Here is a 144,179-nt window from a genome sequence, read left to right on the forward strand (position 1 = left end):
AAACTTTGAAAGAGTTCATCATATTTTCTTTATCTGATTTTTAGATGCATTTTCCGATTCTGTGAAGGCAGACAAATGCTGTCCAGGCTTCCATCCGGCTATTCAGTGTTGAAATTAAATAACATTAATTTACACATTTTAATATTTGTTCACAATATATTGCTTAAAAAGTACATCTGAAAGAAATGATGTTCACATTTAGGGATTTTTACAACAATGACAGTTACCCAGTAACATGAATAGAACATCAATATGCATTCAGTAAAAAGGTACACAGCCTAGCTAACTCATAGCTCTTTGTTTTTGCAGTTCCTAAAGGTGTATGTGTCTATGACATGAATGAGTACAAGGTAAGTCCAAACCCCATATACCAATATAGCTACATCATTGTGTGATTGCCTGAAATAGCAGAAACATTTCCATTAGCTGTATTAACCCACAGCCTGTTAGACTGATTTCATCAGCTCTTTGTGAGAAACTACATAAATACAAGAGGCGCAGTAGGTATGTCGTGCTGCTTTTCACTTTTGACTCCATTAAAATATTATGATGTAGTATTAGAATCACCAAAATATACCTGTCCATCTTTATTACGTATGGTAACCTATGTTTTTTTTTAACAAGTCAGAATGTACATGAAACAGACCAGTTCAGAAAGGCAACAATGGATCCTTCAGTACTTAGTCCATGAATCCTGAAATAAGCACATGCAGCATATCTTCCATAGAATAATGAACAGATGTTTGAGAGTAACTAATCAATTTGTACTCTAAATATATGTGTATTCTACAGCCTGGTGACAAAATACCAACAGAAACAACACCAGAACCACCATTAGAAACACCATCAACACCAACAACAACAGAACAACCACCTGGAACAACAGCAGCATCAGGAGCAGGACAACCTTCAGGAACCACAACAGCACCATCAGGAGCAGGACAACCTTCAGGAACCACAACAGCACCATCAGGAGCAGGACAACCTTCAGGAACAACAACAGCACCATCTGGAGCAGGACAACCTTCAGGAACAACAACAGCACCATCAGGAGCAGGACAACCTTCAGGAACAACAACAGCAGCATCAGGAGCAGGACAACCTTCAGGAACAACAACATCTCCATCAGGAGCAGGACAACCTTCAGGAACAACAACAGCACCATCAGGAGCAGGACAACCATCAGGAACAACAACAGCACCATCAGGAGCAGGACAACCTTCAGGAACAACAACAGCACCATCAGGAGCAGGACAACCATCAGGAACAACAACAGCACCATCAGGAGCAGGACAACCTTCAGGAACAACAACAGCACCATCAGGAGCAGGACAACCATCAGGAACAACAGCACCATCAGGAGCAGGACAACCTTCAGGAACCACAACCTCCCCATCAGGAGCAGGACAACCTTCAGGAACAACAACAACACCATCAGGAGCAGGACAACCTTCTGGAACAACAACAACACCATCTGGAGCAGGACAACCATCAGGAACAACAACAACACCATCTGGAGCAGGACAACCTTCTGGAACAACTACAGCACCATCAGGAGCAGGACAACCTTCGGAAACAACAACAGCACCATCAGGAACATCGGGACCTTTCACACCAAATCCCTGCCAGGAGTGTTTCTGTGGCCCCAAAATGGATCCCATCACTAGGTTGAACATCATTAACTGCAGACCTGTTGTGTGCAACACACAATGCCCCAAAGTAAGATATACTTACAAACACACTCAATTTTAATTACTTTTTTATTTATTTATCTACTGTCCATTGATAGAGTGATGAATATCTATTAAACAGAAAATCCCAGTTATGTTTTCCAGCTTTCATATCAAGTTCCCTTCCATAGATGCTCTATTCATTTGAAGTGCTAATCACAAATCGTAGCTGCACATGGACACATAAGTGCACATCCACACCTCCACACACATTGTACCCTTGTCTTACAAGGCCAAAGGACTCACTCTCTTTGTCTCTTTTTCCAGGGTTATGAATATCAGACCTTACATGGAAAGTGCTGCGGGAAATGTGTTCAGAAAAGCTGCATTTTCACCACACAGGACAACACAACACATATCCTTGAGGTCGGTCCCACAGCTGTGCAAGTCTTTCCTCACATTTTTGCTGACCAGGAGTATGAGAAAATGAATGTCACTCATAGCAGACGTGTACAACCTGAATTAGATAGTTGATATTAACAGTAAACATGATTTTGTATATTTCAAAGTAAAAAATAATACTTAACTTATATATATTTTTCACAAGTGTGAAAACTATTGGTGGTCTTTTTCTTCTACAGTAGCGATTAAGTAGTGTTTGTGAATGAGGCCAAATGAACCACCCTTGTTGAATATCTGACTGAGTTTCTGCTCATGCCATTGGTACAGGTCAACAACACCTTTACTCCCACAAATGACAAGTGTGTGAAATATACCTGTGAGAAGATGAATGGACATCTTGTTACCAAGGAGACCAAGACCACCTGTTCTCCCTTTAACCCCTTGGACTGTGAACCTGTAAGTTTATCTTACCATTAACCCCCCTTCAACCACCCAACTGTCCAACCTCAAACATGACGTGTCTTTTTTTTAATGCAGGGCACTGAGACTACTGACACTACTGGATGCTGCAAAACCTGTAAGTTAGTGGAGTCAACGTATTTTAATAATGTCTACTAAATCATTTGGTTTTAAAGATGGGAAGCATCAGAGGAAATATCTGGGAATCATGTGCCATTGTTAGAGCCTAACAGTTGCTGTGTGTTCCAGGCAAGCGGAAGAGCGTCTGTGAGATGAAGAGTAAGCTAACAGTCATGGAAGTGAGCGGCTGCAAGAGTGCACAGCCGCTCAACATTACGTCCTGCGCTGGACACTGTGGAAGCTCGTCCATGTGAGTATTTTTACCACCTAATTTGAATGTTCACTTAATCGGAGAATCCACCTAGTTTCATCGAAATCTGAAGGGCAGCTCTTTCTGGTGTGACAAGAAAGTGATTTATATCAGTTTTGTGTGAAGGCTGGCTGTCAGCAGTGCCTCACTGCACTCACACTTTCCTAATTCACTGTGAACTCGCCTGTCAAAGGGCCCAGTTATGGTGGCACCGGAAAGGCCTCATTCAACATGAATAATCTGGCCCTGGTTCGAAAGGTTTGTCACTTTTTGCTAGATTAACGTGTTGTGAAGACCAAAGGTAGAATTTCCCTGTCAGAAAAAGTGTAAATAGAAATAAACACCATGTCAGCACAATACAAATAACAATAATGAGGACTTACAACAAGTATCTAATATTAAGACAGGGCAACAGTATTAGATTATTTATATATTTTCTGATCAAGTCACTGGCCATTGAAGAAGCTGTTATTTTCGACGCAGAGGGTAAAAACTGTTGTCTGTTTGTGTGTAGATATTCTGCGGCAGCTAACAAGATGATGCACCAGTGTGAGTGTTGCCAAGAGGCCAGCGTCAGTAAGAAGAGTGTGGAGCTGACTTGTGCTGATGGCTCAAAGGTGAACCACAGCTACACTGCAGTGGATACGTGCAGCTGCAGAAAAGCAGACTGTGTGCCTGGGACCACGGCAGAACCACTTCGCCGCAGGAGACGCTGATCAGTCCCTGACACTGCTGTCCACCCGACTGAAACCTTAGAAACAAGAATTAACAAGAATTAACCTTCAATTTTCTTATTCTTGTCAGGTTTATTATTTATAGCTCAAAATGTGCTCTTTTCCATTGTCGACTGGGATGTAAACTTTCTTCGATGATTATTAATAAAATGATACTTCTGCAATTTGAATAGTGGTTTTGACTCTCTTATTGATCCCTTGGGAATTATTAATATGAACAATAACTCATTATGATGATGTTTGATTGTTTAATAAATCGTTTTGAAAGCATCTATAAAGCATAGATAATTATAGTTGGTCAATGATTAGTTTCTGGGTTATCTATCTTTGTAATAACAACACATCTGATATAAAACATATATATTATAGCTTTTTTCAGTGCTAATACACTTTAACGACACATAAAGCACCGACATTAAACCGACACTCAAAATGCAAAATCTCAGCTCAAGTCTCCAAAACTCTAAACATATTTTCAGCTCTGCACCCAATTTTCAATTCCACATGGATTTTTTTGCAACCCACTGCACACGGTTCTCTTTTTCAGACACAGACATATTCACTTGTTTGCAATTTAAACTACCATTAAAAATGCTACACTCATGAACTAGTACGCAAATACATGTGCCATTGGCAGGGCCGGACTGGGACAATAAGTCAGGCCAGGAATTATACACCCAGCCGGCCAGTACCAGTTTTCTTTTTGGTGTTTTGCTGGATGTATTTGTCAATATTTAAAGCTTTGCTGCCCATAGTGATAGCCCTTTAGTTTAAATCTCACTAACATCCATAATGTGTCCGACTGTGGACTGTCTGCCCTGTACCCGCAAGTTCTTCTGTGCTGGTGGTTCTACTACCCAAATAGAAACGAAATGGACAATGGTTACTATTTAAAAAAAGTATGCCTTTGTATTTGATAACCGATCCATGTGAACATCAAGTGGGAGTGGACCTCAAGTCCTCTAGGGGGGCCGGGGGCATGCTTCCACGGGAAGATTTATTTATTTATTTTGCACTTTGAAGGCAAAATAAAGAGACTAGATCTATGGAAAGAGAACTGTATACATTTAAATAATCATAACATTGTAAAAATATGGCCATAACTAATAACATACCATATCCAATAGCAAAACATTGAAACGTGTTTATTTTTGGGTTCATTTATAGTTGTGAGTGTGTCTGGGCTCCTGCCTCTCCTCTCCTGTCTCCCTCCTCTCCCCCTACCCCTGTGACGCAGCAATAAAGATTAGTTTTAGCTCTCAACAAGTTTTTAAAGTTTATCGATGGTGATCACTTCAATGTGCCTCATGGTGGGTCTCTCATGAATGAGAGCAGGGTAAGGGGTAGGTACAGTATAAGGTTCCTCCAGTGACGTGCGGTGAGGTTCATGGCTGGTGAGGCACTGACTCTTTCAGAGTCAGATTTACAAATATTATATTTTGACCTTAATCGAAATATTCGGTTATTTTCAAAAGCTTTTTTAGTCTGATGCTTCGATTCATTTTAAACAGACCGTTCAACAAAAGGATACCCAAAATCTAAATATTGGATTGTTCTTTCTTAGTAAGATCCCATTTTCATTACAAATTCATTGAAGATGAAGTCCATGCTATCCTTCTGGACAACAATCTCTATTACTTTTTTGTAAAAGTCCTCCTTATCTTCCTGTAGTTTCAAAAGTCTAGTTTGTTGTTTGCGTCTACCGTCTCTGCGTAGAATTACAGTAGCAACAAGAACCTGTGGGCTCACGTGCGCCCCCTTCAGTGCGGCAGAGGTTATGGCTGCCTCCCCTGGTGCTTTTTTCATTGCCGTTGTATGATGAGAGCAGCAAGCCTAAATATCATATATACGTGAAATAAGTTATTTAGAGACTATGGATGGTGAGGATAAATGTAATAAAGGGATCTACAAACATTACATTGGTGACCTACAGTGAGATGGTAACAGGCATGCGCTTAGGGCCCGCTTTCCAGCCAGTTTCTGTGGGGTGACGCATTCTGAGGTGAGGCAGATCTCATCTGTGCCTCACCTTACCCCACAGTAACTGGCTTGAGCGCGCTCACAAAATAAGTGCCCGCGCTAAATTAGTGCCCGTGCTCCAGCAAGTTACTGTGGGCTTACGAGAGGCAGAGCATGTCCCTGCCTCACTTCTCATCGCTCCCGTAGCGGAGCTCGGCAAATTTGCTGATTTTGACTATAAAAAGCGATTGGAATCATACATAAATCACACTTACAACACAGATCAGTGGAGACATTGTATTATTATTACTATTTAGTTTTTCCGTTGTTTTTTTGGCAGGCAGCTAAGCGGCACCTTTTTTTGTTCTTCATTACTCACTGTCTTCCTCCCTCCATGGGAGCTTTCATCTCAATCTGAGGCATATAAACGTCACCTGTTCAGATGGCTAGTGGTTTAAGAATAGTGTCCTGGAATGTAAACGGGCTACAAAATCCAATAAAGAGGAAGAAATGTTTATCATACCTCAAATCACAACAAGCACATATAGCCTTTTTACAAGAGACTCACTTGATCGATTCAGAGGCTGCTAAATTGAAAAGGGACTGGGTGGGTCAAATATACCATAGTTCATATAATATTAAAAAGCGTGGAGTGGCTATATTGGAGAATAAGAAGTTGAATTTCGTTATTATTAATGAGCAAAAGGTCAAGGATGGAAGAAGGATTTGTTTGGAAGCCAAAACTAACGGAATAAAAGTGAATTTGTGTAACATTTATGCCCCAAATGTGGAAGATCCAGGTTTCTTTCATAACATAAATAAAGTAATGGGGAGCATAGCTGATGGGCATACTGTTATTGCTGGAGATTTTAAAGGGCCCATGTCATGGCCATTTCCACTGATCATAATTACATTGTTGAGGTATACTAAAATAGATTTATACTGTGCAATTTTCCAAACTCACATTGGTTTCGCATACAGCATCTCTGTCAAGCATGTGTATTCAGCAGTATTCACTTTCTCCACTAAACGACTCGTTGGAGCTCTTGCCCCCCCCTCCCTGTGAGCCTAGTGTGCTCCGATTGGTCAGCTCGGCCACTCGTTCTGATTAGTCAACCACCAGAGAGGCTGCGCCCATGTCAGTGCTTTTCCCGGCTGCTCTCAGCGTAACATCAGTCTTATCATGGCGTCGGTACAGCGGTATATTTTATATACATATATATTTTTAACTGTTGTTATAGAAGAGTGTGACGGCCCCAGGGCCTTTGTCTTACGATGGGGTGGAGCTGAAGAGGCTAATCAGCACGATCACGGACACCTCCGGACACAGTCTCTCTCCAAAGCGGCTGCAGGAAGACTAACTCTGCGATCCTCTCAACCACCTCTCTCTGCATTTACCACAATAAATGTGCCGTGGTTTTGTAAACTCGTGTATGTCTCCTTGTCTTTCCGTTGTGGCCTACGAGCTACTCTCATAACAAAGAGTAAGTTATTTTTACCCGTTATAAACTACTACTGTTTGATGAGAAATCAAATCATGGTTTGCTATATATGAATTCAGGGAAGAAAGGATAGGCCTACTAAGTATTTCCATTAAACTTTATTTTTAGAAATGTACAAAATGAACATAAATATACATATATACACACGGTATATCATTCATTCCTCCTCCTCGCATCTTGCCTGCGCACAGTCGGTGCGGTGCCTTTTAGCACGAGCCCTCAGTAGTAGTCGAAGTCCCTTCCCCGTCATGGATTGTCCGCCAGGATCTGGCTGGACGAAATCAAATGCAAATCACAAAATATTAGAGAAACTTAGTTGTTTTAGATTCGTTAGTAGTAGTTGTGTAATGAACAGCTTGCCTGCTAATATGCTAAGCTAGCTTTGTTTACCTTGGTAGCTAACATGATATGAACGTTAGCTTGGAGGAAAGGCAACTATAATGCAGTGTAATAAAACTACTATGAACAAAAGCTAGTGGTTCATATTAGGCTAGCAATAACGTGTTTATAATTGCAATCGTATACGGGTATTCTGCTACCATACAATGTAACTTGCATGAATACATTGTTTTGCGCTAGCATACAGCTAGCCTCGTTACCTCGTTTACATGCATAAAAACCTTCATAACACACAAGGGGACGGGTAATAACCGGAAAAGCATGACATGGGAGCTTTAATCAAGTGTTAGACAGGGTTCTGGATAAAACCACCTTTTCCAATAATGTACCAAAAGACAGAATAGCAATCGAGCTTTTGGGGAAGGACCTTGGACTGACAGATATTTGGAGGCTTGACAACCCGAGAGAGAGAGAGAGTATACATTCTATTCTAACAACCATGAATCTCACTCAAGGATAGATTACTTTCTGATCAGCAAAGATTTGGTGGAGAGCGTTTCAGACTGCTCGATAGGACCTAAAGCATTGAATGATCATGCTGCAGTTCAACTATGCTTAGTAATGGAGCCAGATGGGGTTAAGAAAATACTCTAATGCTTTGCCCGGGTTCTGGTGTGTGCCATGTCCTTGTTGCGGTAAGCGTGTTGTCACCTCCGGGTATCCTGTGTGTCTGTTCTGCTGCTGATAGCTTATATTATCTTAAAGGGGACCTATCATGCAAAATGCACTTTTGTACGTCTTTTATACATGAATATGTGTCCCCGGTGTGTCAGGGAACTCACCAAGTGTCAGAAAACACAACCCTCTCTCTTTTCCTCCATACCCAAATCTCTAAAAACGGGGCTGCAACGGAGCTGATACAGACTGATACAGATTTGAAATATCTCTGACGTCAGAAACAAGGAGCTCCGCCTATATGGGCAACTCTCCACCTATCAGGGGAATGAGAGGTTGCCGTGGCATGGTAACAGCATGGTAACATGACGCGGTCAGCTGCAGCTCATTTGCCACAGAATCAGCCCTTGAAAAAACAGGGCTGGAATAGAGCAAATAGAGCGAAATGAGGCATGGCTAAAATGCATGATCTGTTTGGTATTTTGAAAAAAAAACTTCCCAGACATGTTTTATATAGGTATGGCCCTACAATATATTATTCAAATATAGCATGATAGGTCCACTTTAACTTAAATCGATCGATTTAAAATGATTGATTATTGTAATCACACGTTACTACAGCTTAAGCACTCACAACTCTCCTTCTCTTAGCGACTGCAACTCCACAGTTGCCTACACTCCTTTCGGGTTTGCTAACGGTAGCTACTTTAGCTTGATAGCTAGCCATGGCTCTTTCCCCACACTCGGGTGCTATTTCCTGCTCTACCTGTCTCATGTTTGGTTACTTCCCTACCTCCTTTACTGGTACCGATACATGTGTTAACTGTAATATAGTTGCTAGGTTGGAGGCGGGAATCATAGCCATAGAAGCCCGGCTCCGCATTTTAGAAAGTAACCCAGCTACAGTAAAACCCATGTTAGTCGGTGCTGACTGAAGTAAAAAGATATGATTCTAAACTGTATTGAAGTAAACATGTATTATTTTGAATTGTATTTTAGTGAACATGTATTGTTTGAACTGTTTTAAGTAATCACAACTGTTTTAAGTAATCACATATATAGAAATGATATTCTCACTTACAACTCACTGACCCAGAGATCCTGTTTCACACACACAAAGCTCCTTTTCACCAGAGAGCACACACATATTCTTTTCAAGGTCCTTGTGGGCATCATTATATTTGTGCACAAGGTTTAATTGTATGAAAGAATAGTTTATGTGAAAAATCCCATGGGAAAGTAAGGGAGTGGATATCGGGGCAGAGATAAGATTGACTTTGACCTTGTGAAACTTTAGAATCTCACGTTCTGGTCAGAACTCTGATTCGCTGTATTGAACCCGACCAGAAGTGAATCCAACCAGTAAAAACACCTGGGGGATGTGAGCAGCTCACACAGCTCCTCCTCACGGACTCTCTAATTCGCTTTGGAGTAAAAGGGGAAGGGAAAAGTCAACCCATCTCCGCCCCAAAATATGAATATGAATACTGTTGTTTTTGAATGTAAAATGCTTCTGGTTTGCTGAAAGCTGGTCTAGAGACGGTAAACCGCATCACAAACCTGGAGTCCATACTTCTCGTTTTCTGAAAGCTGGTCTGTCTACCTGTAACCCGCATCACAAGCCTGAAGTCCGGAGTACTCTGTACAACTTGTATATGTGTTTGGTTTCCTACCAGAGTAAACTCAGATAATTGTTATAACTTTTGATTCCGGTGTTTTCAATTCCTTTCTTTATTAAATAGAGATCAAGCCTCATCCAACGAACGGCGCGGAGAGGGGGCTATCAGCCACCAGATAGGTGTTCTGCTCCAACATGACCGGCAAGAGGTAGCTCCTACTAGCCGTTCCCCGGCAACTCCCGAGCAGCCGGGAGACTGGGTAACTGGGTAACTGTTCAGAAGGGGCCTAATGCGAGACCCGCAGATCCCCACCAACCCGTTCACGTATCTAACAGATTTTCCCCACTCAGCGAGACACCCGCTGAGAAGCCAACTCTGGTTATTGGTAGCTCTATTCTGAGATACGTGAATTTAGAGACCGAAGCCTCCACAGTCACATGCATTCTGGGGGCCAGAGCGGGCGACGTTGAGGCGAATCTTAAACTGCAGGCTAAGAATAAACGTAAATACAGCAGGGTTGCCAACTCTCACGCATCTGGCGTGTGACACACGCTTTCATTCTCAATCTCACGCTCTCACGCTGCCCAAACTATTCTCACGCCAAAAACAAGATGAACCGGCGATCGTTTTTGGTTGGTTATTTACAATGTTGAGTTGACAGCTGCTCAAGCTGTCGATCCGCTCCCTCCCCACCCCCACCACTCTTAACAACGTTAACAGACAGCAGAGCAGTGGGAGCCGGTTGGTCAATCCCCGACCCGTATTGCGCATGCGCAGATCTAAGATCCAGTAGAAATTATAAAAAAGTAAAAGTCTGTTGCTTATTGTTCTACTAGGCCAAAATAGAGTCAAAGAGTATATGAGAGTGAGAGTGTGTTAATTAATATATTTGGCAGTTTGGAGTAAGTCTGTAGATTTGTTTGTGTGTGTGTGTTTCATGTATAGGCCTCTCACGATAATTAATTTTGTTGGATAAATTTTCCCGGAAATTATTGCGATAAACGATAATATTGTCGGCACCGTTGTATGACCATTTTAGACCACTGACATAATGATAATATATAATAATAATTCAAGTACATCCTTTCAAACTGCTAGTCACATCCTCATGTAAATGGCAATTTATCGAGTTCATTTTTATTTATCGTACGATAAGTCAATTAATTGCTTATTGCGACAGGCACACAATAAAACAGTGGAAACAAACATGTGTTTGACTTTCATTAGTGAATGAAACTGTGTGCCATTTATAGTCTGTGTCCAATATTGTGTATTTGTATATATTGTATATATATCCTATATATATGCTAAGGTCCCACTGCTGACACGATAGCAGTCATTTAGTGCGCATGTGTAATTAAACCCATGATATCAAAATCTCACTCCAGCCAGGTACCCAAAGTTGGCAACCCTGAAATACAGTAGGATTGTTATTCACGTCTGTGGTAATGATGTTCGTTTACGCCAATCAGAATGCACCAAAGTTAATGTGGCGTCGGTGTGTAGATATGCAAAAACAATCTCGGACACTGACATTTTCTCTGGTCCCCTCCCCAATTGGATCAATGACGACATGTATAGCCGCATGTCATCATTTCAGCGCTGGTTGTCTTGGTGGTGCCCAGCAAACGATGTGGGCTTCGTAAATAATTGGACAGCCTTCTGGGGAAAACCTGGTCTGATTAAGAGAGACGGCATTCATCCTACTTTGGAAGGTGCACATCTCATTTCGGCAAACATTTCAGGGCTTTGTGGACTTAATCCATGACAAACTGGAGTTGAGACCAGGAGGCGGAGTCGCAGTCTTACACGCTTCTCTGCGCTCTCTCCTGGGCAGTCATTCATAGGAATCCCAAACCCAATAAAATACCCAATATTAACGGTGTGTGTGTCTGCCCAAGGACAATTAAAAGTAGACCTATCATGCTATATTTGAATAATATATTGTAGAGCCATACCTATATAAAACATGTCTGTGAAGTTTTTTTTTCAAAATACCAAACAGATCATGCATTTTAGCCATGCCTCATTTCGCTCTATTTGCTCTTTTCCAGCCCTGTTTTTGCAAGGGCTGAGTCTGTGAGAAGTCTTCTTCGCTGCTTTTGTGGCAGACTACAACGCCACTTACAGGCTTGGCATATGTATGTATTGGCATATGCGCTTTCGAGCGGCAATGGCCGTGGCCCAACCCCCCATTCCCCTGATAGGTGGAGAGTTGCCCATATAGGCGGAGCACCCCTTTTCTGACGTCAGAAAAATTCTAATCTGTATCAGCTCCGTTGCAGCCCCGTTTTTAGAGATTTGGGTATGGAGGAAAAGAGAGAGGGTTGTGTTTTCTGACACTTGGTGAGTTCCCTGACACACCGGGGACACATATTCATGTATAAAAGACGTACAAAAGTGCATTTTGCATGATAGGTCCCCTTTAAAGTAAAACCTAATAGAATGTTGAGATCTCCATATTAGGTTGAATACTTAAAACTAAAGTTTGTTATAATCAAATATAATCAAAAAGGTGTTTGTGCCATAGCCGAGAATAATATTTTGCAAATCCTGCACACTAGAGGCCATGCCCAGTATCCACAAATATGGGTATTGTGGAGGAAACTTCTGTGTAGCAATGCATGGAGTCACCGACTCAGGAAGGAGACACGGTGAGAGTTGGAGCTTTGATGTCAAACACTGATGGGTTTATTCAGAGTATTCGGCCGGAGGATTCACATCACAAATCAAAGAGTCAGAGGTTCTGACTACACGGTAGAGTTGCCACGTCAATTCTGAAGAACCTCTCTCTATGCTAGACCTTTTAACTGGTTCACAGAGAGAAATCAACATCTCTGAAGGAGTAGACTAAACACTGAATTTGTGTCCGACACTCATGGCCTCAAGGATTTCACATCCTAGAGCCCACAAACACCGATAAAGAAGTGCCTCAGTGTTCTCACAACAATTACCCTTCGTGCCAGTCAAGTTGACCGGTCACACACTGGTGACAACAACACATATGGCACCAAGGCCTTTCCTTAAAGGAGATAACACGTCACAGAGGAAAAAGGTTAGATATCTAGAAGAATTATTCCTTAACAGTTATGGAGGAGGTGTCTTTAGGTTTTTCTGTCCTGTTTCGAGCATAAAAACACTAGCAGAGTGTTTGCTTTTTACCTTACTAAATGGTCAAATGGTCCTTGGAGCGAGGCGAAACTCACGTTGTTACCGTTTAACTGGTGACGCGGAGGAACTCGTTCTATAACGGTAGGAATGTGTCAGGGGCGTGTACTTTGAGGAGCCATTGTCGAATAACCAGGAAATACACACTTCGATCGCTTCTTCTGTCGTTTACATTAATCTTCTGGTATATTTGGCTGGATAGGAACACTTTGATGCACATTCAGTACCAGTGTGTGAGGTTGTGGTTGCGATGCCGATATCCGGACGCGTACAGCGAGGACTACAAAATGACAATGAGGTGACTGGGGATGTCTGTTCAAAACATTGCACGCTTGAATAAATCATTTAAACCAGTTATTTTTGCCAGACTTATTACTGAATATCGTTCTTAATGTGATACCAAGTCCATCTGAGACCTGTGTACACCTTCAGACAGCCTCCAAGTGAAGCACACGTTGTTTATTCACAGTTTGAAAGCAGCGTGGAGAAGTCTTCAGCTGTGGAGCTGTGATCCGCCCAGTTTAACTTGTGATACGACTTCTGTTCTGTGGCTATCAACCAGCAATCATGTTTAATATTAAAGACTACACACATGTATCCCTTATCAAAAGGGTATTCTGCACTTTGCAGCACTTATCCAGATAAGATGTGACTGTTTACTCGTTTTGCAAAGATAGCAGCAGAAATGTTATTGCTGCATGTGTAGGGATATTTAGACTTTAAAACGCTGCTTGGTCATTCATTTTGGTCTCCGCAAACAATATTATGAATCCTCTATTCAAACATATAATTCAGTGTCCATCGACATGAAAATAACTAAAAAGTTCATGCTGGACTCAAACCCGAGTCCCAACAGCAAAAATCACTCTTGTCCTGCGCATTGTGAGTGAGCCACGGATCATTACAACATATCCATTCATCACAGATGAATGTCACACGTTAACATTGTTAAAAGATTCAGAAAAATGCAAGCCAACCATCATTTATAATGCGAGCAAATGTATGTACACTTAAGCCATATAATATACATATTATAGTAGGCATTTGCTTTTAAATAGTATACTGACTGAGGTCTGTATCAAGCCTCATTAAGACGCACCGAGATCAGATATCCTAGTTTATCAGCCTGCGAGCCCACATTATGTTGTGATAAGTGGTCATTTTACATATAAATGTATTCCAGTGCACACATTAAGTTATATAATATAAATATAAAATATGCTAATCAGGCCATGTGTTTTGTTATGTAGTATAATCATCACCGACAGATGGAAAGACAACAATAACAAGGAATTCATATTAATATTACCAAGTTACACAGAAATAGATACAACATATAAGACAAAATAACACAAAGATAAAAGCATAAACGTTAAGATAGAAACGAAAACATGTTCACAGCAGAGTAAAAATTATGAATATATGTGTTTGTAGTTCTCAACGTATGTGAGTATCCTCGTCCTTCGGTTTGTGTCGCTGTATCGATGCATAACGAAAGTTAACCAAGTAAACAGTCACATCTTATCTGGATAAGTGCTGCAAAGTGCAGAATACCGTTTTGATAAGGGATACATGTGTGTAGTCTTTAATATTAAACATGATCGCTGGTTGATAGCCACAGAACAGAAGTCGTATCACAAGTTAAACTGGGCGGATCACAGCTCAGCTGAAGACTTCTCCACGCTGCTTTCAAACTGTGAGTAAACAACGTGTGCTTCACTTGGAGGCTGTCTGAAGGTGTACACGGGTCTCAGATGGACTTGGTATCACATTAAGAACGATATTCAGCAATAAGTCTGGCAAAAATAACTGGTTTAAATGATTTATTCAAGCGTGCAATGTTTTGAACACACATCCCCAGTCACCTCATGTGTCTTTTTGTAGTCCTCGCTGTACGCGTCCGGATATCGGCATCGCAACCACAACCTCACACACTGGTACTGAATGTGCATCAAAGTGTTCCTATCCAGCCAAATATACCAAAAGATTAATGTAAACGACAGAAGAAGCGATCGAAATGTGTATTTCCTGGTTATTCGACAATGGCTCTTCAAAGTACACGCCCCTGACACATTCCTACCGTTATAGAACGTCACGAGTTCCCCCGCGTCACCAGTTAAATGGTAACAACGGAAGTGATTTGAAAACAAAAGCACTTATTTGCTTGGAACGGTGATAATATTATAAACAAGGGGAATTAAGCGATCACAACGAAAACGGCCAAGACACATATTGAGCCCAGAAAACTAATGTTATTAAGGGCTGTAAATATAATAAGCCTATGTCTAAAATGGACAACATTGTTAGGAGATTTAAACTATACCGCGATTCTGCACTGCGGTCAACTCAGCCGTCTCTCGAGCTTGTCACTTGTTAATCCACTCGGTAATTCCTCCACTTCATCTCTCTGCTTCTCCTCTCTGCTGCGCTCTGAGCACGCTAGCGACGAATGACAACAAGTGTCACGGCGGCGTGCGTTGAAGCTTGCCGGCGGGCGTGTCTGAAGCTCGACCAACAACCAATCACATGAATCTCCCGTCCCGGACACACAAGCACGCGGTTTGATTGGCTAGAGCTTGTACTGGCATATGATTTGATTGGCTGACGCTTCCGTCGAAGCTTCAAAAGTTGAACATTGCTCAACTTTTGAAGCGAGCGAGCAACGCGAGCAAAGCGGAGCGAGCAACGCGAGCAACGCGAGCAACGCGAGCAAAGCGAAGCGACGCTCCCACAATGCAGTTCGGCAAAGTGTGACGTCACCCCATTCAAAGTGAATGGGCAGAAGCGTTGAAGCTGTTAAAGGGGAAGCGTCACATTTCTTGTCGGCATATATTTAATTGTTCCAAGTAAATTATTGTCAACACCATTTTTAAATTACTCTTAACCAAATGAATCTGTGCATTTTAACTTTTTTAACATATTTATGCATTTTAATGAATTATTTATATGTATTGATGTTATATTTTAATGTGGGTTACTCATTTCATTTCAAACCTTTATTTAACCAGATTGGTCCCATTTAGCGCGTTCACACCGGAGTACTTTTCCCACAATAGTTCATCAGAACTACGATATATTTGCGTTCACACCAAAAAGCCCCAGGAACTAAATTAGTTCATCAGAACCATTTTTACCCAGTTTTCAGTCCCTGCTAGAGAGCAGGGACTTTCGTGGGAGAAAAAAGTTCACACGTCTGATTGGCTGTGCGGAATGCAAACCACGCCCCGTTTAACTCTGATTTTTTTTTGGAGCGGCCATTGTATTTGCTGGCATTATTAGCCCAGCGCACCAACGAGAGTACTTTTGTGAAAGCAGTTATTATGGCAACAATAAGAATACGAAAATCATCGGAGTGGTGGAGTGATGAGGATGTGTCGGCACGTCTGGCGATTTACTCGGAGGATGGGATCCAGCAGCTTCTACTGAAGGCAGTTTCCAACTGCAAAATGTATCAGCGTTGTTCGGTAAAGTTAGCCGACATGGGAATCTTCCACAGCGCACACTCATGCCGGGACAAAATAAAGAAACTAAAGCAGGACTACAAACAAATAAAAGACCATAATAACAAGAGTGGTAACAGCCGGAAGACACGTAAATGGTATGATCGATTGGATGCTCTGCACGGCCACAGACCCTCATTCTCCGGCACTTGTGGTGAAACGGCGGATTCAGTGGCCTGTGAATTGTCCAACGACGACTACTACGAAGGTAAAATAAAATACATGCACTGCACTGTTTTAATCTGCACAATACTGGTCTCAGATGTACTTTTATTTGCTCAGTAGATCGAGCTAGCCATGCTAGCCAGAACTGGCTAACACTGCTAGCCAGTTCAGCCAAGCATGGCTAATAACATCATTCTCGGCCGCTATGAAAACGTTTTTGACTTGTGAATAAGTGTGTAATGTTTTCTGTAATTTGCTTCACTAACTCATGGCACTAATCGTGTGTTTCAGGCGAGGCAGGACAACTCTCTGGATTGGAAACAAGTGAGCTTTCCCCTCCGGATCACAACAGCAGCACTTTCTCGTCTCCTTTTCAACCATCCAAACGCAAAAGTACCTACAAACACACTGTAACTACTCTGGTCTTGAAAGAACGTTCTACTTTACACCTGCATTTTGTACACTGTCCCTGTCTGCACCATGTCCAATGTTGTCTCTGTTGACAACCTACTAGGCGATTAAACTGATCTTGTATCTTGCTTATTTCTCCTTAGGAAAGCGGGCACGGGATGACAGCTTCCTTGACACCATCATGGTGATGGAGGACCGCCGTGCCATGGTCAGCAAGGAGAATGAGGACCTGCGTGCCAAGGAGATGCACGACGAACGGCTGCTGCATTCACACAAGGCCCAGGAATCGGACGACCAGCTGCTCATGGTGATGCCGCACCATGCTGACTCAGCGGCGTGCCAGGTGGAGGTGTCGGCGCGCCAGGTGGAGCAACAAGATACCTTTCAGGCTGGGCTTCTGGCAGTGCTAAGCGAGCTGATTAAATCCAACAGGCCTTCAATACAAAAATTAAGAAAAACTTGTCGTCGTTGATACACTGTACAATTACTTGTTGGTAGGCGTGTGGTGCAGTGGTCTGGTGCGTTGGTGTTCGGATCAGGGGAGCACAGGTTCAAACCCCACTGCAGTCAGCATGTCGTTGTGTCCCTGGGCAAGACACTTCACCCCAAATTGCCTACACCTGGGACAGTTAATTTGGTATTATTGTGATTATATATATGCCACTGTTCTTAATACTGACACTTCACTTTGCACTAAGGTGTGTCTGCTGCTGAGCCTACCTATTGTTATTATATTGTTATTATATATATATATGTTTTGATACTAAAAACACTTTATTTGATATTGAAAATGTTAACTTCTATTTACATGCATACGACACACCTGGCGTGATGCTGTTATTGATATTGTCTTGAGTGCAATAAAAGAGAACCTACATGGCGATTAAACAGAGCCTGTATCTTACATTTTTCATTACATTTCATGTAACTAAGCTTGCTTATTTCTCCTCTGACACTTTATCTTTACAGTGACCTGTGTAGCATCCTATACATCACATGTAAGTGATTATTCTGATACCATCATGTTATATCTCTCACAGGCTCCGCCCTCTACTGGACTCTATGGGTACTACCTTATCCCGCGTGCATTCTCCCACTGAGACTTCTATAGACGTAGCCGGCCCAGGGCGGGCCTACCTGAATGCGCGCGCATCACACCGTATAAAAGGAGGCCTCGCCTCCTGACTATCATCCTTTTTTTCTTCAGCAGCGGAAGTGATTCCACGAGCTTCGAGACGATTGAGAAAAAGAGAGTAAAGTGTAGGACCTACCCGAAATGCCCAAATTTGATTACCCTTCTGCTTCACGTCCTTGGGGCCTGACCACGCGGTGGGTAATATGGGCCCGACGCTGACATGCCTAGACTGCCAGATGATCCCGCGGCTCACACGAGAGCATCGTGGGCAGCACTTCCTGGTGAGGGCTACCCCGCAGGAGGAGTCGGTGGATCTGGAGCTCGACGTCGTGGACGTAGGCGATTCGGGGAGCGAGGTGACATCTCCCGGTTCTTCCGATGGGGGACGAGGAGGACGCCTCGCTGACCGGAGGTCCAACTCTCAGGTTTGCGCGGATCGATTTCCCGGCGGTGATGACTCTGGCGGCGGAGCGTGTAGGCTTACCACTCCCCCCACCGCTGCCACCGAGGCCTGTAAACCTCCTGAGATTTACGGCCCGGTGCGTCCGGCGCAGCCGACCTTTGTTTCGCCCCAGCTGCCAGAGGTATGGCGGTGTGTGGAGGCGACATGGCAGCAGCCATTTAAAACGAAGGCCCCGATAGCCGCCATGGCGGGTATCGTTAAGGTGGTGGATCGCTCGGACACGACATGTCCAGGTGTGCCCCCCCCCCTCGATGAGAGCCTGGCGGCCCATCTGCTTCCGCGGCTGGTTGGGCGGAGGGTAAACGTCCTCTGCCCCGCTGCCCCGGGACCGAGACACCTGGAATATCTGGATAAGTTGTTCAAGCTCGGTACGCAGATGGCGGCTGCGGCCGATAATCTTGACGTGTTGGCGTCTTCCTGATCACCCCTCAGGCAGACGCCCCCGCCCTCCCGTCTCAGGACGAGAGCGATTATTCGGACCACGCTGTTAGTCAGATGAGTAATCTGATTTATGGCGTGGCCACCGCAGCAGGGCGGATGATTTCCCTGGCCCCAGTGGCGTCTCGTCACGTGTGGCCAGGGCTCACGGCCCTATCTAAGAAGGACCGAGAAGATCGCCTCGGAGCCCCCGTGTCCACGGAGGGGCTCTTTGGGTCGGTCTCCTCGGTCACCCAGCGCTTCAGCCGCCTAGAGGAGGAGAGAGTCCAGCTTAGCTGCATGCTATCGCTGGCTCCTCCTCAGGCCCCGCTACGTGCCCCCCTCGCGTTGCCATGCAGGGGAGGGAGCGTAGTGCGAGAGTGAAGCGGAGGGAGAGGCGCCGGCACGGGGGTCCCGTAGCTGCAGCGCCCTCCACCTCTACGGCCCACCCCGTGGCACCGGCATACCGGCAATCACGGGGAAGGGCTGCCCGACCGAGGCAGGCTCCGCAACAGCAGAGCACCCGGGTGGGGAGCTCCATCTTCGCGGAGCTAACTGCCTATTTAATGCCCAGATCTCTGTCAAAACTTTTAAAATAAAGATGGTGTTGATCTGTAAACAAGTCTGAGTGTCCTTTGTTTCCACAATACACTTGCACATGTTGATGACTGTACAAATTCCCCACTCGCCGCCCCAGCTATAGCTCCCGTTAGGGAGGAGGCTAGTGGGAGTGCGCAGATGAGAGTGATGAAGTAAAAAGATATGATTCTACACTGTATTGAAGTAAACATGTATTGTTTGAACTGTTTTAGGTAATCACAAACGGGTTTTGATAAGTCACTTAGAATAGGAATGTTATTCTTACTTTCAAACTCACAGATCCAGAGATTCTGTGTTGCAACACACCAACATCCTTCTTATCATCCATAAAAGCCAGATGCGGTCATTAAGTCGTTAAAAGACATCGTTAAATAGGTGGAGAAGATTTAAATGTCTGAAGGAGGATAGTTTAGGTGAAAATATCCCCTGGGAAAGGAATGTAGAGTAAGATAAGGTAAAGATAAACATTGACTTTTGACCTGGTGTGGTTTGGGATCTCACTCTCTGGTCAGACCTCTGATTGAACCCGGCCAGAAGCGAATCCAGCCAGTCAGGGCACTTGGGGGAGGTGGTCAGTTTAAACAGCTCCTCCCCAGGGGCTCTCTAATTCGCTTGAGAGAAAAATGGGAAGGAAGACTCGACAAATCTCCGCCCCAAAAATAGATAGAAATACTGATGTTGGTGTGTGTAAAAATGCTTTTGGGTTTGGTGAGTTTGTTGGTCCTGATATCTGTGTCCGCATCGCATCACAAACTTGAAGTCCAATTTCTTCTCGTTTGATGAGTTTGTCTGGTCCTGACGCTTTTATCCGCATCGCATCACAAACCTGAAGTCCGGAGTACTCGAGTACTCTGTATAACTTGTATATGTGTTTGGTTTCCTACTAGAAGTAAACTCAGATAATTTGTTATAACTTTGATTCCGGTGTTTTCAATTCCTTTCTTAATTTAATAGAGATCCAGCCTCATCCAACGAACGGCGCGTAGCAGAAGTGTTCTACGCCAACAAGTGGTGACTCCCGACGTTTGTGAGCTGATCTCTAGAAAGGGACACCGACAGCCAGGGGACAGAATCCAGTCCAGGGGGAGGACACAGAGATACTGGTGACAACTAAGACCATGGCAATATACAAAAGGTGAGCAGACACCTGTTTTGACTATCAAAAATCTGTGATTGATTATACTAAAAATTTAGAGTTGTCAGCAGCGTTCTCAGTGTTCTTAGTCACGGTGGGAAATACAATACATATTACAAGTTGGGGATATTGGGGAAGTGCTTAGAGAAGGGTATTCAGTCCTGGACCTAGAGCAAAAATAGTGTTTGAGTGTGGCGGGTAGATAAGTCCCAGCCCTTCACTCACTAAATACGAAGACTGTAAGGCTGTAAAAGAAGTATAGGTTAAATTCCCCGTAAGTCAAAATAACATTGATTAATACGGTTGCTTTACAGTGCTTTAATTAAAGACTACGGAGGTGTAAAAAACAGAAGGGTTAAATTCCCTGCAGATCATGATAAGATTGATTAATGCGGTTACCTTTCGTGGTGCTTTAAATGTATAAAATGTCTGTAATTGTTATATGGTGGGTGATAGAGGAGGAGAGAGACGCGACCTCCAACTAATTATTTGGAACGACCGTATCTCATCACAAAACTGTTGTGGGGATAATCAGGCTCATTAAACGTGACGATAAAGAGATTTTGTTGACTGAGTTTTTAACTCTTGACCTGAAGCCGCAATCACCGTGAGGAGATTGTAGAAGTTTGCTTCTGGAAGTCACGCTATCTGTTGAAATAAACATCGCACAATAAAATTTGCCTGACTGTAATATGATAAGGTATGAAAAGCTCTGTGTGATTTTTTTTTAAGTCAAATCTGTGTAATACTTGAGAGACAAATCCAGTAAAAAGAACTGTGGGTGAAGAATTGCAGAAGACAAGAGACAGAGAGCAACAAGCGGGTGGTATAATGTCTGAGACCCTACCTCCACCCTACGGAGATAATGGCTCACAAATGCCACTTATGAGTATCCCATCTAATACTCCTAAAGGAAAACACATTGTTAGACCTGATATTCAGGGAAAAGGAATGTTGGAAATAGTAATGGCAGATATTGAAAATCTTAAACTGGATCAACCAACCATGTTAGTGAACCCTGCTAATATGGAGCTAATACATGTAGAAAGAATAGCAGCAGCTCTGGCAAAGACAATAGGTCCTAGCATGCAAGCACAGAGCGATAATATGATAAGGACTATTAAACTGACCCTTTTTGGAAATGGGATTTTCCGTTACACAACGGAAGACTCAATTCAGGCCTTAAAGAACGCTTTACAAACAAGTCAGGGAGAGTTTAATGTGTTGCTATGTTGCTCATGTGGGAGCTTACACTTTTGGGAAGAGATCTCCCACTTTCTCTGCTCCTGAGGTGCTGCAGACTCGAAGCAGCATACAGGGTCAAAGACAGGCATGACCTCTGGGGAGGAAGAAAATCTAAATCTGAACAGACCACAGAGCCCATTAAAAGGTTTTATGGCCTAAACACAGAGAGGAAGATCTGGAGATTGTAAGGAACTCTCCCTAACTACCCAACCCCACCCAATCACGAGGGCAAGAGTGTGCCTCTCACCAATAAACAAATCATCTCTTAACCAAGTCAGATTTCAAAGTGGCCATAGCTCCAGTTGTTAAGAAAAGAGGGAGATTCAAAAAGTTATCAATAATTGCCCAGTATATTAAATAAATACAAACGAACACGTATCAATATAAGTCAGATAATGTAGACGAGGTCAATCATGGAAGAAGGCTGACATTTAATGCCTGATATATAAGTAATAGTAATAATAAATATATAGCTGATATTAAATAACTGATGTATAAGGCTCGATATTTCTGACAATAGGAACACCGTTAACGGCGTTCTATTTCAGTAAAAGGGGGAAAAGGATAGGATATACATCAGACAATATGTATGTGAGATTATTACGTTTTTAGGAGAAATTTATCAATTTAAAATACTAGTTTTGGTATTTTTTGTTTTGTTTTGTTTGTTGCTTTTAAGAGAAATTGATACATTTAAAATAATCTAGCTTTGGTTATTTTTTGTTTTGTTAGTTTGTTCCTTTTTTGTTTTATTTTTATTTTTGTTCTATTTTTTAATTTAATTTTTAATTTTTAATTTTTAATTTTTAATTTTTAATTTTAATTTTTGTTTATTATTTTCTGCATAGTCTCTTGTCCACACTCCAGTCTAGTTGGTGCCGCCAATAAACACTAAAGAAGTAGAAAAGATGATTTCAAAACCATATTTCCAGCAACTTAAGGGCTTGGTATGAGACTTCTCCACACAGGCTGCTGACGTCAAAAGGGGGACCCGAGAAACACAAGGCCAACACAGCAGATTACGTCTGGTTGGAGGGGACCTCCCATGCCGTCCGCCCAGATGGAAAGGGAGACAACTGGTACCACTGGAGCCAGTGTGCGGTCGGGAAAAACACCTGCGAGGACCCTAGACGACATCAGAACAGATCTGGCTCTCGTCAAGGCAGTCGACCCAGGAGGCGCCATCAGCAGACCGGAGGAGGAGGATCAGGACATCTCTCCAACAGTCGACCCGGAAGCCGCCATCAGCGGGCCGGGGGAGGACAATCAGGCCACATCTCTCTAGCAAGCACTCCAGAAGCCGCCGTCAGCGGGCTGGGGGGACGAAGACATGGCAAACCAAGACGGCACAGGGAACTCCATTTCCCGCTGAAACAGGTTGATATAGCCGGTGTGGAACTTTGTCTGAACAATCCATTTTTTGAGGAACTTTCAACTTTATTTTTATATCCCACAATATAAGGGATTGGTATTTTTTATTCTACAGAACTATGTGTTACCAAAAGAGGGAAAAGTATGATAATGTCTTTTCTGATTTCTGTGGCTACTTTTATTGCCATTTTAGTGACATGTGGTTGTTGTTGTGTGCCTTGTATCTGCTCATTGTGTGTTAAGACTCATCAGTTCCACCATTGAGGGTAGAGTAAAGATGACTCAGCTGACAAGGACTTTGCTTTTTAGACATATTTTATTCTCCCTCCACTGTCATAATAAGTTGTTGTTGTGGACTGTTCCTAAAGGTTTAAAGTGCTCTATATCCCAACTTCTGATGGGTTTATATAAATGTTGGGACAGACACAGTAAGAAGAAAATTGACAGTGGTAATGTTTCAAATGCTATATGTTGATCTCGTGAGGTGAGATCAAAAGAGGGATTGAAGTAAAAAGATATGATTCTACACTGTATTGAAGTAAACATGTATTGTTTGAACTGTTTTAGGTAATCACAAACGGGTTTTGATAAGTCACTTAGAATAGGAATGTTATTCTTACTTTCAAACTCACAGATCCAGAGATTCTGTGTTGCAACACACCAACATCCTTCTTATCATCCATAAAAGCCAGATGCGGTCATTAAGTCGTTAAAAGACATCGTTAAATAGGTGGAGAAGAGTTTAAATGTCTGAAGGAGGATAGTTTAGGTGAAAATATCCCCTGGGAAAGGAATGTAGAGTAAGATAAGGTAAAGATAAACATTGACTTTTGACCTGGTGTGGTTTGGGATCTCACTCTCTGGTCAGACCTCTGATTGAACCCGGCCAGAAGCGAATCCAGCCAGTTAGGGCACTTGGGGGAGGTGGTCAGTTTAAACAGCTCCTCCCCAGGGGCTCTCTAATTCGCTTGGGAGAAAAATGGGAAGGAAGACTCGACAAATCTCCGCCCCAAAAATAGATAGAAATACTGATGTTGGTGTGTGTAAAAATGCTTTTGGGTTTGGTGAGTTTGTTGGTTCCGATATCTGTGTCCGCATCGCATCACAAACATGAAGTCACTTTCTTCTCGTTTGATGAGTTTGTCTGGTCCCGACGCTTTTATCCGCATCGCATCACAAATCTGGAAGCCCGGAGTGCTCGAGTACTCTGTATAACTTGTATATGTGTTTGGTTTCCTACTAGAAGTAAACTCAGATAATTTGTTATAACTTTGATTCCGGTGTTTTCAATTCCTTTCTTAATTTAATAGAGATCCAGCCTCATCCAACGAACGGCGCGTAGCAGAGGTGTTCTGCTCCAACAGTGATGAACCGCAGGCAGCACTGTTATAGTGCGGTGCGGGTACAGGGACATTATGGCCGACGTTTTTCTGTTAGAAAACATTCTATGCCTGAAGCTAAGACTCCAAATAATGCTGTTTACTATAGTGATAGGGGCTGCATTATAGCAACGCCCGCACTTGTAAAGAGACGCGTGGCGGTGCGTTCAGGGGCCTTAGTAAAACACACTACGCCTGTAAGAACTCCGGTTAATGCTGTTTTCCATAGTGAGGAAAATAGCATTATGACGACGCGCGGCCCCCCCCCGAGAGCGGGCCGCGGTGCGTTCATTTCTGTGTCAGCCCCCCATGGGTCAAACTTCCTTTTATGGAGGGTTTGACGGCGGAGTGGGCCACCAGAGAGTACCACAGCTTCATATTTCCTGGTTCTCAAGAAAACAGGGGAATTCAGACCTATTCTAGATCTCCGGGGCCTGAATCGTCATATTTCCAGCAGGAAATTCCGCACTGTGAAACAGTTACTAGGGCTTGTGCAGCCAGGCGATTGGTTCACCACCATCGACCTGAAAGACGCGTACTTTCATGTGGAAATTGTTCCAGAGCACAGAAAGTATCTGTGTTTTGCCTTCCAGGGAATAGCCTATGAATACAACAGGCTGCCGTTCGGTTATTCCCTATCCCCACGCACATTCAGCAAATGTGTGGCCACAGCGCCTCAACCGCTGCGCGCACACGGCATGAGAGTTTTCTTTTACATAGACAACCTCATAGTCATGGCTGGGTCCCGGGAACAGGCAATGTTTTGCACAGCACAATTGATCACACACCTAACCAAATTAGGTTTTGTGATCGATGGGAAATAAAGAGCACCCCCATACCTCGCCAACAGGCGTTGTATTTGGGTGTGGTGCTCGATGCAGACGCGCTGCGTGCCACCCTGTCAGAGAGCAGACGTGCGCCTCGTCTCAGGGCCGTGCACAGGCTGCGACAGGGGGCAACAGTGACAGCTTTAACTGTCATGCAGACTCTGGGTCTCATGGCGGCTGCTCACATGGTGGTCCCGCCGGTTACTACATATGCGCCGCCTGCAGAGGTGGTTCCCCAGCCTGCGTTTGGAGGCACAAACGACGGCTGGTGACCATCCCCTCCCCCCTCAGTGGGGGCAACCTCCGGTTTTGGGGGTCTCCGGACCACCTCCGGAGGGGGTCTCCACTGGGACGGGTGACCTCCTACATCACAGTGTTCACGGACGCGTCCGGAACAGGATGGGGAGGGACCTGCCTGAAGAGAGCTATAGGTGGGCGCTGGGCTCTGACAGAGTTTCGACACAGCAACCTCCTAGAGCTACGGGCAGTAGTGTTAGTCCTCCGGCATTTCATGCCCCTAATTCAGGGGAGACATGTAATGGTCAGGTGCGACAACAGCACCACAGTGGCTTATATCAACAGGCAGGGCGGAGTCCGCTCCGCCTCCTTGTTGACCACAGCGGAGGAGCTGTGGTGATGGGCCTCAGAGGTGGTGTTATCTCTGAGAGCCCTCCATGTCCCGGGACTGGAGAACAGAGGGGCCGCCCTCAGGTCGAGGGGCGGCCCCCTGCCAGGCGAGTGCTTCACCCGGAGGTGGTGAAGCAGATCTGGGCCCAGTTCGGGAGAGCAGAAGTGGACCTGTTCGCCAGCCGGCGCAACAGCCACTGTGCCCTGTGGTTCTCCATGGCCCTGAGCGACAACCCGCCCTTGGGGGTGGACACGTTTGCACACGAGCCATGGCCAAGGAAGCTGCTATACGCCTTTCCATCGCTGCGTCTCATTCTCCCTCTCCTGGGGAGAGTGAGGCGAGAACGTCTGGCAGTCATTCTGGTAGCACCGAATCGCGTCGGGGCTCCGTGGTACTCAGAAATGACACAGATGAAGGTGGGCCAGCCCTGGGCGATCCCCCAGTTCTGGGGGGCGATGTCTCAAGGGGCAGGTGCAATCGGGGCGTTACCCACTCTGGGCCGTCCTCTTCAGGCTTGGCTCCTGAGAGGGACAGGCTGAGACAGGGTGGATTGTCTGACAGCGTTATTCAGTCTATCCAGGCAGCTAGAGCAGAATCCACCACAGCCTGTTACAGGCCGAAGTGGCTGAGATTCCAGCATTGGTGTGAGGAGCGGGGAATAGAGCCCCTATCTTGTGAGTTGGGCTCTATTTTATCCTTCTTACACTTACTGGTGGACAGAGGGCTGGCGCATTCCACGGTGAAAGTGTATGCAGCAGCCATCTCGTCCTGTCATGAGGGATTTTGGTGGCAGGTCAGCCTTTAATCAACCACTGATGTCGCGGTTTTTACAGGGGGTTAGGAGACTGCGCCCTGTAGTGCACGTCTCCACCCCGCAGTGGGACCTGCCCCTAGTGCTCGAGGCTCTGGCCTCGGGACCATTGAGCCTCTGGAGCTCTCCCCTCTGAAAGCATTGTCGTGGAAAACAGCTTTGCTTCTTGCCTTAACGTCAGCCAAAAGAGTGTCCGAGTTAACTGCTCTGTCGGTGCACCCGAGTTGTTTACTAGTTCGGGGTGGCCGGAGCGGCGCGACACTTAGACCGAACCCCTCCTTTGTGCCTAAAGACCTAAGGAGTGCGTTCAGGTCGAGGGCTATTCAGTTAGGGGGTTTTAGTCTCCCCCCCATGGGGGGCCAGGGAGGCTAAACTGCACCTCCTCTGCCCGGTGCGTGCGCTAGCATGACATGTGGAGCGCACGGCTGCCCCACCAGCAGGGTGTGCTCTGTCAGCCGCAGCCCAGATTTCTCCTTGGTCACAACCGGGTTAAGGGAGAGTGTGGGGCAGCAGCTGCTGACCAGAAAAGCCGGTCAGGGGCAGTAGGGTGGATTGGTGTTGGACGACAGTGCGCGTATACATCAGGGCTCCACCCACTGTACCCATAGAGTCCAGTAGAGGGCGGAGCCTGTGAGAGATATAACGGGGGGTTACGTATTGTAACCCTAGTTATATAAACACAGGCGGAGCCCTCTACTCAGGGCACTGTCTGTTCTATTCCGCTCGCTGAAGAGAGGTATAGGATGATAGTCAGAAGGCGAGGCCTCCTTTTATACGGTGTGATGCGCGCGCATTCAGGTAGGCACGCCCTGGGCCGGCTACGTCTATAGAAGTCTCAGTGGGAGAATGCACGCGGGATAAGGTAGTACCCATAGAGTCCAGTAGAGGGCTCCGCCTGTGTTTATATAACTAGGGTTACAATACGTAACCCCCCGTTTCATCGTTTATAAACTGGCGAAGCTTTATTTATTGTGGCTTTCAAAAAGATAATTTCATTGTATTTCAAAATGGCGTCCAACACAAGCACTATTTATTTATAGAACGAGAAATGGTTAAGTTTGTTATTACCAGTGTTGTGAGTTCAATATTTTTAATTAATTATAGTAAGGGAACATCTTAGGAGTTAGTGTAGTGAGTTTCAGAGCAGTGTAATAATTATTTGACCTAAAACTAAATGTTTTTATGAACATGACATGGGGATTTGCTAACTTTTGATTTCCCCCATTTTACACGACACAAATGGAGGCCACTATGGGCCAAAACTAACATGTAGGTTTCTGTAGGGTTCATGGCAGATGGATGCAGTTGCTCTCAGGAGGATATATAATAAAGGTGTGTTAACTGCTGAGCCTATTTAGTGTGCATACGACACACAGTGGCACAGTTTATTCATTTCACACGTAGCGTAGCGCGTGCATGTCGTCGTCCAATCCTTTTGTCAATCCTTCTTAACCGCCTTCGCTTCCGAATCAGCATTGCTATTGCATTTGACTGGTCGACGATCTATATTTGTGTTTGCTTAAATAACTCAGACGAAGCTCATGTCTGAGGTCGGAAGGTAAACAGACGCCTCAAATACAGCAGGTGGGCGCGGCAGTATACGCGGGAGGTTTTTCTTCTTCTTTTTCTCTCGGTTTTTTAGCGGATTGCAACTTTAAGGTGCATACCGCCACCTACTGTACTCGCCGTGAAGTTGTTTGCGGCCTGCCAGTAAACCCAAAGCAGAAGAAGAATAAGTGACGTCAGCGGCTCGTTTGCCTAATCCACCCCCAAGAACTCATTTTGGTGTGAACGCGATCTGCTTTAGTTCATCAGAACTAAAAGAGCTCTCATGAACTAAAGTTCTCATGAACTATTGTGGGAAAAGTACTTGGTGTGAACGCGCCTATTGAGATCATAGATCTCTTTTTCAAGGGAGATCTGCAGCATATAGGTTCCACATGAAACATAAAACAATAAAGGACATCATACATTATATTTACAGGATACATTTACATAGTTATAGACATTTACAAGTACCCATAGTATCAACGAGCATTTCATTTAGCCTAGCTTTAAAAACATGCAGAGGAATGAGATTGCTCCGTTTCAATTCTTGCTGAAGATTGTTCCAAGCAAGTGGAGCTGCGCACATAAAAGCTGTCTTACCTAAGACAGTCCTTGCTCTTGGCACATCTAACAATACTACATCATGCGATCTCAGACAATAGCTGCTTGCAACTCTCTGTGTTATCAGAGAGCAGATATAATACGGGAGTTTACCCAACAAAGCTTTATAAATAAACGTGTACCAATGATTGAGCCTCCGTACAGTAAGTGATGGCAAACCTGCCTTGGCATACAGGGTACAGTGATGTGTAAGTGCTTTACAATTTGTGACAAATCTCAGTGCGCTGTGATAGGCGGCATCTAACTTGTTCAGGCAATGGGCAGGTGCATTCATATACAACAAATCACCATAGTCCAGCACAGGTAAAAAGGTCACAGTGACTAGCCTTTTCCTGGCCTCAAGTGAGAAACAGGACTTGTTTCTGAAAAAGAAACCTAGCCTAACCCTCAGCTTTTTAAGCAGGTTATTGACATGAAGTTTAAAAGTAAGACAATCATCAAGCCAGATAGCTAGGTATTTATAACAGGCAACCACTTGGAGTACTTGTCCTTGCATAGTAACAATATCTAAAACAGGCTCTGGTGTCTTTTTAGCTTTTGAAAAAAGCATTACCTTGGTTTTATCAACATTTAAAAGGAGCTTTAAGTTCAGAGAGCTGAGTCTGAATAATGTTAAAAACAGCCTGTAATTTAACAACAGCCTCCTTAATGGAGGGACCTGCACAATACATAACGGTATCATCCGCATAAAAATGTAAAGTAGCTTCATCCACATTTTCACCTAAACTGTTGATATATATGGAGAATAAAAGTGGACTTAAAACATAAGCTGACTTCCATACTTTTGGAATTGCATTTGTGCTGAGGGAGAGGTTAAAAAGAGTAGTGAGAAGTGGAGCAATAAAATCTGCAGCTATCTTTAAAAAGAAAGGTTCTACGTTGTCCGGGCCAGCCGGTTTCTTAGGATCTAACTTAGATAATGCTTCATGAACAACATTAACAGTAAAAGGAGTAAAACTGAAAGGGTTTTCCAGACCACATTGTTCAGAGTCACAGACTGTGGTGTTCACAGAAGCAGAGTTAGTCACAGAATCAAACAGAGAGCCACAGGACACAAAATGCTCATTAAAACAATTTAACATAGTGGCCCTGTCCGATATAGAGCCAGATGCTGTGGTAAGGCACGGAGGTAGCTCATTACGGATCTCACCGGTGGATATCGATTTTATGGCTTTCCAAAATGTCCTAGGATTATTTCGGTTTTCTGTGGTAACTGACAAATAGTACTCCGACTTAGCACTTTTGACATGTGAAGTGAAGCTATTCCTTAGCTGCCTAAAACGCAGCCATTCTACCTCTGAGCCTGATTTCCTAGCCTTTGCCCAGGCCTTGTTTCTCTCATGCAGGAGACTAGACAGTTCAGCAGTTACACTTGTTTTTAGCATCTAAGCTAGCCTGCTTGCTGACTAACGAAGACTAGAAACAATTTCATCATCACTTATTGCTGCAGACTTTCTCGAAGTTGCTTTAAAAGCGTCAGCGCAGTGGTCTGGTCTCTGAACTGCATTATGCTGCGTTCAAACCGGACGCGATGCGAATATTCGCATTGCTCTAATCGCTCGAGTTTCACCGCGGCTGTCAGCTGTGTTTACTCCTGTCATTCAAACAGGACGCGCTGGAGAGGGGGCGGGCAGGGCCGGCTCTAGACAATTTGCTGCCCTAGGCGCAGGGGCGAATCTACCCTAAAAATAGGCCTTGCCACCCCAGCTGCCACCCCAGTTGGCAGCTTTGTTTTGAAATAAAAGTTGTGGCTCATCGGACATTTATGAGAGAAAGTCTCTAATGTCCGAGTGCAAGTGAATGCAGCACACGACACGAGTCTTGTAACCCCTCTCCTGGGTTGCGTTCGAATACTCCAAAAAAACAGCTCCTAAGTTCTAACCCTATCGTCTATTCCTTGACCTCGGAGTGAAACGTCATGGGGTTAAGGGATAGTGGATAGGAGAATTCAAAAGGATTTAGGAGAAGAGACTGCGGCACTTTAGAGAATCCGACTGCACTTTCACTATCCAACGTGTTTATGATGCGCCAGCAGAGGTCATAAATGTGCGCCTGCTGCTGTGGGGAAACTATGGAAACTACAGTTTTCTATACAGCGGACTACAACATGGATGTTTAATAAGAACGAGGGACTACTGTAAACTCATCTAGAGACTCTGCATCGTGCTCTGATGCTGTTGTTTTATGCTTTATGAACGGGGACAACAGAGAAACATATTCTTCATGACCAAAGTTGAAATTGAAATAAAAAAGGAAAGTGAAACTTATGCTCGTCACCCTCTCCCTCCGGTCCACATTAATACAAATGATCCCAATACATATGATTGTATGAAAAGATCTTAAAATCAATACAAATGTATTTATTATAAACGTTAGTCCTTAACATCTATCACTGTGTATATCACCATTCAAACATCTTTTAAAAGTTGAACAAACCCCACACAGCTCAGTAAAGACTGTGAAATGTTGACTTTATTTGATCATTTCAGTAAAAACTAACGTTCATATTTCTCTTTTTGATTATAATACTGATGAACGTTCAAAACAAAGCACTTTGGCAACTTACCACATACGTTTTAAAATGCTTAATAAGCACCGTAACTTTCATGATATCATTTCTCGTTCATAATCGGTTGTTTCCGTGAACGGCCGACTGTTGTGTGACGGCAAATGCTGCGGCCGCAAGGCATTGTGGGGCAGCATTTTCTCCTCTCCTTTCGGTTAGGGAGGTCCAGTGGTTCCTAGGCTAAAGGAGGTTATAAAGGAAGTTTGAAACCTCCTTTCCTTTTAATTTAGAGAATTCGAACGGCACTTATCATGGCTGCCACTGAGGGACTTCCGGGTCATTTCACTCCGTTAGGAAGGTTCCTAAGCTAAATGGACTATTCGAATGCAACCCCGGTGTCAGTACCATATGTGTTCGCCCTACCATATGTGTTCGGGGTCCGTCGCTTACCAATGACGTCACCAATTGTGATTGGCTGTACGGAATCGTAGTAATCAGCAGCGAACCGCTTCAACACGTGTATTTCGCCAATATTTTATATTGGCGATACTCTTAAGAATAACAAATCTATTAATGCTTCCCTGAAATCCCACATTTTTCACAATTTTAACAGAGGCTTATTTCCTCAAGTGACCGATTTAGACACTTTATCTGTAATGGAAAAAGCTCTATCTGATTTTATAAAATGGCCTATTTCCCCTAAAGCAAAAGAAACTCATTTTAAAATTGTTCATAAAATCTACCCGGTTTCTACTTTTTTAAATTCAAGATTTAAATTTGAAGTGGAACCATGTTCCTTTTGTAATTTATCTGATGAATCGTTGGAACATTTATTTTTCTCTTGCCCCTTTTCTGAATTGTTTTGGTCGAATGTGAGAGATTGGTTGTTACTTAAATTAACAAATATTCCGGCCTTCAAAATATATCACATTTTATATTATATTGATAATTTGGACTCTCCCATTTCTGATTTGGTAAATATAATTATTATTTTGGGTAAATACCATTTACATTGTAGTAAATGGAGAGGAGGCAAGCCCTCCTTTCCCTGTTTCATAAATGAGTTCAAGTCCTTTTTTCTGTCCCTTAGAAAAATACAATCTTGTAACTTGTCTATAAAGATTTGCAATGACATTTCCAAATGGTTATTATTTTAAGTAAGCTTAATGCCTCTTAAATGTTTTTGTGCCTTTATGCTTTTTTCTTTCCCCCTGGCTCTTACTGGATGTATTAGTTATGTTTTTTTGTCTTATTGTGAATGAATGTCTTGAACTTATGTTGATAAGTTGATGATATCCTCACCGAGCTTTTGTATGTTTAAAAAAATGTTCAATAAAAAAAACAAAAAAAAACACGTGTATTTCAGTGTATTCACGGCATTCATTTTGTTATTCTACAGTATTGTTGTTTTATAGTTATTTGTTAATGTAACCCAATTTGTGTTCTTTGAAATTGAAAAGGATATCGCATTGTGTTTGTTACATTCGTTGCAGTTGTATAGGCTATGTGTTAAGTGTAATTTGGCATGTCCTATTTATGGACATGCTTTTATTTTGAAGGAGAGTTAGCGCAGTTGACAGGAAGTTGTTGTTGCTTTGGAAACAACGTGACAGAGATTAACGGAGAAAAGTAATATCTACATATAAAGACGGAGAAAGTAAACGATAACGTTTATGGTTAAGTGTTAGCACCCCCCGAAGAGGCACAAGCTCTTACGTTGATATTGGAGATTTCAATAAATTCAATTTGAAAAAAAAACGGGGAAAAAAACCAAAAACGAATATCTGAATAACGAAATTGAAACCCGAATAGTACTCCAACGAACGAATATTCGGATATTTTGGTACAGTAGGGCTGTACCCGAATAATATAATAAAGTTATAGTAAATAATAACAAATTCCAGTGTTAGAATTCCATAATTCCATATTCATAAATAAAATGATATGCAAATAACATTTTCTTGGCTGTGGACTTGTACTCTACATAATTATGTTGAGCTCATGGTAATCTAATTCAATAAACAATAACTGCAATGAACAGATAGCATTTTCTGACTCGTAAAATGATTGGATATGGTGTAATTTGGCAAATGATTCTGTGTTGAAAAATGTATATCTTTAAAAACTGCGTTGGTGTATTAGGGCGGGCCATACTAATTTTTCTTGTAAATCGATCGAGAGGGGTGTTCAAATAACGTATTTTGGTGTGTAGAACACAAATCTATTTAGATGCTTTTATTTTGAAGTTGTTGCTATGGAAACAACATGACGGAGAAAAAAGTAATATCTTCTACATATAATAACGGACAAAGTAAAGAATGAAGTGTATGTTTAAATGTTAGCACCCCCCGAAGAGGCTCAAGCTCTTACGTTGAGTCTGGAGTTTCAATACATTCGGAATTTGACTGTGTAAAATGTCCTCTTGGGTTACCGTAAAGCCAATGCGTGACGTCATTGGTAAGCGTAACGGACCCCGAACACATCTGGTAGGCCGAACACATATGGTACCTACACCGGCCCTGGCGCGAGCGTGGAAATGTGATGGGCGGCAATTTCATTTGAACGGGACGGTGCAAAACGAGAAGCATTCGGACCCAAGTAGACGGAAGGAATGAGGTATTAGCGGTCGACAATGACAGAGAACAGACTGTCAAGTTTGGCTGTACTCAGCATTGAATCAAAACGCACTAAAGCTGTTGATCTTAATAATTTTGTGAGGCGTTTTGCTGAACAAAATGGTAATCGCCGCATTCAGCTGTAATAGACATGCCAAGTTGATGCTCTGCTGACGGATGAGCATAAGAAACTGTTAAGATGATGACCTTGTATGTGTGTATATATTGTTTTTCTTTGTGGGAGTCTGCCCCCAAAAAAGAGTTTTAAGTCCTGAGAAAGTCAAATAAGACGGTGTGTAAAACTACACTGCCCAGCCAAAAAAAAGTGACCACTTTGATTTAACTAGGCCAGTAGGTAAGGGCATTCCACTGGATAATAACTGCAGCGATGTATATGTTTTAGCTGAATACACGTTTTTTTTAACCCTAACTGATGCAGTTAGTCACTTCTTTAATGTTTGTTCTTTCTGATGTAAAGTCAAGGTTGTAACTGTTTGCAATAAAGTTGTGGGGCGCTGAACTGTTCTTTTGATTCTTTTGAATTTTGATATATGATCGTAATTACTTGTCTTTCAAATTTGAAGAAGGGTGAGCAAGCATCTTGAGGAACATTCATCATTAACTAAAAAATATAGTTTATTTAATAATAACACTGAATATGTGAATCATAACAGTGATTGACAGCTGATAGGAATGATATGATTGTTAATATTATCATATTAATTCAGACAAACATCAATGAGACAGTAATGTACTTATTGCAGCAGTCTGCATATATTTGGTACCCCTGCTGGTCTAAGAGCGAAACAAACTCATTCAGTTATTGTTCACTTAAAGGGCCCATGTCATGGCCATTTCCACTGATCATAATTACATTGTTGAGGTATACTAAAATAGATTTATACTGTGCAATTTTCCAAACTCACATTGGTTTCGCATACAGCATCTCTGTCAAGCATGTGTATTCAGCAGTATTCACTTTCTCCACTAAACGACTCGTTGGAGCTCTTGCCCCCCCCTCCCTGTGAGCCTAGTGTGCTCCGATTGGTCAGCTCGGCCACTCGTTCTGATTAGTCAACCACCAGAGAGGCTGCGCCCATGTCAGTGCTTTTCCCGGCTGCTCTCAGCGTAACATCAGTCTTATCATGGCGTCGGTACAGCGGTATATTTTATATACATATATATTTTTAACTGTTGTTATAGAAGAGTGTGACGGCCCCAGGGCCTTTGTCTTACGATGGGGTGGAGCTGAAGAAGCTAATCAGCACGATCACGGACACCTCCGGACACTACGGCCCCAGTCTCTCTCCAAAGCGGCTGCAGGAAGACTAACTCTGCGATCCTCTCAACCACCTATCTTTGCATTTACCACAATAAATGTGCCGTGGTTTTGTAAACTCGTGTATGTCTCCTTGTCTTTCCGTTGTGGCCTACGAGCCGCTCATAACAAAGAGTAAGTTATTTTTACCCGTTATAAACTACTACTGTTTGATGAGAAATCAAATCATGGTTTGCTATATATGAATTCAGGGAAGAAAGGATAGGCCTACTAAGTATTTCCATTAAACTTTATTTTTAGAAATGTACAAAATGAACATAAATATACATATATACACGGTATATCATCCATTCCTCCTCCTCTTGCCTGCGCACAGCCGGTGCGGTGCGGTGCCTTTTAGCACGACGCCTCAGTAGTAGTAGAATCCCTTCCCCGTCATGGATTGTCCGCCAGGATCTGGCTGGACGAAATCAAATGCAAATCACAAAATATTAGAGAAACTTAGTTGTTTTAGATTCGTTAGTAGTAGTTGTGTAATGAACAGCTTGCCTGCTAATATGCTAACCTAGCTTTGTTTACCTTGGTAGCTAACACGATATGAACGTTAGCTTGGAGGAAAGGCAACTATAATGCAGTGTAATAAAACTACTATGAACAAAAGCTAGTGGTTCATATTAGGCTAGCAATAACGTGTTTATAATTGCAATCGTATACGGGTATTCTGCTACCATACAATGTAACTTGCATGAATACATTGTTTTGCGCTAGCATACAGCTAGCCTCGTTAGCTACATGCAGTATATGTACGGTCACAATGTACGGTAAACCGGAGTATACTGTATGAGTATTCCGTGTGTGTGACTGCAGACATTCTCCTGCCATGACAAACATGTAAGGCCATCTGCTGACATTGTAGTTGATATATTTAAACGCTAGCAACGTAGCATCACAAAAATGTTTTTCTGACCAAAACTAGCTCAAGCTCCGTGTGTTAGATCGCTACGCCAGCTATAATGTAATTACGTTTCGCGACTGACCGGCAAATCACCCGCAGTATACTGTCAATAGGTATTTTGTGTGTGAATGCAGACATTCTCCTGCTATGAGATACATGTATGCAAGGCCATCTGCTGATATTAGAGTTGATATATGGAAACTCTAGCAACTTAGTTAGCACAGTTAGCACTGTGTCAATGGCTTAGCAGTCCAACACAGTTTACACATTTAAACAGTCTTGTTTGATAAATACACAAATAACAATGCAAACTTACAGGTTGTATACCCAGATCTTCCCCTGCTCCAAACGGTCCAAACAAGCTGTGCATATCCGGCCTCAAACTGGGCAATGTTTTTGGAAGCTTTCGTCTGTGAAATGCCGGTTCATCGAACCTCTGGAGGAGGAACACGCCGCTGCTGGTGTGGCCATAGCTCTTCGGGATTGGTCCATTTCGTTCCGGGTACCGCATGACATCAGGCGGTACCCGGAACTAAATGGAAGACTCAAATGGGCAGTGACGTATCTCCAACGAGGCGTTTTGGGGAGGTATTTTCTGTGTTAGAGTTTTACTCGCTACAGGGTGTACTTTGAGGGTTTTGACTCTGCACACCGTTTACATGCATAAAAACCTTCATAACACACAAGGGGACGGGTAATAACCGGAAAAGCATGACATGGGAGCTTTAAAATTCATTAAATTATGTCTGCCACCTTATATATTTATATGTAAGGCTTGACTGTTGTGCCACAATAATGTCACCTAATGTTATTGAGTTAAAATATCAATATTGTGGCTTTCCAAGTTAACATTGATTGATATGACTGCGATTAAATCAGCATATACTTCTGCCAGGGGATGCCACCCCTCAAAATCTCTTGCCACCCCATGAATATCTTTCTAGATCCGCCCCTGCCTAGGCGAGATTTTAGCTGGCGCCTCACAACACATCTTCTAGGGGGATCCGGGGGTATGCCCCCCCGGGAAGACATGTTTGAACATTTTAAAGTCAAATGCTTCAATCTGGTGCACTTTGAGCACACAATTACTAGAGACTGGAAGGGGTACAACTCTAAAACACCCATATGAAAAAGATTGATTTACATTTTAATAATCAAATAAGTATGTGAACATAAACAATAACTTACCACAGCCAATAACAAATAAATGTAACGTATTTTATTATATTTCAGACGATATTTTTGGTTTACTGTCCTATAGTATACATTGAAATGATTTCAAGCCTGTTTATCCCAATAATTATAAAGGAGTGCCTTGGAAATATGTGTTTACATAAATTGTGATCAAAACGTTTGAGACCCACTGAGATAACTAATGCCGCGTTTCCACTACACAGCCTCGCTCGGCCCCGCTCGGCCTCCTTTGGCCGCGCCCGGCCTCGTTAGGACCAGCTCACTTTGTGGCGCGTTTCCATTACAGTTTAGGAACCGGGTCAGTATCTATAGTAACAGTGTAGGCGGAGCGACGCTGCTTAAAACTGCCGTGACGTCATCTTCAATGCGACACAACAATGGAGATGTGAAAGCGATCGTTTGCTTGTTTTTTGCTGTGTGGTTTATTATCACAAGAAATAGACAAGAGTTGTTTCGAAAGAGGCGACGTATAGCAAGACGAGGTATAGAAGAAGCTGACGCGAGAGTTCGGGCAGTCCTCCTACGCCGCAGAGACTACAGGACGACTCGAATCACTACTAACTACAATGCTACTTGGTAAGCTAACGTTCGCTAACTAGCAATGTGTTTAGGCTCACTCTCCCTATACGACCAAAGTATTTCAAGTATTTAATTAATTGTAGCTACCACTTTTACGTATTAAAATATGTATGCTTTTGTTTGTGTATTTCAGAAGTTACCGACCGAGCTACCGAGTGGTGGAATGTGATTGTTCCATCTTTCACACACTCAGTGGGTGGAGAACTTCAGGATGCCTGAGGAAAACCTACGTGTAATACCTAAATATTCATTGTATTGTATTGAACATAAATACATCTTTTCTTTTTCACATACATGTGTTTGTCAAATTATTTAAACCAAAAAAATGTTATCAGAATTGACTATTTAGTAAATATTTGAATTTCAAGCACCAGTACTGCCCCCATAATAATAATCTAATAAATTAAGCAAATATCAAAGCAAACTATAAACATAAATACAAAAGTGTAAAACACAACAGAACTATATTCATAAATGCAAGTGTAAAAAATTGTTAACATGGATGGAGGCTAAAGTATCCACAGCATAAAATAATATGATTATGATGGTTTGTCTGAAAGACACAGCCTCAAGGTTCAAGGTTTTTTATTTTGTCATACGAACATAGCTAGTGTAGTTATGACAATGAACATCTTAGGTCACAGGCTCCTCCAACAGTGCAACACAATAACCCAGATCAACAGAAATATAGTGCAAGTAAATATTAAGCGCTGTGCACCGCTCTCTTTGTATAGGTGTTTTCTTTTGTTCTCTTCTCTTTGAAATATATAAGCAATGTGTTTGAGTCTAGCACAGGGCTCTCCAACACGTCGATCGCGAGCTACCGGTAGCTCGCGGGCAGCTTTTCAGTAGCTCGCCGCTCGATTATCGATTATAGCGTAGTAAGGTTGCTTATTGATTTTTCGGCCGCGGCTGGACCATAACGTTTTTTTATTTTAGAATTTTTTCTGTCACATGAATATCAAATGGTCGGTGACGCAGAGATCAAGGAACAGACGTGACAGCAGCACAGCGACATCACACACGGAGCAGTCTGCTTTCTCCACCAACACCAGTCCAGAACCAACAGCAGAATGACCCGCTCTGAATCAGGCCCTGTCGCTGCGCCTCAGAGACACACAGGGAGGGATTTGTGTTTTTTGAAAAACACTCGTTATCGTCATGTCAGGTTTTTGGTGGATTTAATCAAGTCTTGGATTGCAGAGTATGAATGTCCTCTTGCTATTTTCAGTTGATAAATACTTGTGTAAAGTTTGTGAAGGCAGGAGGAAAGCTTCCGCGATCACCGTCTCCTCTCCGTTCCTCCAAACCCCGCCCCCTCCCTGAAAATAATGAGTGACAGGCTGATAGTGACCCGATAGAAACTTTATTATTCACTTAATCACTGATTGAGATATGATGAAGCTAACTTAATCTCATACATTCATGGGATTTATGTAACAGTAAGACAGATAATGTAAGTGTGCACCCACATGCACTATTTTTGTTTTTATAATGCTATTGTAAATACTCCTGCTGTTTTCAGACTCAAGTCATGTGTGTGATGCCACATTCAAGACATTCAGTGTCTTTTTTTTAACAGAAGACCGTAGCTAGAAGCTGCAGCTAGACTGCAGAAGTATTAGTTTTTTGTTTTTGAGAATGGAACCATTTTCACACACAGATATAGGGAGGCTAGACCTATACAATTGATTTATTATGGTTTATAATTTAATGTCAAGACGAAGAAGAAGAAGAAAAAGATGGCTGAACAACTGTTCAGTGTCAATCCTGTGGAGATCTCCAAAATAATGTTCAGCTTAAGTCTCAGCAAAACTCACAACATTTCTGGAGCCTTGTAGACCCAGAAAATTATAAGAACATTCACCAAGCAGCACTGAAAATGTCTGCTTTATTTGGTTCTGTTCTACATACCTTTGTGAAGCAGCTTTTTCTGACATGAATGAAATCTAAATACAGAACAAGACCGACTGATGAACATTTAAATGACTCTATTAAGTCAACCTTAAGTGGGTCCAGCATACACCTCTATGGTGGACTGCATGCAGTGCCATTCATCTCACTAACAAAAGAGTGAAATGCTTGTAAGGTGGTGATTAAGGACACTTATGTGAATGTTCAGTGATGTACTTATTATGTGGGCCATAATAATATGTGAGAAATCTTCGTTTTCTTGGACCTTATTTTTGATAAGCTTTAGGTATTGCAATTTCACACGTGTACAAAAGTATAGCTTAATTCAACTGATGAGGGCTATGTGAATAAATGTAAGCGATGTGATGCAAGTAGCTCTTGGCCACTTTCATTTTTTGAAAGTAGCTCTCAGATGAAGAAAGGTTGGAGACCCCTGGTCTAGCACAACGAGGGTATTACAATTGAGTAATTTTTCTACATGTATTTATCATGTATTCTTAATACCATTATGTAATGTTATGTTTTAGAGGAGGACCTCAAGCTAGCAAACTCAATTTCAAACAGTATGCAGAGTTGTCCTGCTAAAGAGTTAAAATGTATTATTTAACCAAGTATTTATTCTCTTATTTGCTTTAATTGCAACAGATGATAAAGGTTTCACTGTGATAAGTATTCTCTTAAATCCATAAACCCCTGTACAGTGCTTTGTGGACGATGGTGTTTATGATATTTCTGACTGCAGAGGGACGCCTAGATGATGCCATCTTTCTGTGCGATCGCTGGTGGGTGCAATTATTTATCAACAAGCAATAAGATAAGACATGGCATTGATTCTGCTGGGCCAGTTGCCGTTCCTGCAGGGCCAGATCCTCTCCTCCTCGGTTTGTGCTGTTGATGCAGAGGACGTTGTTCGGAACTGTTCCTCCTCGCTAGTCCCAATGTAATCATCTAGAACAGAAACATGACTTGTAAATTCCACAAACTACTGCAGCACAATACTATAAATAGCAACAACAACTATAGAAAAGACAAACTGAACGTAAACAATGGCACATATGGTGTTAGCAAACAATAGCTCTCGCTAATGCTATCTGCCTAGCTAGCCTTCGGGGCTCCATCGGGGTTGTCGAACATAAATGTAAGGATAAAATAGACTTATTTGTTAGAAGTGAGCTTTAAAACAGATAGGGACACAAAGCAGGGACACAAAGCAGGGACACAAAGCTTTCAAGCAAATAACACAGCGTTAGCAAAAACGTACCATGCAGACTCCAGTAACGCCGTTGGAGAGTCCAGTGTCTGTGTAGAGACCTCCTGAAAGACTTTGATATTGCGAGTTGTCCCGTCGAGCACCCGCTGGACCTTATCATCTGCAATATAATGGACGTCGTCACTTCCTCGACCGACCATGGTGTGCTTTTCTTTGCCATTGTTGTAGCTCCTCCGTTAACAAAAATGCTGTTTGTAAAAATGGATTATCTCGCGCGCAGATTGTGACGATTCTCTCCGACCAATCAGCAGCCGAGAGCGTTGACGTCACAAACACAGCCCGGTTGTCTTTGGCCCTGGCCCCACGATTTTATGAGGCCAGAAAAACTGAGAATTAGGACCAGCCGGCCGGTACTAGGCCAAGTGGAAACGCAACCACAAACGGGCCGCTGACGTCACAGCCCTCTTAAACCGGGCTGCGCGCTGTAGTGGAAACGCGCCATTAGAGACTAAAGTGAACTTTCTAAACACTCAAAGAGTCCTTTACCTCACTGAGCTGTAGTTATCAGCCTCTCAGTCTGACTGGAGTGGACTCTCCCTCCACATTATTTTAGTAACATCTTCTTCTTATATCCGTTAGCGCAGCTAGCACCAGATTCTAATAACAACAGCGCCGGTACCGGTGCGCCCTCCCTCTCTCCCTCGCTCGCTCCCACGCTCACTCGCACTTTGGCTTTGAGCTGCGGGCGCCTGATAAGCCAACATCCCCCATTTCCATCACTTACAGCGCCCATCGTACAGGTCTATATCTAATAATAAAATTATAAAATGCAATAACGTGCTTTAACCAGTAGGTGTCCCTTTCTATCAGCTGTGCACCGTTATGGCGTAAATACAGCCTATCTACCAATTGGATCAAATATAAAAGTCAGCCGAATTAGTGTTGATACTGCAAGGAGAGGTATTGTGTGAAAAGAAATGTAAGATGTTGTTTAATTGCTTATATATTTAAGATCCACGTCAAGTTTTCAGTTTTGGCGGCAGTTCCTGTTTGTCTAGAAGTCTTGTCATCAGGGCTCTATAAATAGAGTTAACTACGGCAGATATGTCATATTTAATGCAGCCGAAACGTGTATTACAATGCCGTTATGTGATGACTTTCAAAGAGAAAAGCAAGCACACTCGGAATAATGTATGATTTAATTTTTGTATACAGTCTATGGTTGCTACAGAGGATTGTGGGTAATGTAAGAAAACCACTTGTTTCTCAGAATTGAAGGGGAAAACGTGACAAAAGCATTGTACACACACTAAAACCTATCAATGTCGTTTAATTAACAAGGATAATCTGGTGTTTTTGAGTTGATGAGTAGTGGAGATATCACTGTCAAATCAATCGACAGTAAGGGGAATACTTACTTCCGGGTGTACAATTATCCGTTATCCAATGGGAATGGACGCTCACATTGCCTTTAACAGCTCCGACACAAACGAATACCGTGCTTCCATGAGCGTCAAATCCCGCCGCAGATGGGAATACATTGCAATCAGTTGAAAGCTATTTGCGTCTGTTTATGAAGCTGAAGGAGCCTAGGAGCGTCCCAACTGCACGCCTCGGGACCCTGACCAAGCGTCGCTCCTGGACGTTTATGGAGTGAGAGTGTGTTGGATGCTAACATTACCCCTGCTGAGTAAGTATTAATAGCATTAGTTGTATTGTTAAGGTACAACAAAGAATATCCATTAATTTGAGCTCACTTTTAGCTGACTATTGCCCCTTTTCCACCAAACCGGATCAAGTACAGTTCTTTGGCTTTTCTGGTGCTGAACCGGTTCTCCTCTGTAGCACCACTTGTGAATCCACCGCTCAGAGCCCGAGTGGAGCTCGAGTGAAGCTGCGTCATTTCGTCATCGTTTGCGTCATCACGTAAACGTTTACGTTCCTTCTTATGACACCCACACAGCACGAAAATCCCTCATATCAACAACAATGATCCCGGTAGTCTTTCTTGAGTTTTTTTAGCTTGTTGCTTATTTTCTCCAGAGTCCGGTGGTATCCAGTGGTGGCCAACTCCCGCTGCAGCTGCTGGAAAATAGCTTTAGACCGCGTTGTGCCGTCCAATTTCCTCTGTACCTCTTGCGTTGACCAAAGCCAGAGGAGGTAATTTGTCTCTTCAGTTTACACAGGGTATATGCAGGAATCCTGAAGTCAAATGTAATACCTTTTAAGAACTTTTTTAAGACCCTTTCCATACATTTTAAGACCTCATCGCAACTTCGAGTTCTAACCGGTTACATTGGCAACACACTTTACCTCACATTTACTATATACAGTATTGATTGTAAGATAGCACAACTAAACAGTTTGTGATAACTCCTTTAGGACTGCACGATATATCGTGTCGTGATGATAATCGCGATATTCACATCGCAGGATTTTTTTCTTTTCTTTTTTTATATATATTTTTTCATTTCTTTTTATAGGACTTGCGATATTAAGTAGGCAAATTAACTCAAACACGTCATGTTACAATTATTTTGCCGCTTGCTACAAATGGAAAACTCTCATGTCAGGGGTACCTGAGTGAGTGACATGCAGGCTCTGCATGCACAGCAAACCACCAATCACAATCAAATCTCCAAAGCAAACGGACCCAGTGATTAAAGGTAAAAACACTGAATAAAGTAGTTTCATGTGTTTCTCCAGGGCAGTTCGGCGCTGCTAACCGAGCTAGCTCAGCTTGTTGCTCTGATAACTTAAGATCCAGACGTCCGTGACTAAAATCCTTCATCCAGTTAAATATAGTTAAAAAAATACCAATTGTATAGCATTAAAGTTCAAGAACGGATGGTTTGCGGAAAAAAACAACTGCCTTTTCTTCAATTCCTGTATTTTTTCATATCGCAATATATATCGCAGGGGAAGAAAATATCGCAATGTCAGTTTTTTCCAATATCGTGCAGCCCTAAACTCCTTATCATAATTCAGATAGAACAAAGCACAAGAGAATGAATTGTGTGACTAACCCAATGCATTGATTTAGGCATTGTTCCCAAGAGATAAAACAGACAGACTACTGAAGCCTCCTCTCCACATGAACTTCAACCTCTCTGTCAAGGTCAGGTTTAATGTAGTATGCTGCTTTGTGCTCTTTCATTCCAGTAAAACTCCTCAGAAACCATTAGAAACCAGTATTCGACCAATAAACCAAACAATTGACAAAACGTTGAACTATGAAATATATTAAACTTTGGTGAGCTTCAGCCATGTTGGAGCTCCCTCACAAATACCCAGTGGTTAAATTGGGCCGGGGCTGTCCGGGCGAGTAGCATGACAACATTTGTGGCGAAAGAAGGAGAATAAGATGAGATAAGTATGTCGAATACTATACTGTGTGGCTTCGCCATCACACAGAATTACACGGGAGCATGTACACTAGGTTTACAGTACAAAACACATTGCATTTCATTTTTTCAACGGTTTCCGTCTGAAAAAGATTTCAAGTTTTTTCTCATGATAAAACAATACATTATTTATTAGTATAATAAATGCTTTAGGATGACTGTTCATTCAGTGCATTTTTCATGAAACCTGTGTTCTGTCTGGCAGTCCATGTATGAAGTGTAGGTTTTCCCTACGGAAGACATTCTTCTTGAAACAACAACAATTAATGAACAAAATAAAATGACAATACATTTACTTTCTTACACACATAAAAAACATCACATGACAGTTGTGTGTAGTGTGATGGTTGTGTAGTGAAATCTTAGCACGAGTATCACGTTTCCTATGATACTGGAAGCAGTGCGGACTCAGCTGCTGCAGGTCAGACATCTGTCGTTTTGCTGCGCTTGCTTTCACTGAAATAACAACAAAAACACACTCAGTTAGGAAAAGGAGAAAGGCCACACTATTGTGTCCAGGGTTGGGAGGGTTACTTTTAAATGTAATTAGTGCCTGAATACATGGCTCTGAAAGTAATCCGAATACAGTTACGTGTCCTAAAAAAGTATTCAGATTACTTTTAATATACTTTCTTTTGAGATACTTTCTTTTTCCATAACAGATGGGTATGTTTTGGTGAACAGGAGACTCTTATTTTACTGTTGTAATGGCTTATCAAGAGCACAACTCAAACACAACATCTTGGTGTCATTCTGGACAGCTCCCTCTCATTTGCACCCCACATAAAAAACATCACCCGGACTGCATTCTTCTCCAGACTTCGCCCTGTCTCAATCCAGCACTGAAGTCCTGGTTCATGCATTCGTCACATCCCGTATTGACTATTGTAATACCATGCTCTCAGGCCTTCCCATCAAACTCCTCAATAAACTTCAAATCATTCAGAACTCTGCTGCCCGGATCATCACTTGCACCAAATCCTCTGACCACATCACCCCCATCTGCATTGGCTACCTGTAAAATACCGGATAGAATTCAAAGCCCTCCACAACCTGGCCCCCATATATATCTATATATATATATATATATATAGATATATATATATATATATATAGATATATATATCTATCTATATCAGGGGTCGGCAACCTTTTTGATATGAAGTGCCATTTAAAAAATAAAATCTGATTAGTGTGCCGACGTTCGTGAACTGTAAACGGGGGGGGGGGGCTCGACGCTCGTTGCCTGTCAACTGGAGGGCGGGGGGAGCCTCGCTGCGGGGAAGCTGTGGACCTCTGTCGCCTATCAGCGCAACTTACATGATGCAGTTTAAACACATTTAAATAAATAAAGGGCGGTGCCGGCCGTCAGCGAAGCGAGCCCGGTCGTCAGCGAACCGAGCCCGGTCGTCAACGGCCCGCTGGCGACCGGACGTACTGTGATTCTCCAGAACACACAGTTGGCCAGTATTTTCGATGACAGATCGCCACTGGGCTTTCAACTAAAGACACAGCCACGCAAAAACTGCGGCATGTACAGCTCCTTATACTGCAATGTGTGAAGTACGCTACACCCCTGATCGTTTCACCATGGAGGAAAGCAGCAGAAAGTCGACTGGAGTTAAAGAGAGCGGGGCCTAGAAGTTATCCTTCTGCGCTGCGTTGCGTGCATGGCGTGCATGGCGTGCATGGCTTCCTTCTCCAGGGGGAGACGCGCTCTGCCGGCGGTCTCGTTCAGGATTCGAAAATACAATGTAAATATTTTTGCACACTTATTTAGGAGGAAGTGCATCTCTGTCTCAGTCTCACCTGTCGTAGAGTCACCACATATTCCGTTTTCTTTTGGTTGCCAGGATCTTTTGAGTCTTCCTGTTTCGATTGCCAGTGTGTGGTCACTGAGCCTGTACTTGGTTAGGATCTGTCTCTGCTTTCTATCTCTGGCAGTAGACAGATATTCTGCCAGTTTATAATCTCTGTTTAGAGCCAGGTAACATTCTAATCTACTTTGGCTTTTAGTTTCTTCTTTCCAATGTTGTAAATAGTTGTCTTTACATTGTGTTATAATGCGTTTGACTGTGATTGGTGTTTGGAGAGCAGTGTTGTTGAGAGACTGGACAGAGTGGCTGTGAGAGGGGGCAGTTAGCCTCAGCACCAACAGACATAGGGGACTCTTCTCTGGGTTTAGCTCTTGGCTTTGGAGGGCTTTGGAGAGGAGGGTGTCTCGGGGGCTGGATCTATGGTAGTTAAAGAATGTTAGTGCTCTATTTTGAGTGTTAATGATCAGAGGGTATCTGCCTAATTCTGCTCTACATGCATTTGTTGGTGTTTTTCTCTGTACACGTAAAATGTATCTGCAGAATTCTGCATGTAAAGACTCTGTTGGATGTTTGTCCCAGCGGGTATAGCTCTGGTGACTGAGTGGACCCCATACTTCACTACCGTACAGCGCAATGGGCTGGATCACACTATAAAACATGTTAAGCCAGATTTTAATTGGAATTTGGAAATTATAAAATGTTCTCTTAATTGCATTTAGAGCTCTTCTGGCTTTTTCTTTTAGTGCATTCACTGCCATGTTGAAACTTCCTGATACTGTTATGGTTAAACCAAGGTAGGTATAACTCATACTATGTTCAATGATATGATTATTTATGGTAAACTGGTATTTGTTCTCCTGACATTGTATTTTGTGCGTGTTTATTTACTTTTTGCAGTTATGCTTTTAACATGGTTCGCAACATGCAAGCCGACCGCACCAACTCTGCTATACAATATAGCAGAGGAACTTCTTCACATCCGAAACTTCGTGGACAATAACCCACCGACAGACAATGGAGATTCGCCATGGCTACCTGTTGCTGTCCTACCTGAGAGACGCAGGAGGAAGACAAAGCGAGGGTCCCGTGCCGGGCTGCTGGTCAGACTGAGAAAACGAGGAAACCGACCCCCTCTTCCGAGTATTCTTCTGGCTAATGTTCAATCCATTGAAAATAAGATAGATGAACTCAGAAGTCGGATTGCTTTTCAACGGGACATTAAGAACTGTAACGTGTTAATTCTCACTGAGACTTGGCTCAACCCCACTATCCCGGACTCCGCCATTGTTCCTGACGGATTCACTATTTTTCGTCAGGACCAGACTGTTAACTCGGGGAAAAGTAAGGGAGGCGGTGTGTGTGTAATGACTAATAACAACTGGTGCACAGATGTGAAGATTATTTCTTCGGACTGTTCCGCTCATCTAGAGCACCTCATGATCACATGCCGGGCTTTTCACCTGCCGAGGGAATTCACATCTGTTGTGATAACAGCAGTGTATATTCCACCGCTCGCCGACAACAACACGGCACTCGATCAGCTGTTTGGGATTATTGATAAGACCGAGACTTCACGGCCAGAGGCGGCGTTCGTTGTGGCCGGGGATTTTAACACTGCTAACATGAAGAAGGTCCTGCCGAAGTACTACCAACACATCAGCTTCCCGACAGGCGGGGGAAACATACTGGACCATGTTTATTCCCCTTTTCGACATGGATATAAGGCTCTCCCTCGCCCTCCCTTCGGCAAATCAGACCACATCTCACTGCTGCTGCTGCTGCCTGCTTACAAGCAGAAACGTACAGACCGGTGACAAGGACAGTACAGCGATGGAGTGAGGAGTCAGACTCAGCACTGCAGCACTGCTTCGAATCTACGGATTGGAGTGTGTTTGAGGACAATAACATCAACACACACATGGACACGGTCATCTGCTACATAGGGAAATGCATCGATGACGTGGTACCGAAGGTTTCTGTACGAACATTCCCAAATCAAAAGCCCTGGATAAACGGCGAGGTGCATGGCAAACTGAAAGCGCGCACTATCGCGCACAGAGCTGGAGATTTGGAGGAGTTCAGGAATTCTAGGTATGAACTCCGGAGAGCAATCAGCGGTACAAAGAGACAGTACAAAGAGAAGGTGGAGTCTGACTTCAAAGGTTGTAACACCTGGAACATGTGGGCGGGACTAAGAACAATGACAGACTACAAAGGAGCAGCGGGGGGTGCTGCGGGAGTGTCTGCGTGCGCATCTCTCCCAGATGAGCTGAACAGTTTTTTTGCATGTTTTGAGAGCAGCCAGGCTGTGGAGGTACAGAGGGACCAGGAGCTAGAGCCCTGCCCTTTTGTTTTAAACAGGGCAGATGTGTGTAAATCCTTTAAAAGGGTTAACCCACACAAGGCTCCTGGACCTGACGGCATCCCTGGCCGTGTTCTCAGGGTGTGTGCAGTTCAGCTGGCAGAGGTGTTCACAGGTGTAGTCCCCACATGCTTCAAACACTCCACCATCGTTCCTGTCCCCAAAAAGACAAAAATCACCAGCCTCAACGACTACCGCCCAGTAGCACTCACCTCCATCATCATGAAGTGCTTTGAGCAGTTAGTCAAATCATTCATCACCTCCTCCCTCCCTGACTCTCTGGACCCCCTGCAGTTTGCCTACAGAGCAAACAGGTCCACAGACGACGCCATAGCCCTCACCCTCCACACTGCCCTCTCACACCTGGACCAGAGGAACACATATGTGAGAATGCTGTTCATTGATTACAGTTCAGCCTTCAATATCATTGTGCCCTCCAAGCTGGTCATCAAGCTCAGAGACCTCGGGCTCAACAGCGCCCTCTGTGACTGGATCCTGAACTTCCTGACGGGCAGACCCCAGGCAGTGCGGGTGGGAAACATCACATCCTCCACCCTGATCCTCAACACCGGTGCCCCTCAAGGCTGCGTGCTCAGCCCTCTCCTCTACTCCCTGTTCACTCACGACTGCGTGGCCACACACAGCTCCAACACCATCGTGAAGTTTGCTGACGACACGACCGTCATCTGCCAGATCACAGACGGCGACGAGACGGCGGACAGAGAGGAGGTCGAAAACCTGACATCTTGGTGCCAGGATAACAACCTCCATCTCAACATCAGCAAAACAAAGGAGCTGATTGTGGATCACAGGAAGCAGCAGAGAGAGGGACACGCCCCCATCGCCATCAATGGGACTACGGTGGAGAGAGTCAGCAGCTTCAGGTTCCTCGGTGTCCACATCACTGAGGACCTGACATGGACTCATCACTGAGGACCTGACATGTACTCTTCACACCACCACCATCACCAAAAAAGCTTGACAGCGGCTCTTCTTCCTCCGCAGGTTGAGGAGGTTCAACATGGACTCCAGGATACTCTGCAACTTCTACAGGTGCACCATAGAGAGGATCCTGACCTTCTACAGGTGCACCATAGAGAGTATCCTGACCTTCTACAGGTGCACCATAGAGAGGATCCTGACCTTCTACAGGTGCACCATAGAGAGCATCCTGACCTTCTACAGGTGCACCATAGAGAGCATCCTGACCTTCTACAGGTGCACCATAGAGAGGATCCTGACCTTCTACAGGTGCACCATAGAGAGGATCCTGACCTTCTACAGGTGCACCATAGAGAGCATCCTGACCTTCTACAGGTGCAACATAGAGAGCATCCTGACCTTCTACAGGTGCACCATAGAGAGTATCCTGACCTTCTACAGGTGCACCATAGAGAGTATCCTGACCTTCTACAGGTGCACCATAGAGAGTATCCTGACCTTCTACAGGTGCACCATAGAGAGTATCCTGACCTTCTACAGGTGCATCATAGAGAGTATCCTGACCTTCTACAGGTGCACCATAGAGAGCATCCTGACCTTCTACAGGTGCACCATAGAGAGGATCCTGACCTTCTACAGGTGCACCATAGAGAGGATCCTGACCTTCTACAGGTGCACCATAGAGAGTATCCTGACCTTCTACAGGTGCACCATAGAGAGGATCCTGACCTTCTACAGGTGCACCATAGAGAGCATCCTGACCTTCTACAGGTGCACCATAGAGAGCATCCTGACCTTCTACAGGTGCACCATAGAGAGCATCCTGACCTTCTACAGGTGCTCCATAGAGAGGATCCTGACCTTCTACAGGTGCTCCATAGAGAGCATCCTGACCTTCTACAGGTGCTCCATAGAGAGCATCCTGACCTTCTACAGGTGCTCCATAGAGAGCATCCTGACCTTCTACAGGTGCACCATAGAGAGCATCCTGACTGGCTGCATCACGGCCTGGTACGGCAGCTGCACCGCCCTCAATCGTTAGGCTTTACAGAGGGTGGTGAAAACTGCACAGAACATCACCAGGACGGAGCTGCCACCCATGGAGGATCTTTACTCCCAGCGGCTCAGGAAAAAATCCCTCCGGATTATAAAAGACCCCCATCACCCCAGCCACAAACTGTTCTGTCTGCTGCCGTCTGGCAGGCGGTACCGCAGCATCCGGACTAAAACCACCAGATTCAGAGACAGTTTCATCCGACAGGCAATAAGACTGTTAAACACCTGAACTGTTGAAAGAACATCCATAACATTCATCTGCTACTTAGTAATTATTTATCTATTTATCTAATATATCATTCCAATAGCTTGCATATAGACTCTTATTGCACTATTTCACTTTTTTAAAACTATTTTTCTTTTTGTATTTACTTTTTAATATTTACTTGCACTATATTTTTCTGTTTATCTGTATTATTGTGTTGCACTGTTGGAGAAGCCTGTGACCTAAGATTTTCATCGACACAACTACCTTGAGCTATGTTCGTATGACAAATAAAGAACCTTGAACCTTGAAGTTCATTTATATATACATTAAATATAGTCGGACTTAAATTGCAACCCTGACGAACACCTCTTCTCTGGGTGAAGAATTCAGTTTGTTTGTCTCCAATTTTAACTGCACACTTGTTTTCTAAATACATTGATTTAACCAGATCATACATTTTGCCCCCTATACCACAATGTAGAAGTCTATAATAGAGCCCTTCATGCCAAATAGAGTCGAAAGCTTTCTTGAAATCAATGAAACAAGTGAATATCTTACCATTTTTTGTTTGGTGTACATGTTTGTTAATTAAAGTGTGAAGGGTATATACATGGTCGGTGGTGCGGTGTTTTGGAAGGAAGCCAATTTGATTTTTACTCAAGATGGATTGTTGGTTAAGGAAATCTTGTATTCTTTTATTTAAAATACTACAGAATAATTTCCCCAGACAACTGCTGACACAGGTGCCACGGTAGTTATTAGGGTCTGATTTGTCTCCACTCCTATGAATGGGGGAAATGAGCCCTTTGCACCAGATGTCAGGAAAACATCCTGACATCTCTCCTCTCTCCTGGCCCCCACCTATCTGGCTGACCTCCTATACCCCCTCTCGCTCCCTCCAGCCTGCTAACTGTCCCGACCCCACGCCTAGTCACAATGGGGGCTCAGGCTTTTAGCTGCTCCCAAACTATGGAAGTCTCTCCCCCTTCACATCCAACAGTCTGACACAATCACCACATTCACGTCCCTCCTCAAAACCCACCTGTTCAGATCAGCCTACTCACTGTAGTGCTACATGTCTCCTGTTTCCCAACATGTTCCCTGTTACAGTCCTTTTGTACTGTCTTAAACCTTTCCTTAGAATATTTTATGAATTGTAAGGTGTCCTTGGGTGCTTTGAAAGGCGCCTCTAAATAGAAATAATAATTATTAACTGAAACGATATAATAACTTTTAAAACTTTTTCCAGTCACTTGCCCCATGCATTCAGCAGTCAGACACTCCGCGTGCACGTGCAGCAGTGTAGCATCCAAATTAATAATATAGCGACAAGCGGGAGACAACGTGTGTCTTACTCAAGGGGAATTTAAAGTGAAATGGAATTGGTTACAAAACGTAACTACACATCTCCGGTGTGGCAGTATTTTGGATTCAAGCCAAATGAACGAGGCCAACCTACGGATTTGACTGAGCCGGTATGTCGCATTTGTTTAAAAAAGGTAACGACAAAAGCTGGCAATACCACAAATCTTAAACTACACCTAAAACACAACCACCCCATTCCGTTTTCCCAGCTGGGAGCAAACACGGCAGCTGGAGATGGAGAGCCCCCACCTTCCAATGCAAACATGTTGATGTTCCTTGCTCGAAAACTTTGAAATACAGATTTGGATATGGCCTGTTGAGGCATCTGGGTCTTTGTATGGACAGTGGACTGTACACTTGACTGTTGTATTGAGGGGTTTTTTTTGCTTGTGAGACAATGTGTGCTCATATTTATATATATATATAAATAGATAGATAGATAGATAGATAGATAGATAGATAGATAGATAGATAGATAGATAGATAGATAGATAGATAGATAGATAGATAGATAGATAGATAGATAGATAGATAGATAGGGAGAGCTCTGTTTTCCAGCCTGAGTCTATTGATCAATTGATCAATTGATTGTTTTGGTTGTGTGTGATTTAATTAATTTATTATAATTTAATTAATTTGTTTTATTTATTATATATCATTTATGTATTTTAATATTATTTCACATTTCATTTGCAATGTTGAATGTTCAACAAAAAGTTCTGTTTGAAAGGATGTACTTGAATTATTATTATATATTATCATTATGTCAGTGGTCTAAAATAGTCTTACAACAGTGCGGACAACATTTTTTACGGGGCGTGGTTTGCAATTTGCCCAGCCAATCAGAAATTGTAACCTTTTTCTCCCCAGGAAAGTCCCTGCTCTCTAGCAGGGACTAAAAAGGGGTGCAAAGGTTCTCAAAAAAGAGTTCTAGTTCCAGATCTTTTTGGTGTGAACGCAAAATCCCAGGAACTATCGGAACTATTCCTGGGAAAAGTACTCCGGTGTGAAAGCGCCTATTGTTCTTTCTAGCCATTCACTTTTATGGCGGCCAGTTTCAATGGCAAGTTTATGGTCACTAAGTCTATATCTAGTAAGGGTTTGTCTTTTTATTGGATGTTTTATTTGGGTCAAATATTGGGCTAATTGAAATTCTCTGTTCAGAAAATTATAGCATTCTAGTTTATTTATTGCTTGGATTTCTGTTTTCCACTGCTTGGAATATCTTAGTTTATTATCTTTGTCTATTTGTTTTACTTGTGAGTTGGGAATTATTTTCGTAGCATCACTTATAATGTTCCATTCAAGGTATATTTATCTGGGTTCAGATAGCTTCGCTGTTCTAAGTATGCTTTGTGTTGGTGTGAATCCGAATCTATCAAATGGTTCCAACCTTTTTTTTTTTTTTATTAAGAGGGGAAATTGTCCCAGTTCTGCTCTGCAGCCATGGTTTGGACAGATTCTATGGACTCTCAGTATGTTTTTACAGAACTCAAGATACACTTTTTCAATTTGGTTTTAGTCCCAATGCTCTTGTTTTAATTAATCTCTCTCTCCAAAATGTATTCACTTCAGGTTTACAAAAGTAACTATAATCAGATTGGTTCATGTGTTGCTCTCGGGCACGCTGCCTACCGTAGCTCCTCTTTCAGACGGGCCAGTTTGTCGTGCAGCCGATCATTCTTCACCTGAATGGGGTTGTTGGGAACGAACCAGGCAGCAATGAACTTACACACCACCACAACATGCTACAGGAAAAACAAAAGAGAACATACACAGAAACTATTTCACTGCGTTCTTCAGTTCATATGGACAGCACTGACGAAGAAATTATGGAGTACAAACCTCAAACAGGATGACGAAGGCAAAACGCACAGCCAAAACCAACCAGAACTGAGAAGTCAGAGTGTAGTCTTCATCACTCCTGTAGTCTCTGTAGCTGCAGGCACACACCACACAGAGAGTCCTGTTTATCACATCTGTGACAGGTTTGTCTTTAATAGTTGGATTAAATCTCCTCACCTGCACTGTGTGACGTTGAAGCCGTCTGTGATCATCTGATCTGGAATAAAGTCAGTTCTAACTGCCTGGTGTCTTACAAAAGCCGTGGAGAGAGTGTCATTTATGTAGCCCTGCATGCAGCTGCAAAGAGATCACAAACCATCATGGTGACACACTGTACAGTTGGCCGACGTGTAAACATACATTAGTCCCAGCCATTACAGAACTCACTGTGTGGAAGTGCTTCCATTAGCACAGGGGCCATAACGATAACGGTAAACAAGGCGTGGAATGAAGTCTGAGGAGACTCCAATAACTAAACCATTAGCAATCACTGCTAACACACCAATGACCTCCAACACCTTTGTCCACACACCTGCAGACAGAGGACAGTGCTGTTACACTCACACACCTGCACACAGCATAACCAACGGCAGACTGAAGGAACTACCAGAGAGAGGTATTGTCACAGGTTATAGAAAAGAAAACAAGTAACTTTGTATCATCATCGAAAAAACTGACTCATCCAAATATGATTCATGCATTATGTTAGGAAGCGTGGTGAAAAGAGGATCTTTACGTGAACAGCATTCAGGAGTCTTCAGATCACATGGTGGCAATGTCCGCACCAAAAATGTAATATTTGGGATTTTCTTACCATCCTAACAATTATTCTTAGTCATTTCAATCTGTGAGATGTTTTGCTAACTGACACACTAACAGGACATACTGTCACATACAGTTCGTTTAATAAATTCATTAGATGCCTGTACATGTTTCAGTATAGGTGAATGTTATTGGAACAGGATGTTGAAGGTTTCCTGTGGAGTGATCCTTTATTTATTTATTTAAGGTTATTTTATGTATTATTACAGTAACAGACACACAGCTCACCAATGTCGTTGGTCTTTCTAGGGACCAGCCGGCGCTCCAGGCGGACCATTTTGATGGCGTCAAGACGGATCTCGAAAATGTTATTGATGAGAGCAAGCAGGGGGGCCAGGGGGAACGCTGCCACGAATATGGTGGTGAAACTGAACTGGACCACTGGAGGGGAGGGACAATAAGTAAGATGGAAAGGTAATTATTCAAGGAATGTGGAAAGTGCATTATGAATAAGTGAAAAAAGTTCTGAGAAATGGGTGTTGTTTAAATACTGTTGCATAAGAAAGAATAATAGGATTTACCACTTGAGGATTTTCTATACACAGCAGGCAACACATATTGAATTATGTTCACATATGTAGGTTCTGAAGTAGCTGTACTTACCTACCTACTTATTTGTCTATATTGTATTCTAGTACAACTAATGTGTGCTTTTATTCTATATATTAATATGTTAGCCTATTGTGTATTATTACCTGTCATGCTACTTTTGCAAGTCATTTCAAGCCTTTCATTAGAGTGAGCGTATGCAGGAACGTGCGGCCGCCTGAAAAAAACTATTTTAGTGTGGACGTTCTGAGCACTTTAAGATGAAATAATTTCAACTTTTCAAAAAACATCAACAACGTCACTGTAGAAATTGGAGGAAAATCTGATTTGAAACGAAAAATGATCATAATTCAGATCTGCTGGGCAGACCCTGATGTGTTGCACTTTAATATGCATGACATTTACTTCAATATGTACAACATTTAGTTTAATATTTACAATCTTTATTTTCATACAGTATGTACGACGTGAGTGAGTGTTATACTTTTATCTCCGTATGCAGATCTTCCTCCTCGCTGTAAGGCTGTCAGGCGGAGCGGTGATAACCTCATTCAAACTTAGTGCGAGAGCAACAATCCTCCAGTGGATGTTCATGCAGCAATGTCAAACTAATATATAGCAGCATAAACAGACAATCCAAAGGAGCGATGCTAGTTTTTCACAGTGATGGTTCATTGTACAGATATTGTTGTCATAAAAACAGTATAAGTGCCGGGAGTTTTTTTTTTCTATAGGCCTATAGTATAGGGAGAGCAAATCCAAATAGCCTTTATTTGATAATGGGTTTTAATTCCTTATTTTTGAAAGTGTTATTTATTTGTGAAAAAGTGGATGACTTTTGCGAAAGAGTCTTAACAACAAATCATTTTCATCTCTAAAGAGGAAACGTTTTTGTATAGTTCTGCCCTTGAGTCTGCTCTCGTATTATGCCCATGCACAAACAAACTCTTCAAATCAAGATATCTTAAAGGAGAGGTGTCATGGCCATTTCCACTGATCATAATTCCATTGTTGAGGTATACTAAAATAGATTTATATTGTGCAATTTTCCAAACTCACATTGGTTTCTCATACAGCATCTCTGTAAACTACGTGTATTTACTGAATTTCACTATCTGCCTTTAACGGCTCGTTGTAGCTCCCAAAGCTCCAGCCCCCACCCTCCCTGTGAGCACAGTGTGCTCTGATTGGTCGGGACGTTGTGAATCGCGCTGAGCTCCGTGGAGGTGTTGTTTCCTTGTTTAGGATACATAGCGAAACACAGCCAAACTCATCCTGAGCACACACAAAGTCACAGCCGAAGTAAAAACAATAAGTGTGGCTTGATATTGATTAAGAAAAAGGTTGATAAACGCTGTGAGAATGGGTCTGCAGAGAGAATTTTGCCACGATCCCAACTGTCTGTTATCAGCCTGCAGCCAGGGAGGAGAAATCAGCAGAGTTGCCTGTGTGTGAGGAAGTCCGTGGATTGGTCAATTTGGACCAATCAGCGGGGGCTTAACGTAATGGCTCCGCGGACGTAACGTAACGGCTCCACGGATTGGTCCATTTCGTTCCGGGTACGGGATTACATCATCCCGTACCCGGAAGAATCAAATGGACAATGACGTATCTCCAACGAGGCGTTTTGGGGAGGTATTTTCTGTGTTAGAGTTTTACTCGCTATAGGGTGTACTTTGAGGGTTTTGACTCTGCACACCGTTTACATGCATAAAAACCTTCATAACACACAAGGGGACGGGTAATAACCGGAAAAGCATGACACCTCTCCTTTAACCTAGTGCAGACATTGCAGATGTGTCAGGACTTCACAAGGATGTTGCACAAGGATACAACCCCTCGTGGAGCTAGAGAGTTGGGTTTTTGGTTATGAGTGTCAGCGCAGACTGTGGACATACCCATCTCCAGGAACTCATTGAACAGACTGAAGGCATCCGTGTGGGCCAGGTGATAATTAGACAGCCAGTGGCGAAGTTTGCAGACGTCACATGGTTCAATGCGTCCCTGTTCGTCACGGCAGGACTTCCTGTAACAGTGACCACACTTCCTCTCCAGCTTCTTTGCTGTTTTTCTTCTCAGACAGCTCTTTAACCAACTGGAAAACACAACATTTTGACATGAATGCAAAGTAACTGTGATTTTCAATGGACACTATAACCATTGTTCCCTAATAGTAGATCCTAAATGAAAATACAGCACACTCACGGCACAATGAACTCAAAAATGTTGTTGAGAGTCTGTTTGAGCAGCATGATAACAGCCATCTGGATGAAGAGGTCTGTCAAACAACCGCTAGGATGGCACTACAACACACACAAAATATATCATAGAATAAGAAATGTGGTGCAAACATGCTTTATGAAAGGCAAAAAATAACTAAAACCCTAAACTAAAACTAAAGTCTCCTCACCTCCTCCAGTCTCCATCCAGCGATACGGACATAGTTCCCTGGATGGCCGTTAATCCTGTGACAACAAAACCTTAGCTTCACATCAACAAAGAGCATTTAGAAACTGGCTACAGTCCTCCTGTACTACAGTACGTGAGACAGCAGTACATGCTGAGGAAAAAGGGACAATAAGAGGTTTGATTTTTAAATGTTGACAGCGGCTTTGTCAATGCTTTATCTAAGTGTCGGATATGTGCTGGACTTCATGAGATCATTTAGAAATAGTCAAAACTAAGCTGATCTGTTATAATATCTAACCAGTCTGTTATTGGCATTTCTTCATTACAACACCACACATGTTTGTTTTATCTCCCCCAAAAATACAAGTAAATATAAGTATTTTAAACTTGTGGTTGATCATGGTTAATAACAGTATTATTTGGATTAACAAATGTTTTGCCCAATTGATACCAATAGTTTTAATCTATTATTTCAGACGGAGATATATATAATGTTTTAGCTACTCAGCTATGAGTTATTTATAAAAAGCGGGAGCAACATGGAGGAGAAGTGGATTAAGTTCACATCTCCAATGAAGTTGGGACGTTGTGTAAAACAAATAAAAACAGAATACATGATTTGCAAATCCTTTTCGACCTATATTCAATTAAATAGACTACAAAGACCAGATATATATCTACTTTATGTTTTTATGCAAATATTAAGTCATTTTTTATTTGATTCCTGCAACACGTACAAAAAAGCTGGGACAGGGGCAACACAAGACTGGGAAAGTTGAGGAATGCTGAAAAAAGTCCTGTTTGGAGCATTCCACAGGTGAACGGGTTGATTGGAAACAGGTGAGTGTCATGATTGGGTATAAAAGGAGAAACCCAGTGGGGCTCAGTCGTTCACAAGCAAGGGTGGGCGAGGTTCACTACTTTGTGAACAACTGCGTGAGCAAAAAGTCCAACAGTTTAAGGACAATGTTTCTCAACGTACAATTGCAAGGAATTTAGGGATTTCATCATTACATTACATGTCATTTGTTAGACGCTTTTATCCAAAGCGACTTACATACATTCAGTACTGTGGACAATCCCCACAGGAGCAATTTGCGGTGAAGTGTCTTGCCCAGGGACACAACGACCTGCTGACTGCAGTGGGACTCGAATTTGCTACCCCCTGATTCCAAGTTGAGCACACTACTCACTGAGCCACAGCCTCCCATCATCTACAGTCCATAACGTCATCAAAAGATTCAGAGAATCCGGAGAAATCTCTGCACGTAAGCTGCAAGGCCGAAAAACCAACATTGAACCTGTGACCTTCGACCCCTCAGGCAGCACTGCATTATAAACCAACCTCATCCTGTAATGCCCCTTTACCACCAAACTGGTTCCGGTTCAAGATCCGTTCTTGAGCTTTTCTGGTGCTTAACTGGTTCTTCTCTGTAGCCCCACTTGTGTTTCCACCGCTCAGAGCCCGACTGGTGCTGCCGCTGCTGCGTCATGACATCACCATTTACGTCGCTGATTTTCTCCCCAACGCTGCTCACAACAACAACAATGGGGGACTGTGTCGGGTCGAAGATCGTGTTGCTATTAATCATACGAAGCCAGATTCAATTAAATAACTACTTCCCAACCCTTATACTTTTCTCCAGAGAGCCGTGGTTCATTGTTTATTAATGTGGTTCAGGGATATTTTTTTCACTGCTGCAGTGCTGCTCTTCCACCGGAGTTTATTCTCCCGTTAACTCACGGCTATAGTCTCCCATTAACTCACGGCAGAGTTTAGTCTCCCGTTAACTCACGGCAGAGTTTAGTCTCCCGTTAACTCACGGCAGAGTTTAGTCTCCCGTTAACTCACGGCAGAGTTTAGTCTTCCATTAACTCACGGCAGCGGCCGCTGGATAGTATTCACTGTCTGACTGTCACACAAGCAACTGATAAATATCCCCCATCCCCTTAAGTGAATGAGTTTCAGTCTGAATTGACGCTGTTTGGCATCGCAATGCGTTGTGGAGTTTCTCTGGTATAAAATGGGTGATGTTAGCATAGCAACCAAAGCTAATCTGACTTTCTTGACTACTTGTTGCTATCCTATTGTGGCATAAGCCGTTTTCTACAGGCATATTCTACCGGCATATTTTTCATTATGATTCTACTTAGACGGACATGACAACCTGTGTAGCCCATGTATTGATTCCATCCGATAGCTGCTATAATGCAAAACAACAGGAAAACGTCTGCCTGCTCTCCATCATGATCAATAACTGCAAACGGATGGTCAAAGTAAGGTAAACATAAACAGAATCACACTAAGCCTGGTTAGTGTTGCCTGTGTTGTTTTTTTTTTAGAAGTGTGTGGTTGCGTTCTAGTCACTTTGCTCAGCGCTACTGCTTGTTACAACTTGTATTTGCCGTACTCGCTTGAACTGTTATTGCGTGTGGCGTAGTGGGTTGTCCGTAGGTGTTCGGATCAGGGGGTCACAGGTTCAAACCCCACTGCAGTCAGCATGTCATTGTGTCCCTGGGCAAGACACTTCACCTCAAATTGCTCCTGTGGGGATTGCCCACAGTATTGAGTATGTAAGTTGCTTTGGATAAAAGCGTCTAACAAGTGACATGTAATGCTCAGGTTAATCTCGCCCCCTCCGACGTAAGCGTGACGTATTGGCTCTTGGTTCTTGGGCAGCCGAGTGGGGCCAGCTAAGAACCGGTTTTCGGTGCTTAGAGCCGGCTCCTTCTTTTTCAGGGACGTCCCTGCTTATTTCAGCCGGACAATGCCAAGCCACATTCTGCACAAGTTACAACAGCGTGGCTCCGTAGTGAAAGAGTGGGGGTACTAAACCGGCCTGCCTGCAGTCCAGACCTGTCTCCATTGAACATGTGGGGTGCATTATGAAGCACAACATACAACAACGGAGACCCTGGACTGTTGAGCAACTGAAGTCGTACATCAAGCAAGAATGAACAATTAGTGTCATCGATTCCCAAACAGTTATTGAGTGTTGTTAGAAGGAAGGTGATGTAACACAGTGGTAAACATGCCCCTGTCCCAGCTTTATTGGAACGTGTTGAAGGCATCAGATTAAAAACGAGTGAATATTTGCAAAAAGGGTATATATTATATATCTTGTCTTTGTAGGGTATTCAATTGAATATAGGTCAAAAGGGATTCGCAAATCATTGTATTCTGTTTTTATTTACGTTTTACACAACGTCCCAACTTCATTGGAATTTGGGTTTGTAGTTCTCACCTTCATGTTATACAGTGAAGGAAATAATTATTTGATCCCTTTCCGATTTTTTACCAAGTTTACCAACTTGCAAAGAAATGAACCGTTTATAATTTATTTTAATGGTAGGTTTATTTGACTAACGAGAGACATAATATCAAAAAGAATATCCAGAAATGTACATTAAAGAAGAGATATCAATTGATTTGCATTTAATTGTGTGAAATAAGTATTTGATCCCCTTGCAACAAACAATCATTCTGGCTTCCACAGACCAGTTACACAAGTCCTCTTCCTTTAAGAAAGTACTCCTAATATCAACTTGTTACCTGTATAAAAGACACCTGTCCACAGAATCAATCAATCAGATTCCAACCTCTCCACCATGGGCAAGACCAAAGAGCTATCTAAGGACCTCAGGGACAAGACTGTAGACCTGCACAAGGCTGGGATCGGCTACAAGACCATCAGAAAGCAGCTTGGTGAGGAGGACACAACTGTTGGTGTAATTATTCAGAAATAGAAGAAAGACAAAATGAGCATCAATCGCCCTCGGTCTGGGGCTCCACACAAGATCTGGCCCCGTGGGGTATTGATGATCATGAGAAAGGTGAGGGATCAGCCCAGAACTAAACGGGAGGAACTTGTTAATGATCTCAAGGCAGCTGGGACCACCACAGTCACCAGGAAAACTATTGGGAACACACTACACCATAATGGATCAAATCTTGCAGCGCCTGAAGGCCCCCTGCTCCAGAAGAACATGAAAGGCCCATCTAAAGTTTGACAATGAACATCTGAATGATTCAGGCTTGGGAGAAGGTGATGTGGTCAGATGAGACCAAAATCAAGATTCTGGCATCAACTCAACCCGCCGTGTTTGGAGGAAGAGAAATGCTGACGATAACCCCAGAACACCATCCCCCCACTGTCAAGCATGGAGGTGGAAACATTCTGCTTTGGGGGTGTTTCTCTGCTAAGGAGACAGGAAGACTTCCTGCATAGAGGAGAGGATGTACGGGGCCATGTAGCGTAAGATCTTGGCCGATAGCCTATTTCCCTCAGCCAGGACTCTGAACATGGGTCATGGATGGGTCTTCCAGCAGGACAATGACCCTGAACATACGGCCAAGGCAACACAGGAGGGGCTAAAGAAGAAGCACATTTAGGTGAGGGAGGGGCCTAGCCAGTCTCCGGACCTTAATCCCATAGAAAATCTGTGGAGGGAGCTGAAGCTTCCAGATGCCAAGCATCAGCCTCAAAACCTTCAGGATTTGGAGAGGATCTTCAGAGAGGAGTGGACCACAATCCTTCCTGAGATGTTCAAAAACCTGGAGACCAACTACGAGAAGCATCCGACCTCTGTGTGTCCAACAAGGGTTTCTCCACCAAGTACTGAGACACGTTCTGCAAGGGGATCAAATAATTATTTCCCACAGTTAAATGCAAATCAATTTTTATCTTTTATATAATGTCCATTTCTGGATTTATTTTTTTATATTCTTACTCTCACTGTTAAAATAAACCTGCTATTAAAATGATAGACTGTTTATCTATTTTTAAGTGGGCAAACTTACAAAATCTGCAAGGGATCAAATACTTATTTCCTCCTCTGTAAGTTCTCTGCTGTGAACAGGCTGTAACATGCAATGTGTATTTCCAAGCCACCAGCTCCAAAGGAATGCAATCAGCCACTAGTACAATATCAATTCATTGAAAGTGGCCATTCAGCACTTGGCTGATACATATAACTGTAGCCAAGTCTGTCTTGGATGTGTTAGTTCTGTTTATTCTGTCCGCTGTAAGGACGCCCAATATGCGCAGCCCAATATGCGCAGCAAATAGCTAAGGTTAGTGGTGCAAACATGCGAACAAATTCTTCTGCTGATGAAATGTACATGCAGACCCAAGGGGACCGTGTCCAACAGAAGGATGCAGGAAGTACTACATGAGCTTCAAAAACATACAAACAACTACAGAACACACAGTCAGTTACAGAGTACCTGCCCAGGAAGAAGGCCACGTAGAAGAGCGATGAGAAGAGAGTGAAGAACTGGAAGGTGAACATCTTCACTGTGAAGTTCCTCTCTGTGGCAGCAAACGAGTTGGTCTTCTCTACACACACACACACACACACACACACACACACACACACACACACACACACACACACACACACACACACACACACACACACACACACACACACACACACACACACACACACACACACACACACACACACAACACACACACACACACACACACACACACACACACACACACACACACACACACACACACACCACACACACACACACACACCACACACACACACACACACACACACACACACACACACACACACACACACACACACACACACACACACACCACACACACACACACACACACACACACACACACACACACACACACACACACACACACACACACACACACACACACACACACACACACACACACACACACACACACACACACACACACACAATGTAAATATTGTTAATTCTGTGTGACTGGCGAAGCCACACACAGTCTAGTATTCAACAATCTTATCTCATGTTATTCTCCTTCAGAAACACACAAAAAACACATCAAAAGGTGCGGAATGACCGGGATCGGGTTGCTATGTCTTTTAAAAAGGGATGTGCCTAGCCGTTTTCACGCAAATCTCAGAAAACTAGGGCTGCCCCCTTATAGTCGATTAATCCCTAGTCGATTTATAAAGTCTTAATCGAGCAATTTTTCATTAGTCGATTAGTTGAAAAAAAAGCCCCATTCGTGCGCTGCATGTAATGCGTCAGCCGGAAACCCCCTCAGACTTCATTCAGAGCGGAGCCTGGTCATTAAAGAGCCCATGTCATGCTTTACTGGTTATTACCCGTCCCCTTGTGTGTTATGAAGGTTTTTATGCATGTAAACGGTCTGCAGAGTCACAAACCCTCAAAGTACACCCTGTAGCGAGTAAAACTCTAACACAGAAAAGACCTGTCTATGCTGCCCCAGAACGCCTCGTTGGAGATTTCTCATTTTCGATTGTTTTCTTCCTGGGTTCTCTGACGTGTCAATACCCAAATCAACAACAAATGGACCAATCTGCGGAGCACCTCACACACCAGGATCCCTTGGCTAACTAACAGGGAGTCCCCATTGACTTGCATAGAGCTCCCTGAACGCTGGTAATAGACGAGTTGGGATCGCGGAGAAATGCTCTCCGCAGACCCATTCTCACAGCGTTATAAACCTTTTTCTTACTCAATATCAAGCCACACTTATTGTATCTACTTCGGCTGTGAGTGTTTGTGTGTGCTTAGGATGAGTTTCGCTTGTTCTCGCTGTATCGCCGACCCGGAAACCTGTCCGCTCCTCGCAGCAGCTCGCAGCAGCGAACGGATTTCTCAGCCTGAGACGGCGGGACGCGGCGAGGCTGTGAGTCTGTGTGTGAGCACACACACAGACTCACAGCCAGCCAGGCTGGAGCAGGAGCTCCAACAAGCCGTTGAGGACAGAGAGTGAATACACATACTTTACAGAGATGCTGTATGAGAAACCAATGTGAGTTTGGAAAATTGAACAATGTAAATCTATTCTAGTAGACCTCAACAATGGAATTATAATCAGTAGAAATGACCATGTCATGGGACCTTTAAGACTTAGAGTGGGTGACATCACGGCTAGAGGGGAGAGGAGCTGTACAATCTGAAGAGGTTTTTTTCCAACTATTGCTCGGCTGGCCACAATTTTCACTCTTCATACATAATTTGGTGATCATAATGTAGGGAAATTTGTCACGGCCGCACCGATATGCTCATTTCATCAAACGGACTTACACATATAGCAAACACGAGAGTCATCAGGTGTGTTCATCTGGTATCCTAAATACTCTGGGTAGGATACTTAGCTGATTGGAGTTACAGTTGTTTACCTAGAAGCAATAATGCAGCACAATATTGTTAATACATTCTCTGACAGGCTGTCTCTCGTTCACTGGCAGGGCGTTGCCGTGGAAACGCTTTGATCTTTGAACACACCTGTCGGTCGTTTCGGTCGTCGTTAACATTTTTATTGTATCTTTTACGTATTCTTCTTTCTGTGTCTTTGTATGCACCACATATACTAAAGCAAATACCTGGTATGTGTAAACCTACAGGTAATAAACCGATTCTGATTCATAGCGAATACAGTATTATGATTTGGTCTTACCTATGTCACAGAGCTTAAGGGACACCCATCTGTTTACCTACAGGTGAAAGAGAAACAGAAATATGTGATGGTTCCGTTGCTGGCAGGCAGACCTACAACAGCTGAATGGTGTTCCTTTTTCTCAGCTGTTTCCAGCTGTTTCTGTCACTTCAATCACCACGTACTAAGCTCATAAGCACATGAAATATAAATATACCATATTAAATCTGTAATTCTGAGGTTTGATTTCTCCAGCAGGACAATGACACAGTGCATCGTCAATCATTTTCAGAAGGTTAGAAAATAAAATCATTTTGTTTCGTTTTACTCAACCAAAAAACTAAGTAGTAAAACTACAGAAACTCCATTTTGCAGTGATCACTTATTGTATTCCATGGCTGTAAATGTTTAAAGGTATAATTATTGATTAATTAATCAAGTTGTCATCATTTTAATGTTGCATCGGTAGAGGTAAAGGTGAAGTTCATTTTATTGATGCTTTATACATTTGGGTGGCACAATTTAAAATAATATACAATCATTATAAAAGATATGAAGATATTAACTATCCACAGTACTCTCTGGCGGGGGTCTAAGAAATAGTTTGCAAGAAATAAGTGCTTTACCCTAAAAAGTGCATTCCTTTTCCTTTTAAATGTCTGAATTTATTGTCACTCTTGCTACTGTTATTCATTAAAAGCTTGGACGGATTCATAACTTTAAAAGAAAAAATTATGTTGAGCCCAAATGAAATTTTATTAAAATGAATCTCTGCTTATAAGTGGTATTACATTGTGTATTTGTTCTGGTCATCAGTTTGAAATAGGTCTGAAGTATTTTGGTTGAAAAGTTTTAGAATACAAACAATTTCATGCCATCTTAGAGTACAAATGGTAATAAGCTAAATCTCTGTTATGGTGAGTACAGTACTTACTTAAGTTACATTTCACCTCTCTTAATGCTGCTTAAATATATGATTTTTATTGACGACTGAGGAGCAGCAAATATTATCCTAATTCAAGCAACTTTGTAGGACTTCTCATGTCAGTCAATAACCTGAAGCTTCAATGTTTCAACAAATATGTCAGAAAAGGTTTTATTCTATTTAGATAAATATGCACATAGCACATCAATATGCACAGGAGCTACAGTGTCATTATGTAGTTTACATTTTCTTACAGAATAAGCAATGATGTGTTGAATTATGTGGTCTATCTTAGCGCAAGCAATTTTTCCTGTTCTTCATTGTGTGAATGCACGATGAAGAGAGGGGGGATGTATACGTACCCGGGTCATTATCTGAATGGTGAGGTAGTGCAGCACAGCTCCCAGCATCACAGCCACAGTGTTGGCATGATCCCTGATGAACTCCCAGCTGCCCTCAGACATTAAGGGTGCAGCCACCACTCGAAACACCACCAGGGCATGAGCCAGGCCGATGATCAGCATGAGCTAGAGCACAAAACACACACACTCATCTTGCTTTATTTTCTGTTCTGTCAATCTGATTTTGCAATCATCCTTTTACATTTGTTTTTTCTTGGAGTAACGTGGGTGCGGCGAAAAAGATGGCGGTAAGGGGCTCTCTCTATTCCGAAGAGTATACGGAAGTATACCAAATCAACACAATGTATAAGAAGATTATATCAATAGCCAAATGCTAGAATAAAATCAATGGTAACCTGACTGATAAAAGTAGCTTACAGAGATCACCCACGTTATTTGCAGATTTGATGGGCACCGTTCGGGATACAAAATGAATATTTCCAAAACACAGATACTAGCTCTAAATTACACACCATCAACAACGATTAGGGAATCATTTCATCTTAATTGGAATTTAAAGCAAATACAAATATCTTGGGGTTATCATCACTAAGAGAAAATCAAAAATATATAGAGCAAACTATAACAAGATAAATCAAGAAATACAAAAAGGTGTTCTCTAATCTACCACTAGATTGTACCTCAAGTATTGAGACAAAATGAATCTTCTGCCTAGATGTCTTTATCTTTTCCGGTCCCTGCCAGTAGAGGTTCCCCAAACTAAATGTGTGACATGGGATAGGTTCAAATCAAGGTTTATCTGGGAGGGCAAAAAACCTTGAGTCAGATATGAAACTCTCTAGCTACCGAAAAATAAAGGAGGCATGGGCCTTCCAAAACTAAAGGAATACTTCATTGCTGCCCAGTTAAGATATGTTGTGTGTTGTGCAAACCAGATTACACAGCAAAGTGGAATGAAACTGAAAAAGAGTTTGTAGATAAACCAATCCAGAACATCATTGGCGATAAAGAAACATGCAAGAAAATTCTAAACTAACTATATACAATTACACTGTTCACTCTAAAAAGTATGGTTCGAAATAATTAAAAATAACAAGTTAGAGAAAAGTGCACGTTTACTAAAATGGGTAGCATTCAATAGTCATTTAAAACCAGCTGGGAACGATAAGGGATTCAAACAATGGGTAACAAAGGGGATTACAACATGGTGCACCTTAGAGAAGGATGGGGAGCCTGAGAGTTTCCAGCATTTGAAAGATAAATATGATCTAGACCAGGGCTCTCCAACACGTCGATCGCGAGCTACCGGTAGCTCGCGGGCAGCTTTTCAGTAGCTCGCCGCTCGATTATCGATTATAGCGTAGTAAGGTTGCTTATTGATTTTTCGGCCGCGGCTGGACCATAACGTTTTTTTATTTTAGAATTTTTTCTGTCACATGAATATCAAATGGTCGGTGACGCAGAGATCAAGGAACAGACGTGACAGCAGCACAGCGACATCACACACGGAGCAGTCTGCTTTCTCCACCAACACCAGTCCAGAACCAACAGCAGAATGACCCGCTCTGAATCAGGCCCTGTCGCTGCGCCTCAGAGACACACAGGGAGGGATTTGTGTTTTTTGAAAAACACTCGTTATCGTCATGTCAGGTTTTTGGTGGATTTAATCAAGTCTTGGATTGCAGAGTATGAATGTCCTCTTGCTATTTTCAGTTGATAAATACTTGTGTAAAGTTTGTGAAGGCAGGAGGAAAGCTTCCGCGATCACCGTCTCCTCTCCGTTCCTCCAAACCCCGCCCCCTCCCTGAAAATAATGAGTGACAGGCTGATAGTGACCCGATAGAAACTTTATTATTCACTTAATCACTGATTGAGATATGATGAAGCTAACTTAATCTCATACATTCATGGGATTTATGTAACAGTAAGACAGATAATGTAAGTGTGCACCCACATGCACTATTTTTGTTTTTATAATGCTATTGTAAATACTCCTGCTGTTTTCAGACTCAAGTCATGTGTGTGATGCCACATTCAAGACATTCAGTGTCTTTTTTTTAACAGAAGACCGTAGCTAGAAGCTGCAGCTAGACTGCAGAAGTATTAGTTTTTTGTTTTTGAGAATGGAACCATTTTCACACACAGATATAGGGAGGCTAGACCTATACAATTGATTTATTATGGTTTATAATTTAATGTCAAGACGAAGAAGAAGAAGAAAAAGATGGCTGAACAACTGTTCAGTGTCAATCCTGTGGAGATCTCCAAAATAATGTTCAGCTTAAGTCTCAGCAAAACTCACAACATTTCTGGAGCCTTGTAGACCCAGAAAATTATAAGAACATTCACCAAGCAGCACTGAAAATGTCTGCTTTATTTGGTTCTGTTCTACATACCTTTGTGAAGCAGCTTTTTCTGACATGAATGAAATCTAAATACAGAACAAGACCGACTGATGAACATTTAAATGACTCTATTAAGTCAACCTTAAGTGGGTCCAGCATACACCTCTATGGTGGACTGCATGCAGTGCCATTCATCTCACTAACAAAAGAGTGAAATGCTTGTAAGGTGGTGATTAAGGACACTTATGTGAATGTTCAGTGATGTACTTATTATGTGGGCCATAATAATATGTGAGAAATCTTCGTTTTCTTGGACCTTATTTTTGATAAGCTTTAGGTATTGCAATTTCACACGTGTACAAAAGTATAGCTTAATTCAACTGATGAGGGCTATGTGAATAAATGTAAGCGATGTGATGCAAGTAGCTCTTGGCCACTTTCATTTTTTGAAAGTAGCTCTCAGATGAAGAAAGGTTGGAGACCCCTGATCTAGACAAACATGACTTCTACAGGTACTTACAACGAAGGGATTACTTTAAGAAGCAAATTAAAAGAGACCCCTCTGGTGCTCTGGAGTTTGGGCAGAGCATCAGATTGGGGAAGAAATGGGATTTAAGTGACTTTGAACGTGGCATGGTCGTTGGTAACAGGCGGCTGGTCTGAGTATTTCAGAAACTGCTGATCTACTGGGATTTACACACACAACCATTCCAGAGAATGGTCTGTGAGCGGCAGTTCTCTGCGAGAAAATGCCTTGTTGATGCCAGAGGTCAGAGGAGAAAGGCCAGACTCGTTCAAGGTGGCAACAGTTACTCAAATAACCACTGGTTACAGCCAAGGTATGCAGAAGACCACCTCTGAACCACAACACGTGGAACCTTGAAGCAGACGGGCTGCAGCAGCAGAGACCCCACCGGGTGCCCCTCCTGTCAGATAAGAACAGGAAACTGAGGCTACTATTCTCACGAGCTCACCAAAACTGAACAAAAGAAGGTTAGAAAAATGTTGCCTGGTCTGATGAGTCTCCATTTCTGCTGCAACATTCGGACGGTAGGGTCAGAATTTGGCGTAAACAACATGAGAGCATGGATCCATCCTGTATCAACGGTTCAGGCTGGTGGGGGTTAATAGTGTGGGGGTTAGGTGATGATTTTTCATAAACAAGGTATTTCATCAATATTACGATACGGTATATACAGCAACAGTACCCGACAGTACCGGACAGTGATAATGATGAGGAACAACAGCTACTCTTCTCTAATATCATTTGCCCAAGCTACATTCTGCAAGTTGGAGTCACCAATAATTGAGGGTGAAATAAGAAGAGCAAATTTAAAAACGAAAACTGGTAAATCACTAGGGTAAGATGGGTTTCCAGTGGAATATTATGAGGAATATGTGTAAATCTTGGCTCTGGTTTTGCAGGTTTATCAAGAGGCTTTTGAAAAAAGGCCACATGCCACCAACATTTAGTGATGCTTTAATATCTCTAACTTCTCACAGAGATAGAGACAAAGCAGACCCATATCATTTGATATCATATATAAAGAAACAAAGTCTATAGTGATAACCAACAGGGTTAGTTCTCACTTTTTCAGCTTGTCTAGTTGGACTTGTCAAGGGTGTCCTTTGAACCCCTTAATGTTCATCATTTTCTTTCAGACACATTAGCTGTTAGGATCAGGAAGGAACACAGGCTACTACTGTATTCAGATTACATTTAAGATGTGGTGACTCCTGTGACGTCTGTACCAAACTTAATAGACACTATTGAGTCCTACTCTAGACTTTTAGGGTACATATCATACATACACATGATTTGTAGATAGCAGGAGAGTTGCATAAAGATGGTAAAATCATGTCTTATACAGTCTTAATTTGTCAATTTGTTGATGCAGTGTTCCGCCAGTATTTCACTGTTGAAAAATAGAAAGTGTTTTTTTGTGTGTGTATGTGTTTCTCTCACCATGACAGTAACCAAGAAGAGGACCAAGGTGCTGCGCAGGTAGGAGTGTCTGAACTGATTGGGTTTACAGTTTGGGTCATTGACTATTTCAAGAATGAGTTCTTCCTGTCAAAACACACACAAAACCCACAAATAATAATTTACACAAAATGGAGTCAACTGAAACGTATCTAAAATAACAATAATCAGATTTGTTCCAGACAACAGTAATTAAAGATCCATTAATACTTTGATAAGTGAACAATTGGCTCTGCTGTTTCTTTCCAACACTGAATATTTGGAGTCGGTTGTCTGTCCTTGTATGTTAAATATATTGCTTGGATGAGGGTAAAGGTACACTGTTTTTACTTTTTGACTGCATATTATACTTCATATTTTGGATACACTTTACTCTACAAAGCCTGTTGCAGCAACTCTCCGTGTGTGCATCGAATCTGCGTCTTTTTGACATTTTATTCGGAATACATTTAATCTAATCTTATCTAATCTAATCTAATATTGTCTATACTCTTTACTGTAAATTAGCAGAATACTGTGTAGACTTCAAATAATTATTCTTTCTACTTAAAGTTTTGGGTTTCTGTTTATGATTTCTTTGTAAATATTGGTCAAGAGTTATCTCCCAAAATAGCAGCTTGTCAATGCAATTCACTAGAGCAGGGGTTTTCAAAGTGTGGGAAGGTGAGCCTCCCCTCGGAGAACATAAGAACAGCCGCGCCCCCCCTCCCAATTATTATTGCTATTATTATTGTTGTTGTTGCTATAATGCAGGGGTTTGAGCACGCCATTTGAAGTTACTCTTTTTCTCTCTTCTTGTCTCGTCTCTGTGTGTCTCTGTGTGTGTGTTTGAATCTATCGTGCTGACTCACTGACTGCACCGATTTGATAGGCTGACTAGCGTCACCTGCTTAAAACATTAAACAATAACTTTTTAATCTTTATGTTTTAAACATATTTTTTTTAAATGTTTAACATTTTCTCCTTATATCCTTATATGCTCCCGGCAACACACTGAACGTCAACTTTGCCTCCTTATTACACTCACCCCTACTTTAGTGGGAACAATGAGTCTGCGTCTTTGATGCGCACAGGCGGATGATGCGGGGATGCAATGTAGACAGGAATAAACGCAGATCATCCTCTGGCTGCAGCCTTGACCAGTACTTGCTTTTGATCAAAGTAAGTATTATTAAAATAAAGGGCGGTGCCGGCCGTTCTGTGATTCTCCAGAACACACATATGGCCAGTCCGCCCCTGCCAGGACGGTCCATGAAAATCCTAGCTTCAAATAATCGTGGTCATACTTCCTCAGTTTTCTGCCAGACGCTGTCTCCTCTCTCACTTTAGGTAACTTCACTAAAAATCGATCCATGTTGCCGCTCGCATAAACTTGGCTGAAGTTAACTAGCTAGATTTCAGTGTTTCTCGTTATTTTTTTCTCACGCTGCGCATCCCCTGAAGCTCTCTGGCGCCCCCCTGGGGAGGCACGCCTCACACTTTGAAAACCGCTGCACTAGAGTTTATTCCAAGAAATGTTCCGACCATTTATTCTCTTAAACCCCCTAATGTCCAAGAAATAAGTGACATAATAGATTAACTAAAATTATCTTCAGCTGGTCATGACAATATTTCTGCATCCCTTGTCAAACAGGTGAAGCATTCAGTTATGCAGCCACTTGCTCACATCTGGTCTTTGTAAACAGGCGTTCCATTGTTTAAAAGTAATGATCCATGTTGCTTTAATAACTTTAGACCCATATGTAGTTGGCCATGTTTTTCAATATAAACATTTACATAGGATTGTTTTTCATGTAGATTCCAATTCAATGTACACACAGAAGAGTTGCATGAATATGGTTTCCATATATTACGTACAAATGGCTGAAATATTGTGTTTCCCACAGAAGACAATTTGTTTGTGGTAAGGGTTTTAATTCCAGAAAAGCCAGACTACTCTAGGGGTCCCACAGGGGTCCTTTTAGGGACCATTATTATTCCTTTTATTCCTACGTTTATGATTTGTCAAATGTCTCAAACATTCTTTCTCCAATAATGTCTGCAGATGACACAACCCTAGTTCTCTTCTCGTTAAACTGATTCACTAATTATGGATGCTCATTTAGTCTAAAACAATTGCCTATGCCAATTGGTTTAGATTGAATAAACTATCTTTAAAAAAAACATCTAAAATGTATTATTAAATGAAACAGAACACTACAGACAACCACACACAGGATCCAGATTTAAATGTGACTTGTGTACCTCCTCCTCACACCAGTCATAGACCTTCCACTGAGAAACATGTCTGGCTCGGTGTCTCTTCCACAGCTCTAGGAACAGAGTGGCTGAAAAGAGTCAACCAGTTAAAGAGGGAACATGTTAGATAAGACTTAATAGTAAAAAACATTGGGTTAGATATCATAATACATTGAATGAAATCAAATTAGAAACTCACCCCAGATTGCCATGCACATAGCAAAAGCCACAGTTCCTTCATTGTCAAACAGGTGGCTGACCTGTGTGGATATAAACACTTCATGAGAAGGGCTGCCCCCAATTAGTCGACTAAACGTTAGTCGACAGAAAAAGTCTTAGTCAACACATGTTTCATTAGTCTATTTGTCGGAGAGAAAAAATACGCAGTCCTCTCAGACTTCATTCAGAGCTGTGCCTGGTCTTTACGTTAATTTTGTCAGGCAGGAAATCCAAAGTGTGGATCTTTCTGAGCCAGTAAAGGACGAGCCCCTCAAGGTGACATGCAAACTCCACAGGAAAAAAATCTCCTCCACATCCATTTCATAACATCTTAATAATAATCGTAATTATCCCCATATTTTTCCATTTGCTGTGTAGGATTTATTGGGTTGTTATATTCAGATATGAATGATAGAAACTAGACATAAATGCTCAGTGTGTGTGTGTGTGTGTGTGTGTGTGTCCTCGCTGCTTGTTCACACACACACAATAAGAATCCTTACCGGAGCTTCTGCTGTTTATACCACTGACGGGCGGAGTGTAACATTTAATTTCTGTTTCAAAAGGTTCATTAAAACAGTTTTATTTTATATTTTATATTAGCAAAACGTACCATGTTGTGATAATACCATTATTTAAACCGAAACCATTTTGGGAGAAAAAAGAAATAAATGATATTAATAATCATATATATCCTTTATTTAACCAGGTAAAAAGTCTCATTGAGATTAAAATCTCTTTTTCAAGAGCGACCTGGCCAAGAGGGCAGCATGAACAAAGTTACAATAAATGAACACAAAACAATACAGGCAGACGAATACAGCGGTCGTAAAACACAGATTAAATTGCACATTAACCAGTCAGTATGCAAATAAAAGAAACTATTATAAATCATTAAAAACTGGCACAATTTAAAACGACTTCAATTATGGGATATACGAGCAATCACATCGACCAATGGTGTCGTGTTCTCTGTCCTTTAAGATGGACTTGAATTCCCCCATAGTGATCAAATCTGAGAGTTTCAGCTCCTTCTGTATATTATTCCAAGCAGAAGGGGCAGCATATTTAAAAGCTTTTTTACCCAGTTCTGTTCTCACTTTAGGAACCAGCATCTGAATAATATATTGGGAGCGCAGGCCATATAGACTTAGTTTTTTACACATATATGTGCAAATATAAGAGGGAACCAGCCATAGCAGAGATCTATGTATAACACCCTACCAATGGGAAAGTCTGCGTGCAGACAAAGATGGCCAATTAGCAGCAGCATACAAAGTAACAAAAACGTAATGCACAATGGTGCACTGTATCCAAACTCTTTAGGCACTGTTCAGAGGCCTTCATGTAAAGCAGATCACCATAATCCAATACAGGTAAAAACGTTGTAGAGATCAAATGTTTCCTTGTCTGAAAGGAGAAACAGGATTTGTTTCTGAAAAAGAAACCTACTTTTTGTTTTAGCTTTGAAACAACATTTTCAGTGTGTGACTTGAAAGATAAGTTCTGATCAATAATAAAACCTAGATATTCGTACAGTATGTAGTGACCCTTTCAATGTCAGTCCCTTGAACAGTACACATCTTGGGGAGAATAGAGGTTAACTTTTTGCCATTTGAGAATATACATGCGACTAGGGATGTCCCGATCCGATCACGTGATCGGGGATCGGAGCCGATCACGTGATTTTCACGTGATCGGGGATCGGGAGAAAAAAATCGGGGATCGGATTTTTTTTTTTTTTTTTTTTATAAAATATTTTTATACATTTTATTTAATGTTACAAAACAAAAATGACCATGTTCACGTCTTAAAGTCATCCTGAGGCCTTAGTTTTGGGTTAAAATTACACAACATCATGTATGTGTTGCTTCTTTTGGGCTTGTTTTCATAGACCTGGTTGCTTATTTCTCTCAAATCTGGCAACAGTGGGCGCAGTGTCTAATAGTAGCAGTAAGCTAACAAGAGGCTACGTTCAGCTGGTGCCTCGGGAGTCGGGACAGAGAAAATGTCAGGAGTTTGGAAGTATTATAAAATTGAAAGCGAAGGCAGTGTAACAGCCAGATGCAATGTTTGCAAGGCGGAGGTTCCGCGTGGTGGAAAGAACAGAGCTACGTTCAACATGACCAATCTAATACAAACACCACGACGAGTACACAGCGGCCACTCAGGTAACGGCACTGAAACAACCGACACTTTCAGAGACTTTTAAAAGGAAAGAGAAACTGCCCCAGAACAGTGAAAAGGCCAACAAAATAACAGCCAAGATAGCTGAATTCATCGCGTTGGATGACCAGCCGTTATCTGTTACCTTTTTTTTCCTCTTAATGCATTGCATAAAGATCGGATCGGGAAAAATCGGTATCGGCAGATTGTCAAAATCAAATGATCGGAATCGGATCGGGAGCAAAAAAAGGTGATCGGGACATCCCTACATGCGACGAATAGTCAATTTATCGCCTGAATTGACGACTATTGGTCGACTAGAAAAAGCCTTCAGTCGAGGGCAGCCCTAATCATGATATCTCTCATAAAGCAGGAAGAGCATAAATATGGTACAAAAAATCACATATAAGGCTTTTCCCAAAAGCAGGAGTAAGTGAAGTCCTGACACACCTCTTCTTCACAAAGCAATAGCTCAACACTCATTACACAAGACTGACTGGTGTAGGCCGGTCGGCTTGATAAGATCTGACCCAATCTCACAAGTAATCACAAGGACAGAAGAGGGAGCAGGTTACACACATATGCCATACAGAACACACACTGAAGACAAGACGCAGGACACACTTACAGCACATGTAAGATCCATTTGCGAAAACCTAAGGCAGTGTGCAACTTATCTGCCTGTCTTCCTGTAGAATGTACCTCACGTCACATGAAATACTTTCCACCTGACTTTTAATGATGTTTTTAGATACATCCAATGTCATCTTCACACATACACATTTCAGTAGAAAAAACTACATATTTTGTTCATGCAAATCCAGCATGGGTTAATATCTCCCATGATTATTCTGTTTACAAGATTAGATTAGTGTGGTGAAGTGTCTGCACAGAGCCAACTAAGAAGACACCAAACGCCCGCCTACCGGCCACCTACTGTTCAGCATGCTACCATCTGGCATAAAACACAGCTCCTCCACTGTCATCCTCCACACCCCACCATAAAATAATTTAAGATTTGTATTGTGTAGCATAAAAGGAGCACAACTTGCAATGTAAACAACGGATTAAGTTGTGTGGTCCTTACCATTGCTCTTTCCAATGTGAGTGATCAAATCAACAGAATAACATGACATAAGAAGAGCTTACCTTAGCGTAGGTGCAGGTGTCTGACAGCTGCCACACGACACACCTCTTATCACAGCGAGGACACATAATGATGCTGGACTGACACACTTCCTTACTAAGGACACACAGAGAGTCAAAGTGTAAAGGGTTTTCAGAATAAAATGTCATTTAGAAGATTATTTTTTCAGAACAAACTTAGGTAACAGAAAGAGTTGTTGTCACTCATCACATAGACTTAGAGACATTTGGACCTCATGCAACAACCAGTCTCAAAATCACATTAGTTCCAAAGTGGCCAATAAAAGTAATTTAGGAGAACCTGTGGCGTTCACCAGTTTTTTTATTTGAAATGGGTGATGAAATTCATGAGACCTACCCAAACCAACTTACAGTTAAAAACAATACAACTTGAACTGGGGTAGGGCATTGAAATTGAACTTGTTAGTCTGACCACATACATTTTTGTTACCACACTAAGCTGGTTTAAGTCCTTTTTATCTGTACTATCTCAGTTTGTACGTGTCAACGATGAATCTTCCATGCAAACTAAAGTTGGTCATGGAGCGCCACAGGGCTCTGTACTATTCTTTTCAACTTGTATATTCTTCTGTTAGGCAATATTATAAGGAATCACTCTGTTACATTTCGTTTGTATGCGGATAATACTCAATTATATTTATCAATCAAGCCTGATGAAACTAATCAACTAAATACAATTCAAGAATACCTCAAGGACTTAAAAACGTAGATAACCTGCAATTATATGATTTTAAAAACAGACAACTGAAGTTATTGTGAACTCTGAAACAAACTATCTAAAGATATACTCACTGTTGGAGCCACAATGTATGTGTCTTTGTTTTGATTGTATCTGCACAAGTTTAATGTAACATGCAGTTCTGCCATTGAACACAAGATGGAGCATTCACTTGGTATTCACAAAGTTCTCCCGCTCCAATCCCTCAGTGGCTTAAGTATAGATTAGGTTAAAAAGTCACTACACTCACTCTGGATGGCATTAACTTGGCCTCCAGCACCACCGTAAGGAGTCTCGGCTTTATCTTTTATCAGAATTCGTCCTTATCATTATACCCCTGCATTCTAGGAATGGTTATTCCAGTTTGTGTTTGGGCGGCCGAGGTTGATAAAGCTTATAGTTAGGGCCGGCTCAGACTTGCCTTGAACCAGACCCTAGTTATGCTGCTATAGACTTCCACTGTCGGGGGACATTCAACATTCAACGTTCACTTTTCATCTCTTTCTCTTCCTCTTTAGAATGCACTCACGTTCTCTCTATACATTCATGTCCCAAAACATGATGGCATAATAGCCTATAAGTTAAGAATGCTCACTCTGATGGTCATCATATTTAGGCTATTGTGTCACTTATCCTCCATTCGGAATTTGACTGTATCAGAGAAGAGGTAGGCCTATGTCTAAAGAAATCTCATTTGCAATAGAACTGTACCAGATACTGGTTAGTGTTCAATAGCACCCTAGACAATTCAGTAATGGTATATTTTTTTAGGGATTTCTGTTTTTCTGATAAATGAGAGAAAAGTGATTGAGTCCTATGTTCCCATCACCAAACAGTACAACTTCCGTCTAAACTAAAGCTAGGTTTACAGGACTATAATTCAGTATTCTTTTAGGTACATAATTGTCTGACTATTTGGTGATGTAGGACTGCCACCTGGTTCATACCTCAGCAAATCTGAAGAGGAAAAGAGTGGCCATTCTCAAGTTATGGGCTTCTTTGTCACCTTTCCCATATTCGGCCTGGCCTAATTTGGCTCTTTTTCAGGGATAGGGGTAGTTCTAAAGAACAACCAAAAAAACATTTTTTCCCCCAAAATAAAATTTGACAACAATCAATTTCATTAATGGGAGACCCTAAAGATAAGAAAAATCATTGTTGTGTTTTGTTCTACCTCGGGTAGGGGTATCTCAAAATCTGAGGGCCCTTCCTGCTAGACTATAACTCAACATCTGGGGCATGATTCCCAGGGTTTTTGTGTCTCTGCCAATATTTAAGTAGTATACAAATTTAATTTGATTGGTTGTTTATTGATAGATTGATTGGTCTAAACTTTCCCACACACAGATCAGAAATAATTACATGGAGTGCTTTACAACAACTACAGATGTCCTTAATTTTTTCTAACTGGTTCAGAAGGACTGTATAAATAAAGTTATGTTAACAAAAAAGACCAGTGTTTCCCACGTTTAAGTTCATTTACCATATAATATTGCCTTCTCAGCTTCTGACTCACATTAGAGGGTTGGAGTTGAAAAAGGCAAGTCCATAAAGGAAAACGACCACGCCCAGAGCAGCGGCCGGGACCAGCAGTTTGGTATACCAGCCCAGCCACAGGTAGTACAAAGCCACTTTCTCTCCGAAGTAATTCCTGCAGGGAGGAAACACACAGGCAGACATGAAGTAAAAAAACATTGGCAACTATAAAAAGCGTTTGATCACCTGGGACTTTCTCATGTTTTATTGGTTTACAGTGTTTAATCACAGATATTTTTCATAAACAAAATACATTTTGATTAATGTTTGTTAACAGGTCTCTTGTCAGGTTTAACAAGTAGTGAGGGTATACTGGGAATATCTGATCGAGTCCCCTATCTCCAAGGTTATCAAATTCAAATCTCAATAATTTTCAATTACGCTTTTAGAGAAGTGCCCTTTCTCGATTTTCACGAATCAATAACATTATCTACATAAAACACCACAAAATTTGATGCCTGCAACACGTACAAAAAAGCTGGGACAGGGGCAACAAAAGACTGGGAAAGTTGAGGAATGCTGAAAAAACTCCTCTTTGGAACCTTCCACAGGTGAACAGAGGTGGGAAGTAACGAAGTAGAAATACTTAGTTACTGTAATTAAGTCGATTTTTCAGGTATCTGTACTTTACTTAAAGTGGACCTATCATGCTATATTTGAAATATATATTGTAGGGCCATACCTATATAAAACATGTCTGTGAAGTTTTTTTTTCAAAATACCAAACAGATCATGCATTTTAGCCATGCCTCATTTCGCTCCATTTGCTCTTTTCCAGCCCTGTTTTTGCAAGGCCTGATTCTGTGACGTAGCTTTAATGCAAATGAGCTGCAGCTGACCACGCCCCCCCCGCAGGAGAGGGGGGCGTGCTCAGAGATCAGCTGCTGGGCTGTCAGAAGAGGGGGAGGAAAAGAGGCCAGAAGTTATCGTTTGGCTCAGGGGACGCAGATCAGTGAAACTTCCTGCAGACTCGTGCGGACTCAGAGCCATAACCGTAGCAGATCCAGAGATCCAGACTCATCATGCACGAGTCAACAGCAGACTCAGATTCGCAAATCCTGACTGACTGAATCAAGGGAACTTCCTTCACTGTGCTAACATAGCAGACGCTGAATCGCTGATACTGACGGAGTGACTCGAGAGTCAGCGGAACTTCACAGACACAGATTCGGTGAGCGGACTGAATGAGTGGATTACACCACACAGAGCGAAACAGCAAACTAGTTGGTCGGACTCGTCATGGTTTTCAGACTCAGTGTCAGCTCTGTTTGTGATAACGTAGATGCATACTGTGCACAGATCATTTGACGACTTCACCCAGTCAAGTGTAAGAAGCCAAATACTGCAATAAACAAGCATTAAGACACAAACGTTGTTAGATCATGTTTGTGTAGCGGAGGTTAGTGTAACGTTAGTTTAATATGCTCGTGAAATGCAAATCTCAAGTGGCAAATTCAAAATTACAAATACACAAACAGTAGACTGCCGCCCTCACTAGTAGCTCTAAAATTTGAATGTATTTGAAGTTGGAGACTATGGGCTCCTATTTCACCAGTAGGATTTCTACGCTCTTGGTGATGCCGACTCATGACTCAAAGGACTCGTATGATTTGCCATCTCTACCCAGAAACTCCGCCGGCTCCTCTGGGCCGAGCTCATCTGAGAGGGACTGTTGCAGAGTGGAAAAGTGTTCTGTGGTCTGATGAGTCTACATTCCTAATAGTTTTTGGAAATCATGGACGTTGTGTTGGCTAAAGAGGAAAAGGACCATCCAGATTGTTATCAGCGCAAAGTTCAAAGCCAGCATCTGTGATAGTGTGGGGGGGTGTTCGTGCCCATTAATGCTGAAAGGTACAGACAGGTTTTGGAGCAACATATGCTGCCCTCCAAGTGATATCTTTTTCAGGGACGTCCCTGCTTATTTCAGCAGGAAAATGCCAAGCCACATTCTGCACACATTACAACAGCTTGACTCCGTAGTGAAAGAGTGGGGGTACTAGACCGGTCTCCATTGAACATGTGGGGTGCATTATGAAGCACAAAATACAACAACGGAGACCCTGGACTGTTGAGCAACTGAAGGTGTACATCAAGCAAGAATGGGAAAGAATTCCACCTACAAAGCTCCAACAATTAGTGTCACACACACACGGACAGACAGACAGACAGACAGACACTGACTTGACATCGTTGACTGGTTGTCCTGTAAACAGACCCGACCATCGAGCCCACTTCTTCTTCAGCTGCTTCTGCTTCTTTCTCTGTGGTGAAATATCAGCACATACATCGGGTGTTTATCCTACTCAATATGCATTTACACTTTGTAACATTAATATTACACATGGGCGGCGCCAGAGATTTTCTTTTGGGGTTGCTGTGGGGTAGCTTGATGTTTCAAAGAGGGTGCTCAAACATTAAGGGGTTTCCCATTAATGTACTGGGCACTACAGTTGAATTTTCTAATGCAACACTCCCCACACGCACATACACAGTGTACCCGCGACTCTTACGGACCGTCTACACAGCAGCGTTAAAAAAAATCTTGAAACGCTTCTGCCCATTCACTTTGCCGAACTGCATTGTGGGCAGGCGAGCGGAGATTTTCAGGATTTTCAGGATTCAAAGTTGAACAATGTTCAACTTTTGAGGCTGAGGTGGAAGCGTCAGCCAATCAAATCCTGTGTACGCAAATCTGACAGTTCAAGCTCTAGCCAATCAAACGGCGTGTATGCTGGGAGAGACATACCGCAGGTCATTTCCTCATATTCCAAAACATGGAGGAGAAATTAGCGGTAGCGAATCACCCGGTGCTTTATGACCAGTCCCTATTTACCTACCGGGATATAAACCGGAGGAGCCAGGCATGGAGGGAGGTGGCAGAGACAGTGGTATGTTTTCGCCTGTTTGGGGAGTTTATATCCAGTTTACTTCAAACTTTTTTGCTTCGTATGTCGCGGGCGGGAGATTCATGTGATTGGTTGTTCGCAAAAAATCCCCAAGCTTCAGATACGCCCACCTCCAAGATTTTTTTTAACGCTGCTGTGTAGACGGTCCGTTACAATGAAGGCTCGATAATCAGCTCATGGCATATAGGCTAGGTGTAAGCAGATTTACTTTTTCATATGGATATTTTATTAATCACTCTCCTTTTAAATTGTATTCTTGTTTTACTGTCATATAGTATTTCATACCAGTTTTTCATTTATTCTCTTGTTTTTTTTATAACTATAATGATCATATAAAGGTGTGCCTCGGAAATACTGGTTTACATAAATGGTGATCAAACAATTTGAGACCCACTGATCGATCTCTCGATCTCGATGTGCCAAAATATATAACTATATATATATAGATGTATATAGATATTAGGGCTGTCAAGTTAACGCGTTAATAACGCAAAAAAGAATTAACGCCACTAATTATTTTAACGCGATTAATGCATGTGTATTTTTTGTCCTCGGCCGCCCCGTAGTTTCAGAGCGCATCGAGTTTAAAATACCATCTACAAGCTGATGCTGACAGCCCCGCTCCTGCCGCCCGCTTGTGGCAGACCACACTACCACGCTCACCGGCAGGCCCGGACTGGCCATCGGGAGGACCGGGAGGGTGTGTGTATGTGTGGGGCGAGTGAGGCACACCTTACGTGTTGTTGTTGTTGTTGTTAGCATCTGGTGCTAGCTAGCTGCGCTAACGGATATAAGGAGCTGTTTCAATGAAAACAGAGGAGCGACATTTCGCCGACAACTGCGCCGAGCACTTGACTTTATGCAGGTAGCCAGACAGTGGGACATTGTACGAAAAGTCAGCACACTCAGTGCGCGCAACATGATTGCAGCTTCCAGGCAGCTCCCGTTCGAGCATATATGCCTTGAGCAGCACATAGCTCCAACGATCCATCACAGGGCACGCGCACCCACACACCCACACACCACACACACACACACACACACACACACACACACACACACACACACACACACACACACACACACACACACACACACACACACACACACACACACACACACACATCACACACACACACACACACACACACACACACACACACACACACACACACACACACACACACACACACACACACACACACACACACACACACACACACACACACACACACACACATCACACACACACACACACACCACCACACACACACACACACACAGCACACACACACACACACACACACACACACACCACACACACACACACACACACACACACACACACACACACAACACACACACACACAACACACACACACACACACACACACACACACACACACACACACACACACACACACACACATTATTATTGTATGAGAGAGGTTCCAGGCGAATATTTTGTAATGTTCAGAGGTTGTTGTGTTAATATTCATGAGAACTATTTTGTCATTGTTCAAATGATATTAAACAACATATAAAGCATATTTGTCCACTCATATGTTGATAAGAGTATTAAAAACTTGAAAAATATCCCTCTAAGGTACATTTAGAACAGATAAAAAATGTGCGATTAACTATTTTAATCGACTGACACCCCTAATAGATATATATAGTTATATATATAGTTATATATTTTATAATATAGTTTGGCACATTGTCAGGTGGTAGTTAAGCGTGCAGATGTGTCATTCCGGTCAATATAACCATCAGAGAATCCTGAAGGACTAAAAACATGATTTTGCAATTGTGCCAGCAAAAATAATAAGATTGAAGGAGGACTTACTTCATGGAGGCAGAACATGGTTTCAAACACACCCTTCTTTATCAGTTCCTCCAGGTTTTCTGATCAATAACCATACCAAAAGCAGGAAAAATCAGCATCAGGGAACTCAAAATATCAAAACATGGTTAATTATCAATTTGCATGGCTGCCTGTGAATAGTCAAAATAGAGGTGATAATATAGAGTTCTTTGAAATAAATCACACTCACCTCCTGTGTTGATGAAGGTCTGATGAAGGATGAAATGGACAATTCGGATCCTGGAGGAATAATAAATGTTGCAGTAAGATAAAAAACCCCGGGCAGGATCCGAATGAGTAGTTTTAAAGAGCATGAATAATGCCGACTGCACAGGTGTTAGTATGCACCACCCACAGACCCACCTGGCTCCCACACAGAACACAACATTTTTACATAAAACATTTTGGTTGAATCCACATTTCCCAGCTCCTACATATACTATAATATACTCCATATATTGTGTTGAGGGCAAGACATAAGTCACCAGGGCTTGAATGAACACTTTCATTCACGTAGACAGTGAGGTGACTGGTGATGAATCTGCATCAGCTCCAGAAAGTGTGTTCAGCCTTATTTTTAAATCAAGTTGTATTTGGCTTGTTGCATTATTGCATGGTAGGGTACACAGAGCAGTACTATCTGTTTAAGAAAAAAAGCAAGGAAGTTAAAGCGGTGTTGTTGCTCAAAGTTGCTGCAGACTTTCATGTGGAAGAATTTTATGAAGCAGCATTCATCTGATGCCCTCTGATCAGTGTTCATGTGACAGGTCACAAATATGCTGTTTCTCCTTAAACAAGGACTTCGGTCAGAGCAGTGATACAATCAAATCTATATGTAAATGTTTATATTACCTGGTAGCCTGGGTGACAGAGCCCCTTACATCTCCACACCAGTTGCAGGAGTCAGAGACTTTGAGCAGGTACTGGTAGTCTTTGAACATCTCATTGGGAGCACGGATGCCAAAAAACACTTTGTCATCATGTTCAATCCTCTAACACACAAAAACAGCACACACAATAAAGGACACTCTGTCTTCTTTGATTCATACAATCCTTATCAGTACATCAAGTCAGGTGTCAGGTCACAGTGTTTTATAGAATTGTCTACAGTGTTGAGTGTATATAAGTCGCTTTGGGTAAAAGCCACAGATAATGATATGTAATGTGTAACGGAGGCAGACTCACTTTAACTGTGATGTTTTTCTCTTCTAGCTTCTGGATGAAGGCTCTCTGTCTCTGAGCCTTCTGGTCCCTTTCATCATCCACCTGATGGGCCACCAGTACATAGTCATATGTCTTCTGGGTGGGCTGTTCAAAAAACACAACATATTGTTCAATATTGTTAAGCAGCTCAAAATAAGTATTAGACTTAGTTTTGTCCAGTTAAAGGAAAGAGAAAAATAAAACAAATGAAAGATGTTAAACCTCAACTGTAAACAGTCAAATGCACTACAGATCTTTGCAAAACAGGTTTTGGTCAAACATCTCTGCATTGCTTAATGGAATACTCTGATTGGTCCATTTGGACATTCTATGGTGCAGCAGACTGTTACTAGAGATGCTGTAGGACCATATACAGTCAGCTGAGAGAGATTTGGAAAATGTAACGTTTAATAAAAATAAACTAATGTTAAAGGTCCCATGTCATGCTTTTCCGGTTATTACCCGTCCCCTTGTGTGTTATGAAGGTTTTTATGCATGTAAACGGTCAGAGTCAAAAACCCTCAAAGTACACCCTGTAGCGAGTAAAACTCTAACACAGAAAATACCTCCCCAAAACGCCTTGTTGGAGATTTCTCATTTTCCATTGTTTACTTCCTGGGTATCGTGACGTAGGAATGGCCAGTAGCCTGGCGTATCTGGCGGACAACACATGACGGGATGACCACTCTGATGCCTCGTCCTAAAAAGCCCCGGCAGCCGCTTACAAAGCTGCGATAGGCAAGATGCCGAAAACGCCTATAAGGGGAGGAATGGATGATATACAGTGTATATGTGTATATTTACACATGTTCATTTTGTACATTTCTAAAAATAAAGTTTGATGGAAATACTTAGTATCCTTTCTTCCCTGAATTATTTGCTCCTATAACATATCATTCATATATAGCAAACCATGATTTGATTTCTCATCGACCTCTAGGGGGGTCCGGGGGCATGCTCCCCCGGGAAGATTATTTTTTTTAAATGTTGAAGTTAAAAGCATCAATCTGGTGCACTTTGAGAGCAACATTAAGAGATCTATGGATACATCTCTCAACATCAATATGAAACAGAACTCTAAGCAGATTTTCTTTTTCTTTATGGATATTTTACAAATCACTCCCCTTTCAAACTGTATTTTTGTTTATTAATAACAACTTTTTTTTACTGTCATATAGTATTTTATACCTGTTTTTCATCTATTCTCTTATTTTTTCATAACTATAATGATCATATAAAGGTGTGCCTTTACCTCACTGAGCTGAGGTTATCAGAGCGGCTCAGTCTTTCAGGGGAGAGCTCTCTAAAGCTCTCCCCCCCGCGGCCGCTTACACAGTAAATTCCAATGTTAATAAAAACACACAGAAGCTGTATACGTTTTTTGGGAGTTTGATTTATTTTAAATTAACACAAATACAAAATTAAAACTTATAATTGCACACTAAAACCATTATTTCAAAAAAGAACAATTTCACATAAGCCTCTGGTTTTTACTGGGCCTGGGGCAGTTCAACTTGATTTTGGGGTGGGGTGTGCCATATGGGCGCTGTACACAATATAGGCGTAGTTCTGTTAGTCATTGTCCATTTGATTCTTCCGGGTACGGCATGATGTCAACCCGTACCCGGAACGAAATGGACCAATCCGTGGAGCAGTTATGTTAAGCCCCCGCTGATTGGTCCAAATTGACCAATCCACGGACTTCCTCACACACACACATACACAGTGCAGGCAGCTCAGCTGATTTCTCCTCCCTGGCTGCAGGCTGATAACAGACAGTTGGGATTGCGGCGAAATTCTCTCTGCAGACCCATTCTCACAGCGTTTATCAACCTTTTTCTTACTCAATATCAAGCCACACTTATTGTTTTTACTTCGGCTGTGACTTTGTGTGTGCTCAGGATGAGTTTGGCTGTGTTTCGCTGTGTATCCTAAACAAGGAAACAACACCTCCACGGAGCTCAGCGCGAATCACAACGTCCCGACCAATCAGAGCACACTGTGCTCACAGGGAGGGTGGGGGCTGGAGCTATTGGAGCTACAACGAGCCGTTAAAGGCAGAGAGTGAAATTCAGTGAATACACGTAGTTTACAGAGATGCTGTATGAGAAACCAATGTGAGTTTGGAAAAATGCACAATATAAATCTATTCTAGTAGACCTCAACAATGGAATTATGATCAGTGGAAATGGCCATGACATGTCTCCTTTAAATATTACACATCTGCCGTAGATCTTTATTTATAGAGCCCTGATTAGAAGACCTTTGGACAAACTGGAAGACCTCTGACAATAAAACTGAATGCATGAAGTGGATCATAAATATGACGCATTTAAACATCTTTAATTTCTCTTCACACAATACGTCTCCTTGCAGTATCAATAGTAATTCGGCTGATTTTCATATTGATCAAATCGATAGATAGGCTTTTCTAAAACCCTTATCACAACAGCTCTTTGCATACCAAAAATAAACTACAAATATGTTGTCGTTTTGCATCACGGTACAAAGCTGATATAATGGAACTTGTAGTTTTTAAGGATATTATTGATTTTCTTTAGAATGTAAACACTGAGTTGAGAGAATAGTCAGGGGTTTTAGGTGATGGGAGACACATCTATGGAATCAGAATTGCAATATCTAACCGTTAAATGACTGAAAGTCATTTTTCAACCTATTTTAAGGAAATAAATAAAGCTTTGCCAGTTTGGGTCCTTATCACAACTGATCAAGATGGCCAAAAGATTCTCTGCTCAGAGGGCCTTGCAAATGATTTTGGAAGAGAGAGAACCATTTGATGATGATGTAGAGCAGGGGTGCCCAACCAGTCGATCGCGATCGGAGATTCCCAGTCGATCGCGAGATGTGTCTAAACATAGAACAACAATATTCAGTTTTATCGTTAATGTTCTATAACATAAGAGGCTTCTCAATACTCTAATTTCCCCTCCTCGACTCCTCGGTCCTCCGGTAGTGACCCGGAAATGGATTTCAGCGCGCCATGTTGAAGGACATCTAATTTCTCTAAATGCACATCGAGGACCGAGCATTGAGCATTGAGGAGGCTCTCTGGAGGAGCTATAACCGAGGAGACACTGATGGGTCCTCCACGGTCCTCAACGGCTCCTCCGCGGATGCATTTCTGGGAACGGTGGAGGCGTGGACGCACGGCCGAACTTATCTCAGCCAATGACAGCTCTGCATGCATCCCCTGGTTATTATTTTAGTAACTGCTTTCATCGCGACGCGATGTTTACAGAGAGAACAGCTGTGAGGTCCGTGCAGAAAGCAGAGCAGTGTGTATAATATATATCACTCAGTATAACAGGCCTACATTACTCTCTGTATTTGTATGCTGTAGTTTAGTAGATATCTACAAACAAAGAGTCGATATTTTTCTAAGACCATTTAGTGCTTCACATAATAAAATATACAACGGCTGTATCCTGATATCATATGCTTTAGGAGCTATAGGTGCATGTTGTACAGTGTGTAGGTGCGTGTTGTACAGTGTGTAGGTGCATGTTGTACAGTGCGTAGATGCGGCGGACAGACAGTCTCAGTTGGTTTGGTGTCCTATGCTTACTTTTAATACTTGTAAATACAACTTTTGGCCCGTAATTTCAATTCCCCATTTCAGCGACCAGAGAGGGGGGGGGGGGGGGATATATCCAGTCTCTGATTGTGTTACGTTATTATGAGTGCTCTCATACTTTAAATTGTATATATTTATATAAATATATATGTGTGTGTATATGTCCGCATCTGTAGCCTGTTATTGTCTCATTATACCGCACTGTCAATGAATTAAAAGTAAATATATAAGTCGTCATGAACACATCTGTCCATCACACAGAGGGCTGCTGTGCCTCCTGTCATCATTAATGGACGCCTCTTTAAAATGACCGCTCAGAGGAGAGGAGTTCTCATTTCTCTAAACGCCTGCTGCTTCCCCTCCTCTCTCCTCGGTTCCCCTCCTCGAGTCCTCCGCTCGCATCTCCTGTGGGCGGGACTAAGTCTCGAGGATAGGAGTCGAGGAGGGGAAATTAGAGTATTGAGAAGCCTCTACAATCTTCCTGTGCCAGAATAATGCACTTGAACTCATCAAAGCGTTGTGATTGGCGTGACCCCATGTGTCGGGGCGTGGCTGGTGGGCAGTGGGCACTAGTTCGCTGACGTTGTCCGTGGCAACAGGAGTGACAGTCCGCACACACAAGACCACAATTATGGCAGAAGCAAAAAAGCCCAAAATATATAATTTTCACTCCGAGTGGGAGGATGATTATTTTTGTATCTATTCCAATTCAAAGTCCATCTGTCACGGAATTCCCTCCTAACTCTGCCCTACGCTCCCAAAAGGTGAGGGACCTGAAAGGACAGCTAAATGCACAGCAGTCCATTTTCACCAGGCCCAACAACAAGAGCAAGGCTGCTACCATAGCATCTTATCGTGTCAGTCACGTTCTTGCCAAACACATGAAGTCTTTCAAAGACGGCGAAGTTGTGAAAGAAGCATTCCTGGAGGCTGCCGACGCGCTTTTTGGAGACAGTAGCATTTCAACAGGTTTTTGATATAATAAAAACTCAAGTTAGATACCGTTATTAATCAGCTGTAAATTTTAGTTTGTTTGAACTTATTCATTATAATTATTGTACAAAATGGTATAAGAATGCAAACTTAAATTGATTATAGTCTATTATCAATTCAGGTTAAGAAACTAGTGTTGCTTGCATCCTATTTTAAAGGCATTTCTTTTTATACTCTACTAAAATGCAACAAAAAAAGGGTTTGATTCTATTAATTTGGTCTTTTTTATTGCACTTTGGCAGCAGATTCCTGTGTAGCTTCAGATCTGAGTTGTCTTATTAGTAAGCCTAATTTATACTTTTGTAGTAACACTATTTTTATATAATGGCAAAGAAAGGGTTCAGAGTCTTTTCTTTTTTTCCTATGTCATATGTGGCAGCACTGTTCAATGTTTCTTGAAAACATTACCCACTATGTGACATGTGAATAAACTCCAACTCTGTATCAACAACACTGTTGTGTAACTTCAGTTAAATACGTGTGTAGATTAGAAAGAGGTAAGATAAAGGATCTGCAGTATTTTATGAAGTATTAATCGTACAAAGGTCAGTTTTATACAAGTAGAAGTGTGTATTTACCTGGTAGTAGGCTGTCAGTAATGGCTACGCCTCTCTATTTGGACTGGTAGATCTCGGCAGACTGGCAACTTTAAAAGTAGCTCTCGGTTAAAAAAAGGTTGGGCACCCCTGATGTAGAGCATAGTTCAGTAACAGGCGGACCGCGGTCCGGATCCGGACCCAGACGCCGACCTATACGGACCCGGACCTATAATCAATACATAGGGGATTTCAATTTTGACGGGGCGATTCTATTTTAACCGCCGCCGACAGGGGGCGAAAGAGACGAGCGAGCGATACAGGGAGAGAAACACAGAAGAAGAGATGAGAGAGTGGCAGAGAGAGAGAAGACGGAGAGGAGAGTGAACAGGCGTTAGCGGCAGACAGGGAGAGACAAATAATGACACATGGCGCTCTCTAATCTGAAGAGGAAAGAGGACAGTGAGAACAGAGCTTTTAACCCTGAGTGGACTCATTCATGTTCATCCTGCCCACTGGGAGCACAGAACCAGTGTGTCTCATTTGTTCAGAGACCGTGGCGCTCATTAAAAGTGAAACGCCACTATGACCAAACATTCCCTCTCAAGTCAGAACTGAGGTCAAATAAGCAGTCTCAGAGCCCAATATGATCAGTCCACCAGGATCACAATTAAACCTACATATCGTTCCAGGGCAGGCTAACCGAGGCTAACCAATGAGCACCTGCATGTGTGTATGAGAATGGCCCTGACTCAATTTCAGCCCAGATCTAAACTCCTGGCAGGACAAGCTCAAGCTCAATTCTCGCACTGAACAAAAAAATGTGAGTGAGGGACTGCAATATAAGAGGGACAGAAAGAGAAACTTTAAAACTGTTCAATTGTTATGATGTGACTGATAACACATCAGCTATCCGACGCGCGGGGGAAACATACTGGACCATGTTTATTCCCCTTTTCGACATGGATATAAGGCTCTCCCTCGCCCTCCCTTCGGCAAATCAGACCACATCTCACTGCTGCTGCTGCTGCCTGCTTACAAGCAGAAACTTAAAAGGGACAGACCGGTAACAAGGACAGTACAGCGATGGAGTGAGGAGTCGGACTCTGCACTGCAGCACTGCTTCGAATCTACGGATTGGAGTGTGTTTGAGGACAACAACATCAACACAAACACGGACACTGTCATCTGCTACATTGGGAAATGCATCGATGACGTGGTACCGAAGGTTTCTGTACGGACATTCCCAAATCAAAAGTCCTGGATAAACGGCGAGGTGCGCGGCAAGCTGAAAGCGCGCACTATCGCGCACAGAGCTGGAGATTTGGAGGAGTTCAGGAATTCTAGGTATGAACTCCGGAGAGCAATTAGCAGCGCAAAGAGACAGTACAAAGAGAAGGTGGAATCTGACTTCAAAGGCTGTAACACCTGGAACATGTGGGCGGGACTAAGAACAATGACAGACTACAAAGGAGCAGCGGGGGGTGCTGCGGGAGTGTCTGCGTGCGCATCTCTCCCAGATGAGCTGAATAGCTTTTTTGCACGTTTTGAGAGCAGCCAGGCTGTGGAGGTACAGAGGGACCAGGAGCTACCCTGCCCTTTTGTTTTAAACAGGGACACACAGCTCCAACACCATCGTGAAGTTTGCTGACGACACGACCGTCATCGGCCAGATCACAGACGGCGACGAGATGGCGTACAGAGAGGAGGTCGGAAACCCTGACATCTTGGTGCCAGGATAACAACCTCCATCTCAACGTCAGCAAAACCAAGGAGCTGATTGTGGATTACAGGAAGCAGCAGAGAGAGGGACACGCCCCCATCGCCATCAATGGGACTACGGTGGAGAGCGTCAGCAGCTTCAGGTTCCTCTGTGTCCACATCACTGAGGACCTGACATGGACTCATCACTGAGGACCTGACATGGACTCATCACTGAGGACCTGACATGGACTCTTCACTGAGGACCTGACATGGACTCATCACTGAGGACCTGACATGGACTCTTCACTGAGAACCTGACATGGACTCTTCACTGAGGACCTGACATGGACTCTTCACACCACCACCATCACCAAAAGAGCTCGACAGCGGCTCTTCTTCCTCCGCAGGCTGAGGAGGTTCAACATGGACTCCAGGATACTCTGCAACTTCTACAGGTGCACGATAGAGAGCATCCTGACCTTCTACAGGTGCACCATAGAGAGGATCCTGACCTTCTACAGGTGCACCATAGAGAGGATCCTGACCTTCTACAGGTGCACCATAGAGAGCATCCTGACCTTCTACAGGTGCACCATAGAGAGCATCCTGACCTTCTACAGGTGCACCATAGAGAGCATCCTGACCTTCTACAGGTGCACCATAGAGAGCATCCTGACCTCCTACAGGTGCACCATAGAGAGCATCCTGACCTTCTACAGGTGCACCATAGAGAGCATCCTGACCTTCTACAGGTGCACCATAGAGAGCATCCTGACCTTCTACAGGTGCACCATAGAGAGCATCCTGACCTTCTACAGGTGCACCATAGAGAGGATCCTGACCTTTACAGAGGGTGGTGAAACCTGCACAGCACATCACCAGGACGGAGCTGCCATCCATAGAGGATCTTTACTCCCAACGGCTCAGGAAAAAATCCCTCCGGATTATCAAAGACCCCCATCACCCCAGCCACAAACTGTTCAGTCTGCTGCCGTCTGGCAGACATTACCGCAGCATCTGGACAAAAACAAACAGATTCAGAGACAGCTTCATCCCACAGGCAATAAGACTGTTAAACACCTGAACTGCTGGAACAATTTCATAACATTCATCTGCTACTTAGTAATTATTTATCTATTATCTAATATATCATTTCAATAACTTGTATATAGTCTGGTTTTGCACTATTCCACTTTTTTTTTACTCTCACTTTTTTTTTTTTAAACCATTTTTCTTTTTGTATTACTTTTAATATAGTATATTTTAATACTGGTTAATATCGTCTGCTTATCTGTATTATTGTGTTGCATTGTTGGAGAAGCCTGTGACCTAAGATTTTCAACGACATAATTACTCTGTAGCTATGTTAGTTTGACAATAAAGAACCTTGAACCTTGATATTGTTCTATAATCGACTGAAACTGTTAAGTCATGATGTGAAACGGTTAACAAAGAAAAAGGGAAACTCAAGCTGCTGCTACACTTTATTTTTTTTATCTAAAATTAAGCACTTTTAAGATGCACACATTTTCAAAAGCTATTTTATTTTTTATTTTTAAATGCAGCCCGAGAGGAACATTACACATATCCACAGTATTTACTGTATATCTGTATAGTTCAATGTTAATTGACAATAAATATTGTTGTTTTTGAATTGTACTTTGTTTCTTTGATTGGCAGTCAGTTGTTGATTACATGCAGACGTTGATAAAGCTACAGCTACAGCTACTTCAATATATATCACACTAATTCATAAAGCAACTTAGACATTTTGAAGTTCCGGACCTTTGCATGGGGAGATTTTCTCTAACTGGACCTCGTTGAATTTTAGTTGAATACCCCTGATGTAGAGGAAGAGGTTTCAGAATGTGAGGATCTGACAGTGACTTTGAAGAAGAGGATGAGATTGAGCATCAGCTAGTTACAAAAAAAAGACGAGCCACAGGACCAGCGGGCAAAAAAACGAGTAGCACTTTAATTAATTAATATGATCTAACCAATGTAAAAGGGCAAATATTAACCATGCTGTTTATATTGCTTGTAATTGGGATGAAGTAAACATATGTTGAGTATTTTAACATCAAATAGTTTGATTGTGTTGAATTGAAACCCAAAAAGGCAGCGGGTCCACCAGACCCACGAACACTGGCTGAATAACAAAAATATGAACACCACACACGGGTTAATCATTTTAAGATTGGCTTTAATCAATTTTTGCAAATTAATTCTTCATATATGATAAGAGGTAACATTTTATTTATGGTATTATTTTCACATATTTCTCTCCATTCTTCTTTCTGCCAACGGTGTCGCAGTTTTTCATCTCTCCCGTTTTTGTGCGTCAGAGTGCCCGTGGAGGACCGCACATTTTCCCGTCAAGTTTGTTTTTTATAAATCGCAAAGATTGCTTTATAAATGAGGCCCCAGGGCTCTATAAATAAAGAACTACGGCAGATGTGTAATATTTAATGCAGCCGAACCGTTTATTACAATGCATTTATGTGATGACTTTCAAAGAGAAAAGCAAGCACATTAAAGTATGATTTTCTTTTTAACACATTTTTTTGTTCTACTTATCGTTTCAACTACGTCTCTCGAAATGCATTGAGAGTAACACATCCAATCACAGAGCTTCAACGATTCCAGAGGATCATGGGTAGTGTAATGTCTTCGTTCTATCCAAAACTTTTTTTAATTTGATGAGTACTGCAGATATCACTGTAAAATCAACCGACAGTGATGAGATTACTCATTTCCGGGTGTATGAAGCGATAACTATGTCACTAGCAACCACGTTACTATGAAAACGCAGACACCATCTCCGAGAGATGACGATACTTTACATGGACACTGGCCAATCTAAAACTTCTTTAGTAATATACGTAGTACATAAACATTTCCCTGGTGAGACCTGAACAAATCTTCGTATTCTCCACAAAAAGTTGTGTTATAGTGAACCAAAAGTCGTGATAGAGGCTTGCTTGTCAACACCCGGGTATTTCTCCACTGGTTAACAATCCCGTGTAACTGTGACGTTTTGAGGGGGTGAAATCATGTCATCCTGACGTCTCCCAGTGGACCAATGGGACATGTTCACGTCTAGCCGTGATACCAGGTTGGTTTGGTCCTACCCAAGTTATTGTGGATTTAATTTTCTTAATTAAACGTCATCAACATTTCAACTTCATGATGGACTTTCTTCTTGAAAACACGTCAAAGCATAAAGCCAAGTTTAGACTCTTGGTGACTCAATTTAATGGGAATTTAGCCGCCACAGTGAATAAATAATATGTCATATATAACGTGTGATAAAAAGTATTATTTCAGGACTGTTATTCATTAGATATACTCGCTGTAACACGAGAGAAACTTCACATTTTATAAGCCTTTATTTATGGTGCTATGTTGCCAGACATAATCAATTACTGAAAAATATCAAATGTAAAAAAATATATATTTATGGAGAAATGTGCATATGGGGATGTTACTTGTCAGACAGTCAGACTGTAATACTTTCAAAAAGCAAACCGTTTAGTTGGTGTACTAGTTAAACTAACCAGGGCCGCCCCTCCCTACACGCAGGCTGTGTTGGGCCCGGTCTAATGTATGATGACGGAAGGGCCTTTAGGATGACACTCTCTGTTTGTCTAACAGCACCACACGCAGGTTTATCTGTCCATGCAGGGTCAAAGAATCCTTTCATATGAGCAGATATATTCTCTGTTTGCATGTTACTGATGACGCTTATACTTACCAATGAAGGAAGTAAAGGCTCAGTGCTGTAACCCTCCTTTTGTCTGTCCGACAGCTCAAAACTTTCCTGTAACACACACAGAAAATAAATAACACAATCATCCTCAAGTGAAATTTATTATAGTTGAAGCACACTGCTTTGGTGTGACAAGTGAGCTTATGATGGCTAATGTTATTGCTCCATAACACACCTTACCGACTATCTTTTCTAACTTCATGACTCTTCTCCCCTTATGCTGTTGTTCAATTAGGTAAGACTGTGAGCCCTGGATCTCACAATTAAGAATATGACAGTTATTTGATATATGACGGGTCACAAACATCTTTCAGAAGTAAAACTAGTGAGCTGGACTTTTCAAGAAACGTTTTGAATTTACAAATCTCTACAAAGATCTGTAGAAAGTAATTATCAATTAGATAATTGACAGGGGCCCGGTGTTTGCTAACAACAACACTGTTGTTGTTAGCAAACACTTTTCGCCACTGGTGGAGTTTATGGTTCTAAAGTGCCATCCTTTTTACCTGCCGAGGGAGTTTACAGCGATTCTTGTGGCAGCTGTATATCTCCCCCCAAACCCCAGCAAAGAGGGAAGAGAGGAGGCACTCAGTGAACTGTACCGAGCCGTCAGTGAGCAACAGACAGCACACCCAGACGGCCTACTCATCGTAGCTGGAGACTTCAACCACGCTAACTTAAAAACTGTGCTGCCTAAAATATATCAGCATGTTGATTTTCCAACCAGGGGAAAAAACACATTAGACCTGGTCTATACCAACATCAAGGGAGCATACAAGGCATCCCCCCCTCCCCCACATCAGCCTCTCTGACCACCTCACTGTTCTGCTGGAACCGGCCTAGACCCAGGGTAAAAGCCACCAAACCGGTTTCAAAACAGGTTCGGGTGTGGTCAGAGGACATCACAGCTGCACTCAGAGATAGCTTTGGCACTACAGGCTGGGACATGTTCAAGCAGGCAGCCACATGCAACCATCACACCGACATACAAGAATACACAGAGACAGTCACGGGCTACATCAGCAAATGCATTGACGATGTGACACAAAACAGAGCCATCACCATCCGGGCTAACCAGAAGCCATGGCTGACAGGGGAGGTCCACACGCTGCTGAAGGCCCGCAACATCGCCTTCAGAGCTGGAGATCCAGCTGGGCTGAAAGCAGCCAGGGCTGACCTGTCCCGTGGCATCAGGAAAGCAAAACAAGAATACACCCGAGAAATTACAGGACATTTCAAGGATAGCGGGGACTCACGGAGCCTGTGGCAGGGCATAAGGACCCTAGCGGACTACAAACTACCGCTACAGACCTGTGATAGTAATACCTCCCTGCTCAACAACCTCAACGGCTTCTTTGCACGCTTTGAAGTACAGAACAACACACCTGCGCAGAAAACCACCCCCCCCACCGACGACCGGGTTTTGCGTCTTTCACCAACCAGTGTGAGGAGCACACTGCTGAGGATTAACCCCCGCAAGGCTGCAGGACCTGACAACATTCCTGGTCGTGTGTTGAAGGACTGCGCAGAAGAGCTCACAGATGTCCTCACAGACATTTTTAACATCTCCCTGAGCCAGGCTGTTGTTCCCTCGTGCTTCAAGGAAACCACCATCATTCCAGTGCCAAATAAGTCATCTCCATCCGGCTTCAACGACTACCGCCCCGTCGCACTAACTTCCACCATCATGAAGTGCTTCGAAAGGCTGGTCATGAAGCAGATCAAATCCACCCTCCCCCCATCGCTGGACCCGTTTCAGTTTGCCTACCGAGCTAAACGCTCCACAGAGGATGCAATCTCCTCCGCTCTCCACCCAGCCCTCACACACCTGGACACTAACACTAAGGCTAAGGACCCTTATGTCAGAATGCTATTCATAGACTTCAGCTCAGCATTCAACACCATCATCCCCCAGCAGCTTGTACAAAAACTTACAGACCTGGGCCCCAGCCCCTCTCTCTGCAACTGGTTGCTGGACTTCCTCACAGAGAGACCACAAGCTGTACGGGTCAACAATAACACCTCAGACACCCTCATACTGAGCACGGGGGCCCCCCCAAGGATGTGTGCTCAGCCCCCTTCTCTTCACTCTGCTGACCCACGACTGCAAACCCATCTTCAGCACCAACCACATCGTGAAGTTTGCAGACGGAAGCTCAAGCGAGCCGGAGCATCACCCCCCATCATGCTGTCCTTCTACCGAGGCGCCACGAGAGCATCCTCAGCAGCTGTATCAGGCAAGCTGGAAGCTGCACCGCCTCCGACCGCAAGAGCCTGCAGCGCATTGTGAACTCTGCCCAGAGGATCATCGGTGCCTCACTCCCATCACTACAGGACATATACAACACCCGCCTCACCCGCAAAGCACTCAGCATTGCGGGTGACTCCACCCACCCCTCCAACAGCCTCTTCAGCCTCCTGCCTTCAGGAAGAAGGTTCCTCAGCCTCAGCTCGGGCACCACCAGGCTGGGGAACAGCTTCCTCCACCAGGCGGTCAGGATGCTGAACTCTCTCTCCCCTCTCTCCCTCCCTCCCTCTCTCTGACATCTCTCCCCTGAACTCTCCACCCTGCCTCCCACCCTTCTCCCCTGCCCCAAATGGTCCTGGAATTTCGAGATTTCTGGATGTATAACACAATACAGAATTGTTGACAATAAAGCTGACTTTGACTTTATGAGCCTGCTATATAATATATGTATTTTTTTCCCCATATAGCTCCGACGTTATCGGTTTTGTTATCGGTACTGGAGAAATGTATATATAAAACAGCTTTCATATTTATTATTGCTACATAAAAGTTACCTACATTTAATTGAACCAACTCTGGTCCTTGCAATCTCATTATTCTCGCTCTGTGTGCGCGGCAGCTCTCTCTCACAGAGATCTGCGCAGCGTTCAGGAGTTACCCTAACTAAGGCTCCATGTGGACAATGCTCGTTTGCCATTTGTTTTTCTGCGTTAGCGCGGAAACACAAGCAATTATCCGAACAATCTATCCGAACACTTGGCCAAACATCTGGCCAAGAGGCATCATATTCATTTGGAGAAATGCACAGTTTTCCACTTCCATAATTTGTAGCTCTGTGACGCAAATTTGAGTAACGTAATCACGTCAGGTGTGCAGTGGTGGGGGAAGTTAAGTACTCAGATCTAGTACTAATGTAAAAGTAGAAGTACCAGAGTGAAGGAATACTCTGTTAAAAGTAAAATATTGCATCCTACATTCAAAATGTTACTCAATTTAAAGTAGAAAAGTAAAAAGTAAAAGTAGTCATTGTGCAGATTGGTCCATTTCAGAGTAATATATAATTTATGATATGTTTTGTTATGAAGCCTGGTTAAGGTGGAAAGTAACTAAAATTATTAAATAAATGTGGGTCTTAAAGTAGGGCCTACATGATTTATTGAATTCAAGTAGAGTAGAAGTACAAAGTACCTCAAATGTGTACTTAAGTACAGTGTATTTGCATATTGAATTTACTGTCGATAGGTTTGAGCAGCAAAACAAATAAAATCTTTAATTAACCTTTTATCAGTAAAATCTTAAATCATCCTTTGGGTTGGCCACAGCTTGTTTTGGTTTGTTGGGATTCTTTATAAACAGTTTGAATTTAAATATTGATATATACAAGGCGTGTGGCGCACTAGTTGGCGCAGGACCGTCTGCTCAAACTCCAATCTATCACCCAATCATGATACTCGCTGTCCATTGTGAGATTGGACCTAAACCAATCACGACGCGAGTTCACAATGGACGGAGCCAATCACGTCACAGCATCACAATGGACAGAGCCACTCACGGCACGGCTTCTCCCCGAACCCGCCCCCCTCACACTTTTGGTTGACAGTGGACAAGTCGCGAGGCGCATCAGAGGTATTCAGAGTAAGTAACAACACTACATGTTTCTATTTTCCCATTTACAGTCATAAAACCTATTTTTAGAGCTGCAACACCACCTGTGGACCCGAGGGTGGAGCAGGGAAGAGCTACATCTCCACCTGAGGACCGGAGGGTGGAGCAGGGAACAGCTGCATCTCCACCTGAGGGTGGAGCAGGGAACAGCTGCATCTCCACCTGAGGGTGGAGCAGGGAACAGCTGCATCTCCACCTGAGGACCTGAGGGTGGAGCAGGGAACAGCTGCATCTCCACCTGAGGGTGGAGCAGGGAACAGCTGCATCTCCACCTGAGGGCCAGAGGGTGGAGCAGGGAAGCGCTGCAACACCACCTGTGGACCTGAGGGTGGAGCAGGGAAGAGCTACATCTCCACCTGAGGGTCAGAGGGTGGAGCAGGGAACAGCTGCATCTCCACCTGAGGGTGGAGCAGGGAACAGCTGGTCCACAGGTGGTGTTGCAGCTCTTCCCTGCTCCACCCTCTGGCCCTCAGGTGGAGATGCAGCTGTTCCCTGCTCCACCCTCAGGTGGAGATGCAGCTGTTCCCTGCTCCACCCTCAGGTGGAGATGCAGCTGTTCCCTGCTCCACCCTCAGGTCCTCAGGTGGAGATGCAGCTGTTCCCTGCTCCACCCTCAGGTGAAGATGCAGCTGTTCCCTGCTCCACCCTCAGGTGAAGATGCAGCTGTTCCCTGCTCCACCCTCTGGCCCTCAGGTGGAGATGCAGCTGTTCCCTGCTCCACCCTCAGGTCCACAGGTGGTGTTGCAGCTCTTCCCTGCTCCACCCTCTGGCCCTCAGGTGGAAATGCAGCTGTTCCCTGCTCCACCCTCAGGTCCACAGGTGGTGTTGCAGCTCTTCCCTGCTCCACCCTCTGGCCCTCAGGTGGAGATGCAGCTGTTCCCTGCTCCACCCTCAGGTGGAGATGCAGCTCTTCCCTGCTCCACCCTCCGGTCCTCAGGTGGTGTTGCAGCTCTTCCCTGCTCCACCCTCTGGCCCTCAGGTGGAGATGCAGCTGTTCCCTGCTCCACCCTCAGGTCCTCAGGTGGAGATGTAGCTCTTCCCTGCTCCACCCTCAGGTCCACAGGTGGTGTTGCAGCTCTTCCCTGCTCCACCTTTGGGCTCCATGATATTTACGGGCCGTCTCCACGGCAGCGTTAAAAAAATCTTGGAGGTGGGCGTATCTGAAGCTTGGGGATTTTTTTGCGATCAACCAATCACATGAATCTCCCACCCGCGACATACGAAGCCAAAAAGCCCGAAGTAAACTGGATATAAACTCCCCAAAACAGGCGAAAACATACCACTGTCTCTGCCACCTCCCTCCATGCCTGGCTCCTCCGGTTTATATCCCGGTAGGTCTGGTCATAAAGCACCGGGTGATTGATTCGCTACCGCTAATTTCTCCTCCATTTTTTGGAATATGAGGAAATGATCTGCGGGATGTCTCTCCCAGCATACACGCCGTTTGATTGGCTAGAGCTTGAACTGTCAGATTTGCGTACACGGGATTTGATTGGCTGACGCTTCCTCCTCAGCTTCAAAAGTTGAACATTGTTCAACTTTGGATCTTGAAAATCCTGAGAATCTCCGCTCGCCTGCCCACAATGCATTTCGGCGAAAGCGAAAAAAAGTGACGTCACCCCATTCAAAGTGAATGGGCAGAAGCGTTTCAAGATTTTTTAACGCTGCCGTGGAGACGGCCCGTTACACCAGTGAGCTCACAGGTTCCTGTCCTGGTCACTGCTCCACAGGCTCTGAATGCCAGCCTCTCTCTGCTTTTCCTGCTCCTGCTCCATACAGCCACACACTGACCCGCAGAGTACTGCCCAACACGTGTGAAGGTGTGGGAGGTTTGGGACAGCGGACACTGGACACAGCCAGTACAGGGAGTAGTGAACTACATTGTCCCAAAGGAGCAGTGGTTGGAGGACATGTGACGACCCCTGCCTTGTTATCTCTTGTGTGTGTGTGTGTATGTTCCTTTAAGGTTCTCCCTTTGGTCTATCAGCTGGGATTGAGGACACCTGGCGACCGGTACCAGAGGGTTAAAGGGCCTGAGTGAGACCCGCAATCTCTCTCCCCGCAGAGGACCGGACCTCGGAGAGCAGCCACGTTGCCTATTCTTTTTTGCCTTGTTTGTCTTCGGCCACATTGAGTTTTGTTAAATACCTTTTTCTACATATTCTTGTCCTTCCCACGCTTTTTGTTATGGCCAAGAGCCAGGCCATGACAAAATGTATATCCCCCCACCAGAGGCATGGACACTGGACACTTATTTATGTATATAGTTTGGTGTATAGTTTGATATTTATTTATATATATGATATGTATATAATTTTTTATTAAGATTATGATAATGTTTATTTGATGTTAAAACTCATTTAGAGTGTTATTTTGTTATACTGCACCGTACTTACTTTTAAGGGTTGTTTTACATTTTATTAAGTTGAACTACTTTAAAATAAAAAATAAAGGTTTGGTTCTATCAAGTACGTGACTGTCCAATAATTGAGGGGAGTGCTATGTTTAGAATTTCTATAGGTTTTCTCTTTGTTTGTTAAAAGACAGACATTATAACACCAATACCTTCTTAGTTCATATTAAATGTAATGGTTACATTTCATTATTTATCCACAGCACACAAACCATGAGCTTCAATACAGGTCCATATTGGTTACTTCAAAACTATCCCTGATAAAGAAAATAATAATAATTGTATGTAATAAACTTGAAAGAAGTAGATACGTTTTACTTAATATTTATTAGAAATATATAATATTTAATAGAAATGTGTCAATAGTTAAATGCATAACACAAGTGTTATTAGTCAACAAATGCATACTTTGTTGGTCTTTAAAGTACTTCTGTATATAAATACTTTTACATGCTACAGAAGGGAAACAGGGAGCAAGAGAATCGTTTTTTTGGCCTTGGTCTGGGGATCAGATGGTCACAGGTTCAAACCCCACTGCAGTCAGCATGTCGTTGTGTCCCTGAGACACTTCACCCCAAATTGCTCCTGTGGGGATTGCCCACAGTATTGAGTATGTAAGTCGCTTTGGATAAAAGCGTCTAACAAGTGACATGTAATGTAATGTACAGCTGTTAACTTCCTAACTCTTTTTTTTTTTTTCCCTCTCTCTCTGAGGGAGCAGGAACTCTGCAGGAAACTCAAGCAGGGTGTGTACACTGCTCCTGCTGATAAACAGGTTCCATTTCTGACCCACTGCACACGCAGTGTTCATCTGCTTCATTACATTACATTACATTACATGTCATTTGTTAGACGCTTTTATCCAAAGCGACTTACATACATTCAGTAGGCTGCTGTGGACCGTAAATAAAATATGTTTTCTTGGTATTTTAAAGAGATTTCTTTTTGAAAATAAGTGATTCAAATATTCTAGTGTTACTCTTTTTAATTCTTAAACCGGAATGACTGGTCAGTGCTTCTCGGTGAGACAGAGGAATACACGTCCTTTAAATCAGAACTACTGAAGTCCGTGATCTCGGACAGGGACACGCAATGGTCAGCAGTGTAACTGTAACGTTTCAATACAAGTGTAAGCAGCGGTTTCCCGGGCCAGGGCCTACCTCGGCGGTCCTGCAGAACATGTTGTGTCCCGGGTTGAAAGGCAGTATTCCCCCTCACATGTTCAACATCCCTCGGCTCACTGCTCCAACAGGAACTCTGGCTGCTGGCGTTCACTTCCGCATGTCCACGCGTAACTGCTGTTCGTGAGCGCGCACACAGGTAAAGGTGAGCCGAGCCGCTGACGTCATATTTGTCATCAACGGACCCATTTAATGTTGCGTTCAATGTTCCACGGGAAATATAGGAAACATTACTTCTTATATTACTTGCGCTGTGCTGCAGGTGAGATACAATACAATACAGCTTTATTTATAAAGCACTTTAAACCGCCAGACCAAAGTGCTGTACAGGCAAATAAACAAAACAAAAACATACAAAAAACAACACAGCACAGCTCATACACCATAAAACAAGTAGAAGTAAAAACAATAGACAATTTAAAAGCAATAAAAGCAACGCTCTAAAAGATGTTAATACGCTAAGGAGAAGAGGTGGGTTTTAAGAAGTGCTTTAAAAGCAGCAGTGTGGCGGTCTGTCTGATGTGCAGGGGCAGATCGTTCCACAGTGTGGGAGAAGCAACGGTTCCCTCTGAGCTTAGACCTGGTTCTGGGCACATTCAGGAGCAGTTGATCCGCTGACCTGAGAGGGCGGTTGGGCGTGTAGGGGTGTAGCAGCTCAGAAAGATATGGTGGGGTCATGCCATTTAGGGATTTCAAAGTAAACTAGAGAATGCAATTCCTGAAGAAATTGCTAGTGGGAATGCTTTATGCTGAAAATCTGACGCTAAACTGCTATGCTGAAATGTAATGTGTAAGAAGAAAGTGAAGAATTTAGATTGAAATGATACATGAACACTGGGGGCTTGAATGTGTGATGAGAGAAGAAAAGAGAGTAAAAAGGCTTGGAAAAGCAGCAGAATATTTGAACTGCAAACCTTTGAACTAACTTGATGGTGAATGATCTGTCGCCATGCCAACGGCATTTGAAGAAATCTTAAAACTGACTAGATGTCTTCACGGCTGGACTGTTAGCACACATGTGAAGTTTGAGCACCTTTTGAACATTTTCATAGGAGTTATAGCGACATCATGTTTTATGGCGAGGGATGCGTTTCCATGGAAACGGCATATGGTGAGATCTCAGATTTGGCGTAGAGCTGTTGAGGCATGGACCGGTGATATACAAGTGAAGATTGGGGGACGATTGGCCGTGTCGATTGGACTTACAGCGACATCGTGTTTCATGGCAAGTGGTCTGTCGCCATGGCAACGGCATTTGAAGAAAGCTCAAAACTGTCCCGTAGATGTCTTCACGGCTGGACTGTTAGCACACATGTGAAGTTTTAGCACCTTTTGACAATTTTCATAGGAGTTATAGCAATATCGTGTTTTATTGCAAGGGATGCGTTGCCATGGCAACAGCTTTTGAGGAAAACTCACTAATGGTATATAGACATGTTGAGGGCTGGACCATTAACTGTCATCTGAAGTCTGGTGGTGTTTGGATCATTTGCATAGGTATCACGACAACATCGTGTTTTATGGCGAGGGATGCGTTTCCATGGAAACGGCATATGGTGAGATTTCAGATTTGGCGTAGAGCTGTTGGAGGCATGGACCGGTGTGGGAGAGAGAGAGAAGAGAGAGAGAGAGAGGAGAGGAGGAGAGAGAGCGAGAGAGAGAGAGGAGAGTAGAGAGAGAGGAGAAGAGAGAGACAGCAGAGAGAGAGAGAGAAGAGAGATAGAGAGAGAGTATGCAATGAACACTTAGCCACTGCAACTGCTGTCACGTTGTGAGTGGCTGACATCATCGTGTTCGCATTACACCCAGCACGGTGATTTATAGTTGAGCGAGCTAACGAGCTTAATGAAGAGATCAAAGGTTTGCATTGTTCTGAATGACAGATAAACCTCTTACATGTGAACGTTTTGTGGAAGAACGATAACAGATATCTGTGAAATTTCAAAACGTGAAGCATGTCAAGGAAGTTGAGTATCTGAAGTGTAATTTTTGTGTACTTTCGGGTTAATAATGTGGCCTTTTTGGCAGTTTAACTAAAGGTGTGCGGCTGCTGCTGTGAGGAAATATCTGCCTGAAATTACAATGGGCTTTAATGGAGACATGTTGAACGTTTTTGTCACTTCATGCCCTCAAGAGGCATTTTGTTTAATTATTTTTGCTTCATTATTTGTCATTTTTCAAGCTACGAGATGTTTTCCTACGTTTGTCATGAAAAATTATGTCTCAAGAATGTAGGGTTTGGGAATTATGGCAGTTTTAAAAAAATATATGAAGGCACATTTCAAGATTTCTTACCCTCTAGCTGTGACATCACGCACTCTAGTTAATGTTAAAATCTGAAGAAAACCTCTTTAACAAGGTCTGAACAATGTTTAATATCTCTAAAAGTAAGAATCAGATTTAAAAGTTGTGTTACAGGAATAATGTCAGAAAGATGTGTAACATTTTAAAGTTGGAATGAGGTTTCTGAGTGAAAGTATGAATGAACAGTTAGCAGTTGAAGTCGCATGAAGATTTGTTGAAGTCTGAAGAATATCTCCATTGACTTCAATGTTAAAAATGGGATGAATTATGGGATGTATCTCTGGAATTATGAAAGTTATGAATGATAAAAGTAATAGCAGTCGATTGAATATCTCCATTGACTTCAATGTTAAAAATTTGATGAATTATGGGATGTATCTCTGGAATTATGAAAGTTATGAATGATAAAAGTAATAGCAGTCGATTCCCGACCGAGCTGAACGTTTTGATGTTTGAACGGAGTTTCTGCGATGTTGAATGTGGGAGGAGAAGACGGACAAAATAATTGGACGGAATAATAATAAACTTTTCGTCCGTAGCATAACATATAGTTGGAATGCTGTATCAGCATTCCCACTAAATAAAAGGATTTAAAAATGAATCCTATGATGTATTGGCAGCCAATGGAGCGAAGCCAAAATGGGGGAAATGTGGTCATATTTCCGTGTGCCAGTTAAAAGCCTTGCTGCTGCATTTTGCACCAGCTGCAGACGAGCGAGGGAGGACCCACTGACCCCCATGTAGAGAGAGTTGCAGTAATCCAGCCGAGTGGTGACAAAGGTGTGGATTACTGTCTCAAACTGCTGTCTGGAGAGAAAAGGTTTTATTTTGGATAGCTGCCTAGGTGATAAAAGCTCGTTTTTACCACCGATTTAATCTGACTCTCAAGTTTGAGTTCACGGTCCATTTTAATCCCAAGGTCCGTAATGGTGGGCTTGGTGTACTGAGCCAAGGAACCCAGAGGCCTGTACCACGAAGCCGGATTTTCGCTTAGCTGGCTAACTTCAGGGAAAACTCGGGGTTTCCAGTCCTACGACGCTGGTTCTCTTTTTAGCGGGCTAGATCTCCATGGTAATTTATGCTGAGCGGCTAACCTCCTCCGGAGCAGTTTAGGTTGCAGGCTAAGAGATCAACTCAGTGAAAGCACCGCCTGCTGACCAATCAGAGCTCCGTGTGCGGAGTTTAAAGCGATCAAGTCATATTACAGGATAGAGGAAATACAGAAAAACTGCCGTTGCTGGAAAGACGGCCGGCAAAAATCAACTGACTGTGTGAACGTGAAAATTAATAGAATATCCCCTCCCATCTTCAGAGCAATCTGACTATTATAACATTAGCGTTAAGAAAGCTTACTTAAATATCTGCCACAACATAAGTAACCGGATCAGAGTAACATTAAGTACAGTCCACGGCACTGTGAGTGCAGACGTCGATGTGTTCCATTATCATTCATAACATATCACATTTTATTACATGGCTTAGTTGAATACTCGATTCTGATTGGTCAATTCAGAACACGTGACACGTTGTTAATCCAGAACAGACAGACCGCTGTCAAGGATTTATTGACCGTTGTTAAAGACGCTCACATCTGCACAAACAAGTCCGTTCGATTTAACTGTATACAGTTTGGCTTTTCTAACTGACAAGACAAGAGCGACAAGAAAACAGCGGAGAAGTAACGGGCAGAAACCCTCCTTTTTACGCAGCGGTCCAGACATGGACATCAAACGGCAAAACATATTCAGTGTGCAGTTCCTTTGGCATTAGGGCAGGGATATCTAGATACTTTCCAAGGTTTGACATAATGAATTGTGCTACTTTTAAAGCAAGCAACAATGTTTTCAAATCTGTAATCAAAAAGCTCCGCCTTCCTGCCGTTGCTACGTTTTTCAAACGGTAACAACGGACTATTTTCCTTAGCGGATGCATGTCAATTTAAATCAATACATACAACTATTTTTTAAATCAATAAAATCATTTTCTAAATCCATAAAAGCATTTCAATTAATATTGGGAGTCATATCATTACTTTGTTGAGAATGTGGCCATGTAATAAGCGGGATAATGTGCAGCGACGCGGTCATTATGGGGAAAAGAACACCGACAGGCAGATCAGGAGCCCGACGCGAAGCGGAGGGATCTAGATCGGCATGAAAGTGTTCTTTTCCCCATAATGACCAAGTTGCACATAATGCAGGGGTACTCAAATACAAATCTTAAAGGTCCAAAAAAATGTTTTCAATGAGACAAAGGTCCGTTTATTACGGTCATTCAAACTTTTAAACAATTGCAACAAGATTCTTAACACAAGGTTGCAAAAACAAAAATAATCTGTATGCAGCAGTTTTCATTGTTATTGTGTCTGTGCTTGATCCCTCAGAGTCGCAGTGTGAGAGCTGCACGTTATGAATAAAGGCAGCTGCACCCTCTTTCATTCAGCATTCCCATTATTGCTTTATAAATGTCTTGCCCCCTTGTGTGTCCACTGAGGTTCGTCAGGCCCTACACATCTTCAACAAACTCCCCCTTTGCCTCATCATAAAAACTCACAAAGACCAGCAACTGAGCATTGTCAGTGGTGTCAGTGGACTCATCCACAGCTAAGGAAATGCACTGTGCATTTTTTATTCCATCACAAAGCTGATTAATCAAATCACCAGCCAGTATTTATGTTCTTCTGGTTGCTGTGGAATCTGAGAGAGGGATTTGCTTGATTTGACCTGTTATTTCCTCTTTTTGTTTGCCTTCAAACATGGTCTCCATCACTTCAGTCATGCATTCTTTTATACTTCAGTTATTATCCAGTGGAATGTCCTTACCTACTGGCCTAGTTAAATCAAAGTGGTTACTTTTTTTTGGCTGGGCAGTGTAGTTTTACACACCGTCTTATTTGACTTTCTCAGGACTTAAAACTGTTTTTTGAGGGCAGGCAGACCCCCACAAAGAATAAAATATATTTACACACGTAAGGTCATCATCTTAACAGTTTTGTATGCTCATCCGTGAGCAGAGCATCAAGTTGACATGTCTATTACAGCTGAATGCGGCGATTACCATTTTGTTCAGCAAAACGCCTCACAAACGTATTAAGATCAACAGCTTTAGTGCGTTTTGATTCAATGCTGAGTACAGCCAAACTTGACAGTCTGTTCTCTGTCATTGTAGACCGCTAATACCTCATTCCTTCAGTACTTGGGTCCGAATGCTTCTCGTTTTGCGCCGTCCCGTTCAAATGAAATCTCCGCCAATCATATTTCCACGCTCGCGCCAGGGACGAGGGAGGCGTTACAAGACGTGCATCTTGTGCTGCATTCACTTGCACTCGGACATTAGAGACTTTCTCTCATAAATGTCAGATGAGCCACAACTTTTCTTTCTTGGGGTGGCAGCTGGGGTGGCAAGGCCTATTTTTAGGGTGGCAGTTGCCACCCCGGTAGGTGAAACTAGGCTACGAGCTACAGTACAGATGCAACTAGATGAGCTGTTAACTCTCGCTCTGACTTTTTTTTTTTTTAAACTCTCGCTCTGACTCAGAGACGACACGACACACGCATTTTTCCCACCCGCATTCCGCGAAGACCCGCCCTACTGTGCCTCTGATTCGCAGACTGTTGGTGGGGGGAAAAAACGCTGACGGGATGCTAAATGTGATTGGACCAAAGCGTTGACAGACACACACACAGACAGCGGAACAGTCTGACATGCAGAGCGCTGTATGCAGCGGACATAGTGGAGAATTTTGACTCGTTGCGTTGTGGCGATGTCTCGCACATAACACAGATAATACAGATAATACAGATAATACATATGAAAAGTATAATTTGCTCAGAGTCCAGAGACAGTTGTGGTTCGGTCTGGATCGGAGTCCGGACTTTGAGGATGCCTGTCATAATGTATCATATATTTCCTTATTTGAGTCAGCTTCTTGAGCCGTATCTGGCCGTGCAACACTTACAGTGTCACATACTGTATGCAGAAGTATTATGCAACACATTAAGTTGACGAAACACTCGAGTCAAATGTAATTAAAGTCAGATCGTGTCTTGGACGGGGGCAGTGATATCATAAACCTGTTAATGTACGCATTCAAACGCTTTTTCTTTTACCAGCTGTATTCACCTTGCAGGTGCAGCTATGTGGCTTTTATCCTGGATAAAGTGTTTAAGTCATGGATGTTTAAAGTTTAACTTCTTCATATTTGACTAATATTAAAGTTCACTTTTCATTCAGGAAGTATGACGCTGCGCTGTCAGTACGCTTGTCCATGTTTGTGATTGGTCGAATGCTCCAAATACCATCCCTTTCATGTGAACGCGCACCTAACTAGATAGGACACGGCTGGCTTGAGCGATCCACTTGATAACCAGCGTCGTAGTACAGCTTAGCGAGAGCGCGTATGTTTTGGATTGGGCCAACCGGCTAACCCAAACATATCCAGGTTATGTTGAACCAGCTTCGTAGTACAGGCCTCTGGTCTACAGAAGTGATGCCAGTGGTGCTACCAAAAACCATTACTTCTGTTTTTCCTTCATTCAGTTTTAAGAAGTTGCACGCCATCCAGGCCTTTATGTCCTCTAGACCAGTGGTTCCCAAACTTTTTGTGCCCAAGGCACACCAAAGGACAAGTAAAAATCTCAAGGCACACCTATTGTGCAAAATAGCCCTTATAACACGTGTTATCACTCATATCATGTAAAATATCTGTAAATGTGCATAATTATTTACTAATGCCAAATAAAATGTGACAAAGAAAACTATATTACTCATGAAATATTTATTAACGAAATATTTCAGAAATTATAAATGTAACATTTCAGCAATCAGCATTGAAACATGTGCTATTGTAAATATTTTTGCTGACTTACAAATTAGTGAGATACATGTGCCTGTCGGGGCGCGCAGATTTTTTTAATCCTTGGTGGCACTTTTAAATAGTTATTAGTTACCCTGAATATTTCTTCTCCCGTAGTATGGCTTTCCATTTCTTTGCAGAAGAAAAACGTCTCTTTGATAGAGTCAGCATCAACATATCTGACGTTTGCCAGAAGTTGGGCAGCCCCACTTATGTCAGTAGATTCGTCTATTTGTAGGGAAAATCTGCCGCTCGCCTGCAGTTTCTCTGTCAAATGTTGCTCAATGTCTTCTGACATGTCGTCGATTCTTCTTTTGATTGTATTATCAGACGACGGCACTTTGGATAGCTCATTTGCGGCATCTGGACCCAGCATGACACCTACAATATTTTTGCAAGCGGGGAGGATGAGTGTCTCCACTATTGTGTGAGGTTTCTTCTGCTTTGCAATGAGCTCCGCTAGCATGTAACTAGCCTCCATTGCCTTTTCAGACACTTTCACACAATCCAACAAACGGTCTTGCTGCCTCTGGTTCAGATCCCGCGCTCTTTTGAAGTAGGCCAAGTTTCTCTGAACATGGAAGGGATGTTTGGTTTCCAAGTGCCTCTTCAGCTTGCTTGGAACCATGTTCGCATTAGCTAACTTCTCCCGACAGACGATGCACTCGGACTGAGGATTGTTGACATCCCCGGTCCAACTGAAGCCATAAGTCAGGTAACTTTCATGATACTGTCTGCTGACAGTTTTTTTCCTCTTTTCTTTCGGTGGTGGGTTTTCGGCAGTCTCTGCACTGGTGGTTGGTGGTTTGCTCCGCACAAGAAAGCGCTCCATTTTCCCTCTTGCGTGTTTCTCTGTTTTAATGTTGTCCTTCAGCCTTCGATGTGTCACGGTCTTATAATTCCCACCTGCAACTGCGTTACCTGCGAAATATGGGGTTCTGTGAGGATTTTTTTTAAAAGAATTGTTGTTAGGTATAGAGTTTGCCTCTGTATTATGAAATGAGTGCATACAAAGTACTGATATAGTAAATTAAAAATAATTATTTTTGTGTAGTTGTATATTGCAATAATAACGTATGGTTGTCACAAAATCCCACGGCACACCCGGACTTGCCTCACGGCACACCAGTGTGCCGCGGCACACCGTTTGGGAACCACTGCTCTAGACCAGTGGTTCTCAACCTTTTTACACCAAGTACCACCTGAGAAAATAGTTGTCTCTCCAAGTACCACCATATGACCAATGTTAAAATACAGTCTATGCACAGTTCATGCAGGACTCGGAGGCAAATGTATTCATAATAACATTATTTGTTGTCAGCCACAGCTACATGTACAAAGGGCAGTCTCTCTCTCTCTCTCTCTCTCTCTCACTCACTCACTCACACACCACAAGTGAGAATATAAAGAACAAAATAATAACTTGTTCTCACACAACAAATGTCAACTGTACATACATGTCATTTCCTATACCAAAGTTTGAATGTAGTCCTCCTGCAACAACCTACATTGTAACAGAAAATGTCCTCTTGGGAATTCAGTTCCACAATTATAATGAAAGCCTCCAGGAGCAGATGAGCCTAAAGGCCCGGACACACCAAGCTGACACCAAAGAACTGACACAGACGGACCCCCGACTGTTGTGTCGCCTCGCGTCTCTGCGTCTTGGCCATGTGTCGCACTGGAACACACCGCAAAGACTTCAGCCGACGGCCAAGTAGCACGTACGAACTGCGCATGCGTGAGTGGCAATAACTCTCCTTACCAGCAGGCGGCGGTAGTGTGTATTCGTCATTCAAAAGAGGCAACAACCGGAAGACAGACTGCGTGATACACCGAGAGAAGAAGAACAGACTGCGTGATATAAACAAACAACAAATAGTGTGTGCGTTCCATTTTCACTCTACAGCGAGAAGCTCATGGGGCTTTCCCGAACCTGTGTCGAGAGCTGGAGTTAAATTAAATCTCAGATTTGCCTTCTTAATAGTTTGTTTGGGTCCCTCACTTCCGTTTTCGCTTCTCATGCACTGATTCGCTAGCTGAACAGCCAATCAGAGTGATTTATTTTGCCGACAGCCTTTGGCCGACTGCCCACCGATTCGACATGTTGAATCGGTGGGCAGTCGGCCGAAAAGGTGTCGGCACGGCTGAAAAGACACGACGGTGCGGGACACACCAATCTGAGTAGGGCGTGTCGACGCTCATCGTCGGCCTGACGCCCATCGATGGCCAAAATCGGCTTGGTGTGTCCGGGCCTTAACCCTTTGGAGTCGACCGTCACGCCGGAGTGATCAGATCACATGACCTGTTCAAGCCGGTGCCGCATAAAAACAACAGTCCGGACAACATTGCCGTGTGCTTCCGTCGAAAGTACTGGCTTGAATCTATATCCCAGTCTTTGTTTCATGCAAAAAGACCCAGTAAACACGGAGATACGATGATATAAAGTTAATACATTTCAAAAGTATGAAAAATGGAAGCACATATTTTAATATCTTCGCCGTATTTCATCATTTTACGAAACGGAAAATACTGGAAACTGTAGATCCTGCTCAACAGGATGTATGTGTGTCTGTGTTTCCGTCGAAAGTACTGGCTTGAAACTATATGCCAATCTGACACACTCTGATTTGGATGAAACACGAGGAAACTTCACCACCTCATTTCAACTCCTTCAGAACCGTAACAAAGAGGCGTATTCATTCCTGATTGGCCCAAATGAGGCCATTATCGTGTGCAGGTATAGCATCATGTTTTCCTTCCTGTTCTTGTGGTGTTGTTGCTGCGAGAGGAGATAGTGGTGAGGTGAAATCATCTCGTGCACTTATCCTCACCTTAGACAGAACAGACAGGAAGGAGAAGAGGATTACATCTCTGCCAGGGCCACAGGACAGGAAGCAAAAACAATGAAAAGCACTCAGCAAATCCTCCGCTAACCTCATTATAACCTCAGAGGAAGAACACTGAGAATCCAGAGGGCTGATTGCTCCCTATCAGCAGCACGGACCTTCAGTTGTCTTTATTGAGGTTTGAGCAAGAGGACGAGCTGCCAGAGAGCCGAAACAGACACAGCGTCTCACTGCTTCTAGAAGGATAAAATGATCTATGCAGACTGATTAAGGGTTTGTGTTTTGCTACAAACTGAAATGCAAAAGGATTTACTTTTAATGGCAGCAGCATTCTTCGTAAATTACACAGATATTAATCTTGCACGGCTTTAAGTTTGCCTCTGAACCAATGACCTACTGGCAGCTATGTGCCTCTTAGAGGGACCTACCTGTACACTTTGAGAGTCCTGTGTTTAGCACATAGTGGCATCTTAGTGTTCAGTTTGAATCCATGAGGGAAGAGGTGCTGTGGCTTCATCCTCTGCTATAAACATGTTGATTGATTAGCTTTAAAGAAGACGTGACACAGTTATCAGTGAAACCGTCTCTTATCTTTATTGTTCTGTAACAAATGCAATCCAACACTTCTTCGTTAAAATCTGTGATCTAATTAATCTACTTTGACCTCCTTGATGTTTTTCCATCATCTGCTGAACCCCAGTGTAAGAGTCGGGAGTAATCCGATAATTTATTCCAAACTTAAATTACTCAGACCTCCTAATTGACCTAACCGAAGTTATTGAGTCTATGTAAGTTTACTGCTTGGCTCAGATCCACCAACGTCAGCAAGATCTCACCTCTATTAACTCCCCGAAGAACCAGGTTCAATTAACTGCTGTTTCAATTCAGACGACCCCCTAAATCTGTTTAAGCGATCCCGAAGGGCTTTGATATCAGTAAATGAGGTGTGGCCCTACCTAAGTGTGAGTGTGGCAGTGTGCAATCTTACCTTTCAAGCAGGAGAGGAGAGCGCAGATGTCTTTTAAGTTGTCCCAATCCAAAAGGTGGGATCAGTTTATTTGAAGAAAAATAGGTCCAAACTAATACAGGGTTTTTACCTTCTCTCGTTACAACATTATAATCATACTAAACATATCATGCTGGGGTTCTTTTCTAATCCAAAACCTCAATTCATAGTTCACCCATTAAAGTCTTCCGACACATTTAAAAATGGTAGGGGTAAGAATTCCAACACATTTAAAGAATGGTAGGGGTAAGAATTCCAACACATTTAAAGAATGGTAGGGGTAAGAATTCCAACACATTTAAAGAATGGTAGGGCAGTGGCGGCCGGCCCATAGGGGCGCTAGGGGCGCCGCCCCCCCTCTTCCCACATTACAAATAAAAAATATATATATATATTTCAAAAATATATATTTTATTTTTATTTTTATTTTTAATAAACAAGGTAAATATTATATAATTGGTATCAGTAAAATGTATAACCTACAATAAAATCTCGTTAAAATTGTGTTACGATGTCTAAAGTTACTGATAAGTCACATGTTTCCTGCCTGGCCTTGCCCGTGTATCATTACTCCCTCTCGTCTGGGCGCTAGCACAGCGCCCAGACGAGAGTGCAGCAAGTGCAGCAGAAGCCAACTGTTGCTATCTTTAAACTATGCCGCCGAAACATAATTTCAGCCAATCAGCGTCGTCAAATCTGATGGTCACAGGGCTCCTACGTGAGCGCCCGGTGCAGTCTGTGAGTTGTTTGGACTCGTATCCAAGGAGACAAAACAGGAAGCTGTCATACACTCTGGAAGCTACCATTAGCAGCTAATGAAAACTCCGTTTTTGACATAAAAATTGAATTATGGATCATCAATCATTTTTCAAAGTGACAGGCACATTGGATTAACCTATGGATTAACCTTCAACTGCGTTTTTCGCGTTTTTGATCAGAATTGTTATTCTGCAAAAGGTGAGCATATCTCCGTGTTTTGCTACCTAAAGCTACGCCGTGTGATGTCTGTATTTGCTTCCCCTGTCGCAAGTTCTGATCGCTCAGTGATGATACTTATATTTCTAGAATCTGTGGAATCTCAGTTTGTAAGCTTGTTTGTGCATATCCGATGAGTATATCGATTGATTTATACCTAGAGTGCATCAGCATTTTTTCGCTCAGGGCTCATTTAGACGCTTCTTGTGAGACTTGTGTTTTGTTTCGGTAAACATGGTTCATATCATCAGTTAGATGCGTTTCCTCTGAGTAGGACACATGAATAGTTTATTACATTTTAAGAAGCCCTGAGACAGTTTCGTGAGAAAAAAAAAGGGGGAAAAAAGCCCCTTAACAGGTTAAATGGGAATTAAATCAGTGTTCCCAAAGCCCCGGTGGTCTGCAGTTTGTGTGGGCCTACTGTACTGTTGCACAGTTTATGCTGTAGAAACTATGTCCAGGACAAGGTGTTTGGAAGTTTTGGAAGATTCATAGCTAACCACACTGAAGTTATGGAGGTATTGATCAGTCTTCTCATATTTTTAAGCCTCAAATTGTCCTTCCCCCCCCCCCCCCTCTAACATCACCAGAAGTCATAATTTAAGGGGTCTTTTCTCAAAAAAATGTACCGGGGGAGCATCCCCCCGGACCCCCCTAGTATTGTTTGATCACCATTTCCACAGCCCCACCTAAAATATTTTCCACCAGCCGCCACTGTGGTAGGGGTAAGAATTCCAACACATTTAAAGAATGGTAGGGGTAAGAATTCCAACACATTTAAAGAATGGTAGGGGTAAGAATTCCAACACATTTAAAGAATGGTAGGGGTAAGAATTCCAACACATTTAAAGAATGGTTTAAAAGATCCCGTTCAAAACTCTCATCTAAACCATTCCCTCAGCATTCAATACACAGAGATTTACGCAATAGTTACCAAGTTTGAGAGAACCTTACCGAGAGCAAAAACCCAGCTCTCAGGGAGAGAGCGTTACCGAGAGAGAGTATACCAGGGGATCCCCCCCCCCCCTCTCTCACTCTCTCCAAAAAGAAAGTTCCTTCCCATCTGCCAGTGTCTTTATGCTCGAAAACAGGATAGAAAAACCTAAAGACACCTCCTCCATACCCATATGTGTGGAAACTGGGCATGGCCTCTGATGTAAAGAACTGGACATGACCAGACATATTCTATGGCTCTGGCATAAGACACACCTTCCCATGTTTGTGTAAAAAGGACATGACCCCTTTGCAGGACTTGCAAAATATTATTCTCGGCTATGACATAACCACCTTTTTGGGGCCTCAATGTATTTCTCCTTAAGTCAGGAGCTGCCTCTTCTCTTATCAGTGAAACCCATAAACCATTATAGGCCTTACACACTCAACTTAACAAACCACTTGTGTTTTGTTTATACTGTAAATATAGAAAATCATAAAATATGAAGCATTTTCATTGTGGGTTATACAAGAATATAATTGATTATATTTGATTATAACTAACTTTCGTTTTAAGTATTCAACCTGATTTGGAGATCTCAACACCAGATCTCTGGAGGTGATCAGATGATTAACAGTCGGCCGCAGAATGGCTTGTTGTTCAAGATCAATGGTCCTCTGGGGAGGAGACAGTGCACAGAGGAGGGGAAACCACCAGCTCTGCATGTTCAACACATCAATAGCCCACAGTTAAACATGCCATCAATCCCTCGGACACTCGGGACCCCGGGGCCGGCGCTTCAACCTCATCCATGATGATGAATAAACGATGAGTCCTGGGACTATCCATCCCCACCTCAAAGGACTCGCTCTTTGGTACTTCACTTCTTCCTTATCAAGTGTTTGCATGAACAATGAGGCACAATAAGGAGTGTTCATACTGTGTGTGTGTGTGTGTGTGTGTGTGTGTGTGTGTGTGTGTGTGTGTGTGTGTGTGTGTGTGTGTGTGTGTGTACCCTCACATTCACACTCCATTCTGTTTAAACCACCAGGATTCACAACAACACCGAGAATCCATTGCACACATAACAAATGGATGTAATGCATACAAACGCCTGTACATAGCCCGTCATGACCGTATTGTGGACATTGTGTCTGATGCGGTACAAAACATCTTACCATCTAGCGCAGCAATGTACAAGCACACTAGAGTGTTACCAGAATGGTTTGGTTTTACCAATGATGTCTTTGCTAACATCCCAAATACACCTGATGTTGTTTTTGTTGACACCAACCACAGGGAGGTGCTAATATTAGAAGTAGGCTGTGCCTTTGACCTGTACATGGACCAGGCTTTCCAGGACAAGTATATCAAATACCAACCACTGCTCCATGTCATAACCAGCTTTGGGTACAAGTGTAGATATAGCATACTCATATTCGGAAGTCTTGGCCATGTATATAAATACACCATGATTGGTCTGAGAATTGCTGGAATGTCAAAGAGAAAAGCCAAACAAATTGCCAAATATTGCTCTGTTTCAGCTATTATTGGCAGCTTAGCCGTGTGGAGAAGGAGATGCTATGTGTTCCCTTAAGGCTGCTGCTTAGCCGTGTGGAGAGGGAGATGCTATGTGTTCCCCTAAGTGTTCTGTGCTGCTTAGCCCCGATATATTTGATTCCCTGTCTTATGTAATATAATTTGTGGAACCAAATAAAGTATTCAAATGTGTGTGTGTGTGTGTGTGTGTGTGTGTGTGTGTGTGTGTGTGTGTGTGTGTGTGTGTGTGTGTGTAAAGACATCATTAATGTTGCACAGCAGCACCATCTTCTGGTAGTTTGGCAACAAGACAAGAGAGCGATGCAGATCTTACATAAATCTTTATCTGTGCATTATTTAAATATTTCCAAGAATTTAGTTTGTTCCTGGTTTCTCCCGTTTTCCCCTTTAATTGTGGGGTTTCTTTAGGATTAGTCATGTCACTGCGAGGGTGTAAGGACAGGTGCTGTATGCTGTCCATGAAATCTTCAGCAGGCGATCTCACTTCTTGTTTAAAGAGCCTGTCTGGTTAACATGAGATCCTGGGTTCAAATCCCAGCAGTTCCTCACTCACAACACCAACTGGGATAATGGTGTAAGATTAAGAGGCATTTATTAGAATGTTGAACATAGCTGGACTGATAATACACCAAGGGAAAAATAAAATAGTTCTACAAAGAAGAAGAACCAGGCGCTGTCGCTTAGAGGTTAAAGCGCCTGTCTCGTAAACAGGAGGTCCTGGGTTCAAATCCAAGCAGCGCCTCATTCTTTCAGAGATGTTAATTCCTCTTTATTTGAGCACTGATTTGGTGTTTGTGTGACAAAGACCTCTTCGTCACAGCTGGCATAGGGGCATAGTAAAAGGCACACTCAGGGAAACACATTAATAACTTGTAAGTTGACATTTTTGCTGGACATGGGTAAAATAAAACCCAAGTCATTATTTGGTTCAGACAGCTTTATTTTAAATCATACTTAACGTAACAACGCTGTGCCAAAGGAACCTGCTCACCCTCTCATTCAAAGTTGTGAAGTTCCAAACAGAGCAACAGAAAACTGCACCTTAAGTAGGGGCTCAATCAGTGAAACACCTGTGCTCGATTGGACCGTACCATATAGTGCATGGGCACGAGGGACAATATCTTCTAAATATTAAAAGTGTAATTGTTTAAGGCTTCTGTGGTCAGAAAAAGTAGAATATGTTGACCTATTTGATTTACTGTGTTGAATTAGTTTGAAATACATTTTGAATACATTTGTAGGTAGTAAGAATAATAATTAAAGCTGCAAGCAGCGTTGAGCGGGTCTTCGACGCTCCGCAGGCTGTTGTCCGCACGTCGACGTCAGGCAGATGTCTCGAGGACTCGGCCGTTGGCAAACGTGGGAAGTTTCAGGTCGATCGGACAACGTACATGGGAGTTACAGCAGTATTGTAAACATTGTGTTTGATGACGAGTGATCTGTCGCCATGGCAACGGAATTTGATGAGACCCCATAATACGCCTAGATGTGTTGAGGGCTACATCGTTATCAAACCTGTGAAGTTTTGGGCCGTTTGGAGCATGTTAACTGGAGTTATGAGAAAACCGTGTTTCACGGCAACCATTTTGTTACCATAGCAACTACATTTGACGAAATCTAAAAACTGACACATATATGTCTCGAGGGCTTGACCGTTAGCACACATGTGAAATTTGAACCCTTTTTTACCATTCACACAGGAGTTATAGCAATATCGTGCTTAACGGCGAGGGATGCGTTGCCATGGCAACAGCTTTTGAGGAAAACTCACTATTGTCATATTGAGGTGTTGAGGGCCGGACCATTAACTGTCATCTGAAGTCTGGTGCCGTTTGGAACCTTTTCCATTGAGTTAAGACAACATTGTGTTTTATGGCGAGGGATGCGTTGCCATGGAAACGGCATATGATGACATCCCATAATTGGCATAGAGCTGTTGAAGGCCGGACCATTAGCCATCATCTGAAGTGTGGTGCAGTTTGGACCATTTTCCATTGACTTAAGACAACATTGTGTTTTATGGCGAGGAAACGGCATACGGTGAGATCTCAGATTTCACGTAGAGCTGTTGAGGCATGGACCGGTGATATAAAAGTGAAGATTGGGGGACGATGGGACCGTGTCCATTGGAGTTACAGCGACACCGTGTTTTATGGTGAGGGATGCATTGCCATGGTAACGCCATATTAAGTAACATCAAATTTGACGTAGAGCTGTTCAGGGCTGTTAACCATCATGTGAAGTTTGGTGGCGTTCTGAGTATGTCAGTTGGTGTTATGACATCATCGTGTTCCATGGCGAGGGATCGCCTAGCATCAAGCGAACGCGAACTTTGGCGCCAAATCACGGCTACGCCGTGCGAAAGAAAAAAGCTTCTGTGATAACTTTGAATTGCCCATGTCTCGAGACGCTACCCGACGAATTTCGAGTCGTACGGATAAAGTCCATGGGAGAAGATAGATTTCGTGCGGAGGACGAAAAACGCGATAAATCGCGTTTTTCCGACGCCAAATTCAAAATGGCCGACTTCCTGTACGTTATTTTATACCCCTCCAAGAGGCTTTTTTGTTTGTCTCCGCACCCTAGATATGCGTAGCGAGTTTCGTTCGTTTATGTGAAAGTTAAAGTGGGGGGAGTTTACGTTAAAAACGGAAGTGGGCATGGCCTACGCAATTTTTTACGCAAAGTTCCGGAACCAATTACATATCGCAAGTTGCACCACTTCTGACGCGCGTGCAAAATTTGGTGAGTTTTCACATATGTTGCGGGGGTCAAAGGTTTATCGGTCGCTGCGCCATGGCAACGCATCCCTCGCCGTTAAGCACGATATTGCTATAACTCCTGTGTAAATGGTAAAAAAGTGTTCAAATTTCCCATGAGTGCTAACCGTCAAGCCTTCGTGTCAGTTTTTAGATTTCGTCAAATGTCGTTGCTATGGTAACAAAATGGTCGCCATGAAACACGGTTTTCTCATAACTCGAGTTAACATGCTCCAAACGGCCCAAAACTTCACAGGTTTGATAACGATGCAGCCCTCAACACATCTAAGCATATGGGGTGTCATCAAATTCCGTTGCCATGGCGACAGATCACTCGCCATCAAACACAATGTTCATGATACTGCTGTAACTCCTAAATACATTGTCCCATCGGCCTGAAACTTCCCACATTTGCCAACGGCCGAGTCCTCGAGACATCTGCCTGACGTCGATGTGCGGACAACAGCCTGCGGAGCGTCGAAGACCTGCTCAACGCTGCTTGCAGCTTTAATTAGGGTCTGAGACCATACTGTAGGTCGGCGAAGACCCTATTGAAATCGGTCGCGCAGCGACCGATAAACCTGCAAAAAACACCCAAAAACAGGGAAAACGACCGGCAAAAGCACAGAAAAGGTTCGGAAATAGTGACGGCAGATAGTCCGCGCAAGCCCAGTCACGTGGGCTTTGCCCACGTGAGTGCAACTCGCATAATTAATATTGTTACGATCAATTTAGTCGCTCGCAAAGCGAGCGATAACCATGCAAAACCCACTAAAAACAGGGTAAAATAGGGGTAAAAGCCCATTAAAAGTGGCCTAAATCATGACAGTAGGTAGCCCACGGCCTACAGTGACGTGGGCGTATCTAGGGTGCGGAGACGAACAAAAAAGCCTCTTGGAGGGGTAAAAAATAACGTACAGGAAGTCGGCCATTTTGAATTTGGCGTCGGAAAAACGCGATTTATCGCGTTTTTCGTCCTCCGCGCAAAATCTATCTTCTCCCAGGGACTTTATCCGTACGACTCGAAATTCGTCGGGTAGCATCTCGAGACATGGGCAATTAAAAGTTATCACGGAAGTTTTTTTCTTTCGCACGGTGCAGCCGTTATTTGGCGCCAAAGTTCGCGTTCGCTCGATGCTAGGCCCATCAAACGCCATGGAATACGATGATGTCATAACTCAAACTGACATGCTCACAACGCCACCAAACTTCACGATGTTGTCTTAATTCAATGGAAAATGTTCCAAACGGCACCAGACTTCAGATGACAGTTAATGGTCCGGCCCTCAACAGCTCTACGTGAAATGTGATGTTACTTAATATGGTGTTACCATGGCAACGAATCCCTCGCCATAAAACACGGTGTCGCTCTAACTCCAATGGACACAGTCCCATCGTCCCCCAATCTTCACTTTTATATCACCGGTCCATGCCCCAACAGCTCTACGTGAAATCTGAGATCTCAACGTATGCCGTTTCCATGGCAACGCATCCCACGCCGTAAAACACGATGTTGTCTTAATTCAATGGAAAAGGTTCCAAACCGCACCAGACTTCAGATGACAGTTAATGGTCCGGCCCTCAACAGCTCTACGTGAAATCTGAGATCTCACCGTATGCCGTTTCCATGGCAACGAATCACTCGCCGTAAAACACGATGTTGTCTTACGTCAATGGACAATGGTCCAAACTGCACCAGACTTCAGATGATGGCTACTAGTCCGGCCCTCAACAGCTCTACGTGAAATCTGAGATCTCACCGTATGCCGTTTCCATGGCAACGCATCACTCGCCATAAAACACGATGTTGTCTTAAATCAATGGAAAAGGTTCCAAACTGTACCAGACTGCAGATGACAGTTAATGGTCCGGCCCTCAACAGCTCTACGTGAAATCTGAGATCTCACCGTATGCCGTTTCCATGGCAACGCATCACTCGCCATAAAACACGATGTTGTCTTAAATCAATGGACAATGGTCCAAACTGCACCAGACTTCAGATGATGGCTACTAGTCCGGCCCTCAACAGCTCTACGTGAAATCTGAGATCTCACCATATGCCGTTGCCATGGCAACGCATCCCTCACCAAAAAACACAATGTTGTCTTAACTCAATGGAAAAGGTTCCAAACTGCACCAGACTTCAGATGACAGTTAATGGTCCGGCCCTCAACACCACTATGTCAATTATGGGGTGTCATCAAATTCCGTTGCCATGGCGACAGATCACTCGCCATCAAACACAATGTTTATGATACTGCTGTAACTCGTACGTATGTATGTACGTTGTCCGATCGGCCTGAAACTTCCCACGTTTGCCAACGGCCGAGTCCTCGAGACACCTACACACCTCGACGTGCGGACAACAGCCTGTGGAGCGTCGAAGACCCGCTCAACGCTGCTTGCAGCTTTAATTATAATTGCTTTCAGTTAATATTTAAATAACAATAATGTTACTTAAATTACGCCTTGGATTGTTACTGTAGCTGAAAATCCACGGTTAAACATAAAAACAGAGGAAGCGCAGCTTTCGTTATAATAATTACCAACTTTCAGTAAACAAAGCTTGAAGACGTTGTTTTACCCATCTCAATAAATGTGCGCAGGAATCCTGTGATCCTACAGGAATCCTCCAAAGAGACTTCACTGTCTTCATCCTCATCCTGTGTGGGCCAGTTTACCTTCTCCAAGACCATCTGACAGATTTAGTTTTGAAAGGAGCCCAGTGAAAGCACAATAATAAACAGAACATACAAGAAACTGCAGGTTTTGCTGTGTAGCAGAGTAGTCTAAAGATACCGTTTTTCTATTGGTTTAGCTCCTTTTAAGCAGCAAGTAGCATAATTTTATTTAAAATATGTTTGCGTTTGTGAATGTTTGTTATAATAAACTTAAAGCAATGGAGGTCTGAGAGTAGTAAATAAACCCAATTTCTAACTCCTGTGAGTTAGGAGGAAGGATTTGACTGAGCAGCATGAGATCACTTACCCGTGGTGTGCACTGCAAATCAGATGCTCTTGGAAAGAGAAGGGGAATCGTGTCTTTCCTCTCTGTTAGCAGAGGCCAGATCAGTGTCTCTTTTAAACCCCTTCGTAACTGCTTGACTTGTCTGGAGGTTCTTCCAAGGACCTGCACAATATTTGCATCACAGTAGAAAAGCAAAGCAGCCTGATTTATCTAATAGCCCAATAAGCATGTTTTAATACACGTATTAACATCCAAATATGTATTTAACAAAAAAGCTAAAATGTGATATGCCAAAATTAGGTCCTACTTCAAAACTTCAACTCTGATTAGTCAGTCTGATTCATATGACCTGTTAAGTACAGAATACTCACAGCATGGAGGATCAGTTTATCAAATAGCCATCTCCTGTTGTCACATGTGACTAGAGGCTAGAGAATCCCAGGACAATGCCAACTCATTGATGAGGTTTTTTTCTTCTGATGATAATTCTGCTGTTCCCTCCAGCTAATAATGGCAAGTAGAATGAATTTGATAAGAATCGTTAATTTCTCAATACTTGTATAAACATTCAACTTTGATACAACATAAGAAGTTTAACTTATAATCAGCATGTTAGTAGTTGGTAACCTATAAAAGCTATGTTTTGTCAAAAAACATCTTATAGGAGGACATCTGTAAGTGTTCTAATGATATTTAATATATCAGTGTATGGTGTTTAATAATGCTTCAGTACCCCCTGCTGGTGCAAAGTGTAGCCACATGATGTTAACAGTATCTGAAAGTAGATCAGCTAAATAAATAATATCCAAAGGTTGAATAATAAAATAGGTTCGAAAAAAATTAAACATGCCAACTTGATTGTCTCACGGATATCAAGGTCAACACAGTCCTTAATATCTATTGTGGCTTCTTCCGGGGATCCACCAAAGAGCACATGCAGGATAGCTGGGCTCAGTCCACCTAGGCATGGCCCATCATGGAGGAATGAATGTCCAACCATTCGGCCAGCAACAACAAAGAAGTCACTCTCCAAAAGGAGATGAGAAGTGGAGGGAATCAGATGATCTTGTTCCCCTTCAAAAAGAAGAGTTCCTCCAGGCACTTCAAATATAGGAAAACAGTCAAAGTAAATTGATAGTAAAGTAAAGGACATAGATATTCAACTATCACAAAGCATTAGTAAAGGAATTATCAAACCGCCACTGGATACTGGTTGATCCTGTAGAAACCTGCATGTTCACAGCAGCTACAATCACATCAGGTTTTAGGAATACGTTTTGTTTTCTGGGGTTAAGGGACAGATCTGTTTTCAGCCTGGAACTGGTACAAAAACACACATAACTTAGTGGCTGAGACCCAGCGATCAGCCATAGTAAATATTTACTTACCAAACTTAATCTCAAAACCAGCCTGAAGTTTTGACATGATGGTTGCAAAGAAATGTCGAGTCACACCATCACCAATTGCTGGATCTCCTGAAAAATGTAAACACACACTACAGACATCAGTTTAACGAAAATATGGTTTGTTCATTTTTTTACTGTATCTTAGGTTTTGTTTGTAACCGAATTACCCTTAAGTGTGCATGTCAAGGGGCAAGCCCACTCAACATTTGCCTTCTTATAAAAAGTAAGGACTGCTCTTTCCCTTTCCTCTGCACTGTCTCCAAGATCCATAGTAAGACACAAGGATTTTCCAGTTGCATGCTGGCTTAAAATGTCTTCTTTAAAGTTTAAACATCTTTGCTGCCTCTGTGGGATCTGGCGCTATTTTCCAATCTAAAAATAGTTTAAAAGGTTTCCAAATTAATATTGGATCAAGTGAAATGTAGAGAGCAACAACTTATTGCAATACATGATGTACTTAATAAAGGATGTTACACACCAGAGAAGCCACTTTCCTCAGTGGGATCGATGTCAACTACCTCAGGAGAAGGCACAATTTCCTGAGGTGGCACTGAGTGTCTTGTGTTCCTGGCCCTTGTTGTCTCATTTCCCTGTGCTCCTGTGAACGTGCTTTCAAATCTAACTTGACTTCCGGAGGCCCTTTCAGTTGTCAACTCAATCCGTACCTCACCGCTGCTCTGTGATGGTCTAGTGTAAAAAGAGGTCATTTCTGTTACTCGGTCTAGTATACTTTACATTACATATCGCACTCTAGAAAAAGATGGGCATATAAATAGAATGACAAGTAAACCAAATGTTACTTTTCCTCAAAACCAACATCCAGAATGTATATCTTTCATATTTAAATGTATTATAGAGGACAGCAAAATATGGCGTTACAGAGGGATTGTTGGAACAAAAAGTACTAATATCTGGCCCCATAATTATAAAACCTCAGATGTGCTGATATGTCAAAAATATTTTACATCCATTTGCTGCATCCCACAGCCTTATGCTTATTGGTTATTGTGTGTCTACACATGCAGTTGCAGTGTGCCTGACGAATGTGATGTTTAGTTCTGTAGAGAGTAATACCTCATGCAGTTATTGCTGTGATCCTTGATTCTGGAAAAGGGGAACTCCTCTCCACAGATGACACATTTCTGATTTGGTCCAATTAACACGTTGTCGCCTTCTGATCGACATGCCTGTAAACAAAATAGTTTTAAACTACATCACAAGCGAACAATTATGTTACTGTAAGTCACAGATTCTACTTTTAATGTTTAATTGTTACACCACTATAGAAGTGAGGAACTTACAGGGTCCAAATTCAGGGTTCTTTGCATTGGTCTAATGAAAACCGTAGAATGGCCAATCTGGGTCTGAGGGTCCTTCAAATATCTGACATAGTAACCCTCATTGGGACAGGGGATCACAATCAAGTGGCGACTTCTCGTAGTGCCAGATATTTTTAGCAACTCGAAACCGCCACCGTTCCGCAGTTTTGGATAGGCATCCATCAAGAATTCGAGGAATTCATTTGAATCTGTATGGCTGCCTAGAAATAGATGATACACATAAGAGATCTAACATAAAGATAATGTTATGATTGTAAGGGTAAGACCTTTAAATGTGAGCCGTTTTTCCCCTAAGCCAGCAGCAGCGAGTCTTTCTTTGGCGTATCGGTTGGGGACTAAGGCTGCATTCTTGTCCTCAAGGCAACAGAATAAATGGGTATAAGAATGCAGGTGTGCAGGACCAGAAAGGGTTTGCCGCCCTGCCGTCCTCCTCCCTCCCATGTAGGGGCCAAACAGTCTTGAAACTTCGGCTAGGATCAAGTTAAGAAGATAAGCAATATTGAGTGCAAGGAAATAATGATTCAACGAGAATCCAGGGGGAAAATGTTGGTTAGCATTAGCATCACACACTATAAATATAATGATCCCTTCAAGCTGGTGGACAGAAACTGAATCAAATAACTTGTCATTGGCGATATAAACTTAGTACACTGATCGGATTTGCATTACAAATAGTTTGATGCAAAGACCTACCGTCCACTGGGTGTCTGGGAGTCCCGTTATGTAACGGATGAGGAGGAGGAGGAGGAGACGAAACTGGCGCGTTAGCGGTCCTTGGTGCTGCACAAAACATAACATAGCGCCACATTGGGTACAAAACTGTACATTGGCATTTTAACACACAGATCAGTTTTTTTACATTGTCATATCAGTCTTACACTAGACCTAAACATGAGTCACTTACAGTTTTCAAGCTGGTTAGCTGCATCCCGCAGAAGGTCTGCCAGCGCCCTTCCAGCCGAAGCCATTATTAGCGAGTTGCCGTGGGTGTACACTGTACACAGAATGAACAGATGTGACTTGCCACGAATCTATTGCTTCTGCCTGGCTCCAACAATTGGCGAATCCTGCTTCAGACTGAGGTTAGGACCGCCCACCTCATTAGCATACGGTCACATAAATACATAAATAAATAAATGTATGTCGCGTAAATGTAGAAATAAATGAAAGATATATAATAACGTGTGTTCTGTTTTATTTTCGACTTTTATTTATTTATTTATACATTGGTGTATTTATTTCCATATTTATTTATGCATTTATTTATTCTTTTATTTATTTATTTGTGTATTAATTTCAACATTTATTTATTTCTGTATTTATTTCGTCATTTATTTATTCCTGTATTTATTTATTTATTTACGTATTTATTTATTTATTCCTGTATTTCTTCATACATTTATTTACACATTTATTTATTTATTTATACTTAAGTCATGTTCCGTCCTCCATACGAACGCGCACATGACCAATGAGGGCACGAGATAAGTTTGTGCACAGATGGAAGGCTGACAGGCAGGTAGGCCATCCAGTTATTTTAGCCGGGCCGGCTAAAATGATTGGTCGTACTTTTTACAGTACTACGGCTTCCACAGATGACATTTTTGTATGGATTTTTTGTCAAAGCACTTAAGATATTCATTGCTATCGGGATGTTAAGAGCATTCCATGGAATATAACAAAAAGTGTATCTCGAGCCGGTTTCTCAAACTTACCTACCCCACCTTTAACGAAAGGTTTTTGGTATTTATTTAGTCCCAAAGTAACATTTGTTTAAAGTAAAACTTCAGGTAAGTGTACTTAATGGAATAGTTTGCCTTAAAATTGCCTTACAATTATAATGTAAACACATTTAGAAAGGCAATTCTAGCTAATAACATTAACATTAAAAAAATATAGTAAAATATAGCAGTGTTTACATTGAAATAGAATGCATGCTAGTTGTTCAGTGCAGCTGAGGCGCAGCTTTACGCTACAGAGCTCAGGTTAGGCCTCCAAAGACATGTTTCACCTCATTATCGGAGACATGCTATGGGTCCTTCTCAGGTCGATTAAATGGAATCCTTGCGTCCCTCACTTGCGTCGTTTCCCTGCGTTTAGTCCCTCCCACCAGGGAAGCATGGAGAGACGCAAGGAAACCACGAGAAGCAGGGAAATTAGTTTTAAGAGCAATGGGACGTCCTTTCCTCCGGAGCGTCACGTGAAGCGACGTCCGTTTGTGATGACTCCGCACAGCTGTTCGTCTGACAGCAGCTCTGTCCCCGTTATTTTCCCCCGCCTCTGTTAGTACACATTTACTGACACAAACATTTGTATCATCTGTTGTAGACCCAAATACAATAAAAAAAAATAAGAACTCATTCTCAAAAAAGATAAACGCCATCCTTAAAATGTATAAACGAACAATAGTTGGATTAATATTGATTAGAGTGCACAATAAATAAAATAATTCAGAGAAGAAAAAGAGATATGTTATCTATCAAAACCCAGTTAGATTAACATTCATTGCATTGGATTGCACACTTTGTTTGTGTGGATATGTAGCAAATTAACATGTTAAATAGCACTTAATGACTGACTGAATGGAAATGACAATAAATGAAAATGTAAACCGAAAAAAGCGATCATGAAAATCTTTCCAATAAATGAATAAAATAATTTTTGACCACTTTGTTGTTCAGATATATCACATATTTGTAACTGAATGATGCATTCATTGAAACAAAACACAGTATAAACTGAGGAGTGAGTCGCGTGAGTTTCATGTATTTTCTTCACTCCGCTGGGAAACTGCTCTCATGTCAAGAAGCATCAGATCAGTGCATGCACTGCATCGTCCAATCAGTGAGCGATACACAGTAAGGGGGCGGGGCGAGTGTCTGAGGATTTCACCGGAGGATGGTCTGGTGGTTCCTCGGTTATCGCTCCTCCATTATCGCTCCTCGCTCCTCGATCCTCCGGCAGAAATAAGAGTCATGGGACGCTACTCAAGATGGCGCAGACAAATCAACTTCCGGTGATACCGAGGACCGAGGACCGAGGAAATGAAAATAGTCGACCTGAGAAGGACCCTATGTGTGACAAGCCAACATGAGTTAGCATGAGAGTTAGCATGATTCCTACTGGCCGCTAATGGCTCTGTCAGCATGCAAATAGCTGATTTATATCCTCCTGACCGATCACTTCATTTCCTCTGCGTTCAAACACCAGCAATTGCTCATGTAACGGAGTTAAAAATGTGTAGACATAATTATTAGTTATAAATTACGATTTATAATAGGTTGTGAATTTTATTTTTATGAGATTGTTTCCTTTTGATGTTTTTGAGTTATGTTTCTGGTGGGAACACTTTCCCGTTGCACATCTTTTTCTATTTCCTGTATGTCATTTCCGCTTTCCCCTCACATTGAAGTGAGTGCTGCGGAGGGTAAGCTGTGCTGGGAGAGGTGTTACAAATCATTGCGGTTTTGTGTGATGGACCGGGGCCCTTTCTCATGTCATCAAATGTCCCATCCTCGACTCCTCGACTCCTCGGTCCTCCGGTAGTGACCCGGAAATGAATTTTAGCGCGCCATGTTGAAGGACATCTCATTTCTCGAAATGCACATCGAGGACCGAGCATCGAGCGTCGAGGAGGCTCTCTGGAGGAGCTATAACCGAGGATACACTGATGGGTCCTCCACAGTCCTCCACGGCTCCTTCGTGGATGCATTTCCGGCAACAGTGATGTTTCAAAGAGTCGAGACGCACGGCCGGACTTATCTCAGCCAATGACAGCTCTGCATGCATCCCCTGGATATTATTTTATTAACTGCTTTCATCGCGACGCGATGTTTACAGTGAGAACAGCTGTGAGGTCCGTGCAGAAAGCAGAGCAGTGTGTATAATATATATCATATCACTCAGTATAACAGGCCTACTCTCTTTATTTGCTTTAGTTTAGTAGATATCTACAAACAAAGTCGATATTTTTCTAAAACCATTTAGTGCTTCACATAATAAAATACACAACGGCTGGAGCCTGATTATATGCTTTAGGTAGGAGCTGTAGGTGCGTGTGTGTGGTGTAGGTGTGTGTGTGGTACAGTGTGTGCGTAGATGCAGCGGACAGACAGGTCTCAGTTGGTTTGGTGTTCTCTGCTTACTTGTAATACTTGTAAATAAAACTTTTGGCCCGTCATTTATTTCCCTCATTGTAGCGACCAGAGAGGGGGGGGGGATACATCCAGTCTCTGATAGTGTTACGTTATTATGAGAGTGCTCTGTTTGATTCTGAAATTGTATATATTTATATAAATATATACGTGTGTGTGTGTGTGTGTGTGTGTGTGTGTGTGTGTGTGTGTCCGCATCTGTAGCCCGTTATTGTCTCATTATACCGCACTGTGAATGAATTAAAAGTAAATATATAAGTCGTCATGAACACATCTGTCCATCAGACAGAGGGCTGCTGTGCCTCCTGTCATCATTAATGGACGTCTCTTTAAAATGACCGCTCAGAGGAGAGGAGTTCTCATTTCTCTAACCGCCTGCTGCTTCCCCTCCTCTCTCCTCGGTTCCCCTCCTCGGCTCCTCCGCTCGCATCTCCTGTGGGCGGGACTAAGTCTCGAGGATAGGAGTCGAGGAGGGGAGTCGAGGAGGAACATTTGAAGACATGAGAAAGGGCCCGGCTGTTTGGGTTGATGGAAGTGATGTGTGTTGTTGAGTGTTAATTTGGGTACATTGTTGACCCGTTTTTGTTGAGTTTCCACCGTAGGAAATTGTATTTTTTTAGTGATATCTGTGGTGTGGTTTTGGTGGGAATTAGACGCGATTTGCGTCATTCTCTTTGTTTACATGTTAACCCTTCCTTTCTTTTCTTTTGTAAAGATGTGCAGCGTGGATTCAAGGAGAATATTGTTTTTGTTCTCAGGTATGTTTGTATTTGTATTTTTGTGTGATTACTTAATAAGATTTTCTTGTTCATTTAATAATTTCTTAATCTCTAAATAAACTAGTATGTATGAATGGACATTGAAGTGAGTGCTGCGGAGGATGTGCAGCGTGGATTCAAGGAGAATATTGTTTTTGTTCTCAGTCCTCAGAATAAATGCCAGAAAACACCCCAGATGCTTCGCTGTTGTTTCTTGAAGGATAACAGGTCGCTTACAGTTGTGATCTGTTACACTCACACAGCTCAGATGGAACTGGAGTTACAGACCGTGATGTTTGAATCTGCAGGAGCGCAGTGATCAGTGGGAACCGGGCTGAGTGGGTTTCTTTTAGGTGGAAATTGGGAGCAGGGGATTGATCAGCTGGTCTGTGGCTCTCTTTATCTACTGGTTTAGTCTAGTTGCCGGCTTTGTGAACCTGGAAATGTTGAGAACCCCAAAGTTGAATTTTAGAAATGTATAGTATACGGGTCCCCAGCACATAGAAACTGCCGGATGCTAACTTGCATATGTTGGGCAATTTGCACAATAAGCACTTTTAACCAGAAGGTGGCCATAGTTCTACTCCTGGTGGGCTGATTTAGATTAACTTGACATCAATGTGGAGGTTAAAGGGGATGCTGGATCGGTTGCAATGGACTGATAGTAAAGGTTAACTTAAACAGGTTTAAAGTTTAAGGATATTTCTGACTACAAATATCCAAACAATGCAGAAAATGTACATTGAAAATTGGATAATTGAGGTAACAAAGGCAAGTATACCAAATCAGAGAGGTCTTATTCAGCTCAAGTTCAGGTTGACCTACTGTGACATGTTTCTAGTAGAATAGGGCCTCTTTAAATAATATGATATTGCTATGCTCCAAAAAGGGAGTAGAAATGATAAAACTGATAAACAGGTCAAACAAATGAGTCCCAGAATAGGTTTTAGAACGTTTTTTTGAAAAAAAAGTGATAGAGAATTTAGAAATCAAGTCAGAAATTTTGAAAAAAAAATGAAAAGAGTGAGGATTTTGAAAGAAAACTGAGAATTTTGAAATTAAGCCAGAATTTGGATAAATAATTGATATTTTTCCGAATAAAGTAAGAATATTGAAAGAAAGTCAAAAGTCTTCGACATTTGGAAGAAAAATTTGAATTTCGAATAGAAAAATGTTTTGTATACTGATTACCCTCTATATCAGTGGTTGCCAAGTGTGGTGCGGGTAGATCGCGGACCGGTAAAAAAAAAAGTAACAAAAGAAATTAAAATAAAATAATAATAATAATGTTTGAAAAATAAGTTTTTAGATGTAAACCTATCATCCACCACCCCGTTTGCAGGTGCCACTTGATTGACGTATATTTTAGACACCTCAATAATATAATACATTAACCGTGCTTTACGTGAACCTCATCATGACACAAGAGAGGACGGCAGGACTGCAATTTCCCGTGTTCAGTGAATGCAACAGAGGCAAGACACCAGACCAATCAGAGAGCTGCATGGAAATACACGTGTGCTTGTGTCATTCAAGCTCGGCTCTGTGTGTGTGTGGCAATAGCGCATTTAGTGTGAGGGAGAGAGAGGGACCGGTGCCAGCGGGGACCGTGATGTTAGCATCTGGTTAGCTAGCTGCACTTCGGCCGGACCGCCAACAGGAGACGGGGAGCTGGAGTCGGCCGGTACGCCGACAGGACACGGGGGGCTGGCGTCGGTCGGAGAGCCAACAGGAGACGAGGAGCTGGAGTCGGCCAGTACGCTGACAGGACACGGGGGGCTGGCGTCGGCCGGGGAGCCAGTACTGGAGCCAGAAACAAGGCTGCTGGTGCCGGAAGTGGAGCCGGGACCATGGCTGTGTGGGCCGGTACTGGAGCCGGAACCATGGCTGCTGGAGCCGGAACCATGGCTGCTGGGGCCGGTACTGGAGCTGGAACCATGACTGCGTGGGCCAGAACTGGAGCCGGAACTGGGGCCAGAACTGGAGCTGCTGGAGCACGGGCTGGAATCTTGGCCTTGCGTCTCTTATGCCGCAGTTCCACTACACGGTCGCCCTCGGCCACGCTCGGTACGGCTCGGTACGGCTTGGCCTTAACAGGGCCGACTCACTTCATAATGCTGCGCTTCCATTACAGTTTAGGAACTGGGGTAGTTACTATAGTAACGCAGTGTAGGCGGAGCCGTGACGTCATCTTCAGTGAGAACTCCAGAAACACAACACAGCCGTTAGCTGTTAGCACTCAGAGCTCACAGCTCCTTATATATGTTCAGAAACTCGACAAAAGTTAAACAAGTACACACCACAGACTGCCTGTGTCATGGTGAATACAGTCGCTGCTTTATTTATGTCTGTATAGGCCGTTGTTGTGAGTGTGGACGGTCGGAGCATATACTGCGTTAGCTTAGCCAATCTCCACCTAGAAAAACACGCATTTTAAAAGGTTTTTCGCCTGCCGTCTGTCTGCAGACTTGACAAAGCATTAATTCATGGTTTTTACTAACCGGTATCAGTATGTTGTTACTTCGGCATCATTTTGAAACGTGTATTACAATTAAATCACGGTCAAATATGTCCATCTTGTTGTAGTTGTAGCCCCCTTGCCAGCGCTCCTCTCTCTAGTTTAGCATACTCAGCCCGACTCAGCCCTGTTTGTTGGCCTCGATAGAACCACAATTTTCTCGGGCCAGAAAAGACGTGAAAAAGTGGCCCCGGGCCGGGCCGGGCCGGGACTAGGCCTAGTGGAAGCGCAACCAAAAACGTGCACGACACGGCACGCTTAAAGCGAGCTCCGCGCTGTAGTGGAACTGCGCCATTAGAGATTTTTTGGAGGATCCGTGGACCTCCAAACGCAAGGCGGGATCCCGAGAACGTGACGTGACGTGAAGTCATGTGACCGTGCTGCAGTTCCTTTATAGCCCAACATTAGCCACCTTTAGCTTAGCGGTGGTGACGTGAAGTCATGTGACCGTGCTGTAGTTCCTTTATAGCCCAACATTAGCCACCTTTAGCTTAGCGGTGGTGACGTGAAGTCATGTGACCGTGCTGTAGCCTAGTTCCTTTATAGCCCAACATTAGCTTTCTACTTCAGAAATCCTAAAGTGGTGTTAATATGTGGAGATTATTCTGCTGAACTAAACGTGTAAGAATCATAAACGTTTGTTTGACACAGAGATTACTTCAATACTAACCTGTTATAACTAAAGCCTTGAGGTTTAGTTCTCACACAGAAACAAAGCAAACACATCATTTTCCAACCAGGAGAAACACTTTTGAAATCAGCTCACTCTCAGAGTTTCATGGATTATTAAAGAAGTTTTATTATTTTTTTGGTACATAGCAAATGACAGCATTTATTACAGTGATGTTGAACATCGTCATGGTTTCTGGAGGATTCTGCTGTGTTCAGAATTTAAGACGATTTGCTTCATCGTAATCTCATGGAAACCAAATCGGTCAAAACTCTTCATTATAAAATCAAGTAGAATTTGTGATGCAAGATTTAAGCAAAATCATGAAAAATATTCAAATACAACATTTGTTAAAAAAAGCCACATCAAAAAACCTTAATTGGCGAAAGCTAAATTCTTCAGAAATGCAAAAAACAACTAAATCAATCAAAATTCTCATGAAGCAAAAACATTTCTCGGTTCCAAAATCACAACACTTGTTTGCGGACAATGTTAACATTTTAAGTACGAAATCATTAATTTCCTGAATTTGGGAAAATCCTAAATCACAAAAATAATCTGAATTCTTTGAAAAAAGTGAAATTCTAAAGAAATTAAAATGTTTCATAAAAGTCCAAAAAGTAATGATTACATATTATTGATCATCTTGTGAAATAAGTACAATCCTCAATAATACAAAAACAAGCACATCTTGATCACATAACAAAGCACATTACCTTTTAAAAAGGAAACTTCTACCAAATGATGTACATTTGTAATTACAACATGTTAGTATTTAATATCTTAAGAATTTGGGAATGCTCTCCAATAGGTGGAGTTCTTCAAAACAGCTAAATTACTACAACATACAGAAAATACCATCAAAAATGATATAACGTAAGAAAAATCCTGAATGATTGAAAATGATTACAAACTGAGCTCAGTACATGTGAAATAAGAACATTAAAGAAAAGTTAAAATCTTATACATTTTGGCAAATTACAAATATAATCGGATTTCTCTGAAAAAGCTTCTTTTTTTTTTACAAACAATCTCTTCAGACCAAAATCAAGCTACTATCGAGGTCTACAAATCCAACACTAGGTGGCGCTGTAACACGTTCCTCCTGTTATCTCAGGAATCACTACATTAGGTTCAAACATTGGGTATTGTAACACTGTTTTTAGAGGATATTTGAACATTAATATATGGCATTAATTGGCCAACTTAGTTCCTGAGCGGCCTGGGTTGGTGTGTCTGTGGTTTCAAACTGCACCGACTGCATTGACTTTTCATAATAAAACTAACTTGTGATGTGTTGTAAAGATCTTCATCTTCAGTGGGAACCAATGGGCTTGGAGCTGACAGGAAGTCAGGAAACATGAGGCACTGACACATTGCTGGTGACTTTCAGAGTAAAAGCTATATTTTCTAACGTTGGTTAAAAGCTATAAGAGCTGATAAACCCATGTGTGTGAGAGGAGCTCCTTGGAGCTGCTACTCTGCTCCCCGAGCTCCTTCCTCTTCAGCAGGAACACCCAGGTCATCATAATCCAGCTCAATGTCCTCCTGTCGGCTCGGCCTCCGCCCCCTGGTGGCCTGGAGAGACATGACAGCACACAGATGAGACTTCCTGCATCACTCCTGTTCAATAACACACACTGTTTCATTCAGTCAGTGGTGGAACAACAACATGTTTCAGTACCTCATCACTCAGTCAGTGGTGGAACAACAACATGTTTCAGTACCTTATCATGCAGTCAGTGGTGGAACAACAACATGTTTCAGTACCTCATCATTCAGTCAGTGGTGGAACAACAACATGTTTCAGTACCTTATCATGCAGTCAGTGGTGGAACAACAACATGTTTCAGTACCTTATCATGCAGTCAGTGGTGGAACAACAACATGTTTCAGTACCTCATCATTCAGTCAGTGGTGGAACAACAACATGTTTCAGTACCTCATCATTCAGTCAGTGGTGAAACAACAACATGTTTCAGTACCTTATCATGCAGTCAGTGGTGGAACAACAACATGTTTCCGTACCTTACAGTAGAAGTAAAGGCCGATGGTCACCAGCAGCTGAGTCAGCGGCAGGACGACGGCTCGGATGATAAAAGGTTCTGGATCTGATCGAACACATGGACAGAATCACATCAAGAGTCAGCAAACACACAGAGACCTTTCTACAGTTATATTACAATAAACTACATCTTCTTAAGATCTTCATTCAACCCCAACCCTTTTTCCTGTTCATACCAGACAGTAGGACTGTAGGGAGAAGCTGCTAGCTGTATCTGTTAAACAGTCAGTACTCATGGCAATACTCCAATGTAAACTACAGCTGACTGGAGAATGTGTGTTCTGGATTCATGTGTTCACGGTTCATTGCACTTATTGTACGTTGCTCTGGAAAGCTACATGTGATGTAAGGGTGTGACTGCTTCAGGGCTCACAGTAAAACACTCAGTCCTCACCAGCGTTCTCCTGGGGAGCATCACGCTCTGTCCTACAGTAAACTCTAGCAGCTCACCTGTGACGGTGACGGAGAGCAGACGGCTCTCAGAGGAGAAGTCCTGAGAAAAAGCAGAGACGTGATAAACACAGCTGTAGCTTCCCTGGTGGGCGGGCTCTGCAGCCGGGAACAGGAAGTGGGCAGAGTGATTGACAGCTGGCTGGGTGTAGTTGTTTGCTGAGTTGATGGAGGTGAAGTTGAGCTGAAAGGAGCCTCCTGGGTACTGAGGCTGGATGGAGCAACTGATGGTGAAGGTGGAGCCTCTGAACACCTGGAACCCCTGCTGCTGGGCCCCGGAGACCCCATACATGGAGCAGGACACAGAGATGTTGGGCTGAAACAGCTTATCTGGAGAGAGAGAGAGGAGAGAGAGAGAGAGAAAGAGAGAGAGATGGGGGATAGAGAGAGATGGGGGGAGAGAGAGAGAAAGAGAGAGATGGGAGAGAGAGATAGAGAGAGAGAGATGGGGGAGAGATAGAGTGGTAGAGAGAGAGCGAGAGCGGGTGGGTGCGGAGAGCGACCACGCGAATTGGGGGGGAGAGAGAGAGATGGTGTAGCCTTTTCGCGGTCTCCACTAAACACACCATACAGAGAGAGCGAGCAGAAGCTGTTGTGAAACACTAAGGGTTTAAAAACTCCTCCATGTTTCTCATCAGAGAGTGAAATCTAAAATCTAACTCACTCTTGCTTTCACTAACGGGCCGTCTCCACGGCAGCGTTAAAAAATCTTGAAACGCTTCTGCCCATTCACTTTGAATGGGGTGACGTCACTTTTTTTCGCTTTCGCCGAAATGCATTGTGGGCAGGCGAGCGGAGATTCTCAGGATTTTCAAGATCCAAAGTTGAACAATGTTCAACTTTTGAGGCTGAGGTGGAAGCGTCAGCCAATCAAATCCCGTGTACGCAAATCTGACAGTTCAAGCTCTAGCCAATCAAACGGCGTGTATGCTGGGAGAGAAATACCGCAGGTCATTTCCTCATATTCCAAAAAATGGAGGAGAAATTAGCGGTAGCGAATCAATCACCCGGTGCTTTATGACCAGACCTACCGGGATATAAACCGGAGGAGCCAGGCATGGAGGGAGGTGGCAGAGACAGTGGTAGGTTTTCGCCTGTTTTGGGGAGTTTATATCCAGTTTACTTCGGGCTTTTTTGCTTCGTATGTCGCGGGCGGGAGATTCATGTGATTGGTTGCTCGCAAAAAATCCTCAAGCTTCAGATACGCCCACCTCCAAGATTTTTTTAACGCTGCCGTGGAGACGGCCCGTAAGAGAAACACATGTTAGTGAGTTGCTGAGCTGCTGTACTGTTTACTCTGTTGTTCCTGCTTTTGGAGATCCACATGTTTGCCTGCCCCAGCAGCAACAATAAAAACAGTCTCTGTGAAAACCTCCTCTCAGTCTGAAGACACCGCTTTGAAGACATTACAAGAGCTTTCAGTCTGTGACAGTCCAGGTAGCAGAGAGGGATTGTCTCTTTGTCAGAGAGAGAGACACTGACTAATGTAAGAAATTAAAATCAATGTTTAATGACGTAATTTAGTTTAAACATACAGTAAGCTTAAAACTGTTTTATTTTGAAAACATTTCCGGTTAGCATTCGCCTGTGGCTAATGTTGTTGCTAAAGTTTATTTTGAAAAGCTTTACCGGAAGAAGTCTCCGGATATCAACAGTGAGCTTCACTTCCGGTTTCACGTTAACAACGATTACAGCCGTTAAAATGCATTAAATAAAAAGTCATGAATGAGTCCAGGAGGAGTGAAGGCGTGTGGAGTTATGCAATGAATACACCGTCTAAATCCTCTGTTTTATGCGATATCGGACATAGAAGACAGAGGAGGGCGGACCCCCACGTCACAGCCCCGAGAGAGGAGGAGCGAAGGAGAGATACAAGCGAGAGAACCAACGTGTTCTCGTTCTCTCTTCACCCCTGCACTGCGAGACAAACAGCTGCTCTGTCTCCGTCCCACTACACCTTCTGTTTCTTTCATTACCGCGCTACTTCATTAAAGTACCCATTTGAACCTTTTGAGAGACTCCATTAGTCTCCTTATTTTAAGCTTCTCTCCTGGATGCGAGAACAACGAATACATCTAACACTAACAAAGAGACAGATGACATGATGTCATAAACAATGTCACTGATGGGCTTACCTGAGCAGGTGAGATTCAGGAAGGAGGAAGAGAGAAGTGATGCTGCACACTCCCTCAGAGCAGATCCAGACAGAATACAGAGAGGACTGATCCACCACACAGATCTCTCTGAGGACTTCTCTCTCCGTACAGAAACAGCAGATCCACAATCGAGATCTCTGCAGAGAACACCTGCTGTCTTCAGGGTCCAGTGAGATTTATAGCCCTCCACTGGTCTCCATTCTCCCAGATGTTCCACCTCCAGGTCTCCTGCACAGCGACTCTCTCCTCCCACCATCTTAACACCACCAGGCTCTGAACAGAAACAAGAGAGTGATCAGAGAGAGAATAAAGTGAGTTTGATGAGAACAGAATGAACCAACCAATTTGTACTGTCTTAGGAAACTGTCCTATTTTAACATTGACAAAACCATGATGATCATGTTTTATCGAGTCAATTCTGTCTTTTTCACTAATGTCATGGTTTGGTAACCTGACTTTAAAGAGCAGAAACTCTCTGAGTCAGATCATAAAGTGGTCCAGCAGACTGATTGGTGAGCCACAGCTAAACCTGGAGACCCTGTACCTCAGGCAGTTACAGTGGTTAACCAGCTCCATATTAGATGATGACTCCCACCCTCTGCACTCAGAATTTAAGCTTCTTCCTTCGGGCCGGAGGTTACTTGTCCCAAGGAGTAGAACGAAGCGGTATAAAAACTGTTTTATCCCAGCAGCTATTGCACAAATTAACACATCATAGGAGCGTCACACTGATGCCTATTTTTATTTATTTATTTAACCTGTTTAGCCCTGAGCCTGTTTTTCAGGTCTCAGGCTCGAAAATGACATTCCCAGAACAAATGACCATATCTTCCCTTCTAAAAGGGTTAAATTAATAATCTTTTTTCTCAAAGTAATGATAAACCTGTGAGTTGGATGTAGAAAATTCAGAACAATATAGATGTTTTTTATTTTAAAGAAAATTCAGATTGAACATAGTAAAAAACTGTAAATTATAGTGTCCATCCAAAAATTATTTTTTACTTATAGTGAAAACTACCCTTGGATGATGGGTTAGTAGACTAAAAGCTTTAGGAATCCAAAGTACAACATATAATAAGTACCCTGTATCAAGATTGATGCAAAACAAGTGACATTTGACCTTTTTAGAGAGGTTTAGCCAAAAACACTCCACCTCTGAGGTGATTTGGGTGTAAATGTTTTTTTTTCATATCTCTGGAACCCATTGGTCGATTTTGATGGTTGACACCTCTTTCTGACCGTTAGAGCCAATAGAATCGAAGGGGGAGTCCCCCACACACACTCATTGTGAAACAAAAAGGTGGGGGCTTTGCGCATGTAATTTTGCATTAGAGTGAAGCTACACTCTAGCTCTGACATCTAGAAACGGAATAGCATGGATTATCCGTCTGATTGCTCATGGATTATCAGAAATCATTTCAAAGGGACACAGACACATTGGATTAACCTATGGATTAACTTCAGCAGCGTTTTTATCGTTTTAATGCCATTGAAGACCACTTTGGAGAGACTACAGAGCCAAGGTAACCTTGTTAGCATTTTTAGCTACCTAGCGTCACCTGTTTTGATGTCTGTTTTTGTTTATAACGTCACAAATTCGTATAATTCAGTGATAATGAGGGTACCCATCGATTCTGTGTCACCTCACGATGTGAATCGATGTCATGGATGTGGAGAAAAGGTAAATAATAAGGTTTTGTGAGTGATTTTCGGTGCAGTAATCGGTTAGCATTTTTCGCTTGTTGCTAATTCAGAGGCTCAGTATTAGCATTGTGGGTTTTCTTTTGAAAAAAAAATAAAAATGAACAGTTAGATGAGTTTCTTCCCGTTACATGGATATAAAACATTCATAGTTTATTAAATGAACATGCCCTCAGACACTGTTTCCTGCAAGATGTTGCGGCAGTGCCCCGGTACCGGGGTCTCTCGGGCTTAACAGGTTAACCTGTTTCACGCCTTCCCCCCAGTACCGGGCGGATAAACGCGTCATTTGCAGGAAACAACGTCTAAGGAATCTTAATATTGAATAAAACTATGAATGTGTTATATCCATGTAACGGGAAGAAACTCAGCTAACTGATCTTTTTAATTTTTTTTTTCAAAAAAAACCCACAATGCTAGCACTCAGCCTCTGAATTAGCCTCGATCGAAAAAACGGGACCGACAAAGGCACATAAACTCACTCAGAACTCCCTTATTACTTATCCTAGATGCACAACCAAACACTATTTTTTGGTGTCCTGGAGACACTGAATCTAACGGTGCCCACCTCAACACTCAGTGATAAACATTCGCGACGCTATCAACGAAAGCGTACATCATCACATGTGGAGCCAAGAAGCTAAACATGTAAATATGGCTTACCTTGGTCAAAAGTGGTCTTCAATGGCATTAAAACGATAAAAAAACGATGCTGCAGTTAATCCATAGGTTCATCCTATGTGTCTGTGCCTTCTTTGAAATTATTTCTGATAATCCATAAGCAATACAACTGCGTTTTAGTTTCCAAACTCCAGAAGGAGACATTCCTCCAGTTTAGTTTCGCTTTCCACACGCGAAGCGGCAACATTTTTTCTTTATAATGTGTGTCTATGTGAGTCTCCTCCTTCGATTCTATTGGCTCTAACGGTCACAAGGGTATGTCAACCAACCAGATCGAGCAAGGGGGGCCAGAGATAGGTCAAATCCACCCAAATGACCCCAGATGGCCCAGTTTTTGGCTAAATCTCTCTAAAAAGGTCAAATTTCACTTGTTTTGCATCAATCTTGATACAGGGTACTTATTATATGTTGTACTTTGGATTCCTAAAGCTTTTAGTCTACTAACCCATCATCCAAGGGTAGTTTTCACTATCTGTAAAAAATAATTTTTGGACGGACACTATAATTTACAGTTTTTTACTATGTAAAATCTGAATTTTCTTTAAAATAAAAAACATTTATATTGATTCTGACACTTCTACATCCAACTCACAGGTTTATCATTACTTTGAGAAAAGATTATTAATTTAACCCTTTTAGAAGGGAAGATATGGTCATTTGTTCTGGGAATGTCATTTTCGAGCCTGAGACCTGAAAAACAGGCTCAGAGTGGAACAGGTTAACAGGTTAATTGTGAATTTTGAATGTCCATGTTTGTACTAGTGTTTTCCCTCTTAAAATGTTTTTAAAATATTTTGAGGTTTGGTTGAGCAGGGTATACTTGTACTTTTACTAGTCCTTTTATTAGAGATGTGTCTGTTGTTTGTGTTTGTTTTTAGTGTCAGGATGGAACCCCTTGTCTTTTTCTATGCAAACAGAATCTACCTACGGGTACAAATAAATAACCTGAACCTGAACCTGAACCAATCACAGCTCCTCTCTACCTGAGCAGGTGAGGCTAACAGCTGTGCCAGGTGAGCAGGTGTTTCTCTCTGAGGCTGAGCTACAGTCCAGGAGAGCAGACTCATGGCCTCCACACTGGAACTCTTTGGTCCACATTGGAGCCTCCCCTTCTCCATAGAGCGCCCCCTGGAGGACTGAAGGAGCCCCACAGCCCAGCTGCCGGCAGACCACCTGAGCATCCTGCTGGTCAAAGTCAGCCTCACACACTGAGGACCAGGACGGGTTAGACTGGTTAGACTGGTTAGACTTCACCTCCAGTCTGCCTGAGCACAGACCAGTCCCCCCCAGCAGCCTGACAGAGTCTGCAGAGGACAGAAGATCAAACAGAGGTCAAAGACACACCATCAAAGAGATGAAACAATATTTCAGAGATTCAAACTGGACTCAGTTCCAACATGAGTTGATGATGAACAACAGAACACATGTTTATAAGAACACAGACTGCAGGTACCCTCACATCTACATCTGATACCCTCTAGCAAGTGGTCTCCATTAGTGAACCCTTTCCCTGTGTCTTCAACAACACATCCTCCTCTGCAGATCCTCTGCTCCTTCTGCTCAGGGACTCAACATCATGTTTTAAAAAAGGTTTTATTATTTCTCACCTATCTAATAGAATCTGATCCTAGAACAAAAATCCCATTAGAAAATGAATTCTAAAAGATGAAAGCCAAAGGAGCCGGACTCTGCTCTGAAGGACCTTCTCGGAGTGAAGGACGCCTCGAGGAGCCCCGGCTGAGCTGATCAAAGCTGTGTCCAGGAGGTCTTGGTGCTGTTATGGTGGAACCCAAAGAACCTGCTGCTGGAAACCAGAGGCTCAGAGAGAGGTGGAGCTGAAGCAGGAGTCCTTTCAGACTGGTTGTCCCAGGGGACTCCTGAGGCAGCAGACATACATGTCTCCATCCACACAAATATGTTTCGATGCAAACACAAATAGTTATTGTTTTAAATAAATGCAATATAAATCCACAAATATATGACTTTAAAAGTGTTAAATGTTGTGCATCAATAACATATTTGATGTAGTTACATTTCTATAAAAAAGGCTTTTGTGAGTGGATTTCTGAGACACCCTGACGCCGCTGGATTCACAAATGCATTTTTTCAAGATGGGAGTTTCTGTAGCCAATCAGATGTCTGCATCATTTAATCCAATCCCATAAGTGCGTCCCTTTCGGGCAAAATGACTGCCCTGCAGTCCCGGTAAAACTAAGGCATCAGAACGAAGCGGAAAACAATGTTAATATCACTTCTACTCTAGCTTGGAAGAACACGATATGAGGTCCATCCTAAGTCTCTGAACTTGAGTCCATGCTTCCCTCACTTGCGTCTTTTCCTCCACACGAACTTCATCTCCTCCTGGCTTCCTCCTGCTCTGACCCTCCTGGTCTCTTCATCTCTCTTTTCCTCTTCCTCTTCCTCTTCGTCCTGATCTCTTCTCAGATATGTCTTTGTGTTGTTGTTGAATCACTCCAGCTACTCTGGCCTGCAAGAGTCTACTTGTGAAAAGCACTGGTACAAATGCTTGTCTAACTTCACACGTTAGGGCCATGTAGCTGATAACTAGCATATAATAAATATAACATCAGAAAGTATTTATCAAGCGCTCACAGGCAGCTTTGTTCAGACCCAGTTTGACGGTAAAGGATGTATCCTGGTTTCATTGATCTGGCCTCATGGCTGTGAGCAGTGGCACTGCAAGACCCTCTGGGGGC

At 42.7% G+C, this 144,179-nt stretch overlaps 3 protein-coding genes, 1 long non-coding RNA gene and 1 other non-coding gene across 6 annotated transcripts in view; 3 read left to right on the top strand and 2 right to left on the bottom strand.

The window, feature by feature from the left end:
- LOC117491113 (intestinal mucin-like protein) overlaps positions 1-3,805 on the top strand; it is a 30,140-nt gene extending 26,335 nt beyond the window's left edge. Inside the window, exons 16-22 of the mRNA XM_034140962.1 lie at positions 310-350; positions 793-1,719; positions 1,998-2,096; positions 2,400-2,528; positions 2,610-2,649; positions 2,781-2,901; positions 3,416-3,805. Of these exons, the coding sequence (XP_033996853.1) occupies positions 310-350; positions 793-1,719; positions 1,998-2,096; positions 2,400-2,528; positions 2,610-2,649; positions 2,781-2,901; positions 3,416-3,617 (1,559 nt within the window). The 3' untranslated portion in view covers positions 3,618-3,805. The remainder of the gene's footprint in view (positions 1-309; positions 351-792; positions 1,720-1,997; positions 2,097-2,399; positions 2,529-2,609; positions 2,650-2,780; positions 2,902-3,415) is intronic.
- A 12,719-nt stretch (positions 3,806-16,524) lies between these two features.
- Positions 16,525-17,156, top strand: LOC117491088. Its single transcript, XR_004556733.1, has 3 exons — positions 16,525-16,605; positions 16,854-16,955; positions 17,117-17,156. It is a non-coding gene; the product is annotated as an uncharacterized LOC117491088 (long non-coding RNA).
- Positions 17,157-44,494: 27,338 nt separating this feature from the next.
- Positions 44,495-103,474, bottom strand: LOC117491138 (anoctamin-9-like). Its single transcript, XM_034140997.1, has 24 exons — positions 103,334-103,474; positions 95,833-95,898; positions 85,233-85,355; positions 84,900-85,039; positions 84,238-84,287; positions 84,030-84,088; positions 81,456-81,535; positions 79,255-79,389; positions 77,003-77,096; positions 73,668-73,728; positions 73,475-73,557; positions 71,213-71,317; positions 66,902-67,066; positions 65,636-65,672; positions 63,412-63,523; positions 58,186-58,240; positions 57,981-58,078; positions 57,674-57,870; positions 55,455-55,607; positions 54,792-54,936; positions 54,582-54,701; positions 54,405-54,498; positions 54,195-54,307; positions 44,495-45,265 (listed from the first exon to the last, which is right to left on the bottom strand). Exons 1-24 carry the CDS (start codon positions 103,352-103,354, stop codon positions 45,232-45,234), a joined length of 2,340 nt encoding a protein of 779 aa, XP_033996888.1. The 5' UTR covers positions 103,355-103,474; the 3' UTR covers positions 44,495-45,231.
- A 15,032-nt stretch (positions 103,475-118,506) lies between these two features.
- Positions 118,507-118,579, top strand: trnat-cgu. The gene has a single exon. It is a non-coding gene; the product is annotated as a tRNA-Thr (tRNA).
- Positions 118,580-134,520: 15,941 nt separating this feature from the next.
- LOC117491142 (CD5 antigen-like) overlaps positions 134,521-144,179 on the bottom strand; it is an 18,206-nt gene continuing 8,547 nt past the window's right edge. Inside the window, exons 4-8 of one of the 2 annotated variants that reach the window (XM_034141006.1) lie at positions 142,446-142,766; positions 139,060-139,353; positions 136,925-137,254; positions 136,438-136,520; positions 134,521-135,987 (exon numbers count right to left, since the gene is read on the bottom strand). In XM_034141006.1, coding sequence (XP_033996897.1) covers positions 135,886-135,987; positions 136,438-136,520; positions 136,925-137,254; positions 139,060-139,353; positions 142,446-142,766 — 1,130 coding nt within the window. In that variant the 3' untranslated portion in view covers positions 134,521-135,885. The remainder of the gene's footprint in view (positions 135,988-136,437; positions 136,521-136,924; positions 137,255-139,059; positions 139,354-142,445; positions 142,767-144,179) is intronic. The other variant, XM_034141007.1, reaches the window with a different exon arrangement.

This window comes from Trematomus bernacchii, unplaced genomic scaffold (genome assembly GCF_902827165.1).
Source record: "Trematomus bernacchii unplaced genomic scaffold, fTreBer1.1, whole genome shotgun sequence".
NCBI classification, from domain to species: Eukaryota; Metazoa; Chordata; class Actinopteri; order Perciformes; family Nototheniidae; genus Trematomus; species Trematomus bernacchii.

Excerpts from the sequence above, each read along its gene's own strand:
- LOC117491138 (XM_034140997.1), bottom strand. The coding sequence starts at position 103,354 with ATGTTCTGCAGGACCGCCGAG. Across the intron at positions 95,899-103,333 it reads TGTTCTGCAGGACCGCCGAG|GAAAGTTTTGAGCTGTCGGA; the intron begins GTAGGCCCTGGC and ends TGTGTGTTACAG. Across the intron at positions 54,308-54,404 it reads CCTTCGTCATCCTGTTTGAG|CATGTTGTGGTGGTGTGTAA; the intron begins GTTTGTACTCCA and ends TTTTTCCTGTAG.